The sequence below is a fragment of the Helianthus annuus genome, chromosome 9 (assembly GCF_002127325.2).
Source record: "Helianthus annuus cultivar XRQ/B chromosome 9, HanXRQr2.0-SUNRISE, whole genome shotgun sequence".
In the NCBI taxonomy this organism is placed as follows: Eukaryota; Viridiplantae; Streptophyta; class Magnoliopsida; order Asterales; family Asteraceae; genus Helianthus; species Helianthus annuus.
In genome coordinates, this window is record NC_035441.2 from 29,535,457 (window position 1) to 29,679,635 (window position 144,179).

Here is a 144,179-nt window from a genome sequence, read left to right on the forward strand (position 1 = left end):
GAAGTACCAGCGGCGTATCCACCATGCTTGTATCATATTACACACGCCTCATTACCTAATCACTTCCCTAACCCAACGGCTCAAATAATTACAAGTGGTTCATGGAATCAACAGATACAAACGGTTCACACGGTTCAACAGATACATAGTGTTCACATAACTTCAGTGGTTACAAACGGTTCACAGAATCAAACGGTTACAAACGATTCACATAGTCAAACGGTTACAATGGTTCAAAATTTAAAACAATGTGTCCATATGCTGGATGAGCATGTGCGACAAAATATAATGTAAAACAATGTACTAAGTATGCACACAATGGACATACGTAGCATAAAACATAATGAAATCATGTACTAATAGTGTACTAATGAAAACAGCGAGTATATGTTATAAAACATGGAAAGCACGAAAGTAACAAGTAGGCACATGTGTTTCACCCCAAAATGTTTGGAAAACAGTAAAAGAGGGGACTATGTACTCACTTGAGGGTGCTTAGAAGTCTTGACTAACAACCAAGCAAAGCTAGAGGGATCACAGAAATCAAACGGCACCTAATATAGGTAACTACATTAATAACCGGACCTAAATCGGGGGATCGGATAGTATGAGGTTTCGTAAACCAAATGAGTATTGGAACTCATATGATATGGTTTAACAAAGCCTATATACTAAAACGAAACTTAACCTAAGTGCTTAGGACCCATTACGACCCGTTTAGGTAGCTTACGCTACTTTAACGCGTCGTTTGCGTAAAACGCGTTCGGAATGCCTAACTAGTCCTATGACAAGTAATATATGCCTTAACATGTCTAATATTATTGTCTAATCAGTTTAGATGTCAAAATTTAGGTTACATATGCTTAAAATGAATTTATGCGTAAAAAGGGCATTTTGGTAATTTTCCTAAGGCATAAGAATTACTTATCATACAACTACTTAAACGACGTGACCATAAGGTATAACCTCGGAAGGTTATTCACTATACAACTATGGTCACCTAAAGTGTTCGTTCGGATCCTAATGATCGACCAAATGGGTCGGGTTCGAAAGTATAAGCGATTGATTAGATCGCTTACCTTTAAGACCCTAAACAAGCACAATTCTAAAAGCGACGAGCTAAACATGCTAGAACATGTTTAGTAAGGTTAGAAAACAGGTTTGGTATCAAAACAAACGGTTTTGATACCCTAGAGTAGTTTGGTTACAAAATACGCGAGGAAACGCATTTTGGCCGAAACTACGCGTCACTGAGCCTAGATAACGTGGTAATCAGTGGGTATAGTCACTAGGGACTATAACCATCGTGATTACGCTCACGTTATGAAGTTCAAACGAACTTCGCATTGACCATAAACTGGTCAATGCAGAAAGTCAAACGCAGTTTAACTTTAACGATAAAAACGAATGAAAAACGCGAAAGAATACTTACAGAAGGTCCCCGCAAGATTTGAACCCGATTCTCTCTCTCAGGTAGGAAGCATATACTTCCACTTAGAGAGCTTGAATCAGATTCAAATGTGAGGAATGAATGAAAACATGGTGGGTATTTATAGGAAATCTAGAACCGTTAGGATCGTTCATCGTAAAACGAGCTTCGATCTCATCCGTACACATGTGCCCATGGTTTTGTGAAACCATGGGAGCCCATAGTTTCATTAAAACTATGTGCAAATGAGGGGAACAGCTGGAAAAAGCTGGAATTTAGATTTTTCATTTTGGTCCCTTCCTAAGATAACTATGGCAGAATGTCAATTTTGGTCCCTGAACTTCAGAAACATGCGTTTCGGCTCATTTTTGACACGTTTAAGCCCCGTTAACCTCATTTCAAGGCTCTAAAATGAAGTTAAAGTATAGGGAACTCAAAAAATGTTCAAAAATATGTCGGATGTCGGTTCATTTGGTCGTACGGTTGCGTTGTTCGGTTAATTACGATGGAAGTCGTAACGAATGCCACAACGATCCAAATCAAGCGACGAATGGAATTTTCTTATGCCAAACACTAAAATAAAATATTTTAATGCTTACATAAATTTTTGGAAGTCCGGAAGTATTCAGAACGTAAAATATGCGCGAAAATGCAAACTTATGCATTTTTTGACGCTTTTAGTCCCTGAATGAGCATAAAGTTTATTTTTGCGCACCAAACACCTCAAAGCCTATTTCTAAGCTATGTAAAGGATATTTAGGGCATGTTTAACTTATGATCATGTTCCAGAAGGTTTGTTACAGTTCAAATTGGCATACTTTCGCAGTTTGTCGAATTTAGTCCCTGTAAGTGAATAAACTTGATTTCGGCATACCATAACCTTCCAAAACTTATTTCTAAGTTATGTAAAGGTTATTTAAGGTATGTTAAGCCTATTTCACTATTCCGGAGTGTTTGTTGCATTAAACTGGTTATATTTACGCATTAGGTCGTGTATAACCTTCTAGAAAGCGATTTAAGGCCCGAAATCGAACAAGAATCAATATGTGCAAACGATACACATATTTATACAAATCCCAAGTATGAAATACAATATTTCATTGGTTTGGTATTTGTTTGATGGTTGAAGTGACACAGGTGTCACATCGTACAACAGTAGTAGCGGGTATTCATCATTTCCAAGTGTGAATCCGAAGGAGACTAAAACAAGTTTTCAGTCCTACGGAACAAAGACGAGAAATGGATACGTGATTCAATGCAACTTAGCTCTCAACCTTCCAGAAGGTCAAAGTTTCTCTGAAGACATTGCTAAAGACCACATGGCACTTCTGGGTTCTGTTATGTTATCCTTTGCAGGTCTGGTTGCTGGTCGGATTGGAAATCCTATGCTCACCAAAGAGGATTATGATCAAATAGACGCCGAAGAAATGGAACTCATGGATATCAAATGGTGTCTTGCAAGTGTTCTTCAACGTGCTGAGAAGTTCAAAACCATTACCGGGAGAAATGACTTTCTAGATGCACATGTTTTCGATGCAGGGAGAAAGGCCATTTCAAGCGGGAATGCAAGAATAGAGAAGCTAGTGGAGCACAGAATCCATTCGGGAAAGATGATTACTACCGTAAAGTTATCTATCAACAAGTTGGTCAATCTCAAGAACCCTAGACGGCTCATGGGAGGAAGATTGAAGATTCCAAAAGAGCATGTTTGGTAGATTTCAGCTGGAGTGATTACATATCATCTGAAGGCAAAGCAGCACGCATAATCGATCAAGATGATAAGAAACTACCAGAAGGTTTTAGTTGGGATATGTTTGTGGATGAAAAAGGAGAGTTTTAAGCTTTTATTGCAAAGATTGTCCGAGAGCCAGATTTGTTTACTACATGGATTAAATCAATAGGAGTGAATGTGTCTAGTGAAGACGGAAAGTCTGTGTCATCTGATGAAAGTTCAGATAGTACTAATGAATTTTCAGACAGATCTGGAGAAATTTCAGAAGGATCAGATGAAAGTGTTCAGAGTTCAGATGAAAGTGTACAGAATGAAAATGTTCAAGAAAAAGATGTTGTTTTTGATGAAACACCGTCTGATTCTGCTGTATCTGATGCCGATAGTGAAAAATCTGTAAAATTTGATCAATCACCTGATCATAGTAGCAGTGATGATGAGGAAGAGAAACAAATTAATGTTGCTAAAACTCATCTTTCTCCTGAAAGTTTTCATTTCTATTTTGCAAATCGGATAGAGAAACTAAAGGAGAAAAGAGCTGCTAAAGAACAACAAAAGAAATCTGATGGTGATGTTCAAAATGTTGAAAGTGTTGTTGAGAAGATTACTGAGGTTGAAAAGGAAGAAGAAAAAGTGATTGAAGTTGTGAAAACAATCGAGGTTGAGAAGATTGTTGAAGTCGTCAAGCCTTGCGAGAAATGTTTAGGAGCTTGCAAGAAATGTGCTGAAAAAGACAACATTATAGTTGAGTATGAGAAGAAGAAGGAGCAGTTATTGTTCAATCTCAACTATGTGAAAGAATCATATGATGTCTTAAACAAAACAGTAACTAGTCTTCAAAAGACGAAGTCAGAACGAGAACAAGAACTGACGATGATGAATGCAGTCATGATGACAAAACAAAAGGCGATAAATTTTTACATCGAAGAGAGTGCAAAATGGAAGCAAGAGTTGGAGACAGAAAAGATTGAGAATGAGAGAATTAGACGTTTACTGCAAAGTTACTCTAGTTCTGATTATCTCATTGATAATATTTATCCAACTGTTGCAGGTATGGAAGCTTTTCAGGATGAGAAGTCTAAAGAAAAGAAAAATTGTGGTAAGAAACCGACTGTTAGCTATAACAAGTGTCCACCTCCAATTTGGGATGGGTTGTAATGCACATAAATTTAAAATCATTATTCTAGAAATAAAAAGAATAATAGTAATTTATAAATTAACCACTAGAAAACCCTAATTAAGACACCCAAGCATGTCAATCAAGCAAGTAGGTAGGCATGTCAAGCAGGTAGGTAGGCATGTCAATCAAGCAGGTAGGTAGGCATGTCAATGAAGTAGGTAGGTAGGCATGTCAATCAAGCAGGTAGGTAGGCATGTCAAGCAGGTAGGTAGGCATGTCAATCAATCAGGTAGGTAGGCATGTCAATCAAGCAGGTAGGTAGGCATGTCAATCAAGCAGGTAGGTAGGCATGTCAAGCAGGTAGGTAGGCATGTCAATCAAGCAGGTAGGTAGGCATGTCAAGCAGGTAGGTAGGCATGTCAAGCAGGCAGGTAAGCATGTCCCAAAAATTAGTATAAATAGAGGACATTAGGGACTTGATCTGGGAAGTTGAAACGACGCTCACAAGTTCTGTGTACGTCGAGTTATAGTTAAATCAGTCCACAACACACACTAATTCACGAAGTGCTGCCACAATCAGGATAATAACTCGATCACTATTACGATTCATCTTCCGAGATCAATATATCCAAAGAATGTTTAAGTGCCGCCCACATTGGGTTATGCTTTGTCGTGTGTCGATAATTCGATAAATGAGTTGAAGCATTATACTTTGTCGTTTGTCGTTAATTCGATAAATGAGTTGAAGTATTATACTTTGTCGTTTGTCGTTAATTCGATAAATGAGTTGAAGTATTGCACTTTGTCATTCATTGTGAGAATTTGATCTCGTGAATTGACGTAAATGCTGTATTAAGTTACTAACCTAGTTTGTGTGCATGATATTAGGTGAAAAGATTAATCAGTAGTCGAAACTCTGCTCATATAAATCTAAAATATTAGCATAAGGTAGCTCACTTTGAAGTTATTAAGGTACGGATCCTTACCGTACTCTTTATTGCTTCATATTCAAATTGTTATAAAACCACTAAATTACTATATCTATTAAAAACTCCTCACGTCTTTGATTATCGATTCATTTGACAGTCCGTTCGATTCCTATCCTAATCATTTGATTTAGCTTTCATGTAATGCGATAGTATTATGTTATACTCATTATCGCATGTTCCAAGATATGTTCCGTTTTGTTATGAAAATAAGTTTTATAAGTTATGTGAATAAGATCATTTGTACGCTGATACCCTGAGTATCGCTTCTCGTGGAGTGTCCCACGAGCATGTTGTTGTGGCATCAACATCATGTGCTCCATCCGTGACGGAGAGATCAGTTCACGGCGTCTCTTAAGTACAAGTGTGGTACATAAGGCTATTAGGAGGCGTATGGATCGATCCTAGGATTTAAGTATAAGGAGGTGGATAACGGGTATGCCAATTCGCCATCTCATGTGATAACTATGCAGGAGTAGCTACCTGTGTATTGTCACGTTTTAAATTTGCTCATGGGTACATCCGTAAGATATGATTATGAAATTTTGTTCTTGCATCGTATCATTTTTGCCTAAAGTTCTATCCGGATAAGATTTCATATGAAGCATTATTTGTTATTTGAGCCTAAAATTCCGTACTGAGCATTCGGCTCATTCCGTAAACTTTTTGTATATACAGGTCCACAGGTTACTTTGGGAGGGGAAAAGAGAGAAGAATAAAGCTTAGGAATAAATCTGAAGATGTTAGTTAATTAAGATAAATGTCTCCGCTTGTATATTAATCTTAATAGTCGTGTGGTTGTGTCCTTATCAAATAAATAAATGGAATTATGACTTTTGTTTATGTTACCGTTATTGTGACACGTCAGCCCTTCCGGGTTGGGGTGTTACAGCTATGGTATCAGAGCAAAGGCTCTTTCCTGTAGAAAACTTGAAGATAGTAATTAAGACCTGTGAGGAATGGGTAGATATCTATGATAGGATTCAACTTGATCTCTTATTTGGTTTAACTCGTATGTCTATTCTTATAGGGCACATATATAAGGTAATTGACAAGTATAGTCATGACCTTAGTTATGAATTTCAGATACACATGTGTGGTTAGGAGATTCTGGTTATATAAGTTAGTAACTCTGCTATAAAAGTTTCGTTTCTGTTACTTATGCAATAGGTTATAGTCTTATTTGAAAAAAAAATTTCGAGGACGAAAATTCTTTTAAGGGGGTAATAGTTGTAATGCCCATAAATTTAAAATCATTATTCTAGAAATAAAAAAAATAATAGTAATTTATAAATTAACCACTAGAAAACCCTAATTAAGACACCCAAGCATGTCAATCAAGCAGGTAGGTAGGCATGTCAAGCAGGTAGGTAGGCATGTCAATCAAGCAGGTAGGTAGGCATGTCAATCAAGCAGGTAGGTAGGCATGTCAAGCAGGTAGGTAGGCATGTCAATCAAGCAGGTAGGTAGGCATGTCAATCATGCAGGTAGGTAGGCATGTCAAGCAGGTAGGTAGGCATGTCAATCAAGAAGGTAGGTAGGCATGTCAAGCAGGTAGGTAGGCATGTCAAGCAGGTAGGTAGGCATGTCAAGCAGGCAGGTAAGCATGTCCCAAAAATTAGTATAAATAGAGGATATTAGGGACTTGATCTGGGAAGTTGAAACGACGCTCATAAGTTCTGTGTACGTCGAGTTATAGTTAAATCAGTCCACAACACACACTAATTCACGAAGTGCTGCCACAATCAGGATAATAACTCGATCGCTATTACGATTCATCTTCCGAGATCAATATATCCAAAGAATGTTTAAGTGCCGCCCACATTGGGTTATGCTTTGTCGTTTGTCGATAATTCGATAAATGAGTTGAAGCATTATACTTTGTCGTTTGTCGTTAATTCGATAAATGAGTTGAAGTATTATACTTTGTCGTTTGTCGTTAATTCGATAAATGAGTTGAAGTATTGCACTTTGTCATTCATTGTGAGAATTTGATCTCGTGAATTGACGTAAATGCTGTATTAAGTTACTAACCTAGTTTGTGTGCATGATATTAGGTGAAAAGATTAATCAGTAGTCGAAACTCTGCTCATATAAATCTAAAATATTAGCATAAGGTAGCTCACTTTGAAGTTATTAAGGTACGGATCCTTACCCCACTCTTTATTGCTTCATATTCAAATTGTTATAAAACCACTAAATTACTATATCTATTAAAAACTCCTCACGTCTTTGATTATCGATTCATTTGACAGTCCGTTCGATTCCTATCCTAATCATTTGATTTAGCTTTCATGTCATGCGATAGTATTATGTTATACTCATTATCGCATGTTCCAAGATATGTTCCGTTTTGTTATAAAAATAAGTTTTATAAGTTATGTGAATAAGATCATTTGTACTCTGATACCCTGAGTATCGCTTCTCGTGGAGTGTCCCACGAGCATGTTGTTGTGGCATCAACATCATGTGCTCCATCCGTGACGGAGAGATCAGTTCACGGCGTCTCTTAAGTACAAGTGTGGTACATAAGGCTATTAGGAGGCGTATGGATCGATCCTAGGATTTAAGTATACGGAGGTGGATAACGGGTATGCCAATTCGCCATCTCATGTGATAACTATGCAGGAGTAGCTACCTGTGTATTGTCACGTTTTAAGTTTGCTCATGGGTACATCCGTAAGATATGATTATGAAATTTTTTTCTTGCATCATATCATTTTCGCCTAAAGTTCTATCCGGATAAGATTTCATATGAAGCATTATTTGTTATTTGAGCCTAAAATTCCGTACTGAGCATTCGGCTCATTCCGTAAACTTTTTGTATATACAGGTCCACAGGTTACTTTGGGAGGGGAAAAGAGAGAAGAATAAAGCCTAGGAATAAATCTGAAGATGTTAGTTAATTAAGATAAATGTCTCCGCTTGTATATTAATCTTAATAGTCGTGTGGATGTGTCTTTATCAAATAAATAAATGGAATTATGACTTTTGTTTATGTTACCGTTATTGTGACACGTCAGCCCTTCCGGGTTGGGGTGTTACATGGGTATTCTCCTAGGAAACCAAATGAGGAACAACTTGCAAAAGCAGACAATATAAAGCTTAAAACCGACTCAAGTGACGTCTTACCAGAAAACATTGATGTGACGTTTACCTCGTCCGATATTGATCATGAGTCTGAATTAATCAAAAAGGTGGTCGATCAGGTGTTGGATACTGATGAGGAATCAGAGTCGAAGTCTGAGTTTGGAGGGTCAAAGTCGTCAGTCAACAGTCAAAATTCGTCGGTTAAACGATCTTATAGTAAAGAATTTTTGTTATCAAAGGCAGATTTGAATGATGAAACATTCGAAGTTGTTTATACTTTGAATGGTTCTGACAAATTATATTACAACAAAGAGTTTCCGATAATGAGCATTAAAACGGAATTAATTAACAAAACTTTCAAACTAGTAGAGGTTAATATTCCTGAATTAAATGTTTTGAAAAATTTTGAGAAACCTAAAAAATATACTTCTAGAGTTCAACAACGTCTAAACAAGAAAAAAGGTTACATTTCTGGCCCTGGTTTTCCAAAGAAACCCAACCAAAATCGTAGCTACAAAAAGAAAGGTTTAGGTTTTGTTCCACCAGAAAATCACAAAAATGAGAAAAATTCTAAAACAAAAACTGAATTTGTATCAGGTGGAAGCTCGGAAGATGAACAGCAGAAACCATTCTGGAAACAATCAAATCAAGAGTTTCTTGCTGAGAGGAGAAGGAATGGAACTGGAGTATTTCATCCGAGAGATACTCGAACCTGTTTCAAATGCAATGAAGCTAGTCACATTGCATGGAATTGCCCAGAAAATGCCAAAACAAAACAGGGAGTTTCTCAGAAGTTGAAAGAAAAAGTTGTTGATGTTGAACCACCAACTGAAAAACTTGAAATTTTTGAAAATTCGAAATATGAGGTTGGAGAATGTTCGAAGAAAAAATTTTATAAAAAGAAAGGAAAAGACAACCAAGTGTGGGTTGCAAAGCAGGTAGAAGTGAATGTCGGCGATGAATCTGGTTCCACAAAGCCAGAAGAGCCACAAGTTGAAAAGAAGATTTCAGTGAATGATGAAGAGTTTCCATCACTGAAGTTTGAAGAAGTTAAAAAGAAAGTTGGAAAAATTGAAATTTCAAATCAATTTTACAATGAAGAAAAAGAATTTGATGTTGAGAAAACATTCAACGGGAATGTTAAAAAGATTTTTTGGAAAATGTTGAGTGGGAGAGCTAAGGGTGTAAAAGATTTTTACGCAACTAAAAAGGCTACATACAACCCTACGGCTCAAGAACTAAAAGCCATCTAAATCAGGGACATTAAGTTGTACTTGATTTACTATTCATATGAGTTTGATAAACAAGATGATGAACCATATTCCCATGTTTTATAAGTGGTAAACTTAAAAATGGTAAACACAAACTCATTTTCTGGAAAAATCATTTTGATTAAAACAAACTTAAGTGTTTTGAGATCTAAATGAGAAAATGGTTTGTGATAGGGGGAGTTCTGATTGTTTATGCCGAGAGAATTGAGATTTGATGTGATTTGATATCAGTTGTCAAGTTTCTGTACAGTTTATATTGTTTTCTATGTTTACAATTGGTATTAAAAGTTTAGAAATTTTCAAATTTTCTTTAAAATGTCTTTGCATTATAGGGGGAGTAGGGAAAATTCAGAAAATCCAAAAACATTTGAAAATTTTGAAAAAGACAAAAATATGATAAATTTCAAAAATGAGTTTCGTTGTGAAAAGAGGAAATGATAGTACATCAGTGGACTGTCACAACATGCTAAAGATTTGAAACGTTAAAATGTGATAAACAATTTTATTTTAGACGTGTCTGTAAATTTTTCACAAAATTGTTACACATTTAGTAAGTTGTGACGAGATATAAACCTAAATTTCAACTAGCTTATTCTGTGGGTTAACACAGACTTGGATATATAGGTAACCCCTGAAATCTCGTTTGAAAGTTTCAGTTTTCTGATATACTAGGTCTTTATACTCTATGATATCTGGGGTATTATCCCAGGACTTCTGCTGAATGGAAGTTCTGACCTAGTCCTCGGATAATACTTGCTGCATTTGCTTGAAACATAGCAAAAAGCCCTCAGCTGATTAGACAATAAAATTGATAATCTACTGTTGAATGCTAAAAAGATCCTCTAAAGGGGACACACCGAAAAGTCGAAGCTGATATCTCTCTGCGCATACGGAAGTATCGACCTGAGATTCCTCGGCCCTCGCATACCCCTTAAATTATATACAGATATCATTTGTAGTATATTCACCTGTAAGACTGAATATTAGGATCTGGATACGGGAGTATATTCAAGTAGTGAGACACACGAATAAGTCAGTATCTAAGACATTAATATCGTATCTCGAATCAATTGAACTTTGTGTGAAAATTTCTGTGGACTAATATACTGATAATCTAGGTAAATTGTTTAGAACTGAAAATGGAATCAAGCTTAACGGTGTCGGTGACATGTCTCATAAACTGATATGATCCTCTTACACGAACTCACAAAAATATGTTTGTAAATATTTCATTATCTGCATTTCATTTCTTTTCTTTGAAAAATCCAAAAAGATTTTATGTGTGTTTTAGCATAAATTTTGAAAAATTCAAAAAGATTTTCGACAAACTGATGTTGGAAAACTGATTTTCAAAATTCCGAGTGCTAAACATGATGATATTGTTGTGAGGGGGAGTGTGTTTTAATTGTCAATATAGGTTTTTAAATCGTCAAATGGTTCATCATTTTGTGAATGATGTGAGAGAGAGTCTGAGTTGATGAAGGAGTATATGTTTGAAATATGTATGTGAAAGAAATTTATTTTGAGGTAGAGTGATTGCAGGAGTGCCAGGTTATTCGATTCTGATCATGTGAAGACCAGATAACGATCCTGAAGATGTGCTGAAAACAAAGGAATACCAGCAAATCGAGAGGGGGAGTCTGCAGATAGAGTCAAAGAGAGAAGCTCAGAAGACTCATAAAGACTGAAGTTTGTGAAGACTCGACCTTTAAGACTCGTCAACATCTGAGGGGGAGTCTGTTGGTGCAGTCATCTGTCGTCTTCGTCTTATGTCGAGTCATGGGTTCCAAGCAGATCAAATTAAGCAAGAAATCAAGAAATGAAAGCTGGCCGTTTGAAACAGAAGCTGAACGTTTGAAGGATGTAATCCGTTTGAATGTATATGCTTCGTTTGAAGGCTGGCCGTTTGAAGCATGTTTCAAACAGCCAGGCAACTCTATATATAGTTTCCAAACGGTCATCATTTGAAAGGATTCGGATTTGTGATACCGAGGTGCTGCCGGTATTCATTTGTGCTGTAAACATTGTTAATTCAATAGAAAAGAGATTAAAGTGTATTCAAACTGTTTTTCACATTCGTTTCAATGAATTCCGCCTCTGAAACGAATTAGAGCTCTTCCATTCGACTCATTCAGGTCGTCGCACGATCCTACAGTTCTTCCGCGGGCTGCTTGTGGTTGTTGTTGCTACTGTGGCTCTTGTTTCACAACACGATGAGGGCAGACATTTGCAAAGTGGTTTGGATCACCATAAGTGTAGCAAACTCGTGCATTAGCAACTTGCGCTGGAAGAGCCTGGTTGACTTGAGGAGCAGTCTGGAGTGGAGCGAGCGGTACTGTAAGAACTTGAGGAGCTTGCTGGCGAGGGGCTGAGCGGTAGTGTGTAGTGTACTGCCCATAAAGATTGTTGTTGACATAGAAATGACAGGTCACCCTTGTTGGATGATGGTAGGTGCAAGTTGGGCACAAAGGGTGATTTCAAGTGTACGCACGCTTAGCAGGCGTTGCGTTGGGAGTAGCAACTTGACGATTCCGGGTGTTGGGCGGTGTTACGACAGTGTGGTGGTAGTCGCATAGTATTTGTTGTTCCTTCGCTTGCGATTCTAACTTGTTTGAGACTCTTAGTCGAGGTTTTGAAACACCAGCTAAGCTTCGCTTGTCGTTGATCTCAGTTGCGAGTTCGTAGGTTTCGTCGATAGTAGTTGGTTTCGCTGCCTGAACAAAATCAGTGACACAATCGGGGAGAGCACAGATGTACTTCTTGATAGCATTATTAGGAGTGTCCACATGACTTGGACAGACGATGCTCAACTACTTTAATCGGGGTGGTGAGACCAGAGTTATCACCTCCATCTTGCTTGATGTTCCAGAATTCATTCTCCAACTTCTGTACTTTGTGGGGAGGGCAGAATTCCTTCATCGTGAGTTCTTTCAGCTCCTCCCATGTGGGACCATAAGCTGCATCATTACCGCGTCTGTTATGCTCGGCGGTCCACCAATCAAGTGCCCTTGACTGGAAGATTCCAGTGGCATTCACAGTGCGGAGATTCTTAGGACATCCGCCTTGACGAAAGGTAACTTCGATCGCATTGAACCATTGAAACATTGCACAGGGTCCATCTTCACCAGTAAAGTTTGCAGGACCACATGCTTTGAACTGCTTAAAGCTGAATGGAGTTTTCAGTGCCTCATTCTTGGAGTCAACAGAAGAAGTACTACTGGCAACATTGATTTCACTTACGATTTGAGGTATCACTGATGTGCTAAAAGTGGTCTAATTAAATTAACTAAACTAATCCCTAAACTAGACTCTCTAAGTTTTAAATTTATAACTAAGACTTTCTAAACCTAGACCACACAACCGGCAAGTGTACCGGTCAGTGCAGTATAGCCTAAGTAAGTCCGAGTATCGAACCCACGAGACTCTCTAATTAGGTTGACTAGACTCGACTAACTTAACTGACCTAACTGAATTACTTGTTTTTATTGTTCTGGGGTTTTTCTAACAATCCTAAAATTGCAATTAAATTTAAACTAGTTAACAAAACTAACTGGACGCGACTTTGGACGAAGATTGAGACCAGAGATGACGAATAACTACGTAGGTTAGAATCCTATTTAACTAGGAATATATTTCTATTCGAAATTAAAGTGGTATGGAACCGGGATCTTCGCGTGCTAACCCTAAGAAATCCCTACTAAGACCTCCCGACCCTTCTCAGGAAGAAACCTGTGAGACTCTACAGGGCTGTTATGACTACCGGTTGGTTAGACTTCCTCTCAGTCCTTTAACTTCTTTAAAAGTGCCTTAATCCCACAATCTACCTCTCAGCGCGGAAGTCTAAGGCAACTATGGATTTTAATTTAGTTTAATAGACACGAATAAGATTAGGGAACTAAGACGGATTTCTCTCAAAACCTAATCCCAGCTATATATCAAATCGAGAACTATAAATAACCTCAAGCCTCTCAGCGACAAGATTAGCAGAATATCAAGTTCTAAATATATTTTATTTACCGTTTCTAAGGTTATTTGCCAATTCACCCAAAGACTACCCGAACCCGCAAACACTCGAACAATCAACACAAACCTATCCTACAAAAGACATTCACCAAGGTTCATGTGAAACGAATAAACAATCAATAATCAAAACAAGATACGCATATGCACTAAGTTAAAGATTCCAAAGTTCTTTACTTTTTAAGAAAAACCTATACACACGATAATAAACCAAAAGAAATCCAAACTTTATTAAATATGCATCTTAACCCAGGTAGTTTAGAAAATTAGCCAAGTAACATAGTCTTAAAAACAAATAAACAAATTCATTGACATAGAAAACAAAGAAAATTAGAAATTAAAGAAATCGGTAAGATAGAACCCGTAACCCGACTCTAATAATTCCACACTTTAATTCTTTTTTTCCTTGGCCTCCTGTGATGTAAACTGATAATTCGTTTCCCCGATCCGTGCGTCTGACTTCGTTAACTCAACCCCCCAATGTGCCTTCTGTTCGATCTCAATTAAATACACCTCCACTGCCTTAAAAATTGCGTCCAAATATATATGAATTAGGGTTTCTTAACAACTCATAAATACATTTAAAAAGAAAGGCCCACAACCATCATAAAATTCACGTAAGAGTTGGGCTAATTGTTTTGGCGGACTCTTTTTTCTTCACATTTTGCTTTTAATTCATCTTGTTTAGATTCCCTTTTGCCTTATTTACCTTCTTATCTAGTAGAATAGCAAACAAGTTAAACAAATATATTAATTACTCATCTATCTATACTATATAATAAAAGAAAACTGTTTTGTGACACTTGTCATTCTCTCATTTAATTGATTAAAATTATTAATTGTCACGCCCCGACCACGTAAAACAACAAATCGTGGCGGAAACGTCGGGGAGTGTTGTAACAGAATCATTGTTCCACAACCATGGATCAATTAGTTTAGTTTTATTGAATTATTGAACTCAATGTTTTGATACAATTTAGATAAATACAATTAATTGTTTCTCAGCTTTAAAGTCGCTAAGGCACAAGTCCATCCTAGATGTACCGTGCATCATCAATCATCACATAGCATTACCTGAAACATATATGAAAAATAGGTACGTCAGCATAAAAATGCCTGTGAGTACCATAGGGTTTTGTGTATTAGATTCATGGCTTTGGATAATACGAGAAAAGGTTTTTATATTTTTAAAATAGCCATGAATCTAATGTAAAAGTTTTCTTTCCGAAAACGTGTCGTTTTAGGAAAAGGGTTTATAGTATAGACAAAAATAAACTTTGGTTTTGAAAAGTATGTATAAATAGTATAAGAAAGTATACTTTAGTTTTAAATAGTTAAATGGATAGTATATCAAAATATACTTTAGTAATTAAAATAATAAATTTGATAGTATATCTCAAGTATACTTTGGTTTAAGGATAAAAGTATCGGTAGTATATCAAATTACACTTTGGTTTGAAAATAGCATATCAACTATGCTTTGGTTTTAAAATATAGCATATCAACTATGATTTGGTAGTATATCAAATTATACTTTTGATTATGAAATAACAATGTTGGTAGTATATCAAACTATACTTTGGTAAACAGTAGCATATCAAACTATGCTTTGGTTTAAAAATAGCATATCGACTATGCTTTGGTAAATAACAAAGTAGTATTTTAAAACATATGTTGGATTTTGTACATAGTATATCAAAATATACTTTGGTAGATCACATTTGAGAGCACATCAAACTGTACTTTTGTAGTATATCAACATATACAAAGAAAGTGTGATTTGGTATTCAATCAAGCCTTAGTGTATCAAACTACACTTTGGAGACTATAGAAATACCACGAATGCAATTTCTATTTGGTTAAAATTTGGTTTCTGACATTCCATACAACAGGAATGGGGTGTCTAGTCCTATGGCGCTATATCATACTACCAATCGGCTGGATGAATGTATAAAAATAGGTACAATCCAACAATTTGTTTTATAAGTTTTGGAAAATCAGTGTTTAAACCATAGGTAATTGTGTAATTTGTCAAAAGAATGTGTACTAAACATGTGTAATCATATAGTCTAAAATAAGGAAAATAACAGATAGGCATATATGTTTCACCCTAAAACATTTGAAAACAGTAAAAGACGGGACTATGTACTCACTTGAGATTGCGAGTATCCTTGATTAAGTGTCCTAACAAAGCTTGGGAAACAAGGAATCAAGTGGTACCTAGTATGGAATCGCTATGTTAAACAATCGGATCCTAAGTCCGGAGATAAGATAGAGTGAAGTTCTATAAATCAAATGAGTATTGGAACTCATATGGATGATTTAATAGACCTAACATTCTGATTTGGAAGTCTACCTAAGTGCTTTTGACCCGTTTCGACCCATTATGGTAGTATAAGCCACTATAATGGTTTGCGTACTATGTTCGGATGGTTAACTATGTGCTATGTCAAGTCTTACATGCCCAATTATCCCTAAACATGTTACTAATTCAGATTATATGTCAAAAATATGTTGACATAGTCAAAATACGAATTTTAGCTTCAAAAGGGCATTTTGGTCATTTCCTATGGGCATACAAGCTAACTAGCATACGACTAACCAATCCTATGTGATCATAAGGTATAACCTCAGTGGTTATTCCCTATGCAACTATGATCACTAACTAAGCTTGGTCGGATCTTAAAGATCGACCAAACGGGTCGGGTTCGGAAGTTTAAGCGGTTGTTTAGACCGCTTACCTTACGACCCTAAACAAGCACTAAACTAATAGTGACAAGTTAAACATGTCAAAACATGTTTAACCTACTGATTTGGTATCAAAACAAAGTGTTTTGATACCTAAAACTAGTTCCGTTGCACAATGCGTGCTAAAACGCATTTTTGACCGAAACTTTGACTCGTCACTACACCTAGTTAACGTGGTAATCAGCGGGTATAATCATTAAGGATTATAACCAACGTGATTACAATCACGTTGCAAAGTTCAACCAAAATTTGCGTTGACTATTGAAAGAATGAAAGAATGCTCACTAAGGGTCCTTGCTATCTTTTCTACAAAGAAGACAAAGTCCCAAATGCTTGAGAGAGCTCCCAAGTCAGATATGAGAGGAGAAGAATGATGGATGAGCAAAGAACAATGAGAAATGGATGGGTATTTATAGTTGTTGGTGATCAACAAGATCATTCCATGTGTTTGTTTGGCCACCAAGCATGAAATCTCATCCATACAAGTGTTAGGAGCAGATGCAAAGCCTTGGAGAGGTGGTAACTTGGTTACCACACAAAGAATTTGCATAAACAGCCCCTGAATTAGCAACAGATTGCTAAAAACAACTTTCTGGACGCTGGCATCTGAGGCGGACCGCGTAAGAAATGGGGAGGGGCTTACGCGCCCTGCCTGAGCTCCCCAGATCAGCAAACTTTCAATTTTGGCAAATTTAGTCCCTGCATGCATTCGAGTCCATTTCAGGCCTTTTTGACCCTCGTTAAGCCATTTTCAAAGCTCTACAAGGTCAATAAAGTTTAGAGGACTCAAAATATGCTTGGAACACTCTCGGATGTCGGCTCGTTTGGTCGTACGGTCGCATTATTCGTTAAATTACGACGAAACTTAAACGGACATGAAAACGAACCAAATTGAGCGACGAATAGAATTTTTGCATGCCAATCACTAAAATAAAAATATTTTAGTGTGTAAGAAAATTTTGGATGTCCAGATGTGTCCAGAACGTAAGATATGCGCGAAAATGCAAACTTGCGCCGTTTTTGACACTTTTAGTCCTTGTAAGATCAAATAAGCATATTTTCGCACACTGAACCACCCAAAGCTGATTTCTAAGCTATGTTTAGGTTATTTATGGTATACTTAGCATATGATCAAGTTCCGGACTATTCGTCAACTTACGAATCGGTATAGTTTCGCAGTTTGACGCAAATAGTCCCTGCGATCGAATAAACTTGTTTTTGCTATACCAAACCTTCCAAAAATTATTTCTAAGTTATGTAAAGGTCATTTAAGGTATGTTAAGCCTATTTCACTATTCCAGAGTGTTTGTCGCGTTAAACTGATTACGTTTACGCATCAGTGCACGTATAACTTTCCAGAAAGCGATTTAAAGCTCGGAATTGAACAAGAATTGATATGTGCAAAGGATACACATATTTATACAAATACCAAGTATGAAACACAATGTTTCATAGGTTTGGCATTTGTTTGGTGTTCGTGGTGGCACAGGTGTCACAGTCTCCCCTACTTTAGGAAATTTCGTCCCGAAATTTAATTCTAGAGGAAACTTGTGAAGACAACTGTGATTGTTTCGCTTTCGAATGAATCCTCCGTTTCCCAAAGTAAAGCTTTAGGTCACATTTAGATTCTTAGTGAATCTGATAATTGTCCAAATGTTGTCATTGAAATAATGAAAACATGAGGTTTCGAACAATAGATAGGAGGATGTTTCCTATGAAGACTATTATAGGAGACTTGTGTGTGCTCGAAATCAGGGTCGAAGATTGCAAAATAGAATGACATTGGTCAAGGTCCATGAATTCTAGTAATTCAAATAACGTTACTTTCGCAATGTAATAAGGAACACTTATATATAGGAAGTACCAGCGGCGTATCCACCATGCCCTTTTTACATTGTTCCCGTCTCGTTATTCTCATCACTATAGGTCTTAACACATGACAAAACTTGCTGTGGTTTCTGTGCACTGAATTCCATAATTACGTATGCATCCATAATTACGTAATTCCTTGCACAGTCCGCACAGTTCATTTCATAATGTGTGGGGTAAAATCAATCGAACAAATGACTTGACTAGATCGCCAAAGATCTTTTTAATTAAATCAACGAACGATCTTTTTAACTAGATCAACACATGATCTCCTTATCTAGATCGTCGTATGATCTTTTTAAATAGACCATTAAGGGATCTTTTTGATTTGGAACCAAATAATCATTTGATACAGCACTTTGGAATCCAAGGTTCTTACTATTTGCATAGAAGCCCCTTAAGGATTTAAGAAGGTGCTTTAAGTATCCTTCTGAGAATCTAACATATAAAAATACTAAAGATTCTACCAGGACTCGGATAACGAGCTTTGGAGTAACACATAAACACAAAATCACCAAATTGTGTATTTGTTAATTTAGTTATTAGCTCGTTTGTGAATTAATGTATTTTGAAGTACACTAGAAATCCAATCGCGGACTTCAATTAGTACTTAAAACATCCTCAAGAATATAACTATGAAGATAGGAAGATCTTAATAGGATTTGGAATTTGTTTATGTCGTGTTATAACGTTCGTATTAAGATACATAAAGAATCCAATTAAGGACTTACGATAGTACCTTTATCAAATCAAAGATTTGAAATGGTACTTTAAGTATCTGATTAGGAATTTGAAATTTGTATCTGTACTTTGTTTCTTAAAAGAAACTAGTACTTAGGATTTTTGGTGAGATCACAAATGATCACAAAATGAAAGAACCACATGAGAAGTTTGTTTTGAAAAGAACATGGTTCTTTGGTGTCGGTATTGTAGGGGTACGCCAACACACAATCGGATCAATTTTGGAAATAAAATTGGCACAACCATTTTATTTATAACAACTGAATTGTTTCGATGTCAAAAGATAACGAACAAGGAAAATACAAAAGTCTAATTGTTCACTGCTGCATTGTCATTTGCATTTGCCTTGTTTATGTTAAATGCTCGTCCGCGTGCTGGATTTGCATTAACAAGTCTCGGGCAATTGTTCCGGTAGTGAATAAGATCACCACAGTTATAGCACGATCCAGGTGGAAACCGTGCTTGAACAACAGCAGGATTTGTAGCATTCTGGTTTTGGATAACATGGCGACATGTATTGACCAAGTGTCCCAAACGCCCACAGTGGGTACACTTTTGACACGGTGTCTGATTCACATGATGACGGTTGCATTTGTTGCACAAGGGTTCAGTACCAATATAGTTCTTCCTAGCACGAGGCTGTGCTGGTTGATTTGGTGCAACCTGATCATTCTGAGCGACTACTGCGAAGTTTTGTGAAGCCTTACGCTTCTTCGACTTCTTAGAGCACTCGGTCCGTTTATCCTTTGGGTTTTCTTGTGCAGACTCGTCAGATGGTTTCAGGTCGCCTTTTCGAAAAATCTTACCCTACCTGATTTGGGATTCATTCAGGGTAGCAGATAGTTCGATGGCTTGTCTGGCAGTAGTGGGGTTACTACCAGTAACAATGTCCTGAACTAGGTCAGGAAGACCATCAATGTACTTTTCAACCGCTTTCTCCAAAGGCGTAAGCATGGTAGGACATAACCAACTCAATTCCTCGTAACGATCAGTGTAGGCTCGATGTTCACCGTTGTCTTGTTTGAGATTGCCAAATTCCCGTTTAAAGCCCTGAGCTCATGACGAGGACAAGATTCCTTCATCATTAGAGCCCGAAACTCTTCCCAGGTTTATGCCATTGCCATATCGGCAAACACAATGAGTGCGATCATTTGCTCATTAACTCGAACAAACAAACGACACGCGGTGACTAATCAAAGTAAATGGGTCAATATAATGTATCACCGAAGACATGCTCGCCTATAAGTGAACACTCACCCCAAGAGTTCCCAGGTAAGAGTAACTGGCCGATACTGCGGATTTGTACGAACACTCTAGCCTTAGACAGAAAACTCAAGGTACAGGCATTCACTCTTCGAGTTTGCACGTGTTCACATTATTTAGACCCAAACTTTGACGATATTTTGAAAACACCAAAAATTTACGTTCTGAATACATCCGGACATCCAAAAATTTATGTAAGCATCATAATATTATGCCTTAGTGTTTGGCATAAGAAAAATCCATTCGTCGCGCAATTTGGATCGTTTTTCGCGCTTATGCGCATTCCGTCGTAATTAACCGAACATCGCGATCGTACGGCCAAACGAACCAACATCCGACATATTTTTGAGCATGTTTCATGTCCTCAATGTGTAGGCATCATTTTAGGGCCTTAAAGATGGCTTAACGGGCCTTGAACGTGTCGGAAATGGCCTTAAACCATAACAGGGATCTAAACTGTCATTATTGAAACTTGGCTTCTGATCAGAACCTCCAGGCGACCCGCGTAAGCCTAGGGGCAACCTTTACGCGGGCCGCGTCAGCCCTGCAGATGCAGAAACTCGTTTTTCTTGCTGAAAATGACCTTTCAAGCATCCAAGGGGCAATGCCTTTTCACAATCTCTGGGGTTGGGGTCACATTTTGATACCACAACATTTTGACAAGTGTACGAATGAGATCAAGGCACGATATTCAAGAAACGATCCTAACGGTCTTGAATATCCTATAAATACCCCCCCCCATTCTTGTTTAAACCCACTAATCTGATCAAAGAGCTCTAAGTTGATGCCATTCCTTCATACCTGAGCTCGTGGATCAAGATTAGCTTTCGGGGACCCTTCGTAAGTGTTCTTTCGTTCTTTTATTCGCTTTTCGAGTCCGAAAGTCAAGCTTTGTTTGACTTTCTACGTTGACCACTTTATGGTCAACACGAAGTTCGTTTGACGAGATTTTGAAAACACCAAAGGCTTAAAAGCCTAAAAACAAATCATCTAAGGATAGATGACATCTTTTAATTGTTTCTCAGTTAATTGTTTTGATACAATTTAGATAAATACAATTAATTGTTTCTCAGTTTTAAAGTCGCTAAGGCACAAGTCCATCCTATATGTAGCGTACATCATCAATCATCACATAGCATTACCTGAAACATATATGAAAAATAGGTACGTCAGCATAAAAATGCCTGTGAGTAACATAGGATTTTGTGTATTAGATTCATGGCTTTGGATAATACGAGAAAAGGTTTTTATATTTTTAAAATAGCCATGAATCTAATGTAAAAGTTTTGTTTCTGAAAACGTGTCGTTTTAGGAAAAGGGTTTATACTATAGACAAAAATAAACTTTTGTTTTGAAAAGTATGTATAAATAGTATAACAAAGTATACTTTAGTTTTAAATAGTTAAATGGATAGTATATCAAAATATACTTTAGTAATAAAAATAATAAATCTGATAGTATATCTCATACAATAGGAATGGGGTGTCTAGTCCTATAGCGCTATATCATACTACCAATCGGCTGGGTGAATGTAAAAAAATAGGTAAAATCCAACAATTTGTTTTATAAGTTTTGGAAAATCAGTGTTTAAACCATAGGTAATGGTGTAATTTGTCAAAAGAATGTGTACTAAACATGTGTAATCATATAGTTTAAAATCAGGAAAATAACAGATAGGCATATATGTTTCACCCCCAAAACATTTGAAAACAGTAAAAGAGGGGACTATGTACTCACTTGAGATTGCGAGTATCCTTGATTAAGTGTCCTAACAAAGCTTGGGAAATCAAGGAATCAAGTGGTACCTAGTATGGAATCTTTAAACAACCGGATCCTAAGTCGGGAGATAGGATAGAATGAAGTTCTATAAATCAAATGAGTATTGGAACTCATATGGCATGATTTAATAGACCTAACATTCTGATTTGGAAGTCTACCTAAGTGCTTTTGACCCGTTTCGACCCATTATGGTAGTATAAGCCACTATAATGCGTCGTTTGCGTAAAACTATGTTCGGATGGTTAACTATGTGCTATGTCAAGTGTTACATGCCCAATTATCCCTAAACATGTTACTAATTCAGATTATATGTCAAAAATATGTTCACATAGTCAAAATACGAATTTTAGCTTCAAAAGGGCATTTTGGTCATTTCCTATGGGCATACAAGCTAACTAGCATACGACTAACCAATCCTATGTGATCATAAGGTATAACCTCAGTGGTTATTCACTATGCAACTATGATCACTAACTAAGCTTGTTCGGATCTTAAAGATCGACCAAACGGGTCGGGTTCGGAAGTTTAAGCGGTTGTTTAGACGGCTCACCTTACGACCCTAAACAAGCACTAAACTAATAGTGACGAGTTAAACATGTCAAAACATGTTTAACCTACTGATTTGGTATCAAAACAAAGTGTTTTGATACCTAAAACTGGGTTCTGTTGCAAAATGCGTGCTAAAACGCATTTTGACCGAAACTTTGACTCGTCACTACACCTAGTTAACGTGGTAATCAGTGGGTATAATCACTAAGAATTATAACCAACGTGATTACAATCACGTTGCAAAGTTCAACCGAACTTTGCGTTGACCATTGTCTTGGTCAAACTGAAAGTCAAACACTGTTTGACTTTTTAAACTTGTAAGCAATAAAAGAATGAAAGAATGCTCACTAAGGGTCCTTGCTATCTTTTCTACAAAGAAGACAAAGTCCCAAATGCTTGAGAGAGCTCCCAAGTCAGATATTAGAGGAGAAGAATGAGGGAAGAACAAAGAACAATGAGAATTGGATGGGTATATATAGTTGTTGGTGATCAACAAGATCATTCCACGTGTTTGTTTGGCCACCAAGCATGAAATCTCATCCATACAAGTGTTAGGAGCAGGTGCAAAGCCTTGGAGAGGTGGTAACTTGGTTACCACACAAAAAAAGTTTGCATAAACAGCCCCAGAATTAGCAACAGATTGCTAAAAACAACTTTCTGGTCGCTGGGCATCTGAGGTGGCACGCGTAAGAAATGGGGAGGGGCTTACGCGCCCCGCCTGAGCTCCCCAGATCAGCAAACTTTCAATTTTGGCAGCTTTAGTCCCTGCATGCATTCGAGTCCATTTCAGGCCTTTTTGACCCCCGTTAAGCCACTGTGACACCTGGGTCACTGCGACCTTCAAAAGAATACCAAACCCATGAAATATTGTATTTCATACTTGGGATCTGTACAAATATGCGTATCATTTTCACATATCAATTCTTGTTTGATTTTTGGCTCTACGTCGCTTTCTGGAGAATTATACGCAAAGTGGTGCGTAAACGTACTCAGTTTAATGCGAAAAATACTCTGGAACATCAACATATACTTAACATACCTTAAATAAGCTTTACATAACTTAGAAATTAGTTTTGAAGGCTTTGGTATGGCAAAAACAAGTTAATTCGCCTACAGGGACTAAGTTTGATACGCGCCTGGTTTCTTAATCCCAGGCGGCCCGCGTAAAAGAAGCATGGAATGTCCATGCGGGCCGCGTGAGACGCCCAGATGCAGGAAGTTGATGCTTTCTTGACTTTTGGAGCCTTGAACGATCAACAAACAATAAATGGGGCATGGGCACCCTATGCTCGACCCATAACACCTATGGGACACCTACCCATCATCCCTGGACTGTTGTAAGTGCTTGTAATGATCATAGTTGCTTGGCATTGGCTATAAATAGCCACCTTAAGCTCATAACAATTCACACAACTCAAACACACATATCTGATCATTCTAAGTGCTCCCAAGCATCCATCTCTGCTCCCTAAGCAAGATACCACTTCTGTAAGTCGTTCACATTCAATATGGTCTTACATTTCCATAGTTATAGCTCATAAACGCAACCGTCGTAACTAACGGTTGCCATAGCGATAAATCACAAATGGTCCAGTACATTGCCAGATCAAAAGTAGTTTTGAGTTGGTATTTATGTGGGTAATAAACCTCTAAAAGGGTTCCCCCTGATCACAACTCTAACTATGTCAAATACCGAGTCAAACGCGCACTTAAAAAGTCAACAGAAAGCTATTTTAGCGATTTATGCATAATCTGTAATGTATATGTTATGGAACCTGTTTTGACAATCATAAAACCTGATAATAAGTATATAAACTTATTTGCGCTTGTTTGAATCGACCATTTACTATATTGAACCGGTTCGGAGCCGAATGTCGCAAAAGTTTGACTTTTGCTTTGACTTCAGTTCTGATCCGTTTTAGTGAGGTATAGATATGCCTTAGGACACTCTTAGGACCAGGTCACATATTGGTATAAACCTCTGTGATCGGTTCATGAGTTATCCGAGTCTTTTGCGCATTTCCGTCATTCGCCTAAAAGTCGACCGTAACGGCCTTTTAAAAATAAAACGAGTATATCGGACACGTGAACGGACCAGAACCTTGCTTATTAAAATATAAGCATGTCCATAAAGTTTCACGTCAATCTGAGGTCTAGAATGAGAGTTATGCTAATTAGCGCATTTAAAAGAAACTTTTGTAATAAACGGCGCAATTAGCATAACGCCTATCTAAACCAAGATTTCGTCACCAAATCTTTTACCCACTGTTATAAATTAATATTTTGGGAATTTTAAAGATTTTTAATAATTTTTACCTCGCTCATAACCTGCGGTTATGGCTACGGTTCGGTAAATACCGAATACGCCCTTTTTGGCCAAAACATGAGTTCTACAAGGTCTATTGACCCGATTCCAGTTGCTACTGGTTTTAAATAATAAATAAAGTATTTTAAGCTTTATAAACTGTTCGGGAAACTCAGATTTCCGGTAGAACTCGAAAAGCCCTTTAAAAGTCTTTAAAATGACCGATAAACCCCTACGGGGCGATATTTTAACTTAAACTCGTTACGGGCATCACGGGAGGTATCCTACTGATACCACAACCTATTTAAGGTGTATTGACTTAGAAAATAAGCGTAGGACTCTCATGGTTAACCGTTTCGCCTATTGCGCGCACGGTTCGGCTTATGAAACTAGTTTTCATAAATTAGCCGATACGGGTCAAATAATATTATTTGAACCCCAAAATCCAGAGTGTGAACCATAAACCCATATAAAACAAGTCTCTGAACTTGTTGGGTCCGAATCACACTCCATTCTCGGTTTTCGCCTTTTCGCGCGATTAAACCATATCCATATATCGGAACCAACCGGTCTAGGCTACGGCCACTATAAAGACCCGTTGGGATTCTAAGAGGTTAATTAAAAACCTTCGTTCCAGATTAGGAGCCCCGGTAAAAGCTATCAACGATTTAATCGAATTAAGGATATATACTTGCAAAGGTAAATACTTTTGACTTATTTCCCCTATATGGGCTTGGGTTACGGTATATTAATACCGCTTGATTGAGCATTATATAATTCCATCGCTTAGGTGGTTAATTGATAAATATGATCGGCTCATTTAAACAGTTTTGTTTCTTAAAAGCCTTTGGGGGGTTATTGACCGTTGTCCCGGATATCCATGGCATCATTTTACGAAATGGCCACGACCATCGACATCCCGGTGTAGGCGTACACCCGGTATATATTGTCGACATATAAATTTAAAAGACGTAGCCGTTGGTTTTATACTACGGTTTTACGCAATGTGGTGTGTCAATTAATCTTTAACCCGGCACGACCCGGGCTACTGAACGCATAAAAGAACATGTAAAACGTTCACAAGATTATTATAATTTTCCCAAGTTATAAAAGACTTTGTGCCTTGTGCATTCAAATCAATTTTAATAAACATTTTCAAATGTGTCAGTTGAACGTATTTACCAGTGTAAACTGACGTATTTTCCCCAAAAAGATTAAATGCAGGTACTGTACGAAATGGGCCGGTATTAGCTTCCTAAGCATCATAAATAGTCTCGCGAACTCGATGCTAAATCTGAATGGACAATATTTTGTTATTTGATCCGTTGTGGATATTCAACTTCTGTAAAACATTGATATTGCAACCAGAGGTTGAAATATATATTTATCTTTAAAGCTTCCGCTGTGCATTATATAATTGTGTGGTTTGACTATAATGTTGCCAACATCGTCACGGTAATCCCCCACCGGGCCCACCGGTGAGACACGTGGAAATCGGGGTGTGACAGATTGGTATCAGAGCCAACACTGAGTGAATTAAACACTAGCCTTTTGTGTTTAATCTCAGCTACACAATTGCACATACTTGAGTCTAGACAATAACTTAAGACAAATTCGGATTAATACCCCTTTTGTCTTTTTCTTTCTTTTATATGATTTTTAATAAGTTTTGAAGCAGGAAAATGCCACGTGTTATATTTCGCGGACGAGGAAGGGGAAGACGAGGCCGAGGAGAGATCGTTACCCGTAACGATCACGAAGCAGGACCGTCAGGTACAAGACCTCCTTCTATGACAAGGAGCGAAGAACCCCAGAGACGAAGAGACCTGTACGAGCCGGCAAGGCACTCAACCTCGCACAGTTCAACACCATCCTACCGACACTCGTTCGGACCTGACTCAGAGAATGACCCGAACAACCCCCAGCCATCATATATACCGCTACAGCGCTCGGTGTCTACCCGTGCATTCGGGGATCCTACCCCGTACTTCATAGGTCAGTTCAATCCGGCTGACTATATACAGGAACCTTCTGGATTCGTTCCGCTTGGTCCACAGGACCACTTTTCTGAAGATCCCATGGAAGAGGACGAGGACCCTACTGAACCAGCGCGTGGTACGCCCACGCATCCGATTGAAATCTCCGATGGATCTTCCTACCATGGTCCACAATACCAAGGCCCTGACAGCTTTATGGCCTTGTTCGATCAGCATGAGTGGTATTACACACCATCTCAGCATGAGTCGTCGCAGCAGCAGCAACATCCGCAAGATCCTTCTGAGGATCCGCACTTCGAGGCAGTGACGCCACCGCCTCCCCCAGCTACTCAGCCAATAATGCCCGATCCGCCAAGGCGAAGAAGATCAGGTGCGAGAAGGTCTACCCGTGAAAGGGATTTCCACTTTAGCACCCCTCGACATTCAAGTGGTAGCCATTATCCATCCTTACCGGAGGAAGGGCCTTCAAGCCCAGCTCACGAGGCGAACTCAGCACCGGTTGCACGAAATTCGCCGCCATTTGGGGACGACCGCCCGTTACCTCCATACGCAACAAACTATAATCCGTATGAGCCATCAACACAAGCGCACTACAACTACAACTACGAGCGCGACCCCTATGTGGTAGCGGCCAGGTATGACGCCCGCTATCCAGACAGAGCTCACGGACCTCCAAGAGCGCCAGATTACTCAGCTCATGGGTATCCAGCGCCACCAAGACCTCCAGTTCCTCAACCACAACCACGATTCTCTCCTCCTGAGCAGGAGGAGATACTCCAGCGATTAGATCACGTGGAGAGAGAGTTTGAGGAGGAAAAGAAGAGCCACCGAGGCTTTCTAAAAGGCTTGGCGAGCCTATTGAAGGGCAAGAAGAAGAAGCGTGACCACTAGCACTTAAATGGTTGTACTAGTGTAATTTCTCTTTATAAATAAGTCCCTGCTTGGACACATTATAGTATTTCAGTCCCTACATGGACTTATCGTATTTTAATCCTACAAGGACATAAGTCATGAACTAGTCCCTGTATGGACCTATCTGTTATTTAACCTTATTAAAGGCATGTATTGTTTAAAAGACCCGTTTAGGGCAACGTGTTATAATAGTTGAAATCTATGGAATGTACTTTATAAGTTTGTTTTCATATGTATGAAATAAATCAAAACCATTCCTTTTACATTGATCTGCCTAAATAAAGAATCTTAAAAGGTGAAACCTAGCCTGGTGTCTTTTAAAGATCCGGTCAAGATGGTAAGACCTAATTAAAAGATTCAAGATTCAGTGTAGACCTCTGCAAGCATGTTAACTCTCATGGCAGATGTGATTCGTTAAAGTCACACACGTCATTCCTTCACAATAATCCTTTCAAGGATTTCAAGACCCAACTAAATGATCTCTGTAAATCATGGGCTAAAACACCAATGAAGGTGATTGAAATATTATTAAAACGTTCATTGGTAACGCAGTGCCTACGGGCCACCCTTATTAAAACATCCATTAGTGATGTAGTGCCTACGGGCCAATCTTATTAAAACATCCATTAGTGATGTATTGCCTAAGGGCCATAATAATAGTCTTATAAAGACAAAGGACAGTGGTGGTCTATGACTCCCTGCCAGAAAAAGGAGGTAACAGAAATACGGTTCGAACCTCTATGCCGTTGATTTTGTAATCTTGGCTGCTATTATAAAACATCCTCATAATTAGGCTTTATGCCACCAATATTATTGTATAGCTACAGTAGGATGTACTCAAATCCTAATATTAAAGGTGTGATAAGTTAACCAGATATGGTCTCTGTTACCATGGTTAACGAATTGTCATAAAAGACAATTCCATAATAAAGTTCTAAATAAAATTCTTGTTGTCTTCTGTGACAGATTTCAATCACAATGGCGGATCCTGACGGAACGAACAGCCACACAAGTGAAGACAATTACGATGATGCACAAGTGCACCTAACCGGCGCACAATTAAAAGCTCTAATTGACGAAGCTGTGCAGGCAGCTCTGAATCGTCAAAATACTGAGACCTACAGCAGGTCAGTGACAAAACCACTCTCCAAACCCAAGTCACAGCCCAAACCACCTTCTCAACCCAAGAAAGATGACGACAGACACTCGTCAGCTGAAGACAGTGTTCATCGCGATCGCGAGTACACTGATGCATCTGGTGCAAAGGGTTGCACCTACAAATACTTTGTATCATGCAAACCCCGTGAGTTTACAGGGGAGAAAGGTGCGGTTTACTGTATCACCTGGCTGGACGAGATGGACACGATTGTGGACATCAGCGGGTGCGCTGAGAGGGACGTAGTAAAGTTTGTGTCCCAGTCATTCAAGGGCGAGGCCCTGGCATGGTGGAGAGCTCTGGTGCAGGCTTCAGGCAAGTCTGCTTTGTACAAAATGTCATGGGGGGAGTTTATTGCCCTCATAAAAGAAAACTACTGCCCTCAACATGGGGTTGAGAAGATAGAGGCGGATTTTGTCTCACTAGTGATGACAAACCTGGATTGCCAGTCATATCTGACAAGCTTCAACACCATGTCACGCCTGGTGCCATATCTTGTGACACCAGAACCTCGAAGGATTGCCCGTTTCATTGGGGGCTTAGAGCCGGTGATCAAGGCCAGTGTGAAGGCCTCTAGGCCAACGACCTTCAGGTCAGTTACTGAACTCTCCTTGTCCCTTACACTAGATGCTGTCCGTCTGAGGGCACAAAGGAGCAAGGAGGCCGAGAAGCGGAAACGTGAGGATGATACCTCACGAAAGTCTGGGAAAAAGCACCGTGGAAACGGTGAAGGCAAGAGAGGGTCGGAGGCAAAGAAGGAGGGGCAATCTGATGGAAGACCTCACTGCAAGGTCTGCAAGAAACCTCACTCCGGGAAGTGTAGGTTTGCGTCTGGTTCACAGTCGCAACAAAAGACTCCATCCTGTGGGCTATGCAAGTCCAAGGATCATAAGACCGTGGAGTGCAAAAAGATAAAGGATGCAACCTGCTATGGTTGTAACGAAAAGGGGCACATAAAGAGTAATTGCCCTAAGTATGCCAAGAAGGCGGAGGAGACTAAGAAGTCTAATGCGAGAGTTTTTCGCATGGATGCAAAGGAAGCGGTCCAGAACGACAACATGCTTACAGGTACTTTTCTCGTAAATAATATATTTGCAAGAGTACTATTCGATTCTGGAGCCGATAAATCTTTTGTAGACCAGAAATTTTGCCAACTATTAAATATGCCGATCAAAACCTTAAATATAAAATACGAAGTAGAACTGGCGGATGGCACCATGGAAACCGTCTCCACTGTCTTAGAGGGATGCGAGATATCCATTAGGAACCACTCTTTTCCTCTATCTCTACTTCCCTTCAAATTAGCAGGTTTTGACATTGTGCTAGGCATGGACTGGTTATCCCATAACCAGGCCCAAATCATATGCGGCAAGAGGCAGATAGTTCTAAAGACTCCGAGTGGTGAATAGCTTACCATTCGAGGAGATACGCAGTACGGGTTGCCCAAAGACGTATCTATGCTTAAAGCTTCAAGGTGTTTGAACAGAGGCTGTGTAATTTACATGGCTCAGGTTTTAATTGAAGAACCTAAACCGAGGATCGAGGATCTTCCAGTCATTTCTGAATATCCCGAAGTTTTTCCCGAAGAACTACCTGGTTTGCCACCAGATAGACAAGTGGAGTTCAGAATAGACATTATTCCAGGAGCAGCTCCAATAGCAAGAGCACCTTACAGACTAGCTCCAACGGAAATGAAAGAACTAAGGACCCAGTTAGACGAACTGCTGGCGAAAGGTTTTATCAGACCTAGTTCATCCCCCTTGGGAGCACCGGTTCTTTTTGTTAAGAAGAAGGACGGGTCGATGCGTTTGTGTATCGACTATCGAGAACTAAACAAAGTTACTATAAAGAATAGGTATCCTTTACCAAGGATAGATGATCTATTCGACCAGCTGCAAGGAGCGAGCTATTTCTCGAAAATCGACTTGAGGTCGGGCTATCATAAGCTAAGGGTCAGAGATGAAGATGTACACAAGACTGCATTTAGGACTCGCTATGGTCATTACGAGTTCCTAGTGATGCCTTTTGGGCTCACAAATGCACCGGCTGCGTTCATGGATCTCATGAATCGCGTTTGCAAGCCGTACTTGGACAAATTTGTCATCGTCTTCATCGACGATATCCTGATATATTCTAAAAGTCAAGCTGACCACGAGAAGCATCTTCGTTGCATTCTCGAATTATTACAACGTGAGAAACTCTACGCCAAGTTCTCGAAGTGTGAGTTTTGGCTACGAGAGGTTCAGTTTTTGGGTCACGTTGTGAGTGAGCGTGGTATCCAGGTGGATCCCGCTAAGGTAGAGGCGGTCATGAACTGGCAGGAGCCGAAGACGCCTACCGAGATCCGTAGTTTCCTAGGATTGGCAGGATACTACAGGAGGTTTATAGAGAATTTTTCGAGGATTGTTGCGCCCTTGACTTCCTTGACCAAGAAGAAAGAAAAGTTTATTTGGGGCCCAAAGTAGCAAGAATCCTTCGAAGTCCTGAAGTAGAAGCTAAGCAACGCTCCTGTGTTAACATTACCAGAGGGTACTGATGAGTTCGTAGTTTACTGCGACGCATCACACACAGGCATGGGGTGTGTGCTTATGCAGAAAGGCAAGGTGATTGCCTATGCTTCAAGACAACTCAAGGTGCACGAAAAGAATTACACCACCCATGATTTGGAGTTGGGTGCCGTTGTATTTGCACTAAAGTTATGGAGGCATTACCTTTATGGTATAAAATTTGTGATTTACTCAGATCACAAAAGCCTTCAGCACTTGTTCAACCAGAAAGAGTTGAACATGAGGCAACGCCGTTGGATGGAAACCCTGAATGATTATGACTGCGAAATCAGGTACCATCCCGGCAAGGCGAATGTAGTCGCCGATGCCTTGAGCAGAAAAGAAAGGGTAAAACCCATTCGAATCAATGCCAAGAGCATTGAGGTCAAGAATAATTTGATAGAAAGGATATTAGCTGCACAGCGAGAGGCTGTGTTGGAAGCTAATTATCCTAATGAAAAGCTAGGAGTGACTGAGGAGCAGTTGACTCTTAGCAAGGATGGAATCTTGAGGCTGAATGGACGTATATGGGTTCCGATTTATGGAGGACTACGTGATGTTGTTCTCCAGGAAGCCCATAGTTCCAAATACTCGGTCCATCCTGGTGCTGATAAAATGTATCAAGATTTAAAGGCAAATTATTGGTGGATAGGCATGAAAAAGTCTGTAGCCGCCCACGTAGCAAAGTGCTTGACTTGTGCTCAAGTCAAAGCCGAGCACCAAAAGCCATCTGGCTTGCTACAACAGCCTGAACTTCCCGAGTGGAAGTGGGAATGTGTAACTATGGATTTTATAACCAAGTTACCAAAAACCAGGAAAGGGAATGATACGATATGGGTCATAGTTGATAGGCTGACCAAATCAGCACATTTCTTACCCATCAAGGAGACCTATAGCTCCGACATGCTAGCCCAACTTTATGTTGACAAGATTGTAGCCTTACACGACATACCTGTGACTATTATCTCCGACCGAGATACCAGGTACACATCTCATTTCTGGAAAAGTTTCCAGCAATCTTTGGGCACGCGCTTAAATTTCAGTACGGCTTACCATCCACAGACGGACGGTCAAAGTGAGCGTACTATCCAAACATTAGAAGACATGCTTCGTGCATGTGCAATCGATTTAGGTGGTAACTGGGATAAAAATCTACCCCTAATCGAATTCTCCTACAATAATAGCTACCACACCAGCATAAAGGCTGCGCCTTTCGAGGCATTATATGGTAGGAAATGTAGATCGCCTGTATGTTGGGCGGAGGTGGGAGAGGTCCAATTATCGGGACCAGAGATAATGTTCCAAACAACGGACAAGATTGTCCAAATTAGGGAACGTCTCAAGGCTGCCCGCGATAGGCAGAAAAGCTACGCCGATCCAAAACGCAAGGATCTTCACTTCAAGGTAGGTGAAAAGGTGTTGCTTAAGGTATCACCCTGGAAGGGGGTGATGCATTTCGGCAAGAAAGGTAAACTGAGTCCGAGGTACATAGGACCTTTTGAGGTCATTGAACGAGTCGGATCAGTTGCCTATAAACTAGACTTGCCTGAAGAGCTCAATGGAATTCATAACGTATTCCACATCTGCAATCTCAAAAAGTGCTTCGCCGATGAATCATTGGTGATTCCACACACAGATGTGCATATAGATGAGAGCCTAAAGTTTATAGAAAAACCTTTGTCGATCGAAGATCGACAGGTAAAGAAGCTTCGCAGAAAACACGTACCGATCGTAAAAGTCAAATGGGATGCTCGTAGAGGTCCTGAATATACGTGGGAAGTCGAAGCTACAATGAAAGAAAAGTACCCCTATTTATTTGAGTAAATCTCGGGTCGAGATTTATTTTAAGGGGGTGAGGATGTAACACCTCGAATTTTTGTCCAATGATGTGTTAACACGTGTCATTAGATTACACGTGGCATCCATAATAAATAAAGGACTAATTTTGACAAACCCTGAAAGTATATAAATTCGAGGGTTATTGTTGGTGCACTTTGTGTCTGTACTTTGTCTATGTTTTGTAATGTATAAAACGATGTCTTTTGTCGGTTGTGTTTATGTCTTTTGTATGTTGTTTATGTGTTGTAATATGTGTTTGACCAAGTCAACCATCCTCCTGGTTTGACTTGGCCAAACATCAACACTTAGTGTTCTAAGTTCAACACTTAGTGTTTGAAAGATGTCATGCTTCGAAGGATGTCATCGAAGGTTGAATAGTATCCTTCGATGACCTAGATGTCCTCGAAAGATTATGGTTCGATGGATATTGATGGACCTCGAAGGATATACTATCCTTCGAGGTATGTTGAGATCCTTCGAAGTCTTTCGAAGATACTTCTGGTCGATAGATGATCCTTCGACCAGAACATTTATTCTTCGTGCATGTCAGTCTAGTATGGGTATATATATACCCATGAGGGTTTCACTTTACAAGAAGTTCTACAAGTTCTGTGTAAGGTTGTTCAAGGTGTAGAGAGCTTTTGTGTGTGAAACCCAGGTCTGTAATAGAGAGCATTTCAGTTTGGTCAAGGTCTGTAACCGTGTCCACTGAAATACAAGAGAAAACTTTGATATCTTTCGTGTCTATCTTTCTCTTTGTAATCTTTGCTTTCATCTAAACTCCGGTTGCACTCTAGCTTGGATTCCGCACTTGCTAGAGTGTTGAACATAACAAGGAATAGGTTAAACCTCAACCTCCGAGGGACCTACAAGTGGTATCAGAGCCGTGGCTCTTTTCCTTGTTAAACCGGGTTTGTGCAAGACCTTGGTTTGTGTTTGGACAAAAGTTTTCTTGGTTTAGCTCCCGTTTTTAGTGTGTTTCTGGACTTTCTAGCCTTAAAAACGTGTTTTAAACTAACCGGGTGTTGTGTGGGAAGGATTGGGTAACTTAAAATTTTGTCTTGAAAGGTTTGCTATTTTCCGGCAAATATTCCGGTCATATTCCGGTTGCTAGGTGTGGATAAGAAGCTTCCCTTTTTGGCAAAATTTTCAAAGTTGGTGAAAGTTGGTGAAAAGTTTGTGCAGAACATCCTTTCTGCCGAAAGGTGGTTCACCAACCACATCAACCTGTCACTTTTCGGTCAACCTTGTGTCAGTGTGTCAGAGTGTGTTCGAAAGATATCTTTCGAGCTCGACAGATCATCTTTCGATTCAGGAGATTCGAAAGATAACTATCCTTCGAACAATCATTCGAAGTCAGTGTGCCATCTTTCGAGTCAAGGAATCTTCTCGAAAGATCTATCATTCGAGTTACTGTTTGTCTTCGAAAGATAAGGATCCTTCGAGTAGGGGAATCTTTCGAAGTTTTTGTTCGAAAACTCAACAGTAGTCTTTCGAATACTGTTGATCTTTCGAACAGTGTTATCTTTCGGGCCATCTTTCAAGTCTTATCTGTTTGAATTTAACAGTTTGTGATTTCAGGTCTTTCGATCCTTATCCTTCGGCTGTTGTCATTTTTCAAGTTTTAATATAGTTTGTGAAAATCAATTTTCTAAATTTATTTACACCTAATATATTAATTATAAAATGGGAACAAATGGTCAATGGGATCCTTCTGCGTGGACTACGACAACTTTGACTCCACAGTCATCATCTACGCAATCATCAACCACGCAATCTGCGCCAGAGTTCAACAAAACTGCATGGATGCAGGCTATTGCCCCAACTCAAGCTGCAATGATAACGGCAAATCAATGGGCATTGGTCACTAATCAAAGCAACAGCATTCAAGCAATGATGCAGAACGATAGTGAAACTGGTACAAGCACGAAACCGCCAAAGCTTAATCACATCAATGATTGGGGATGGTGGAAAGAAAGGTTGAGAACTTATGTTCAGGGGCAAGGTCAAGACTTATGGATGTGTTTCTTCACTTCGTTTGAAAATGAGTTGGAAGTTGCAGGATCAAATCCAGAAACTTACAGCACACTGTCTGATGAAGATAAGAAGAAGTTTGAATTGGAAAAGAAAGCATTTATGATTCTCACGCAGGCTCTTCACAGAGATATATACCACCAATTCGTCTACTGTACGACTACCAAAAGTTTGTGGGATATGCTCACGTTAAGGTGTGAAGGAAATGCTCAATCAAGAAAGATCAAGCAGGAGTTGCTAAAGAAAGAGTTTGAAGGTTTTACCTGCATGGAGAATGAAGGTCTATCAGAATTGTCTACAAGATATCACCATCTGTTGAGTGAAATGTTTGCTTTCAAAGTCTCTGCCACTCCACAAGATATGGTGAGAAGATTTGCTGATGCCTTACCAGCAAAGTGGAGCAGTTATCTTGAGATACTCAAGGAAAACGTTGTTCTGGATACAATTACCATTTATGAGCTAATACAGAAATTGGAAAACAAAGATGTTGAAGAAAAGCTCAAGGCGAAAAGAACAACCACTCCTCAGAATCCAGAGATGTATTTTGGGATTGCAGGTGGTATTACTGGAGAAAAGCCAGCTTCTCAGCATGCTAAGCTTCAAACAGCGTTCATCTCCAACACCGGACCTCCAACAGCAAATCAATTTGATCCTTCAGCATACACAATGATGTATTCAAGACCAGATTCTTCATCTCAACAACAACAACAGCAGACAGCTCAACAATTCACTCCACCGCCTTTCCTGGATCCTAACAGAGCTCAACAGCAACAACCACAACAGCAGGGATTTTATGGAAGTTCTTCAAGCTTTCAAGCTACTTCCAATCCGAACACTGTCAGATTGGATACTTCCAATTTTTCAAAAGTCAGTGTTGAGATAGCCAAGGAACATATGGAGATGTTGAACACTTTGGTTAGCGCCTACTGTGGGTTGGTTGCGGGTCAGATTGGAAATATCAACCTAACCAACGAAGATTATCAGCAGGTTGATAAAGAAGAGTTTGAGATGATGGATATAAAGTGGGCTCTTGCTAGTGCTATCCGTAGAGCTAAAGAGTTTATGGAAAGAACGGGGAGAACCAGCTTGGAAAGCAATAACAACACCAAGTATGGTTTTGATAAAAATGCTGTCACCTGCTTCAACTGTGGTGAAAAGGGTCATTTCAAACGGGAATGTCAGAAGCCACCCAAGCAAGGCAATCAGAATCCTTTCAGGAATCAAAGACAGCCTCAGCAACAACAGAACAATTCTGACAGACAATTAGTTCCCGTGGGAGGAAATACTTCTGGATCCTCAAACTCTAATCCCCACAGAGGATTAGTTGTTCAAGCTGATGAGATTTGTAACTGGAGTGTTCAGCTTGGAGAAGGAGGTAATGGAGGTAATGGTGGCACAGCTTGTTATGCCAAGGTAGTTGAAAAGGTTGAAGAACCCGTGTCTGCTGGTGAATCTTCAGAAGATGAAGATAGCTCGGGTTACAGTGGAAGTGTTGATGGTGAATCACTTGATACTGGTGATATATCAAGTGAAGCTTTAGATCTGGAGGTTGATGAATTATTGGCTGATGCTGAAGCATTATGCAAGAGAAAGTCTATTCTTTGCCAGAAAGCTGCTGGAACTTCTGAGAAGCTTTCTCAATTTTTCTCTGAAGACGGATCTTTCTCTTTTCTTACAGCCTTCATGGCTCATGTTGAAGGACAAACCTCACAGGTATGTGATTCTAAACCTGACTCTGTTTCTGCTGTTGTTGAATGTGCTAAATGTCTAGAATATGCAGAAAAGGAAAGTCTGTTTGAAATCACACAAAAACACAATCAAGAACTGATTGTTGATCTTGCCAAAGCATCTGAAGCTAACTTCTTTTTAACCAAAAATGAAAAAGAATTTAAAGAAACAATTAAGTCATTAAAACATGATGTTTCTGAATTACAAAAGGCTGTTTTGAGAAAACAACATGCTAATAATAACTTAATTGACACAATTGAGAAACAAATGGTGGAGTTAGCTACAGCTCGATGCGAGTGTGATGCAATCAAGCAGAAATTGGACAGTTATTCCAATTCCCGCTTTGTTTTGGATCACATCATCAGTGTTCAAAAGGAAAAGGGGGATAAAAAATGTATTGGATACAAAAAATGTCCTCCCCCAATGAGCCACAATTATTCAAAACAGCCTGATGACGAGGATATGCCCCGTTTTGAACCTACTGTGCCACTTGCGCGAGATGACTTTGCTGCAGGCCTCGGGTTCAAAACTGGTACATCTTCCTCGGAACAATCAGCTTCTGAGAATGTGGAAAATTCATCGTGTGAAAAGGAACAGAGTCCTCCCATCATTGAGGATGCTGACTCTTCAGACGATGAATCTGAAGAAATTGTGAAGCCACAGTCTAACTCGGTTACACCAGACATTCCAATTGAGAATCACATCTTGTGTGATCCACCAGTGAAACCGAGTAAGGCTGAAACACCAAAGGCAGTGAAGCCCAGTGTACCTAACAGTGAAAAGAATAACTTGTTGTATACGCTCAAGGGAGACAACAAAATCTATTCTGACAAAGATTTTCCAATCAAAAATGTAAATCAAGATTTAATTGAGAAAATTTTTGAAGGACGGACTGATAAGTTTTTGGGAAACAAAGGTAACAAAGTGACGGTCACTCAATGTGAACCAATTCCATGTGAGCAAATAAGAAAACAATATGGAAACCAAAAACTGCCAGTTGAGCGAAAACAACAGGTGAATTCTGGAAAGGGTAAGGGGCAGGTACAAGAAAAGAGGGCTCAGAACAAGAATGTTCAAGCACCAAAAGCTCAGTCGCCTAAGATTGAACAACCAAGGGTTCAACAACCTAAAGTTGAACAGTCTAAGGCTCCACAACCTAAGGTTGCACAACCTAAAGCTCCACAATCTAAGGTTGAACAATCTAAGGTTCAAAAGGTGCAAAACAGGAAAACCCCTGTTAAGAAACAAAAACCGATAGTGAAGTTTGTTGAATCAAAGGGTACGGACAAACTTGAAACATTTCAAAACAAATCTAACAACGAATTTGTAAAACAAGTTAGAATTTTGAAACGAAATGAGCAAAACAATTATACCCAACACACAAACGGATGTGATTTAGGTCCAAGCACATCCAGATCACAAACTTCAGTGTCTGGTTCTTCGTCGGGTAATCAACACGTTTCTCCGAGGTTCGTAGAGCGGAGAATGTGTTTTGAATGTGGAACAATTGGGCACATCGTAAGATACTGCCCATACTTGAAAAAGTTGAAAGGACAAACAAGTGTTCCCCAAGAAACCAGTTACCAAAAACAATCGGTTTCCCCGAAACAAGACCCACGTGTCTTGAAAGAAAGGGAAAAGAAAGAAAAACAAAAGAACAAAAAGGTAATTGAGAAGGCCTTAAAGTCGGAGGTCAAGAATGAGAAACCTGTTCAAGCTAAACCTACAAATGCAAAACCAGTAAATACAAAATCAATTAATTCAAATACTGGTAAACAAAAACAAGCTTGGAAACAAAAACAGGTAATTAAGTCAGGGGGAGCACCAGAAGCTTTATTTCCTAATCATCAAGTGATTGAGATTACTTTCCTTGATGATCAAGGACGACCCAAGTCAACAAAGGCTTGGGTCCCCCTCTCAAACTGATGTGTTAATTGCATGTGCAGGCGGCTCCAGGAGGAACTATTAATAGTCATTGGATTGTTGATAGTGGGGCTTCCAGGCACATGACTGGCGACTATCGTCTTCTTTTCGATGTGCGAAGTATAAGAGGAGGATATGTTGCGTTTGCGGGAGATAAGGGAGGTTATATCACCGGCGAGGGAATGATCTCTAATGGGATTGTGAGTTTCGACAAGATCAATTATGTGAAGCAATTGGATCACAATCTCTTGAGTGTTTCTCAAATCTGCGACAAGAAGTTCACCGTGCATTTTGATGATGCCGGTTGTTATGTGCTGAAGCCAGGTTTCAAGATCCCCCCAGAATGGATTCTCTTATCAGCTCCAAGGGTGAATGATTTGTATGTCCTTGATATGAGCCAAGCAGTAACGAATTCCAAACAAGTTACTTGCTTTGTCTCAAAGGCCACTGAAAAGGAGACAATCTCTTGGCACAGACGAATGGGTCATATTCACCTCAGAAAAATGAATCACCTTGTCAAAAACAACTTGGTGAGAGGTGTCAATGTGAAACACTTTCAACTTCAAGATGTCTGTGTGCCGTGTCAAAAGGGAAAGCAGACCAAGAAATCTCATCCATTGAAGAAGGTTAACACTGTCAACATGCCACTCGAGCGTTTGCATATGGATCTTTTCGGCCCTGTCAAACACAAGAGTGTGCACGGAGAAGTTTTCTGCTTGGTAGTTACTGATGACTACTCAAGATTTTCATGGGTTGACTTCATGGTCCACAAGAGCGAGACTCCAGAAATTCTGAAGAATTTGATCACCCTGTTGGAAAATCTGTATATTCTAAAGGTGAGGCGAATTCGAAGCGACAACGGTACCGAGTTCAAAAACAGGGTTATGGATGAGTTTTGCACTGCAAAAGGAATCCTTCATGAATACAGCTCTCGGTACACGCCACAACAAAATGGAGTCGCTGAAAGAAAGAACAGAACCTTAATAGAGACTGCAAGAACCATGTTGGTTGAGTCTCAGCTTCCAGTTCGATTCTGGACTGAAGCTATTGCCTCGGCTTGCTACACGTTAAACAGGGTTCTCACAGTGAAAGGACATGGAAAAACGTGCTTCGAACTCCTACACAAGAAGACTCCTGACTTGGAATATCTAGAACCTTTTGGTGCACCATGTACCATGATTGAGCCTGACGGGAAGTTTGGTGCCAAAGCTATCGAAGGTTATTTCCTTGGGTATGCTACTCCTAATCTGCGAGTATGGAACCTGACTACCAAAAGGATTGAAGAATGGGGTGAAGTAAGAGTCCAAAGATATTCTAATCCTCCGAAGCCTTCTGGTGAACCATGGATGTTCGATTATGATGGTCTTTTCGACTCATTCAATCTGCCTACATTTGATGATGATAATGCAATTGCTCAAATGTTGTCTGAAAGCGAGAATGCGACTGGCTCTCAGTTAGCTCGTCCAATCATTGTTGACTCACAAGCGTCTTCTTCTGTCAACAATCTCGTTTCAAATGAGGTGTTTAATGATGCTGTCGATTACAATTTGTCATCGGAAGATGAGGAGTATGTTGATGCAAATGATGGTGAAGCACTGCGTCCGGTTCAAGGTACTTCAGAAGCAACGGATCTAGTGTCTGCGCCAATTATCCAAGAAGAAAATGCATCATCTTCTACAACTCACCAGCTTCAGAATGATATCGGGAATTTAATATCACTAACTTGAGGTCAAATGTTGAAGTTCCTCAAGTTACTGAAACCCGAATTCATAACATTCATCCTCAGCAGAATATAATAGGTGATGTTCTCAGTGGTGTAAGGACAAGAAATCAAATCAGAAACAACGAAAATGCTGGCTTGTATGCTGAGATACGAGAATCGGGACAACAGAATCAATGGTCCTTTGCCTGCTACGTTAGCCAAGAAGAACCTAAATCTTGGAAAGAGGCATTGAAGGATGATTCCTGGGTGGAAGCAATGCAAGAAGAACTTCGGCAGTTTGAGAAATTGGGCGTATGGAAATTGGTTGATAGGCCCGATAACTACAAAAAGATCGGAACTCGCTGGGTGTTCAAGTGCAAAAAGGACGACCGTGGGATTGTTGTCCGAAACAAAGCAAGGTTGGTTGTCCAAGGCTTTAGTCAGATTGAAGGCATTGACTACAATGAAGTGTATGCTCCTGTTGCTCGTCTGGAGGCTATTAGAATCTTTCTAGCCTATGCATCTTTCAAGAAATTTAAGGTGTACCAGATGGATGTCAAAAGTGCTTTTCTACACGGAGTAGTCGAGGAGGAAGTATATGTCGAGCAACCACCGGGGTTTGAAGATCCATTACATCCTGACAGGGTTTTACTTCTAAACAAGGCGTTATATGGTCTTCATCAAGCACCTCGGGCTTGGTATGAAACGTTGTCTACCTATCTGCTCAGCAATGGTTTTAGACGGGGTTTGATCGACTGTACCCTCTTCATCAAAGAGAATGGTGAAGATCTTCTGTTGGTACAAGTGTATGTCGACGACATTATCTTTGGTTCTACCGATGATAAGTTGTGTAAAGAATTTGAAAAGGTGATGCAAGATCGATTCGAGATGAGTGCGATGGGTGAAATGACGTTTTTCTTGGGTTTGCAAGTAAATCAATCCGAATCTGGAATTTTTATTCATCAAACCAAGTACGTCGGGGACATCTTGAGCCGGTTCCAGATGTCCGATTCGAAGCCAATTTCTACTCCTCTTCCTCAGAATCATGGAATTACTCCGGATGACGAAGGAGATGCTGTGGATTCTTCGCTCTATCGTGCTATGATTGGATCTTTAATGTATCTCACCGCATCAAGACCCGACATTATGTATCCAACTTGTCTTCTCGCTAGGTATCAAGCAAATCCGAAGGTCTCTCACTATGCTGCTGTCAAAAGGATCTTTCGTTATCTGAAGACTTACCCTGACACCGGGTTATGGTATCCTAAGGATGATAACTTCGATCTTAAAGCTTTCAGTGATTCTGATTTCGGCGGCTGCAAGAAAGATGGAAAATCAACTACAGCAGGATGTCAGTTCTTAGGCAATCGCCTAGTCACTTGGCAATGCAAGAAGCAGACATGTGTGGCTACGTCTACATGTGAAGCAGAATACATTGCTGCGTCTAGTTGCTGCTCCCAGGTTCTATGGATCCAACAACAGATGCGGGACTACGGTTTTGAATTCCTAACTACTCCTATTTATGTTGATAATGAGGCTGCCTTACAGATCACTAGAAATCCTGTACAGCACTCGAAAACGAAGCACATCGATATTAAATATCACTTCATACGTGATTGCTTTGAAAAGAGACTTATCGATGTGGTTCATATTCATACCGACCACCAACGTGCCGACCTTTTTACCAAAGCATTTGATAAATCAAGATTTGATTATTTACTTTTGGTAAACGGCATTAAGGTGAAGCAAGAGTAACCGACATCAGGAAATCGTTTTTGTAAATATTTTTCTAAAAACCAAAAATCCAAAAATATTTTTCATTTTCTTTATTTTTGAATTTTAGGGGGAGAAAGTTTCAAGAAAAATACAAAAACATTGAAAAACCACAAAAATACAAAAATATGTCTTTAATTTATTTACTTTCTACATTTAAGGGGGAGAAAATTCAGAAAAACACAAAAACAATAGAAAAACAAAAATGAGTTTCTTGGCAATATAAGAGAAAGTGATATTACATCAGAGGTCGGTTGAAACATGTTTCCAGAAATCAAAAGAAAAAGAAAATGATAAGTAGCTCTACTAATGATGTACCGGTAGACTCACGATCATTTTAAAGTATGCAGGAGATATAAACATAACAGACTGAAAACCGTGTGGGAACCGTTCATTGGCATATGGTCTTGGTACCGAAATTTCGTTTGATAGATTGCCGAGGTTCTGAGATATTCGGGGTTTATGCTGTTTATCATCTGGGTATCATGGTTGTTTCTATAAAAGACAAAGTCTAAGTTCTTCCATGATACCATACATACGTGTACATATCTCATACTGCATTCGACCTCAATAAGTGATCAACAATCACATGTCCAAATCAAATAAGTGATAAATTATCACATTTATCCGGGAGTCAAGTTCGTCTCTCTGCTGTACGGAAGTACTGACCTGTTCACGGACTTGCTCCTGTGCCCTCATGCATCGAAAATCAAGTTCCTCTTCAATAAGTGATTCTATCACATAGGGCTTGTTTTCAAACTCAAATAAGTGACTTGTTCACATTGTATATATATACGTCAAAAACGGATGATAAACGGTATACTCCCCAGTATGATGAATTCTCGTGCATACCTTGATACGGGAATGTGTCGTGAGTGGATGAACACCGGTCGGTAAGTATAAATCATACCTTAAACGTATCTCATTGTATTATGATTACACCTGATCGTTGAGTTTAAGTGGACAACAATATCGGTAATTGTGGTAGAATACTTATCCGCTTCTGTAAAAGAATTTTAAAAGGAAGTGTGTTTTGACAAAAGACCGCAAGCTGATTTGATTCTCTTCGCCAGAAACTCGCAAAAATATTCTTGTGTTTGTATATATTTATTTACTGCTTTATTTTAAACAGTTTTTGTCGTTTGGTGCATATCAGCACGACATTAGCGGTAATGTCGTTTGATAACATTCAAAGGAATTTAAAATTGTTACCTTTTATTTTATCAAACCACAAAATCCAAAAAGATTTTCAATTTAACATTATTTTTGATTAACTGATGTTGGTGCTCGAACCGATACCTGACAAGCCGAGATACTTCATAAAATTAACCTTGCTGAACTTCATAATGGACAACTTTTCAAAATGGTCTTTCATGAAAAACCTCAAAATTTGAAGGGTTAAATTGGAAATTCCCCAAAAATCCAAGTGTTGGTGGAAATCTGATCCTTCGAGGAAGCAATGGCCCTCGAAAGATCAGATGGTCAAAGAAAGTCTTTGAAAGTCAACAGTCTCCATCGAAAGATGCTTGGTCAACGAAAGATTTGACCAAGTGATCCTTCGAGTTGACCAAACTTTTTGAAAGATGGCTTTATATCGAAGGATATCTTTCGAAGAATTCATAAATATCTGGGATCCTTCGATCCAGATCCTTCAAATATCTGGATCTTTCGAACCATATATGGATCCTTCGAACAAATCAGTTATCCTTCGTGACAACTGTTCATCTTTCGAGTAGGTTCGAGTCTTTCGAGACGGTTCGACTTTCAAGGTGGTATATAAAAAGGTGTCTTCTTCATCATTCATCCTTAACAGTTTCAAAATTCTCTCAAAACCCTCTCGAACCTCTGCCCAAAATTTTCAAAATCACTTGTTTGTTCATCAGTATTCTCATAACACGCTTGGTAGGATGATTGTTTTAATCCGTTAACAAACATCAAAACTAAATCATCATAAGCATGTCATTGATCATTCTCATTATATAATGATGTTCTTCCTTTAATCTGAATGTTATGTTCTTGTTTTTGATTTAGTGATAATGTTTATAACCATCTGATTATCTTGTATCGGATTGTGCTTGTTATGTTTGTTTAGACTGAACTTTGTTGACTGAATGTTTTGGTGGGTTAAAACAGGGGAGGTTAGGGTTTGGGTAAAGTTGAAGTGCTTGGTTTGTGATCAGGATCTGGTTTGGTTTAAAATGGTTGATGTTTTGAAATGGTGATGATGTTAGTCTTGTTTGACATAAAACTCACTTGAATAAAGTGTGTAACAAATCGCCGGAAAAACAATTAAAATCACCGGAAAACCCACTGGAAATTTCAACCGATGAACAGTCACCGGATCAGATCGAAGGAAGATGATGAGTCATCACCTCGAGAGATGTGCTAAACAGCATCCTTCGAGGTGAATCTCGAAAGATGGTAAATATCTTGAAAGATCATCCTTCGATTGATTACCCTTCGAAAGATCAAGACATCTTTCAAAATTTCTTGTTCATTCGAAAGATGATCCTTCGAGAAGGTGAACATCTTTCAAGATAAACAGCATCTTTCGAGCTGGATCAACATCTTTCGAATGTGATCATCATCCTTCGAACTGATCATCATCCTTCAAACCATTTGTCATCCTTCGAACTGATTTTCATCTTTCGGGATAGCATTTCATCCTTCGATGGATATAGTGTATCCTTCGATAGTTTCAACACTTAGGAAATTTTCAAGAAATTGAAAATTTTTCTAAGTATGAAACTCAATGCTGACTGTTTGACCGGTTCTTATTACGTGTCGTTTTGATGCACAGAGATGGCACCAAAGGTTAAAAAGGAGCGGGCAAAGCCAACAAAGAAGGTGAAATCAGAGCTGGAAGCTATGTCTGAGCCTAGACATAACATGGTGGCGTATTTACAACCTGAAGGAAGTGTCAGTGCAGAGTTTGATGGAATCATGGAGTATCTACATCGGTCGCGAATCAACTACGCTATCACAACTCAGCATGTCGCCTATCAGTCATACATCAAGGCATTCTGGAATACAGCTGTAGTTGAAACGGTGGATAATCAGGAAATAATCAGGGCAGTAGTCGCTGAAAAGCCCGTGGTCATTACTGAAAACTCTATCAGACAACGTTTGCAGCTTGGTGATAAATCTGAAGACCCAACGTCTATAGAGCTACAGTGTCAGCGTGGGTTATTGTTAAGGATTAAGTACAGCGAGAACGTTCTTACCAATCAAATCAACAAGAAGTTTCTGCCTCTTCGATATAAGTTCCTTCTGCACATTCTCATTCATTGCCTAAGCAACAAGCGCTCTGGGTATGATTTGTCTCCTATTGATTTGACAGGATTGTTTACGGCGCTGATTCTGAACAAGTCGTTCAACATTTCTCGGTATATCTTCAATAATCTGAAGGAGAACACTCGGAGGCCACTTCCGTCTGATACACAGCGAACTAACACCAAGTTTTGGCTATATCCTCGGTTTCTGCAAATGATGATAGATGATCAGGTTCCTGATCTTGCTAAAGCTACGGCAGATGTGTTTCCTGTGAATCCGATGAACGAACGCACACTGCTAATCGTCAAGTCTATGGGGGTTTACAAGGGATCGGATCCGGATAGGAAACTGATCGGTCATCTTAATGCTCCGGATTATGAGGCTCCGCAGAATCACAGATGGCGTCGTGAAGGTAGTGTTTCTGATAATGAAGAACCAGCTTTAATTGCTATGGCTGATGAACAACTCACAGCTAAACATGGAATCAAGGCAACTAGAAGGTCTGCTGGTAGTTCTGCTGCTGCAGCAAGTGCTGAAGTTGATATAAACGTTGCTGCTGAAGAGATTCAGGATGTGTCTATAGATCCTGGTGTTGGTGCTGGTGGTACTGGTGATGTAGCTGGTCAGTCTGCTTCTGTGGCGACTGACAAGGGTAAAGGCAAGATCGATGAGGCGAGGAACTTAATAGATGAAAGCAGTTCATCTTCTGAAGAGGAAGGAGGTCCTGATGGTGATGGTTCATCCTCTGATGATGATAATCCTCCTCCTCCAGGGTTGAAGAAAGTCCTTGACAAACGCGGGAATCCCCGGTTTGTAAAGATAAAGAAGACAGGTGATGATGAAGAATCTGATAAGGATGAAGACTATACGCTTACTTCTCCGGGCTTTATTAAGAAGAGGAAGGCACAGAAACAGGGTGCACGTGCATTGAAAAAGGCTGCTGATGTGTCTTCTATTCCTGTGTCAGTACAACCTTCTTCTGAGCCAGAGCAACAGTTTCCTCCGATTGGCGATCAGCTGACTGTTTCTGAGACGCTGGAGCTCATGTCTTCTCCACCAAAGTCTTCTGGGACACGCACGGTGTCTGTTGATCTGGGTCATCAGGACCTACAGGAGCTACTGGTCAATCTGGGTCATCAGGACCAGAACCATCTCTACCGACATTGGCAGAGACTCTGTCAGGATTATCTGATGCTGAAAAGATTCAATTCCTGATTGGACAAATCAGTGAATTAGGTTCTATTGTCAGTCGACATACACGAACAATTGAAGAACATCGTGTACAACGAGTGAAGGATGCAGAGGCTCACAATCAGCTGTGTTCTATTGTAAATGCTCAAAGTATGAAGATCAAAGAACAAGCTGAAGAAATTGATAGATTAAAGAAGGCTAACTTGGCAAGGGATAAAGAGGTGGAGATCATGAAAAGACACAGCACTAATTTGGAAAATTCAGCAAAAGCGTTGAGGGAGATGGTAAGTAATCGTGATGATAGACTGATGAAAGCTTTCAAGCCCATGCACAGCAATTTTGGTAGGGTGTATCAACAGGTTGGTACATTGTGGAACGAAAGGTGTAAAACCTTAGGAATAGTTCCCGAAAGGCGTGAGGATGATCAGGATGATGATGCTGCTAATCCAGATCAAACAACAGCCTCAGGCTCCGGTGCAACTGCATCCGGTGCTGCAGGCGGATCTGGTACTCCTCAAGATACTCAGTCTGCTCCTCCTACAGCTACTACCGGCCCAACTGAACAGACTGAAACACTGGAAATGTCTGTAGATCCTGCACAGATCAGCCTGGAACCGGAAACATTTACAACAGATCCTCCTGAATCTTCAAGTGCTCAAAAGTTTCATCCTATCACGGGTGAACTACTGGAAGAGGGAGAGTTTGTATCTGAGATGACAGATGAACAGTTATCAAGGTTGTTTGAGTTGGATGACGTTGCTGAATGTTTGATTGATGCTACTCCACTGGTACAGGATCAGACTGATTTCTCCTCAATTGATGAAATCTTCATCAGTTCTGATCCTGAACGTCCTGTCTATGTTCGAGAGGACGATGCTGAAATGAATACTCTGGATGATAACTTTGTTGCCGAGAAGACAGCAGAGTTTGAAAATCTGTCTTCTGATTCGCCAACTGCTCAAGAAAGCCGTGAGAGAACTATTAATGAATGGCGAGCGGATTTCCTGGCTAGGAATCCTCCTCCGCTTGCCCCATTGGAACAGGCTAACTACATGTTGTTGGAGAAAAATCAGGCAAGGGGTCGCATCATCAGCTGGATGTTTGTGAAAGACTTACACTGCATGGTTGTGAAGAGAGAATCTGGTCTTCAATACTTCAGAACTCTCCTTAGTATTCTCACACTTCCATATTATGATGTGGCAGTGTTGGCGCAGCTTGATGTAATCAATCGAGCTAAAGAATCGATGGTAGATCTCTTTGCGAAGAAAATCAGGCTAGAAAGGTGTTTGGGTTGGAAGGATCCTCTATACAAACCTCAATTTCCAAGATACGAGCAGATCAAGTTCACTCTTGATCCAGAGACTAACACCGCTCGTTATCGTCTGGTATATGATCCTCCTAGGGTGATGAAGAAGATTCCGTTACTGAAAATGAAGACCGACTTTCTTGAAAATTTCCGCTGCTGGGTTTATGATGCGGATACCGGTGAAGCTGTGATCTTGTTCAGAGACAATTCGGAGAACTTCAGGATAATCGATCCGATGTGGATTACAAATATGTCCAGATCGGATATCATTGTTTTGAAGGATCATGAAATCAATTACTTAGTTCAAGATCGAGATCAAGCCATGAAGTTTCAAAGGATGGCCCGATACTGCTTCAACTTGTTAATCAACGCAGGAAGTGCATGGTCGTCGCATCATTTAGCCGTGGAAAGGGCGTTAGAGACTTAAGACATGAAGACCAAGACAAAGCTACAGCCAAGGGGGAGTTTGTTGGTGCACTTTGTGTCTGTACTTTGTCTATGTTTTGTAATGTATAAAACGATGTCTTTTGTCGGTTGTGTTTATGTCTTTTGTATGTTGTTTATGTGTTGTAATATGTGTTTGACCAAGTCAACCATCCTCCTGGTTTGACTTGGCCAAACATCAACACTTAGTGTTCTAAGTTCAACACTTAGTGTTTGAAAGATGTCATGCTTCGAAGGATGTCATCGAAGGTTGAATAGTATCCTTCGATGACCTAGATGTCCTCGAAAGATTATGGTTCGATGGATATTGATGGACCTCGAAGGATATACTATCCTTCGAGGTATGTTGAGATCCTTCGAAGTCTTTCGAAGATACTTCTGGTCGATAGATGATCCTTCGACCAGAACATTTATTCTTCGTGCATGTCAGTCTAGTATGGGTATATATATACCCATGAGGGTTTCACTTTACAAGAAGTTCTACAAGTTCTGTGTAAGGTTGTTCAAGGTGTAGAGAGCTTTTGTGTGTGAAACCCAGGTCTGTAATAGAGAGCATTTCAGTTTGGTCAAGGTCTGTAACCGTGTACTGAAATACAAGAGAAAACTTTGATATCTTGCGTGTCTATCTTTCTCTTTGTAATCTTTGCTTTCATCTAAACTCCGGTTGCACTCTAGCTTGGATTCCGCACTTGCTAGAGTGTTGAACATAACAAGGAATAGGTTAAACCTCAACCTCCGAGGGACCTACAGTTATAAATGTCAACAAGGGTAAATATACTGTATAGTAACCCTAAATAAATGCTTGAGCCTTCAAACGAATAAATCATAAATCATACGGAAGCGAAACGTGGAAGAAAGTGAGAGATTACGAACTACAGGGGTTAACTGTGTCAACATGTTTAATTATACCTCTGAGTGACCCTTTAACGTTCCCGAGGCTTCGTAACAGTATTATACGCTCACTAGAATATAATGTGTACATTCCGCGAAATTCCGTTTTAAAACGAAAGAGTTATACTCGAATTCGTATGAGAAGGATTAAAAGCGTCAATAATGAAAGTTAAGGCTTTCTGAATAATTAATAAACTAAACGGGGACTTAATAACGCGGGTAAATAACACGAGGTCCTTAGTTGTAATTAACCGAGGGCCAAACCGCAAAGTTACCCCTTCAAACACGAAAGGTCAGGTAAATCATTACGAAAGATTTCGTTATTAATGGCCAGATTCTGTCATCATTACAAAAGGATTTGTGAATCCTGAAATTTTAACCTCTCGCGGCCCGCGAGAAGGTTAAGGTTAAGTTGAGGCGGGCCGTGAGCCACCTCAAATACGCGCCTGGTTTCTTAATCCCAGGCGGCCCGCGTAAAAGAAGCATGGAATGTCCATGCGGGCCGCGTGAGACGCCCAGATGCAGGAAGTTGATGCTTTCTTGACTTTTGGAGCCTTGAACGATCAACAAACAATAAATGGGGCATGGGCACCCTATGCTCGACCCATAACACCTATGGGACACCTACCCATCATCCCTGGACTGTTGTAAGTGCTTGTAATGATCATAGTTGCTTGGCATTGGCTATAAATAGCCACCTTAAGCTCATAACAATTCACACAACTCAAACACACATATCTGATCATTCTAAGTGCTCCCAAGCATCCATCTCTGCTCCCTAAGCAAGATACCACTTCTGTAAGTCGTTCACATTCAATATGGTCTTACATTTCCATAGTTATAGCTCATAAACCAAACCGTCGTAACTAACGGTTGCCATAGCGATAAATCACAAATGGTCCAGTACATTGCCAGATCAAAAGTAGTTTTGAGTTGGTATTTATGCGGGTAATAAACCTCTAAAAGGGTTCCCCCTGATCACCACTCTAACTATGTCAAATACCGAGTCAAACGCGCACTTAAAAAGTCAACAGAAAGCTATTTTAGCGATTTATGCATAATCTGTAATGTATATGTTATGGAACCTGTTTTGACAATCATAAAACCTGATAATAAGTATATAAACTTATTTGCGCTTGTTTGAATCGACCATTTACTATATTGAACCGGTTCGGAGCCGAATGTCGCAAAAGTTTGACTTTTGCTTTGACTTCAGTTCTGATCCGTTTTAGTGAGGTATAGATATGCATTAGGACACTCTTAGGACCAGGTCACATATTGGTATAAACCTCTGTGATCGGTTCATGAGTTATCCGAGTCTTTTGCGCATTTCCGTCATTCGCCTAAAAGTCGACCGTAACGGCCTTTTAAAAATAAAACGAGTATATCGGACACGTGAACGGACCAGAACCTTGCTTATTAAATTATAAGCATGTCCGTAAATTTCACGTCAATCCGAGGTCTAGAATGAGAGTTATGCTAATTAGCGCATTTAAAAGAAACTTTTGTAATAAACGGCGCAATTAGCATAACGCCTATCTAAACCAAGATTTCGTCACCAAATCTTTTACCCACTGTTATAAATTAATATTTTGGGAATTTTAAAGATTTTTAATAATTTTTACTTCGCTCATAACCTGCGGTTATGGCTACGGTTCGGTAAATACCGAATACGCCCTTTTTGGCCAAAACATGAGTTCTACAAGGTCTTTTGACCCGATTCCAGTTGCTACTGGTTTTAAATAATAAATAAAGTATTTTAAGCTTTATAAACTGTTCGGGAAACTCAGATTTCCTGTAGAACTCGAAAAGCCCTTTAAAAGTCTTTAAAATGACCGATAAACCCCTACGGGGCGATATTTTAACTTAAACTCGTTACGGGCATCACGGGAGGTATCCTACTGATACCACAACCTATTTAAGGCGTATTGACTTAGAAAATAAGCGTAGGACTCTCATGGTTAACCGTTTCGCCTATTGCGCGCACGGTTCGGCTTATGAAACTAGTTTTCATAAATTAGCCGATACGGGTCAAATAATATTATTTGAACCCCAAAATCCAGAGTGTGAACCATAAACCCATATAAAACAAGTCTCTGAACTTGTTGGGTCCGAATCACACTCCATTCTCGGTTTTCGCCTTTTCGCGCGATTAAACCATATCCATATATCGGAACCAACCGGTCTAGGCTACGGCCACTATAAAGACCCGTTGGGATTCTAAGAGGTTAATTAAAAACCTTCGTTCCAGATTAGGAGCCCCGGTAAAAGCTATCGGCGATTTAATCGAATTAAGGATATATACTTGCAAAGGTAAATACTTTTGACTTATTTCCCCTATATGGGCTTGGGTTACGGTATATTAATACCGCTTGATTGAGCATTATATAATTCCATCGCTTAGGTGGTTAATTGATAAATATGATCGGCTCATTTAAACAGTTTTGTTTCTTAAAAGCCTTTGGGGGGTTATTGAACGTTGTCCCGGATATCCATGGCATCATTTTACGAAATGGCCACGACCATCGACATCCCGGTGTAGGCGTACACCCGGTATATATTGTCGACATATAAATTTAAAAGACGTAGCCATTGGTTTTATACTACGGTTTTACGCAATGTGGTGTGTCAATTAATCTTTAACCCGGCATGACCTTGGTTTTATACTACAGTTGAACGTATTTACCAGTGTAAACTGACGTATTTTCCCCAAAAAGATTAAATGCAGGTACTGTACGAAATGGGCCGGTATTAGCTTCCTAAGCATCATAAATAGTCTCGCGAACTCGATGCTAAATCTGAATGGACAATATTTTATTATTTGATCCGCTGTGGATATTCAACTTCTGTAAAACATTGATATTGCAACCAGAGGTTGAAATATATATTTATCTTTAAAGCTTCCGCTGTGCATTATATAATTGTGTGGTTTGACTATAATGTTGCCAACATCGTCACGGTAATCCCCCACCGGGCCCACCGGTGAGACACGTGGAAATCGGGGTGTGACAATGTTAAAAACTCTTCCGCGTGCTTGGCTTAATTCTGGGCAATTCCTCTTGTAATGCCCAACATCACCGCAGTTAAAACATCCGGGCCTCTGCCCGTTTCCACCATTGTTTCCCGCTTGATTGTTTCTCTGATCACGATTCATGGTGCCCGCTTGGTTAGCATGATTAGCACGGTTTCCATCACCTCCGTGGTTTCCTTGTGGGCGGTTCCCAGAACCACCACGGTTGTTCCTATTCCCATATCCTCCTTGGCCTCCCCGGCCAGCATTAGCCCAACAAGAATCCTTTGAATGACTGGTCTTCCCACATGATTCACAAACTTTTGGCCCGCATCGGCCAGAGTGATGGCGTTGGCATGAGTTACACTTGGGTTGTGCACCCATATATCCTTTGCCTTTCTTCCTACCACCAGCTGAATCCTGAGCTGGCGCGTTCGATTCCCCTTTCTTAACCACCATCCCGGTGCCCTGCTTGAAATTCGAAAATTTTCGCTTGTTGCTACCAGATGACTCCACATGAGTCTCTTTCTTCTTGGGCTCCATCTTGACGGGTGGTCCGTAGGACAACCCTTAAAAGGCTTAACATAACGCACATTCTACATGTTATCCGGTTATTTGCTTGAATTAGGTAATCACAAGTTGATGATGATGCAGGTGTTAAAGTGTGCAAAATGCGGGTTTTAGGAAGCTTGAATGGATGCTAGAAGCTGGCTTGATCAAGATGTGTGGGAACCAAGGGGAATGAAGAAAATGAGAGCAAAAGATCACTCAGAGCCGTAAGCTACGCCACCAGGCCGTAGCTTACGGCACCTATAACATGTCAAAAAGTCCTACCGTAGGACAGGAAGCTGATGGCGTAAATCTTGTTGATCGCCGTAAGCTACGGCGATGAGCCGTAGCGTACGGCACTATGCTGAGTCCCGGGATGATATTGACCGCCGTAAGCTACGGCACCTGGCATAGCTTACGGCGCCGACTGATCCAAACTCGTAACTCCTGCATTGATTGGCCATTTTATGGACATTTTATGGTTACTCATCATGGGTTTCGGTTACAAGCTGGTAGGGGACGAATTTGGGCATAAATTGGAGACTTGGAAGCTAGAGAGAATATCTTGGAACGAACTTTCACTAAATCTTGGATCACCTATCAAACAATCTTTAGCTTTTCATTTAGTTTTTGTTGGTGAAACGTGTGAAGACTATTTCCTTTTCAATTGCTTGCATTATGTGTGTTAAAGCCATGAGTGGCTAGATACTTGAATGGTTATCTTATGTTGAAGGTTTGTGGTAAACTTTTGTGTTTTTATCTATATTTCTAGAAGAGCAATTCCTCTTCGTTTGAATTGATTGTTATGTTGTATAATTGCTTGTTAGTAACGTGTTGATTCTTATGTTGAACTAATTAGAAACCATACGTTCTTGGTGCCGTTGGCAATCGAGATATCATGGGTATAGTTAGGTTTGGGTAAGGGTTGATTGATCATCGGGTGATAACCTCACGTTCTCGGAATCTGAGTACTTCGTCCCCCTTCATCACTGCAATTGGTTATACATGAACTATGTCTATGTAGTTCTTTCTAGTGAATGTTAACACAAAAGTTGAAGCAAACCGGATACTAAAGATAGCCGTTTATTTCCAAATTGTTTACAACCTCAAATCTTCATTTTGCAAATTAGTTAATTAATCTTAGTTTTTAAAACCAAACAAATCAAAACAACTCGTGAATTTTATTTTTCGTGCAATTTGTTTAATTTAGTTAACTTAGAGAAGCATCGCAAATAGCACATTTTCCACAAACTCCCTGTGTTCGATACCCACTTGCCAATATTTACATAGTTGTTATTGGGATTAAATTTGCGTGACCACGACATCACGTCAAATTTTGGCGCCGTTGCCGGGGAGTAGTGCGCAACGTGTGTTATTTTGTTTTTGCTTTGAGTTTGTTATTTTTCGGGTTTACGCGAGGTGTGTTTAGTGTGCAGGTATTTACAGGTGCATGCGTACTAGAAGCTCTCACAAGCTTTCACCACTAGTGTTTGATCCAGAAATTGAGCGAACTTTGCGAGCAAACAGAATTTTGTTACGAGAAAATACAATCAGTAGTTCACCAACAACACCAATTACACCACTTCGATACATGGAGAGAGATCCACCACCACCCACTACGGGTGAACTTTTTCCACCCTTTACACCATCATCCACTCAACCTTCACCAAATACTACCATTCCACAAAATACTACCGACACCACCATAATCCAAAATGTTACATCAACCAACACCACACAACCCATTACTACCCAAGAAGAACCGACTGTTACCTTTAATCCTTCTACCACTATACCACCATTATCCCATTTCTTTCCAGGTGCGGGTCCATCATATGCAAGCCATACCATAGCACCAAGCTCAACCATTGTCCATGCTACATCATTTAGACCATCGACCCAGTCGGGTTTCCAATACTCGACTCTTCCAATTGGGCAATCATCGGGAATTCAAGGAGATGGGTATGATGAAGGTTATGAGGAATTTGAAGGTTATGATGAAGATGGGTACGGTTATGGGGGTGATGGAGATCAAGGGGAATACGGTTATATGCAAGGCCAAACGCAAGTGATTCCAAATGTTGGTGGGGTGCAACAACAACAACTCATTCCTCAACATATTCGGCCAAGGCCACAAGGGCCGCAATTGCAACGTCCGGTTCCTTTACAACAAGTTCGACCACAACATGTGCAACCGCAATTCCCAAGACCAATTCAACAACAATTTCAACAACCAATTGCACCACAAGGGCCTATGCAAAGACCAATGGGTCAAGTTCGTCCAAGGGGTCGATTTGGTGTGCCAAGGAGGCATCTTAGGGAAAATGCAAGGGGAATTGAAGCACATTTTAGACCGGTGATTACTCACAATCCTTCACCGGTGGTTATTCCTCATAACAACCAAGGGAGAACTTTTGAAGTAAGAACCAATTCTTTACAAAGTTTGCCGAAATACAAGGGTCAAGCAACGGAAGAGCCTTACTTTCATTTAGAGGCTTATGACTCAATTTGCAACACTCTTGGGAGTCAAGGATTTTCGGCCGATGATGTGAAGTTGGTCTTATTTCAATTTTCCTTGGAAGATAAGGCAAAGAAGTGGTTTTATACTTTGCCTTCGGCATCTATTTACACTTGGGCGGAAATGCAACAAACATTTTTAGATGAATTCTATACCGCCCAAAAGACCAATGATGCAAGAAAAGGGTTGAGAAGCTTTCAACAACAACAAGGAGAGATGTTTCATGAAGTGTTCGACCGGTTGAACATGATGATAAAAAATTGTCCACATCATGGAATTGAGCTTTGGGAATTGATGAATGCTTTCCATGAAGGTTTGTGTGCCGAAGATGCACGAGATTTGATGTCCATCACAAATGGAACTTTTGGCACAAATTATGAGCACGAGGATTGGGAATTTTTGGAGCAAATGGCAATCACCTCGAAAAGGAAGGCTCAAGCGTCAAGGAGAGCACGACCGGCCGTTACTCGAACACAAGTGCATGCGGTTGATGACGGTAATATACAAACTTCTAATCAAATTTATGATGTTTGTGCATTGTGTAATGAAATAGGTCATGCGGCGGAAAATTGCCAAGGAATGGTGGAAGGGCAATTTGAAGAAGTTCATGCCGTTCAAGGTCAAGGAGGGGGTGGTAGAAACTTTAATATGAACTCTAACACTTATCACCCCGGGTTAAGAAATCACCCGAATTTTCGTTATGGGAACCCTTCGAATCAATCAAACCCGAACTTTCAAGGTAGCCAAGGGAACTATGGTTCGCGCCAACCTTATAATAATCAAAGTGGATATCAAGGTGGACAACCAAGGATACCAAAGGCAATATCGAACGGGTCAAGAACAAGGGGGGTCTTCGGGTGGTAACGAAATGATGGAAATGTTGAAGAGTATGCAAGCGGAGATGCAAAAGAGGAACCAAATGGATGATGCTCGTATACAAAAGGATGAGGCGCGAGACAAAGCAATCCAAACTTTGACCACTCAAATGGGTCAACTTGCAACCGAAGTGTCCGAATTGAAGAAGAGTAAAGGTCAATTACCAAGCGACACTAAGGTAAATCCATCCCATGGTACGTCAAGAGGTAACAATGTTAATATTCATCATGTAAGTGTTTTGAGAAGTGGGAAAGAGTATAAAACCAATCCTTCACCGGATTTGGTTGATGGGGTGGTTGAGGATATAACGGGTCAAGAAAGTGAGGAAGAAAATGAACCACCCATTGTTTCTTCTAAAAAACCCAATGTTGAAAAACCCGAAATTATTAAAGGAAAAGAAAAAGTAAATGAGGGTGAGGGGTCTAGTGAAGTACCGTTTCCTTCGGCTTTATTAGATCCGGGTAGAAAAAAATTTATTTCAAAACGGGGTCCTCAAAAAGAGGAAATGTGGGAGGTTTTCAAACAAGTTAAAATTAATCTTCCTCTACTTGAAGCTATTAAACAGGTACCCGCTTACGCCAAATTTCTAAAGGAATTGTGTACTCAAAAGAGGCAACAAAAAGTGCCTAAATTGGTAGATTTGACGGAACGGGTAAGTGCGGTATTGAAAGGAGACCTTCCTCCTAAGTTACAAGATCCGGGAACGCCCTTAATAAATATTCAAGTTGGAAATTTTCAAACCACAAGGGAATTATTTGATCTTGGAGCCGGAGTAAGTATCCTACCGGGGGGTTATATGACCAATACGATTTTGGTCCATTGAAGCGGGTCGAAACAACGGTTGTATTAGCCGACTTGTCCCATAAGCTCCCCCGGGGTATCGTACGGGATGTTATAGTTAAAGTTGATGAATTTTATTATCCCGTTGATTTTCTTGTGCTAGATTACTCATCCGCGGACCCAATTCAACAACAAAATGTTATTTTGGGTCGGCCATTTTTTAACACTGCACATGCTATTATTGATTGTCGTTATGGCACAGTTGACATGACATTCGGTAATAGAAAAATGAGGTTAAATGTTTTTACTAATGGTACTAATGTGTATGGTGATGAGTGTTTCTTAGCAGATTTCATAGATGGATATGACCCGAAGGAGTTCGAAGAGGAAATTTTGGGTTCTTGTGTGTGTGATATGTCTTTGCAGGTTCACACATGTGAGTTAGAGGTAGAAGAGAAAGAGCAAGAAGTTCTTGCGGTGAAGGAAGGAAGTCCACCATGGACTTACCAAACGGATTCATTACCGGTGGAAATCGATTCGGGCACCAAGCCTTCTTTGGAAAGTCCACCAAGTGTGGAGTTGAAGGAGCTACCCAAGCACTTAAAATATGCATTTTTGGGGGAGAATGATACCTTACCGGTAATCATTGCTTCCAACTTGGAGGTAGCTCAAGAGGAAGAATTGATGCGGGTGTTGAAGGCTCATAAGGCGGCGATTGGGTGGACGATAGCCGATCTAAAAGGCATTAGTCCATCCATTGTGATGCACAAGATTATTACAAGTGAGGACGCAAAGCCGACCCGTGAAACACAAAGAAGATTAAATCCGAATCTGAGAGAGGTGGTGAAGAAAGAAGTTATCAAGTGGTTGGATGCGGGGATCATTTATCCCATTTCGGATAGTGCATGGGTAAGTCCAACTCAGGTAGTGCCAAAAAAATCCGGCATCCAAGTAGTCAAAGATGAACAAGGTGAGCAAATCGCCACCCGCCCGGTAACCGGGTGGCGAGTGTGTATTGATTATAGAAAATTAAACGCGGCTACCTCAAAAGACCATTTCCCGTTACCCTTCATTGACCAAATAATTGAGAAACTTTCCGGTCAAAAATATTATTGCTTTTTGGATGGGTATTCAGGATATAACCAAATTGCTATTCACCCGGACGACCAACACAAAACCACGTTTACATGTCCATATGGTACATTTGCTTTTCGGCGAATGCCATTTGGACTATGTAACGCCCCCGCCACGTTCCAAAGATGTATGATGAGTATATTTTCGGACATGGTTGGGGAGTCTCTTGAAGTGTTTATGGACGATTTTTCCATTTTTGGTCCAAGTTTTGACTCTTGTCTTAATGAATTAGAAAAAGTTTTAAAAAGGTGTGTTGAGATAAACTTGGTACTAAGTTGGGAAAAGAGCCATTTTATGGTTCAAGAGGGTATTGTTTTGGGGCATGTCATTTCGGACCGGGGGATGGAGGTAGACAAAGCAAAGATTCGGGTAATTTCGTCTCTACCCCTACCAAAGAATGTAAAAGGGGTGAGATCTTTCTTGGGACATGCGGGGTTTTATCGAAGGTTTATTAAAGGCTTTAGTGTAATCACAAAACCTTTATGTAACTTATTATTAAAAGATGTTCCCTTTGATTTTACTGATGAATGTTTGCAAGCGTTTCATGTGTTGAAGGAACAGTTGGTGAAGGCTCCCATCTTGCAACCACCGGATTGGTCAAAGCCGTTCGAGATTATGTGTGATACTAGTGACACGACTATTGGAGCGGTTTTGGGGCAAAGGGTCGATAAGAAGCCGGTGGTGATATACTATGCAAGCAAAACGTTGTCCGAGGCGCAACTCAACTACACCACAACCACGAAAGAATTATTAGCGGTGGTGTATGCCTTGGACAAGTTTCGATCTTATATTTGGGGGAGCAAGGTGATAGTATATTCGGATCATAGTGCGGTCCGATATTTGATGGAGAAAAAAGATGCAAAGCCCCGATTGATTCATTGGGTGCTTTTACTACAAGAATTCGATCTTGAGATTCGGGACAAAAAAGGGTGTGAAAATGTTGTTGCGGATCATTTGTCCCGAATCCCGTTAGAAGGTGTCGATGACCCAAGTGAAATCAATGAACGGTTCCCCGATGAAGACTTGTTGGCCGTCTCCACTTACGTTGCACCTTGGTATGCCCATTACGTTAATTATTTGGCTAAGGGTGCAATTCCAAGTCATTGGACTAGGAAAAGACGACAACCATTTCTTAGTCAAGTGAAGCAATACATATGGGATGAACCCGACTTGTTTAAAATCGGGGCCGATCAAGTGATACGAAGATGTGTTCCCGAAACGGAAGTTCTAGAGATTTTGATTCATGCTCATTCATCGGCGTGTGGTGGGCATTTTAGTGGGAACAAGACGGGGTATCGGGTGTTATCTAGTGGGTTTTATTGGCCTACGATTTTCAAGGATTCTTGTGAATATGCCCGGAATTGCATCAATTGTCAAAGAATGGGAAGTATTTCGAAACGTGATGAAATGCCGTTACACCCGATTTTGGTAGTAGAAGTATTTGATGTTTGGGGAATTGACTTCATGGGTCCTTTCCCAAACTCAAATGGGTTTTTATACATTTTGGTGGCGGTCGATTACGTGTCGAAATGGATTGAAGCTATTGCCACGAGGACCAATGATCACTCCGTTGTATGTAAGTTTGTGCAATCTAATATTTTTGCTCGTTTTGGTGTGCCTAGGGTGATAATAAGTGATGGCGGGTCGCATTTCAAGAATTTCAATTTTGGGAAGTTGCTAAAGAGATACAATGTGAACCACCGCATTGCCACACCCTACCACCCGCAAACGAGTGGTCAAGTGGAAGTATCTAACCGGCAAATTAAAGAAATTTTAATGAAGACGGTGAGAACGGATCGGAAGGATTGGTCAAGCAAGCTTGATGATGCGTTGTGGGCCTACCGAACGACTTACAAAACTCCACTTGATACCACTCCTTATCGGATGGTTTATGGGAAAGGATGTCATTTGCCTATGGAGTTGGCACACCGGGCGTATTGGGCAATTAAAACGGTAAATGCAAACTACGATGAAGCGGGTCGGGCGAGAAAGCTTCAATTGAATGAAATAGAGGAAATAAGGGATCAAGCCTATGAGTGTGCATCCGCGTACAAAGACAAACTTAAAAAAGTTCATGATGCGAAGATAAAGAAAAAGAACTTTGAAGTGGGTCAGAAGGTGTGGCTGTATAATTCAAGGTTGAAATTGTTTGCGGGGAAACTAAAAAGCAAGTGGATGGGTCCTTACGTTGTCCGAAGAGTGGGAAGGTTCGGTGATGTTGATATTCAAGACGAACGAACAAACAAGCAACAAACGGTGAACGGGCATCGGCTCAAACCGTACTTGGAAGGGAATGATATCAACAATCTCGAACTAGATAATGTGGGCTACATTTTACGCCCAGTGGATGATGAGGAAACGTGAAAGAGGCCCAGGTTTGGTATTTGTAAATACTTAGTGTAGTTTATTGCAATTCGAATAAGTCTCGTTTAAACCGGTGTTCGAAACAAGTGTGGGGAAATTTTTACTAATTTCCCGAACATAGTGTTGAGGACAACACGGGTTTTTAACGGGGGGTAGGGTAAGTTTTTCTTAAAATTATAAAAAAAACACAAAAACATAAAAAGTAGAAATTAAAAAAAAATAAATAAAAAAAATCATAAAAATAAAAAAATAAAAAAATCGACCCCCCCTAAGCCCAGTTATCACCGTAAGCTACGGTGGGGGGCCGTAGCTTACGGTGACCATCCATCAAATAAGACCTTACGGCCCCGAGCCCCTGTCTTACGGCACAACATTTTTGCCCAGTATCAGTCGTATGCTACGGCAGGGTGTCGTAGCTTACGGCACCAAGTGAATCTTGGTTCCCTTCTTGTCGCCATTCAACACTAAAAAAAAATAATAATAATAATAAAATCCGAAATTTAATAATAATAACAATAAAACAATTTCCCCATTAACCCCAACCACACATCTTCACATCCATCCCCAACCACATTTCCTTCTTCTTCTACTTCTCTATCAAGAACCCTAAAACTCCATTAATCCCCAATCTTCACTTCTTCATATCTTGCTCAAATCTAGACCGATTTTAGTGATTTTTGAGTCCATTTTGGGTGAAATTTCACAAGGAATCCAGATATGTACTTGTATCTTGAAGATTTCTTTGATTTTGGGACGGATTTGAGCATAGGGGTGCCGAAATTTTGGGTCTTTTTGTGGGTTTTTGTGTGAACTTCAAGCTTTAGTGATTCTCATCTTCTACAACACCAAGGTATGCATGTTCTTTTCATTTTTTTTAAGTACATTAAGGTTTGTAAGTTTTCATTATGTTTTTGCTTACACACTTGCTTGTATAAGATAGATGATAGAACTTTGTGAACCATTGAGTGTTATAGGTATAAATGTGTTGATGTTTTATGAAAAGTTTTTGGAAAATTTCTGATTTTAGGGAACATCATGCCAAAATTTTGTTTGAAAGAGTAAAATTTTGGGTTTTTGCACATTTATACCCATAACATGAAGCAAGTGTGGGGAAGATGGGATAAAAATAACTAACTTGAATTGTTTGCTTGGGTTTGAATGTGTGTAGGTATGGCGTCTAGGAAAGGATAGGGAATTGCAAGTTCTTCCCAAGAGGATGCGGCACAACAAAAAAGGAGGAGATTGGCTCGGGTTGGTGACCCGGATTCGGAGGAGGATGCACCGCCAAGGGGGCCAAAGCCGGATTGGACATCCGGTTCATTGTTAGACCAACCCGCGGAATGGAGAGAGGATCTTTTTCACGAACAAATGAACAAGTTAAAACAAAGGGGAGAAGCATTTATTTGTGAAAAAGAAATCCGGGAGGCTGATTTTGCCCCATTCGGGATCATAGCCAAGTTTAATGCGTTGGGTTGGGGAGCGGCCACAAAATGTTATGATGGTGAGAAGAAGAAAATGTATGACGCACAGATTCAAGAGTGGGTGGCATCACTTGAATGTCCCCCATTCAAGGCTCCGAACAAGATGCGATTAGTTGGGAAGTGTAATGGTGTGAAGGTAGAGATGTCGTATGATTCTTTGCGCCGGGTAGCAAAGTTTGATGATGGGCCGGCCAATGAGTATATCTACCCGAGTCTTAAGGATCTTTATCATGAGCCCGCTAAACATCCACAATGGCAAACTATGCTTCACTACCTCTTCCTTCCGGGCACAACACATGGGAAGTTATATAGAAGAAATTTAAGAATGGAAGCGAAGTTGTTATTGACGTTGTGCATGTACAATGTCATGCCAAGGCGGGGTGACAAGATGGAGGTGCGGTTTCAAGAAGTGCCAATCTTGTATATGATGATGAATGGGTCACCCAAGGTTCCTTTCTGATTTTTGGTACTAAACAACATTTGGTTGAGCAAGAATAGTGGGGAAAGGAAGATTATACCCCATTGCCGGTTGATTACGGCATTACTCAAGAAGTACGGGGCAATCAAAGGAGATGAAAGAGGTTCGTACAAGAGGTTTAGACCATTCGACCTTAAGAATCTTGGGTCGGATTGGACATACACCGAATCGGATAGATTTCATAAGTTGAAAACGGATGGTAGAAGGTGGAGAGCTTTAAAAGTGGATGCGAGACCGTTACGACCGGGGGAGGAAGAGGAACCTGAATCAACGGATGATGAAGTAAGTGGGGATGATGATTACCGCGAAGATACATTCACGGTAGATGCTCAAGTAGGAGGTGTCGGTCAAGCGGGGGTTCAAGGAGCCGGCGTACAATCTGGTTATGTGGGGAGTGCATTTGACTATGCACAACAAGCTTATAACCCGTATTGGGCCCACTCGGGGGATATGGGTCAAATCATTCAACAAAGGCGGCCACCCACATTCGGTGATTGGAGTGAACCAAACCAAGTGTTATTTGATCAACAAACTTTTTTGGGTGCTAGTGCGGAAAGGGCTATCAAAAGAAGCTATGATAGGAATGAGCAATGGAACCGTGCTCATAGATATGCCCATGAAGAAGAAGTAAATAACCGTTACTTGGATGATCGACAAAGGCGCATGCATGATCAATGGCATGCGGGGCAACCAGTTGTGGGAGATCCACCCGTTGTGGACTACACCACACTTCCACCATATGATGGTAGTGTGTCATACCCCACCCCACCATTGCACCATTCTCAATGGGTGGACCCGCATGCTATGAGTTATCAACAAGCAAATACAAGCAGTGATCAAGGAAGCAGTAGTAGCGGTGGAGCATTTGGTTTTGGTGAATGGACGGATGTGATGACATCCATCTTTGGGCCCCCACAGCCGAAGTATTACTAGCCAGGTCGTATTTCGCTCCTTTGTACATTTTTGTATATATGTCTATGTGTTTATGTTTATGTTGCGGTTGGGAGGTTGGGTGGTGTTTGTGTTAATATGTTGTTGGGTTGTGAGCGTTGGTGGTGTCTTTAAAAAAAAAAAATTGGGGTTTGAGAATATAAGCGATTGGGGATGTTTTTGGTTAAAGCGATCTTTCCCTCAAAACCATACATTGGGACAATGTATCCCAAGTGTGGGGATGGGGGAAATTTTTGAGATTTTGAAGTCTTTGCAAATCCAAGTAAAAGTGCCCAAATTTGAAAATTTGATATTGTTCCATTTGACACACCAACACCCATTCCTAATCCTTTCTTGGTGAGAATTGAGCCACGCATGATTGTTATTGAAATTTCATTGTTTGAGTGGCGGTGTGTGTTGTGTGTTAATAGAACTTGTGTGTAAATACTTGTTAAATCTTAGAGTCAACATGCTTTTGAAGATGATAGGGGACTTCTAGGATGCCTCGTCTAGGTGAGTGCGAGTGTGGGATTTGGGGGGTTGGACCTCATTAATTATATATATGAGCATGGTTGCGAGAGGGGCGGGGGTTTGGACATTTAGTTGCCCAATTTTGTGCCTAAAGCCTATCATTTGTTACCCCTTAGCTAGTTTCCTAAAAATTTACCCGACTTGACCCGGTCTTATAGTGTTAGTAGTTATTTTAGTAGTGTGTAGATACGTTCAATGTTATGTTGATTGTTAAAAAAAAATGAAAAAAAAGGTAATGTTGAGTTGTCTTGTATATAGAAGTTATGTCATGTTTTTTGTTGTTTGTTTCATTGTGTAATAAAAGACCGGGTTTAAGTCTTTCGCTACTACATATATATTCCTTTTTCTACCCTTACACCTAGCCCCATTATAACCCGCAAGTTTCTTTGATTCAAAAGCATGTTAGATATCGGTTAGGAGGCAACTTGATTTTCATACAAGCTTATTGTCGCACACACGCACATATACGCATTGAGTGGTTTAGCATAACTTGCTAATTTTTCTTGTCACCGAGAGTTTTTGTGAGGGGTGTGTTTTGTGGTATGATAAAAAGCTAGTAAGAGGACGGCACTTTGGTTTGGTTTGCACGATTGGTCGCTTATGGTTAAAAATAGTTTTTGAAGTGGTTGCTTGGGACAAGCAACGGGTAAGTGTGGCAATGTGACGGGTGGTCCGTAGGACAACCCTAAAAAGGCTTAACATAACGCACATTCTACATGTTATCCGGTTATTTGCTTGAATTAGGTAATCACAAGTTGATGATGATGCAGGTGTTAAAGTGTGCAAAATGCGGGTTTTAGGAAGCTTGAATGGATGCTAGAAGCCGGCTTGATCAAGATGTGTGGGAACCAAGGGGAATGAAGAAAATGAGAGCAAAAGATCACTCAGAGCCGTAAGCTACGCCACCAGGCCGTAGCTTACGGCACCTATAACATGTCAAAAAGTCCTACCGTAGGACAGGAAGCTGATGGCGTAAATCTTGTTGATCGCCGTAAGCTACGGCGATGAGCCGTAGCGTACGGCACTATGCTGAGTCCCGGGATGATATTGACCGCCGTAATCTACGGCACCTGGCGTAGCTTACGGCGCCGACTGATCCAAACTCGTAACTCCTGCATTGATTGGCCATTTTATGGACATTTTATGGTTACTCATCATGGGTTTCGGTTACAAGCTGGTAGGGGACGAATTTGGGCATAAAATGGAGACTTGGAAGCTAGAGAGAATATCTTGGAACGAACTTTCACTAAATCTTGGATCACCTATCAAACAATCTTTAGCTTTTCATTTAGTTTTTGTTGGTGAAACTTGTGAAGACTATTTCCTTTTCAATTGCTTGCATTATGTGTGTTAAAGCCATGAGTGGCTAGATACTTGAATGGTTATCTTATGTTGAAGGTTTGTGGTAAACTTTTGTGTTTTTATCTATATTTCTAGAATAACAATTCCTCTTCGTTTGAATTGATTGTTATGGTGTATAATTGCTTGTTAGTAACGTGTTGATTCTTATGTTGAACTAATTAGAAACCATACGTTCTTGGTGCCGTTGGCAATCGAGATATCATGGGTATAGTTAGGTTTGGGTAAGGGTTGATTGATCATCGGGTGATAACCTCACGTTCTCGGAATCTGAGTACTTCGTCCCCCTTCATCACTGCAATTGGTTATACATGAACTATGTCTATGTAGTTCTTTCTAGTGAATGTTAACACAAAAGTTGAAGCAAACCGGATACTAAAGATAGTCGTTTATTTCGAAATTGTTTACAACCTCAAATCTTCATTTTGCAAATTAGTTAATTAATCTTAGTTTTTAAAACCAAACAAATCAAAACAACTCGTGAATTTTATTTTTCGTGCAATTTGTTTAATTTAGTTAACTTAGATAAGCATCGCAAATAGCACATTTTCCACAAACTCCCTGTGTTCGATACCCACTTGCCACTATTTACATAGTTGTTATTGGGATTAAATTTGCGTGACCACGACATCACGTCACATCTCATCAAACTTATTAAACCGAATTGCCTCTTCGGTGAGAGCCACACTCAAATCAATGGCTTCCGTGATAGTTGCAGGTTTGGAGGAGGTCACCATGCTGATGATCTGAGGAGCTAATCCCCAAATGAGGCGTTCAATTCTCTTGAACTCAGGCGTGACCATGTAGGGTACCACATGTGACAAGTCGTGGAACCTCTGAACATATTCAGCTATCTTCGAACCCTCCATTTTTAGATGCCAGAACTCGGTCTCCAACCTCTGGATTTCTGCGCGAGAACAGTACTTTTTGCGCATGAGTTCTTTCAACTCAGCCCAGGTCAGCGCGTAAGCAGCGGCTTCGCCAAGGGTCTGGACCTGTAGATTCCACCAGGATAGGGCTCTATCCACAAATAGCCCTGAGATGTAAGTGACTTGCGATCTAGCGCGCATTTACTCATGCGAAGTACGGACTCGGTTTTCTCTGCCCAGTGAACGAAGGAGACAGCACCTCCTGTGCCATCGAAGTTGGTGGGCTTACAGTCCAAGAACTGTTTGTAAGTGCACCCATGCGGTGGGTTGTTGTTATTGCCAGTGTTGTTCGAGTTGCTCCCACTCATCCCTCCTTGTGAGGCAGCATACTAAGCAATAGCAGCAGCAATGACTTGCTGGAGTTCGTCTTGAGTCGTAGGCATTGGCTGAGGTTGACGTCTTGGCGCCATCTTCTAAAGATGTATACGTCGATCAGGCCATAATAAGCATATGCACATAGTAATAGTAATAGTAACAGCACATAACATCTCATGTTACCAATTTATCACACACAACATCCCATGTCCCAACATCCCATGTCACAAATATCATACATACAACATCCCATGTCCCAACATCCCATGTTGCAAATATCATACATACAACATCCCATGTCCCAACATCCCATGTTGCAAATATCATACATACAACATCCCATGTCCCAACATCCCATGTCACAAAACATAAATAAGCCATCATGTGAATCAGATATGGTGAGAATACTGCGATTGTTATATATATATATATCGAGACCATAATGTAGTAAGTGTATCAGTGCGTCACTGTATCATACAATCACCAATCAAATAGGGGCTACATCACCCCTGTCAAAAATAATATCGCGTCAGTGTCACATACATCAAGTACATCAAACAAGTATCAACAAAAGTCAGTATCGTCGGATGGTCTCCAAAAGGCTGTGCAGTCACAATCGCTGTCGTCTCACCAACGTCTACCTCTACAGTCGCTGATGAGCTCTAAGCGGATGGCGGTGGAGGAGGGGGAAAATGAGTGTAAAGCAAGCGGCGTAGATGAAGCCAATCCTCCTCCATAGCTTGCTGAGTGCGAATAACAGATGCACTCTGCTGCTCCAAGGTCAAAAGTCGGGCAGCATAGTCAGGAGGTAATGATCGATACGGCTGAAAAGGTGAGGAAGTCTGACCATGGCATGGACATGGCGGAAGCTGAGCTCTCTCGAGCTCCTGGAGTCGCTGCGTATGGGACTCATGCTGGTGAACAAAAGACATTAGAAGATCCTCCATAGTATGTCCCACAGGAAAAGGATGATATGGATCAGTAGGTGGCATGACCGGTGGGGTCGACCAGAGCAATGGCTCGCTAGCAAGGTCAAATGGTGCAACAGGAAATGGTGATACAGATGGTGGAACAGATGGCATTTGAGGCATGAAAGGCATAGGTATCGGTACGTGACCAAAAGGGTGGGCTGAAGAGCCCTCTCCAGGCCCCGCTGGAGGTACAAACTGTGGGATCTGAAATGAAAAATCAGCATGTCGCGAAACAGGAATCTGAGGGGGTAACGGTGGAACATCCTCGTCAGCAGGTATCCATCCGTGCTGAGCCTCCTCATCGGGTGGATCCATATGGTCAGCAAATAGAGCGTGCTCAGGCTCGAGGTGTACAGGATCAAACGGAGCAATAACAGGATCAACGGGTGCAACGTGATCAACGGGGATATCAGCAGCCAAAAGTGGATCAACAAAAGGATCAATAGCATGATCACCAACTAACAAAGGGACATCATGAACAGGAAGATCGCCAGCAGGCGGGTCAGCCAAAATGGGCTCAACAGGAATGTCAGCATGTACCAAGTCATGCTCATGCATAGGATCGAGAGCAGCTGCCTGCTCTAGGGCCAAGGCAGGCTCTGGGTCATCAAAAGCCATGTCAAAATCGAACTCTGGATCAATAGGGTCAATAGGATCAGCAGGATCCTCCATATGCTGGTCCATCGGAATGTACTCAATGTCATGGTCGGGGTCAAATCCCGAAGGAAAGACGGGATCAGAATCCTCAATATCGTCGTGCTCAAATGCATAGCTCGGAATCGGTGCGGCTGATGAGGCCTGGTCGGGGTCCGAGTCGTGTACAAAATGTGGTGTGCTCACCTCGTGAGACGGTGCAGATGCCACAGACTCAAAGGAGTCTGGGACCGGTGAGTGGACGGGCGAGTCCCCAGTTGGAGCACCAGCGATCATCAAGAGACCGCCAGCGGGTAAAGGGGCTGCATCAGGAACCTCGTCCTCAAAAGGCTCGTCCTCGTAGAGATCGACATCGCCGTCAGCCTCGGCGTCGGGTAGCAAGTCGTATGCTGGATACGAAGCAAGAGGAATAGGAGCTGGAATCAGAACCAGGGGAAGATACTCAGCAGGATCGCCATCGATAGGCTCATAAGCGAAAGGTATGGGTGCCGGAATCTCTGCCAGAGGGCGCTGAAAGTCATCGTCGTCCGTGCTCGTGTAGTCTGAGGTATGCACCTCGTGCTCTCAAGAGATAATGTCATCCGACACTACGGGTAAAGGTCCGGTGGTATCTGAGTCTCCGGTGCCTTATGTATCCATGTGTCTGTAACACAATCACAAGTATGCACAAATAATCAGTAAATCAGGTAATCACATAAGTTACCAAAAAATAATCACATAACCCACCTAGTCCCACTAGCCTCCCAGCCTCCCAGACTGTCCTTCCTAGTCCCACCAGCTAACTTTCCCAGCCTCCCAGACTGACTCCCTAGTCCCACTAGCTAACTTTCCCAGCCTCCCAGACTGATTCCCTAGTCCCACTAGTCAATTCTCCCAGCCTCCCAGACTGACTCCCTAGTCCCACTAGACAACTACCTCGATCCATTAGATCGAGCCTCGGCCTCCCAGACCTTGCCTCAGTCTCTCAGACCGAGCCTCAGCCTCCCAGACTGAGCCTAAATAATAAATAAAATATGCTCAACATTTGTTTATAAAAACGTTTTGGATCTGGACTTAAGTGGTATGCAGAAAAATGTTTTCGTGAGAGCCCTAGTGATCATAGTCTAGACTCAAGAGAGAATCCTAGTTCGCTATGATCAGGGCTCTGATACCAAGCTGTCACACCCTGGCTTTGCGGAAGCGTGGTTAATTTGGTGTGACTTCTTAATACCATAGCTTAATCATAACAAGCTATATGAATTAAAATATGCAAGATCATCCATTGAAATAAAAATATTAAAACATTGTCTTAACGGGTTAACACCCAACAACCATAAACTTGTCTAAACATTACAAACCCAAAAATAACATAAACATGATTCAAGGACTGTGACTTGTCCAGGAAAGAGTCACATTCCTCAAACCCTGGATGACCCTGGTGACTAATGCAGCGGAAAACATGCCATATCGTGCCAGATCTTTAATTCCCTGAAATACATGTAAGTTGAAAAATCAACAATAATGTTGAGCGAGTTCATGCGAAAGTGAGTAAATAAACCTTTATCTTTATCAAAACCCTGGTATGTAACAAATAAGGAAAAAGAGATCACCAATGGTTTGCAAGTCCATTGATATGTGTGAAGTGCAAGTAGGAAGACTCAAACCTAGCGGATTTTGCGTCGGGCACAAAGTCACCCCAAGGTCCGTTATGCTGGACCTGGAGTTGGGCTCGCTACACCCAGATAGATCTACCGCTTACGTCCCTCGGTCCTACAATGAGGATTAATGGCCTCCAGTTTCCGCCTACCCACTCACATGATCTAAGTAATAACCCTCCTTACGCTAACCATACCATGTATCAAGTATTCATAATTGTAGTAACATGTATTTCACCCCCGCAGTTTATAAAACTGAAAAGAGTTAAGAGAAAAGGGGGACATGAACTCACAGTGAGTGCGTCACAATACCAAGTAATCCAAATGTCCAACTGCTGTGCAACGACCTACATGTGCTAATTCTATTAGACGGATGGCCGTGCCTTAGCTTTATAGTTTACATTTTCGGGAAACAGTTAGACAACCGTTCCGTGTATATACTTGGTAATTTAATTTCCTTCCCAAGGATGGGGGATTTTAATACATGTGCGTTCTATTTATAATATTAAGTCTCACTTAATATATTTTTACTTCTCATTCCAAAATATAAATATTTTTCTCAAAAATATTATATTTTCTCTTCACATAATACGTTCCAAAATAATACGTTGGCAAGGTACGCGTTTATGAATATTTCTGTATAAAGCGTAAGTTACGCTTTAACGATTAAGTGGTAATAGTAATTACCATTGTAACTTATATGTTTGTCGTGTAAGCGTTTGTATTATTTTGGGTTCGTCAACGTTGGTAAATATTATTTTTACTCTAAAAATAATATTTATATATTTTCACAAAATAATCATAAACAGTGTTGTGAAAAATATATTTACCGAATAAATATTTATCACGTTTAGTTTTGTGAAAATCCCACCTCCAAATATTTAGTACATAAAGTCATGGCGAAATATATTTTGAAAACATTTCAAAAATAACTTTAACACTTGTAAATAATTCAAAGTGTTAGATTTTAGAATATTTCGCCAGAGTTTCCCCTGTAACTGGAGGTGGCCACGCTTTCGAGCGTATCATTTTCTTTTACAAAATCACTTCAACAATTCTTTTAAATCAACCAATCAATTTCCAACACTTCAAACAAGTTGACAAGTATGTAAAATCGCATTATTTCATGAACTTGTAGTTTTTCCGAAAACTATTGTGTAGATCTCGTTATTTTTAATGGATCTATGTATATAATAGTTTAGTCTTGTAAAAACCCCGTTTTTAGAACAAATCACTCTTTTACAACTTCCCGACAACTTTTATAAAAATTGTCACTTTGTCGGATCTTTCGTTTCACAAGTGTTTATACACTTGTAGTTTGTAAAAATCATCTTTGTTAGTATGTTATCCAACTTATATAAAACATGATTTTCTCGACACTTGGTTCTACGAATATACCACTTGTACATACGTAGATCGGCTCGTTTTAAATACTATTTTACATGTCAAAACACTTTTACACAAGTTCATGTTTCCCCGTATGGTGGAGTTTCACCTTTTAACCCTCGTACCAATAGAAACAAGCTTATGTCAAGATTTATGATCTTAACAAAGTCGGGTTAAACCATGATAAGAGCCACCACATCGTAGATCGGGCCTCAATAATCAACATATTCAATTACTACAACTTTTACACAAGACATGACTCTTTATCCAACAAAATTCATGTTTTAGAAGACTTTAGAGATTCAAAACGCATGATTCCGACTTTTAATCATTATAACTCATATTAACCACTTTAGATATGTTCGAGAGTGAGTTTTAAACATTATACCTCTAGCTCGGGGCTAGGGAAGAATCTAGTCGAAAATGGCGTGGATAAAAGCAAAGAAACGAGGTCCTTCAACTTCCGCTTGCTTCAAGCTTCCTTATACGTGATCCTCGACACTTGTATATACTTGAAATGTATTGATCAAAGCTCGAAAGTATGATGGGTGGGAGTGGGGAGTTCGGCCGAGAGGTAGGAGAGCAAGAGAGAGTGTGGGTGTTGGTGAAATGTGAGGTGTATTATCTTGTGTAAGAAGTGGAGGTATTTATAGACAATTCTAGTGCCATCGTCCAACGGTTTTCATGTTCTCTAGATATCCAACATAAACAATTTAAAAATCAAAAAGTGTACTCTCTTGTCCCCTTGGTTTGGCCGATCTCTTTAGGGGGGGGGGGGTATCCGGTTGGATTTCAATTGTTCAGTTAGAGTTTAGTTATGTTAATAGGTTCACTTTAGAGATTAACCCCGTTAGTTGTATGATGCGTTATATTGCGAGTGTTAGGGTAATCAGGGACCCTAACTGGCTCAAAAAAATACTAACAATATTTCTGGCAATATTTTTATGTTCCGGGTATAGTCCGGTTGTTCGGTTGGATAGTAATCCGTTAAAGCGCTTAAGTAATCTTTTAGGCGTCGTAAATAATATTTTTAGCGACACAATTTATTCTGCAAAGTGTCCGGAATATTTCCTCATGTTTTGGCACTTTATTGGTTAGCTAGAAGCTAGTATGTTAATAAAAGTGTTGTGTTTTGTGCTTAGTGTACGTTTTAGGCACATCCAATCTCTGTATCTTATTCCTAGAGACGTAGTTTAACAACCCTTGTATCCCTACACACACTATGGGTGTAGTAAAATATTTCTGGCTCATTCAGGCCTTTAGAGGCAGTGTTTGCCTGGTGCTGGCTATATTAGCATGTTCAATAGGTTATCCGTTCAAATGCTACTTTGCTTTTGTGCATCATGTTTGTCACTAAAGTTCAGTAAGTAAATAATGTAGTGACGGAAATCAAAGTATGATGCAGATATGTACAAGTATCAACAGTCAAGTAGCAGTTTGTCAGTAATCTCAGTCAAGCACAGTAATTAAGTAACAATTTATAGTTAATTAAGTCGTACGGATACCTGGTTTAGTGAGGGTTGTCACATTCTCCCCCCGTTAGAAAAATTTCGTCCCGAAATTTTAAACTCTGCTTGTAGAAGCAGGGTTCTTAGGAAATAAGTGGGGGAATTTCTATTTCATTCGGTCTTCACGCTCCCAGGTGAATTCAGGACCATGTCTAGCATTCCAGCGAACTTTGACGAGCTTGACACTGCTCCGGTGGGTCTTGTTCACTTTCCAATCCGTGACCTCAACAGGTTCTTCAACGAAGTGGAGCGTGTCATCAATATGAATTTCGTCGGTAGGAATGGCAACGTTATCTTGAGTTGGACTTCTCTTCAGATTGGATACATGAAATGTATCGTGAACATTATTCAGTTCGGCAGGTAGGTCCAACTTGTATGCTACGGTCCCAATTCTTTCCAAAATTCTGAAAGGACCAATGTAGCGCGGATTCAACTTCCCACGCTTCCCAAAGCGTGCCACCCCCTTCCAGGGTGCTACCTTCAACAAAACCATATCTCCAACCTCGAACTCTTGAGGTTTCCTGCTTCGATCTGCGTAGGCTTTCTGCCTGTCACGAGCCGCGCTGATACGGTCTCGGATCCGTGCGATCTTGTCGGTGGGACCGTGAACAAAGGCCCCTAAACTTTGTAGCATCACATCATATTCTAACATCTCCGAATTCTATCTCGACTCGAATCAATACCCAATCAACATGAAATATCTAGTTCAACATCCTCAAACACTCCGCATCATCTTTAATCACCTTGGCATCATCGAATTATGCGTTTTACCTGCAATAACACAAACTCTTGCAGTTATTGTATTCAACGTACATAATTGCTTAAAACACAATAACACGCGTAATATAAGCACTTTAACGCTTGTGTTTTGCACTCTCCATCACATCCCCACACTTATCATTGATTGTCCTCAAGCAACCATTATAGACAATACTCACCTTATTAACAATCACCACTAAATCCCTTACTGAATTAACAATTTAGGGTCCCAAGTCATACCCATCCCATAGACTGACACAATCGAGGTTGACAACCTGACAGTTAGATAATCTATCTTTGAAACACTTTAAGACTTGCCTAACTAAAACTAACATGCTTATGATACTACACACATGCCACACGCCCCTCACAATGATCACTCCTCTCGGTTTAATCAAGACTAGCGTGTAATGTGCTAGTATGCATTTAACTCAAAACCAAATATGCTACCTTGCAATCATAAGCTTGTATAGCAATCACACCTCCACTGTATCAAATAACGTAACACACATCAAAAGGACTTTTGGGTTTGGGTTAAGGGTAAAGGTGAGGAAGTATTTTTGGCTTTTTATATTTATATGGCGAACACAAAAGAACATACCAAACCATGACAACTTTATTCACAATAACTACTAATACTTTGGGTATTTTCGACCCATTTATTCAACACGAACATAAAATGATTTTTGCTTTTGTTTTTCTTTCTTTTTTTTCTTTACAATTTTTTTCTTTTTTTTTCAACAAATATCTAACACACAATTGTCATTCATGGTTGGTAATCAAACGAGACAAACAAGGTGTAACAAACGAAAGGTTAAAGGCTCAACATGGTTAACTAAGGTGGGTGGATAAACAATCAACAAATAACACAATGGAAGAGATCCTAGTGCCTTTATCATTTATATGCATACGCTAAACCACAGTCTTGGCACGTATCAAACCATACAAGTTCTAACACAAAGCAACATATGGCCTACTCTCAGCAAATGAACATTTATAGCAATTTAAACTAACAATCTAGTAGTCTCAAATATCTCACCGAATAGAAGGAATATGGGTTGCCGACACGTAGCATGTGTAATTCCTAAAGCATGTTACCCCTAGTTAGGCATCTCTTCTCAACTACTCTAAACTTTTCAGAAATACTCTCATGAAACTTAAAGGGACAACCATGACTAGGGATCTAAGTTAGTTTAATATCAGCAAGGAACCCATTAGCAATTGAAAATGTTGGTTTTCATGTAGTTCAAGCATACTTGAGACATAAAAATTTTAAAATTTTTCATTTTTTAACAATTTAAACCCTTTCAAGCATTTAGCATCAACAATTTCACCAACCCTCTCTCGAGTTACCACATCCCCACACTTGGGATACATTGTCCCCAATGTATGGTGCAATTTATAATATAAAGTCGAGAGATACCACCCACAAACCATGAACGGCTAACACCTAGATGACTCGACACATAAAACCATTCCAAACACAAAAAATTCACACCACCAAGTACACAAAAACAAATAAAACACAGGATAGATAAACACATGCACCTGATTAGAAAAAAAGTGAGTGTATGTAGTGGTGTAGCTGTTGCGATCTAACCGGAATATACGCCCCTCATAGATTCTTTGAGATCTCACTGGGGATGTTGCCAAACATCCCCACACTTGATTCATTGCATCCGTGAAGATGGAACGTAGAAACCTGTCAAAACACAACACACCAAACGAAACGAAACGAAACCAAAACAACGTACAAAATCTACATCCTCGGGCTGCCTCCCGAGAGCGCTAAGTTCAAAGGTCTTCAGCCAGACCGTACCTGATATGCGCTATGGTGGTCTCAATGCACACTTACCCAAAACATTTCCAACGAATGCCCGGAAATTTACATGCCATCTCCATAAGCTTGTCAGTATAATTGGCATGTTCAGACTAAACCTGCGGGTTTCGCTAATCCACTTCACGAGATATACCTTGATATCTTGCTGTTTCACCCTTCTCATCTTCTTCCTCGAACCCTCTTCCCCACACTTATTAATTTGAATGATTGATATGGGGAGAGGTTCGGTACACACATTCATTTCATCAGATTGCTCTGCCTCCTCATCCTCACACACCATCTGATCCACTAGTGACTCTTCATCAGATAAAGGATTCATTGGCGTGGTATTATCCTCCACAACCTCATCCTCCATGTGAGAATAATCTCTAATATCAGCAGGTAATGGTGAGAGACGTTCTTCTATTTCTATTTTCATTTTTAACTTCTCACTCTTGGAAACTAGGCAGCTGATTCGATCTTCATCGGAAAGGTTGGGTTCTAATAAATACTGTTCGAGTTTGGACAAACTCGCTTCCAATGTAGCAAGCTTTTTCTCCTCCTCGGTCTGATAAACATACACACCCTCGGGCTCAGGATATTCCTCGGGATGATACTGTCGGTATTCCTGATACGGTTTTGAGATGTACGCATCCATCATTTTTTTATTCCAATACTCTGGATTTTCCAAATACACCGCGCGCACATCCTCATCATAAGAAGTATGATAACGACCGCAACAGAAACATCGTCCATCCGTCCTTGGCTCATAATAAGTATCTTCGTCCCGATCATATCCATCCGAGTAATAATCATCCTCCACCGTTGTATCAGAGTCATAGAAATATGGTGGAGGGGAAAGATTATCATAGCAAGGCATCGGTGGTTCTGCCAATTTCGCTCTTTCCCGTCTAAATCGGGCCTCGTGGCAACCGATACACGGGTGAAGTGGTTCCCTACACAAAATGCATCTAGAAGAGCCGCATAATATTGTAAGATCTTTTATCCTGCACAAACACAAAGACAAAAACACAAGCACCACGCATAAATCTGAACAAAACAAAACAAAACAAAACAAAACTAAACTGACACTAATTTTTGATTTTGATTTTTTGATTTTTAAATTTTTTATTTTTTTATTTTTTAAACTAAAACTTAACACTAAACACTTTGCGCACGCCTCCCCGGCAACGGCGCCATTTTAATGTCTGTCGTTAGTGACATGCAAAAACCTATTTAAACTAATAGTATATAATAAGCAGGGTATCGAACCAAGGGAGGACTGTGGAAAGCGTTTTTATGCTAAGTATTGATTAACTGTTACTGAATTGAGAAATCGGCTTCTTTGATTATATGAAAGAAATAAATTAACGAGTAAAAATTTGTGTTTTAATTCAATGGGATAAAAGATGGTTCCTCCAGATTTCAGGTTTTGCAATTAGCTTCAATTATGTGTTTAATCAAAACATCCACATAGACATAAATGTTTAACCTAATTAACCAATTGTGATAACCAACGACTAAGTACTCCGGTCAATACATAACGGGAGGTTATCAAGTGATTATCAATTACAATTACAATCCCTAATCCCATGTCAAATATATCCCGATTACTAGAACTCTTGGGAACTGAATGCTTAGAAATCAAGGTTTAAATAAATGCAACTAGTTACAATCAGTCAATTAAATCCATGGTGAAAAGCATCGGATGCTTAGATCACCAAGTTACAATGATTAAGAACACATAAAAGTACCTAATTACACAAACCCTCCATCCGGAGGAAACCACAAAAAGACTAGCCGCTCATGTGGATTGGTTGATCTTCACCGGCTTCGGTTGTCATCCCGAACTGATTGCCGTCTACTGTATGCCGACGAGATGATTATTAATTGATGTCGCTATCCAAAATAATAATACCCTCAAAAGTCCAACTAAGCCGCCAATGCCTTAGAGTTAGGCCCAATCAAAATAATCCACAAGTCTCATTATGAATATAGCGGCCCAATCCCCTTTTGCGATGAGGTGATGTTGTTTACGTTGATATTATAAGAAAATAATAATCTCATCACCATTCTGCCCTCAAAGGTATATGTGCATATGTAGGCCCAAGTGTTTGATATTGTTCACTTTCTCTTTGCATGACCGTCCACAAGAAATCCAATATGTGCGGCCCAGTGTTGTGTTGATGATTCCTTCCTTGCATGTGTCGCCCAATCAGGCCAACCGCCCAATTAATGATGATGTTAATTGTGATGCTCTTTGTATAACCATGTGCGGCCCACTATTCATGTTCTCACCGGCCCACTATCTAGAATCCACGTGATGTATGATAGTGCTCCTAGATGTGCTGCCAAAATAGTCCAATCCATATCATCTAAATGGTGTTCCTCATTTAGTCAATTGATGGTGGGCCCCCAAAGCATCGTATGTCCTCCCACTTTTTAATATCTTCTGCATGTAATGATGGCCTCCAATAATAATGAAGTTGAAAAGTCCAATTCTCAAAACCCAGATGTAGCCGTCAAAAGTCATATGTATATATGATGTTGGAGTGTGATGATATTAAAAATTGATGATGTAGACTCCTTCAATCACGTAATGTATGGCCCACTAACCAACGTAGCTTACGCATGACAACCGTAGCCTACAGTTTGGATCTTCTGTTCACTTTTTGATTCAGCACATGTAAACCGTAAATTACGGTTCTTGAACCGTAAGTGGGACCGTGAACAAAGGCCCCTAAACTTTGTAGCATCACATCGTATTCTAACATCTCCGAATTCTATCTCGACTCGAATCAATACCCAATCAACATGAAATATCTAGTTCAACATCCTCAAACACTCCGCATCATCTTTAATCACCTTAGCATCATCGAATTATGCGTTTTACCTGCAATAACACAAACTCTTGCAGTTACTGTATTCAACGTACATAATTGCTTAAAACACAATAACACGCGTAATATAAGCACTTTAACGCTTGTGTTTTGCACTCTCCATCAAAGGGGTTAAATCATATCCTTGGTGTGAGGTGGAGTGAAAGAGGGTAAAGTGGGTGATGCGACGTCTATGTGTAGTTAAGGGGCATGAGAGTAGATCATATATGTCTTATTCGGCCTTACTGGATCACAACGGATAATAGTAAATTCTACATGCCTTAATGGGCCATTTTGGTTCCTAATGGTTCACAACGGGCAGTAATAGATCAGATATGTCTTATTAGGACATATTGGGCATTAATATATTACAACAGATAATAATAGAATCTACATGTCTTAATGGGCCATTTTGGGCCTTAATGGATCACAACGGGCAATACTAGCTCATATATGTCTTATTAGGACATATTGGGCCTTAATGGATCACATGAGACAATAGTAGATCATATATGTGTTAATGGACTATATTGGGCCTTAATAGATCACAATTGATAATAGTACATCATATATGTCTAAATCGACCGTATTGGGCCTTAATGGATTACAATGAACATATTGGGCCTTAATGGATCACAACAGACAATAAAAGATCATATATGTCTTATTACTTATTAGGCCATATCGAGCCTTAATGGACCACCACGTACAATAGTATATCATATATGTGTTAATGAGCCATATTGGGCCTTAATGGATCTCAACTGACAATAATAGATCATATATATGTTAGTTGGTCATATTGGGTATTAATAGAGAACAACAAGCAATAGTAGATCATATATATCTTATTAAGCCATATTGGGCCTTAATGGATCTCAACAGGCAATAATAGATCGAATATGTGTTAATGGACCATATTGGCTATAATGGATCACAAATGATTACAGTAGATGATATATGTGTTATTAGGTCAAATTGGGCCTTCATGGATCATAACGGATATAATATATCATAAATGTGTTAATGTTCCAGATTAGGCTTTAATGGATCACAACGGATAATATATAACAGAACATACATGTATTATTTTTATGTATGTGTCGATATGAATTAGAGTTGATCTACATTTAGACAAAAAAACTTTTTTTGAAAAACGAGTCAGTGCAAGTATAATATGTTTTCTTTATATACCAAACCGAGCGTTGTTAAATATTATACATTTTTATTCAACTGTATAAATTTGAGTTACTCTGCGTTTCGTGCGCCTTCTATTTTTTAAAGCTATAATAAGTCCTTTTTGATTGTTGTGCACCAGTCACGAGTCACATAACACCTGGACTAATTTGTTTGTTGTTTACAATGTACCCGCGCCGCAACATGCAGGGGTCTATTTATTAGTTAAGTCTTACATGGGTAGATGATTATGTGTTAGAACATGATATTCAATAACAAGTATCCGTAATTTTTTTATATTTGAAACATATAAATAAAATTTATTGAAACAACTAAAGTAAAATATAATGTATATAATATTGTAGTTCATAAGCCCAAACCGAGAAATTATTCAAAATAAACGAGTAATTATGGCTGTGATTTAAAAGTTATAATATTTAAAGTTAATAACAACTTAAATCTATAAATAAAAATTTTATTTTTTTGTTATGTTAATCATATTTATCTTTAAGAGATGTTTTGGAGGGAAAATAAAGAAAATAGAATGGTCTTGAATGAATTTTTAGAGGGAAATTAAAAATTAAAAATAAACTAAACCGAATAATCGATTATTTTTTAGGGAAACTAGAAGGCATATTAAAATTATAACAGATAAAACATCCATTTATTTTTCAATTTAAGGTATTCATGCTTTAATCCTAACATTTATTTTCTTAAAAAAATTTTAACATCAATGATAACCAAAACAATAGTGGAAGTTTTCTGTTTACTATTTACAAATCAAAACCATCAATATCTTTTTGCCGTTTTTATTAAATAACACAATCTTTTAAAATAAGAGATGCATTTAAGTTTTAGTAATGTAATTTTTTAAGAAAAAGGTTATACATTTTAGTTAAAATTCGTAACTTTTAATTAAAGTTGCATTAGATCTTTTAATACTACCTTTATTTTTAACGAATTTGAATTAGAGTCAAATAGAACACATTTAAAAAAGTTCACATATAAAAAGTTGGGTTAGCCATATTTTTAGTAGTGGAATACCGATGACCGCCATAAGGCGCTAGAAATTTCATTAGTACATTTAATTAATTTAGAAAATATAATATTTTTTATAACGCTAAAAAGATGACACACAAAAAAGAGTGTCATAAATTTGTTGAATTTTGTAAACAATGACATTTTTTTCTTGACACACGCTTTGAATTGTCATAAAATAGTCTAGTTTCTTTTTCATGACGCTAAAAAGATGACACACAGAAAAAAAAAAGTCATAAATTTGTTAAATTTTGTAAACCATGACATTTTTTCTTGAGACACGCTTTGGAATGTCATAATTATATGATGCTAAAAAGGTGACTGATGTGCACAAAATGCAACATATAAATTACATCAATTGTGGTATAAAACTAACCATTTTTTAGTACTAATACTGGAAAAAGTGTGTTTTTGTCTTCCTTTTGTATTTTCAGGATTAAATGAGCTCAAATGAACAAAAGAAACAAAAAGGCAGCTAAATCTAACATAAATACAAGAAAAAGGAACAAACGTGGCATGCCCAAACTCCCGACAGGATCTTCCCAAGCAAAACAAGAGAACAGAAGGTTGAACACGCCCCGTGCTCAGTGAGCACGGGGGCGTGCCCATGTGTTAGCAGAAAAGACAAAGCTGTAGAAGCTTCTATTACCCACCACGGGGGCGTGCCCACTGGACATGTGGTCGTGGTCAACTCTAAAATTTGCAGAATCTGAGTAAATATTGATAGTACAGATACGCTTCTGCACACGGGGTCGTGCCCAGCGGACATGGGGGCGTGGTCAACTAATGCAGACAAACTTCAATTAATGAAGAAAGAAAAGGAGGATGGACACAGGGCCATGCCCAAGCTACTGTTCAAGCTATAAATAGGGGTGCTTAGCTCATTTGCAAACCATTCCTTAGCACACCACCTCTCCCACACTTCACCCACCACCCACCACCATCACAACACCATCATCCATTGTCCATCATAGAGTGTGTGAGTAGTCTCGGGATCCAAGATTGATCGTAAGAGTTCTTGACAATCAAAGACCATGTTTGCCTAAGTCTCTTACATCACTTGGTGAAGACAAGTGTTTAGTGTAATACTTTTTCTTTTTAATCTTTTCACACTTTTTACTTGGTTATGTATTAATGACTTTAATAACTAGTTTCTTATGTTGAAAGTGATTTTTCCTTATCGTTTGTCCGTGGTGTCTTGGCATTATTTTACTGTCTATATAAAATAAAAGATTTTCACTATTCATATCTCCACAGTCTATATGGAGATATGTTGGCTACCTGGTCAGGGGTTAAGGGAACGGTTTGGTAAGAGTCTTGTTATTGTTCAGTGTATAGATCCTGCAAAGGACCTGGGTCAAATTTAGTAGGACCTTCTTCAATACCCATCGGTATTGGATGGCGGGGTCCAAACTCTTTGATCCCCTCATAAGTAAGCTACTATTAAAACTTTAACCCGACTCAACACGCCCCGTGCCCAAGATTCAGTTACTGAAAACAGAACCGTAAGATCCCGACGGTTGGTAATTTCTGACACAAACATGAGTGATACTGATAATTTTTACTTTCGGCACTCTTATGGTACGTGGTGTCAATTATGTGGTGACTCCCATAAATAATTAGAATGTTATTTTCTAAATTATAAGCCCCATTATATAGACCCATCTTTTTCCTGTAGCCTTAAGAGGGGCGAAAGTAAAAATAATCCCTCTCTCCCTCGAATAAGCTCAGCCGGACCTTCTATGAGAAATGCTTCTTGATGAACTATTTCAATTAGAAGATCTACGTCTTAATTGGTTAAAAGAACTTAGGATGGATTTCAATAATTTATCTCAAGGCGATAACCAAGAAGAATTGTTGGGATCGCATTCAATTAAAAACAACTTCGTTGTTCCCGCCATTACCTCTAACTCTAGCGAGGACTTGAGCGATAGTCGTCCCTGCGCCGATTGTGCCGTGAATGACTATCCATCGACTTCGTTCGATGCATACATAGACCTGAGCGATTCGGCATACACCTTCTTTAACGAGAGCTCGGGAAAGGGTTGGACTTGTCCACCTACATTTAGCATAGGAATCACCCTCACCGATAACCTCTTGCGTTCTCGTCTTAATCTAGAGTAACTAAGGTATCTTAGGCACTTTGGGGTTGTTCCATCCAGTAAGGAACCGCCCGATTCGTATAAGTTCCTTAGAAATAGACAAACTTCATAAAACAGCCTCTCGACACGGGGCCGTGTCCAGGTCAGCGCACCCCTGTGTCCACCAAAAGATTCCCTTCTGACTCTTTGTCAGAATACAGACAAAATGTGTCAGGATCTTTCCTGGACACGGGGCCATGTCCAGCATGCGGTCGTTTTCTATAAATGCAGCCAAGAATCCTACACATTTGGACCATCTATGGACAGAGATTTGAAAGGATCTTCTCACATACTATCCTAGGTATTTTCTAAAATTAGGTTCTAACAACTATCTTATCCTTTCCTCATCTATTCATTACCTTTTTCTTCATCTTTCTTGCTTCAACACCTCCATTGAAGCTTGAGATCACCAAGATTCCAAGCTTTAGTGTGATGTTTGTGGGTTTTTGTTCAATGAATCTTGGTAAAAATAAGTTGTATAACATTGTTTTAAGTTATTTTTGCTCAAAAATGCTTCATAAGTGGAAAAAGTAATTTAAAACTCCAAGATTCCTTCCTCCAAAAATCTGCAGAACGGTGAACATGGGGCCGTGCTCATTGAGCACGGAGCCGTGTCTAATGTACTATTTCATCAAAATGAACTATTTCTTTGGTTTGTTTTCATAGAATGTCAAGTCAAAACAGTGGAACTTCTTCTGCACATTCCCGAAACAGTCGAAGGGAAAAAAGGTCTTCAATTGAAGCAACTCTCGTACGCTACGTAATGGCATTACGTGAAGCTCTTGATGAGATGACTTCGGTGGAGGAGGTCCTTATAGACCGTATAAACTATCTTACGGTGGGGCTGGAAAACAGTTTTCAAGAGATTAACCTCTTGCACCAGAGGTTAAACATCCTTGTAACACCTCCTATGAAACCAATTATTCCCTCAAAAGAATTGGAACCTAGCATTAGGAGTCAACAACCCCACCGGATGGGATGACATCCCGCGGAACCTTCTTTTGAAAACTTGCAAGAAGTCCCGGTGGAAGTTACACCCCCTCAAACCGATGCCCACGAGCCCTCCTTCCTTCTCCCAAGGGAGATGGAAGAATGGCTCGCTGACGTTTGAGGAACCCATAATCCGGAGGAGGAAGTTCTGTTAGTCCCGTGAAACGGATCTTTCAATGATATCAAACAACCAATTGAGTGTGCGGAATCCAATCAATTGGTGATTCAAGAAAAACACGGAAATATGAAGAACAAACCGAATACGAAAAACACACCGAATCACTTTCAACACTTGCACACGATTCTATTACTATCAAGCAAAATCGTCTAGTACAAGTGTTCTTCACAACCAAATCGCCTCCCACTCTATGACTCTAGAATTTCTGTAACATGGAGGTTCAAACCCTAAAACAAGTAGACAACTTGTTTATATACCTAGGCAAGCCCACTTCCCACATGGGCTCCCCTTGGGCCTGCTTGGCCCACATGGCCTAAAGCTTAGCCCAAGTGACCTGTAAAGGTCCAAAACCTAATATAAACTAACCCAGTAAAGCCCAGTTCGTAACCATAGCCCGTTGTGTTAATTTGATGCGTCAGTCTCACACTTTAGGGCCTAACAATCTCCCCCTAGACTGATGCCATCAAAGTGTCTTCATAACTTGAATTCAGCAACGTCTTCAACGAAATCTATGGTTGTCTCTAAGCTGCAGATGTTGTGGAAGTTCTTGACTTCAACACTGGGTCTCTTTCTTCAGATTCTGTGGTTAGCTTCATATCAGGATCTCGATCAGCATTTGCTTGAAAATCTTGTCAAAAGAATGTGAGAGGAGGATTCTCAACAGCTCTTTTCTTCTTCAGTCTTTGTCTTTCAAGCAGGTTCACCCGGTACTTCTTCAAATGCACTTTCATTGTCAGACGACGTCTCGTATCCGGTTCTTCTGACTCAGGTACATCTTATTGTTGTGATGCTTTGGACTTCTTCAGCAACTAACAGCATCTCAGTCTTCATCAACCCCTGTTCTTGATTGAAATCAAGTTCTGCACATGCTCACAAACTCATAAGCAAACATTTCTTATGCAATAGGGAGAGTACCACATGAACACTAGGTACATCAAATTTCACAATTTAAATTCTCTTAACTTTTGATGATCAGTCAAATCTTCAAGAACGGTTAATTTTTTTTTTTAATTTTTAAGAGAAACAAATAAACACACTATTTTTGGATTTTTGAATTTTTTTTTTAATTTTTAATTTTTAAAAACTAAAACAAATAAAAACTCAAAATATAAACAACTACCATAATATACAATTACAATTGCAAATGGGATCAAAATTCGTTCTCAGGCAGACTAAGGAACACTTAAACTTTAACGCTCAACTTTCAATTTTTCAACTTCGTGATATGCTTAAGGTGATATTATACTATTATACCCGTATGTCCCATTCCAAGGCATACCCCCGCGATCAAGGTAAGCACAACGATTCATCGTAACAGGTGAGTATACTGATGTCATCCTTTAAGATATCCTGATTGTGTCTAGGTCTGCATATAATCTGTTTTATCATGTTTTGATTTCTTAACAATGAACACCCAAATAAATACTAATCAAATCCCGGAAATGTAAACAACACACTCTATCATGCAAGTATCTTCCCTACCACATATTTCACAAGTCCAATCCAGATTTCTGAAATCTTAACTGGGAATAGGTTGAGAAGAGAACAGAATAGATCTTTTGTAGAGATGGTATAATATACAGATCAAATGAGTTTTTCTCAAATTGATATAGGTTTCTTGGGTTTCTTTTGGGCACTAGAGGGCCTCTTTCGGGTGTATTAGATCTATAGCGCGACAACGTACAGCTAGGTCAGCATGTATCCGGATGCAGCAGAAGCTGTCGTTGCCTAGCAGCTCCAGGTCAGCATGTATCTGGATGCAGCAGAGGAGGTACACGACTTTTTCAGAGAAGATTTCAGAATCAGATCAAAGTTGTGTGTATCGGGACAACATACAGACATTCGAATAGAAATGAGCTAATTCCAAGTGACTTTCTTTCCTGGGGTCATGTACAATTTTAGTTCTAAGCATAAGGACAACCAAGATATCCCCGGATGATTAAACAATATAAAGACCCGAAACCTCAGATGTTGGCTATCTATCAACGCAAGATTTAAGACCATAAAATCATACGCCGTTGGTATGTTACCCACATGGTACATAGTTCATTATGTTTATATCACTTAGTATCTTTTATCATGTTGAGCGTCAAGCCTATCGACATATCGCAGTAGATCCTAGTCTTTTCAGCTATGGCACCTTACATGTTTTAGTCAAACCCTTTAACACGAACATTTATTTCACTTCCCATATCATGCAATCTTTCTTTTTGGCTTTTTCATTTTTCTAATGTTTTTGTATTTTTCTCATTTTCTCCCCCTAAACACTATATATGTCTCTCTCTCCCCCTAAATTTGTGCATAAATCTTGGATTTTTGCGCAAATTTACCATTTACAAGAGAAAGGACACTTCATATACAAGGACAAATAAAAACTAAGAAAGAGAAAAAATATTTTTTGTTTAACCGTTCTATCATCAGATTGAAGACTAATCAAATTCACATCAAAGTACTGAATTTAAACGGTACCTTTTGCTGATCATTTCTTACTTCTTTTATCTCCTCCAAAGGAAACATATCATCTGTAAAAAAAATTTGAACTTTTTGCAACAGTGAAATGTTACCCGTTTTTATCTCTAGAACAACCGCTATCAACATTCCAGAGATTGTCAACAGCTCCTCCTTGGTTGTTCCTGAAAAGTAAGGAGATTAGTAAGACATGGGTACCCAGGCCATCGTGGTCCTGGGATTTCCTGAAGCATCAAAGTAAGACACTTCTTTCAAACACAAGTCCCCTTTTGTCTCAAGGATTGGAGACGTTGCTGCTTTAGATTTAGGTTTCCAAATCTGTTTCGGTTTAACAAACGTGTTTGTTGCCCTTGGTTGAGCAACTTTGGCTGTTTCAGATTTGTTAGTTTTAGAAAAACATTTTTGTTCTTGAGAAGCTTTGCGTTTGTTTTTGGCAGCGTTCCAATCCCCATTAGAAGGTTTAACCTTGGGATTCACATTCTTCATTGCGTTAGGTGATGATACCTTCATCAGCTTGGAATGGTAGTTACCCTTTGGTGTAACCCTCTGATTTTGCATAGAATAGGGTACGTAGGGACGATTTGTGCAGTTCCGAGCAATGTGACCAGCAATGCCGCAATTGAAGCATGTTTGTCTCTTCACGTAGAAGGCATTCTGATCAGCTTGTGTGGCTCTTGCAGGCCCTGAAGGATGAACCGGTCCTTTCTGTGCTTGTTTTTGTTGCACATTTCCAGCAGACGAAGATGAATTTGGATGCCTATACTTGTCGTTTGTCGGGGCCTTCTGTGGTGGAGATTTCTTTTGATTCTTCTTGTTTTGATGAGACTGCAAGTCTTGTTCAGAAATCTCACTAGTCTTTCCAAAAGCTTTGTTAGCACAGTCAAATGCATATTTTTCACATTTGCCATTACTGACTGGCTTAACAAAAGTATTTTTCACAACACGGGCCTTTTGAGGACTATTGCTGCCCGTTGAGGACTGTGGAGAGCCTGCTTGTCTTTGATGCTTAGGCTTCTTCTTTCCGCGTCCTTTACCTGCTCGTTTCGGCTCTTGTTGCTTGATCTGAACCTTTTCATCACGAACAGAAGGTTCAGACTGTTTAGCTTGCGCATTTGGAGCCTTTTTCACGTCTGTCTTCTCTTCATCCTTCATGTCATCAGCTTTGACAGAATCGGATAATTCTGGTTTGTCGGAAGAAATACCAGAAACTTTAGTAGAGACTTCAGCTGAATCATTAGACGAATTATCAGCACAAGACGGTTCTGCACATGACACCCTTGAGCTGAATTCACTAGAATCAACTGATTCCAATTTCTCAGAAATAGCTGCTTCAGGTGATTCGCATTTGGAATCAGATGGTTCAGCTGGCTCATTCGCTCTATTTGCCGATTCATTTTTCGTTACACAAGCATCAACATTTTCGCCCAAACCATTAGGTCTAAAAATAAACACAGAGCTAAAAACCGAGTTAAAAATACTACACGCCAAAATAGCGTCTGGATTAGGTTCATTTATTGAATTTTCAAATGAATCAGACTTCTGATGCTTGTTCATCCCCAAGACTATCTTCACACTTTGAGTCTTCTATTTCATCTGCACATGCAACCGAACTGTTAGGATCAACGGTGCCTTTTGAGACAAAATTCATTGAAGGAGCTGGTCGTTTATTATCAACAAATTTGCTGTTGATTGATGACTTATCGGTTTTTGGACCGTAAGTCATCTTGCCCTCATTAATTAACTCCTCTTCCGTGAAAGGCATATAAGTATAATTATGATTGTATGGAGGAGGAGTTTTTGTGTATCCCAAACCAGCCCCTTTCTTTTCTTTGTACTCTAGTTGTATATCACAAATGTTCTTGACCAAATTGCTAGAAGTGTCAAATTTTTTAATATTGATTTCATTTACCTGATATTTGACTTTTAAATCTTCTAGTTCTTTGGTCAAGTCACTAATTGTTGCTAGAGCATCTAAAAAATTACAATTCTTGGCGCTGAGATCTTCTTTTAACTGAACGATATCTTTTCTTTGGGCCTCAATTTTTTCTTTGTAAAGTTTTTCATTTTTGGCCAAAGTAAAGTTTTTATTTTTAATATCTTTGTAATCTTGAATCAACTCAGCGTTGTGTAACCGATATGCCTCAACTCTTTCTCTACACTCAGGAGTGCAAAAGACTACACTCAGGAGTGCAAAAGACTGAAAGCATCTCTTCACGTAATGTCATAATTTCAATGGGTGGTTGATACAAAACACAAACCAAACGAACACCCGTGTACTCGCTAACTCAAACTCTTCCAATCGAATGATCCTGCTTTCTGAACCGCACCTCAAAACCTGTCAAAAACCGAATTCACCACGAAACAAACACCCTTTTTTTTAAATTAATTAATTAATAATAAATAAAACTATTATTATTATTATTATTATTATTATTATTATTATTATTAATTAATTAATTAACTAATGATTATCTAATGATGAGACAATGATTGATTAATGATTATTATTATTATGATGAAAACCTAAAAGACATATATGCCCTTGTATAATCAGTACATCTTCTTCGATCACAACCAAACCGAAACCCTAATTTCAACTGTCGAGAAAAATCACCAAAATTCTGTCGCTAATTGTATATGCTTCTTTCTGTAAAAATAACGACAACAGGCAACAACGACAGTTTTTAATTGTTATAGTCTCTCGATGCACACAGATGGAATAATAGATGAGAGTGATAAATGATGACTGATGAACGTTGGAGGTGGAGATGATGGACGAAGATGACTGATGATGATGGTGACTCGGAACCGAAGGTTGTTTACGTGCGGATTCGGAGTCGGTACGGCGGAGATATTCCGGTGCTGACTCGAGACCGATGAAGAAGGTTGATGAGAATTGTCGAGACCGATGAAGAAGGTTGACTGATGATGATGGCAGTTGCGAAGGTTGAAACGTTGATGATGAAGATCGTCGGAGATTTGATGGCGTATGAAGATGAATGATGATGAGGTATCGCCGGAGATGTTGCAGGTTGTGATTAGGAGGTCCGATGAAGATGGAGACAGTCAGTAGTCGGAGATGATTGATGGTGATGATCAATGACGGTGACGGTGCGGTTGAAGAAGAACGGAGGTGGTGAATGATGATAGTTAATTAACAGAGGTGTGGAGGAGACCGAAGACTGATGTCAAGGTTGTCGGAGAGGATGGCCGGTGGAGATAATGCACGGTGCCGGTGATGCGGAACAACGTTTTAATGATGAATGGATGAGGATGGTGTTTCGAATTTGTTTCGGAAGGTGATAATAATGAACCGGAAGATGATGGACTGTGATGTGGAACCGTGATGGATGGTGGATGATGGACGGAGTTGCTGTCGAGAACTTCGGACTCGGAACCGTGACTCGAGATCAGTGATGATAAAGATGAGTCGAGACCAACAATATAAGCAGAACTGATGAGTCGAGACCAACAATATAAGCAGAACTTCGGACTCGGAATCTCAAGAAACAATACTCGAAACCTTGGTTGCGACTCAGAAGGTTTCGACTCGTCAACTCGGAATCTCGAAATCGATTGACTCGAGATGGAGATTGCGACTGAAATGTTGTTGACGAAGGTGAGCGGTTGCGACTCTTAACTCGAAATCAAAAATTCTCACTCGAGACCTGATAATTGTGAAACTCGAAACCGTGAGCTCGAAACAATGGTTGCGGCTCAGAAGATGTAGAACTCGAGACCTTGAGATCAGAATGTTGTGAAGATTGGAATGAGATGGACTCGAGACCGATTGGAATGAGATCTGTTGCGACTCAGAAGATGTATCACTATTTCCTTAAAAATTGGAGTCGAGACCTTGGAACAAGATTGCAAGCTGAATGACACAAAAGTTGTTAAGTTGTTGTATTTTATAAAAATATGGAAATTTTCAATCAAATTAACAACTTTCCCTCGATACTTTGGGAATTTTAAAAAACAGGATATTGCTAAAAGTTTTGAAAATTATGTTTAATTATCAACAATAATTTCGAAATTTCAGAAAGCAAATCCTTTTGAAATTTGATCAATATTTTTTTTTTAAAAACCTTTAACACATTTCCAAACAGATCGCAAAGCAAAATATATAATTTTTAATAGAAACTGAAGAACACTTCAAAGAACACGAAGAACGCGATGAACACCAACCCCAAAAATAACGAAAAACTTGAATCTTTGATATCAAACCGAGCCTAGAAATAGGTTCTTTGGCTCTGATACCACTTGTTAGTCCCGTGAAACGGATCTTTCAATGATATCAAACAACCAATTGAGTGTGCGGAATCCAATCAATTGGTGATTCAAGAAAAACACGGAAATATGAAGAACAAACCGAATACGAAAAACACACCGAATCACTTTCAACACTTGCACACGATTCTATTACTATCAAGCAAAATCGTCTAGTACAAGTGTTCTTCACAACCAAATCGCCTCCCACTCTATGACTCTAGAATTTCTGTAACATGGAGGTTCAAACCCTAAAACAAGTAGAAAACTTGTTTATATACCTAGGCAAGCCCACTTCCCACATGGGCTCCCCTTGGGCCTGCTTGGCCCACATGGCCTAAAGCTTAGCCCAAGTGACCTGTAAAGGTCCAAAACCTAATATAAACTAACCCAGTAAAGCCCAGTTCGTAACCATAGCCCGTTGTGTTAATTTGATGCGTCAGTCTCACACTTTAGGGCCTAACAAGTTCTTCAAGCCGCTTTCAACCGAGAGAATTATCTTTTCGGAAATTTTGCTACTAGAATAAATTGTAGGCTAGAACTTCTTGGTTTAGACTTCTTATGTTTTCATTGACCTATTTATCTAGAATTTTAACGTATTTAGGAATATTATGTAATTCTCTCTATGGTTTAATGAATGATAGTTTTTAGTTAATTTGGTGTTTGGATGATATTGTAATAGATAAAACACACTCGGGATGGTGAAGGACAACAAGGGAAACATGAACCAGCACCCCATGCACGAAAACAAAGCCATCCGACAAAATTTTCTTCATTACAGCAAGTTCGGCACGGGCCGTGCCCGCCCAACACGACCCCGTGCTGCACAATCTACAGAAAATGCCCAGTTCAGGTCACTGGACATGGGGCGTGCTCACTGAACACGCCCCCGTGTCCAGGCTTCTGTTTCTTTTTACAAACTTTTGTTACTGGCGATCTGAACACGGGTCCGTGCCCGGACACCACGGGGCCGTGTCCAGACGCCCAGTAACGTGAAATTTGCTTTTTCACACCTTTGTTCAACCTAAAAACTTATTTTTGGGACACATTGAGAACAATGTGTAATTTAAGTGTGGCGGGGATGCTAAAACCTTGAATCGTGCAAGTCCTAATTAACAAGCCTTACACAAAACTCTATTGGAACCGCTAATCACCCCAATTTTTTTCAAAAATTTTCATTTTTTTTCTTACTTGTCTAGGTTAAATTTGGGAATTTCAAATTCTGAAAAGGTTTTATTTTTACAAATTTACGACCGATAGCGTCGTGATAAAAAGAACCGACATAAGAAAATTATGAAACGACATGACAAGTTTAGTTAAAATTTGATTATATATACTTGATCACATAAAAACTCATTCGCACAAAAAGTGAGTTTTGAGCTTTTATTGAGCATACAAATACATATTTTTAAACTAAATGCTCATTTTTCGTTTCTTGGGTGAATAGCCGCTTGGTTCTTACAACTCTAGAACTTGTCATGACGATAAAGTAAGTAAATGATGGAGGCATTAGCCGTAACCCTTTTTATTTTTACATCATTATTTTTCTTTTCTTTTTACCACCTACCCAAAATCCCCTTAGTTAACCCCTTTGAGCCTAAACCTTTTCATTTCTTAACCCAAACCAAACACTCTTTTTAACCACCTGAACCCTTTTTCATTTTAAACCCCTTATTTTAGTAACAAAGCTCGGTTTTTCTTATGACTTATGTTATGAAAAAAAATGATGATGATGATGATGATGAAGCCTAAAGAAATATACAAACAAGTTTATCAAAAATAACTTTGTTTGAAACAAATGCTTCATCAAAATAGAAAGCCTTGAAAAATAAATAGTCTTCCAAAAACCGATGCTTTTTACGCCTTTCGCCATTTTACTAACCACTAACCCAACCACCCACCTTTAGCCCAAGCCTAACCCTTCACCAAAAAGTCCTCTTGATATTTAAAAAGGTTTATAGTTAAAAAGGAGGAGGTTTGATTGCTTGGCAAGCATATGGTAGGAGTAAGTTCCATGCCGCTCTCGAGTGATTCACTAGAAATACATCTTCGGCCGAGTGTTGAGTGATCCCCCGTGAGGTATGTGAAGTTGTATATAAATGGAATTTTAAAAAGGCATGTTATGCCCTAATAAGTAATTTATCTTATGCAATGTTTTTAATAAATCATGATGAATAGGATTGTAAATAAATAAAAATAAAACTTAATGAAGAATCTTGGAAATCCCGACACTCTATGACAAGCCCAAAAACCTTCTTTTCTACCCATTCCATTTTGGAGTGAAAAAGCCACATTATAAAGAGTTTTGCTTGAGGACAAACAAAGATTCAAGTGTAGGGGTATTTGATGTGCACAAAAATGCAACATATAAATTACATCAATTGTGGCATAAAACTAACCCTTTTTTAGTACTAATGCTGGAAAAAGTGTGTTTTTTTTCTTCCTTTTGTATTTTCAGGATTAAATGAGCTCAAATGAACAACAGAAGCAAAAAGGCAGCTAAATCTAACATAAATACAAGAAAAGAAACAAACGTGGCATGTCTGACCTCCCGATAGCATCTTCCCAAGCAAACCAAGATAACAGAAGGCTGAACACGCCCCGTGCTCAGTGAGCACGTGGGCGTGCCCAAGTGTCAGCATAAAAGACAAAGCTCTAGAAGCTTCTATCACCCACCACAGGGGCGTGCCCACTGGACACGGGCCGTGGTCAACTCTAAGATTCGTAGAATCTGAGGAAAATCTTGATAGTACAGATATCCTTCTGCACACGGGGTCGTACCCAGGGGACACGGGGGCGTGGTCAACTAATGCAGACAAACTGCAATTAATGAAGAAAGAGAAGGAGGATGGACACGGGGCCGTGCCCGAGCTACTGTTCAGGCTATAAATAGGGGTGTTTGGCTCATTTGCAAACCATCCCTTGGCACACCACCTCTCTCACACTTCACACTTCACCCACCACCCACCACCATCACAACACCTTTATCCATTGTCTATCATAGAGTGTGCGAGTCGTTTCGTGATCCAAGATTGATCATAAGAGTTCTTGACAATCAAAGGCCATGTTTGCTTAAGTCTCTTACACCACTTGGTGAAGAAAAGTGTTTAGTGTAATACTTTTTATTTTTAATCTTTTCGCACTTTTTATTTGGTTATGTATTAATGACTTTAATAACTAGTTTCTTATGTTGAAGGTGATTCTTCCTTATCGTTTGTCCGTGGTGTCTTGGCATTATTTTACTGTCTATATAAAATAAAAGATTTTCACCATTCATATCTCCACGGTCTATATGGAGATATGTTGGCTACCTGGTCAGGGGTTAAGGGAACGGTTTGGTAAGAGTCTTTCCATTGTTTAGTGTAAGATCCTGCAAAGGAACTGGGTCAAATTTAGTAGGACCTCCTTCAATACCCATCGGTATTGGATGGCGGGGGTCCAAACTCTTTGATCCCCTCATAAGTAGGCTACTATTAAAACTTTAACCGGTTATTTAGGACTTTATCCCTGCTGACTCAGACTACTTAGCTGAGGGTAACGTCACCTTCAAAAGAGGGGCCTACCACATTATGCATTAATAACTTAATTAATTATCTTTCAATAATCCGACCCTTTAGGATTGTATCCTTGCTGACTCAAACTACTGGGTTGAGGGTAACGTCACCTTCAAAAGAGGGGCCTACTACAATAACTAAGATAATCTCTTAAAAAGTGCAAAAGTGCTGAAATAATCAAAGGTTACACTACACACGAGTCGGATCAAAGTGATTAATCTTGTCTATCTGTTTTTACTTTTATTTTTATTTTTAGCATTTTAGGTAGTTTTACTTTTCTAGTTTAAAACCGTTTTTTCTAACTTTTGATTTGATTAGACGTTGAGGATAAACCGGTACTAAAAGCTCTTGTGTCCTTGGACGACCTCGGTATCTTACCAACACTATACTATGCTCACGATGGGTGCACTTGCCCATATGTGTGTTTAGTGTTAGTAAATATCGTGTTTGATAAATTTAAAACTTGGCTAAAAAGTGTAAAAGGGCTTAAAATATACACCTAAAATGTATTACACCTAACGCACATCCGTGACACACACAAAAGTGTGTCATGGATTTATTAAATTTTGTAAAACATGACCCTTTTTTGACACATGCTTCTGAATGTCATAAAATGAGCGTGTGTCATTGTTCGTGTGTCAAGATATGCATATTTTCTAGTAGTGGGAGTACATTGTAACTGGGTCTTGGATTAAATTTGGGGCGAGGATGAGAACAACATCGCTTTTGGTGATGCCAGTTGGGTGTTGAAGACGTGTGAGAGTTTAGCGACGGTGGTTTTGAATTGGGAAAAGGTGGTCTTGCGACCTGGATATGGTTGTTGCTTTATTGAAGAAGATGAAGATATATGGATGCAATTTATTTATTTATTTATTGAAGGATTTATAAGTAGGTTGGTGAAATTGACACAAATGCCCCTCATGTGAGAGGCATGACTAGTTTTAACCAAGTAAATGAATGAGGTTAGTGATAGGGGCCAAAAGGGTTAGAAAAAAGACATTGGAGGCTCAGATGTTAAAAGATTTCTTTTTAGCCTAAAAGGGTAAAAGTGATATGACCACAGAGTCCAAAATCGTAATTTAGTCTAATATAAACTTTTTCTTACTTTAAAGGAGTAAATTGCTAAAATTGTCCTTGACGTTTGCTCACATTTGCTAGATCCATCCAAAAAAAGGTTTTTTTTTCTCATAGGAATATCATTGAGGTTTCAAAAAATATTCTAAATCCATCCAAAATTTCTAACATTCTAACAAAACTAACTTGATAGAGGGGTAATTTAGTCATTCTTTTAATTTATTTAATTTACCTTTTTTAACAGGTTATTACATGCCCCACCCTTTTATAAACAAAACCCCCAAACCTAATTGTTGAATTCGATTAGGAATTTAGTAGTTTGACAAAAGGTCAACTGGCGTCATCGATACATTCGGGTATCATCTGAATCAATAACTACATCAATTCACACAAGTTACACAACTTAGCGTTCAAATAACATCTAACCGAAACAATTCGAAACGAACATCCGAACAATATCAAATCTTTTTTTAATTGTCATCTAGTGTTAATTGGATCATTATGGTCTAGTAATGATCATTTAACACCCTTTAAACACTTAAACACTTACACAAAGAAGTTTCCTAACATTAAATCTAAGAATCCTAACACTTTTAACAAGGAAATCAAGAAGCAAAAACAAGGGAACACCCCCCCCCCCATTCACGGTTACAACACCCCCTTGTGGGACCCTCTTATTCAACTAGTTACCATAAATATCCTAAGTTTGCAAGTGGTAAATGTTGCTGAAAGATTGATAACCCTTTTGTTGCTTAGTTTACTAGCACAGTACACACACTTTACACTATAACTTTCACACACAAACTCTCTCATCTTCACCCCCCATTTTCGGCCCATATACACCATCACCACATCTTCATTTTCAAGCTATTTCAAGATGATCGAGAAGCATTTTTATGGAACTTAGGAGGATCTAAGACAACCACAAGTTGGAGCAAGCATTTCCATCCATCTAAGAGCTTTCAACCATCAAATCTTCATCTTCTTTGCTTTTCATTTTCACCTAGATCATCCCTAGCCAAGAGCTAGAAGTGACCCTTCTAAATCTTTTATTTTCATACTTGTTTATGTATTTATTGTTTAAAGAACAACTTATAACTAAAACAACAATACAAAATAAGATGAAAATACAAAGAAACATAATAAAAATCATGATATATAAGATTGTTTATGTTGTGATTTAAAGCTTATTTCTTGCATATTTGATCTAGTATTGATGAATATCCTACAAATAACTTGTTAGATGATGTTTAAAAACATGATCTAACAAGTGTACGTGAAAGGGTTAAAAGGGTTTTTGTTAAACATAAGGTTTAGTGGATGATCATGATATTTGGTATTGTTAAAGTATATAAAGTTTTAACTAAAAATAATGCTTTTACAATATTTTGTACAAATAAGCATACAAGATGGTTTTGTATAAAAGTTTGATAAAATTAGAAGTAAGGTATGATTTTTGAACTAGTAAACATATGTAAAAATCATACCAAAACCCTACATGATTAAGAGTTCATCTTGTTAAGTTTATGTTATGAATCTCATATGTTTTGTTAAAAATATTATGACAAATTTGTTGGTGATTTTGAAAAGAAAAAGATATGTTTTATTAAACATGGCAAAGTCCATATTTCTAATGAAATATGGCCAATTTTTCTTAAAAATCATAAGTTATAAAAACTTTTATTTTCGACAAAATATTTATTAGATTAAAAAGATTTTAAAGAATAGTTTCTATAAAAGCAAACTTTGGAATAAATATATATTTTTAAGAAAATATATATTTAGTTAACTTAACAACTTAAGTGCTATGTGTTATTTGTTTGTATTAGTTATATGTATTATAACTTGGAACTTGAATACAATGGTACAAATAAACACAATGTACATTTCGACTAAAGTCTTACAAGACTACATGTAAACACACCTTAAAACACACTCGCGGACATTCCGAGCATTCGGACACAACTTATGGTCAAAATGAACGACGGGCGAATCTATAAACATATCGCCATTCCGTGGAGTTACTACGATGTTTAGGCGATCTTTCGACGCAAATACATATAAATCACCCACAACAATATCCAGATGTATGTTTTGAAACTTATAAAAACTATTATGTATTCTTTTAATTAAAAAGCCTATATTTAGTACCTTTTATAAAAGTAAAAAAATATATCTTTAACACATGTGCTTATTTTACATATGGGCCTATTTTATATAAATGGACTTATTTTTTATACAAATGGGCTTATCATCCTAAATTGGGGTTTATCCAACCTAGTTCTTCGCCATGGGGGGCACCCATCTTGTTTGTCAAGAAGAAAGATGGCACGATGCGCATGTGCATCGATTATAGAGCTTGAATAAAGCCACTATAAAGAATAAATACCCTTTACCCAGGATCGACGACTTGTTTGATCAATTACAAGGGGCAACCTATTTCTCTAAAATAGACTTGAGGTCTGGATACCACCAAGTGAAAGTTGCACCAGAAGACATACCTAAGACTGCCTTCAGGACTAGGTATGGTCATTATGAATTTTTGGTAATGCCATTTGGATTAACCAACGCACCTGCAATGTTCATGGACCTTATGAACAGGGTTTGTACACCTTACCCCGATAAGTTTGTGATCGTTTTTATTGACGATGTCCTTATCTACTCTAAGAACGAGGTAGAACATGAACAACACCTAAGAGCAGTCCTTGAATTGCTCAAGAAAGAAAAACTCTATGCAAAGTTCTCTAAGTGTGAATTTTGGATACGTGAGGTGCAATTCCTAGGCCACGTGATAAATGAATGTGAAATACAAGTTGACCCTGCAAAGATCGAGGCCATTAAGAAATGGGAAGTACCGAAGAATCCCACTCAAACAGAAGATTTCTGGGGTTAGCAGGATACCATAGAAGGTTTATTCAAGACTTCTCAAAGATTGCAACCACACTAACCCATAAATCCTCTAAGTTTAATTGGGGACCTAAACAAGAAAAAGCCTTCAACACGTGAAAGCATAAGTTATGTATTGCCCCAATACTGTCACTTCATGAGGGAATAAAAGATTTTGCCGTCTACTGTGATGCATCTCACTATGGTATGGGATGTGTACTCATGAAAGAGGCAAAGTGATTGCCTACGCCTCTAGACAGTTGAAGATTCATGAACGGAACTACACAACCCATGATTTGGAACTTGGTGCCATAGTGTTCGCATTGAAAATTTGGAGGCACTATCTTTACGGTACAAAGTGCACTATCTATAGTGACCATAAAAGTTTAAAACACATATTTGAGCAGAAGGAGCTCAATATGCGTCAGAACGATGGATGGAGTTATTAAGTGATTACGACTGTGAGATCCAATACCATCCAGGTAAGGCAAACATAGTAGCAGATGCTCTAAGTAGAAAAGAGAAACCTCAACCAATAAGAATTCGTGCAACCAGAATAGAGGTTAAAACTAGTCTCTATCAAGTTAAGAATATACAACAAAAAGCCTTAAAAGAGAATCATATTGTAAAAGAAAGAATGATTGGGAGACTGAAGCTACTGACAATGGGAAATGATAATATCCTTAGGTTCAACAATAGGATATGGGTTCCTAATTTTGGAGGACTACAGGATATAATCTTAGAGGAAGCTCATAAGTCTAAGTATTCCATTCACCCTGGCAGTGACAAGATGTATAAGGATTTAAGGAGAGATTATTGGTGGCCAGGAATGAAGCGATCTATTGCCCATTATGTGGAAAAGTGCCTTACATGCCTTAAGGTGAAGGCATAACATCAAAAACCCTCTGGATACTTGCAACAACCAGAGATTCCAGAATGGAAATGGGAGAAAATCACCATGGATTTTATCACGAAGCTCCCACGGTCAAGTCACGGCTATGACACTATTTGGGTAATAGTGGACAGACTGATCAAGTCTACACACTTCGTGCCAATTCGTGAGGACTATAAGATGAACAAGCTAGCTCAAAGTTACATCAAAGAAATAGTCTCACAACATGGGGTGCCTGTATCCATCATATCAGACAGAGATAGTCGTTTCACATCTAAATTCTGACAAAGTTTCCAACAAGAGTTGGGAACCAAGCTTAATCTAAGCACTGCGTATCATCCTCAAACGGATGGGTAGAGTGAACGGACTATTTAGACATTAGAAGATATGCTTCGGGCTTGTGTAATTGATTTTAGTGGAAGTTGGGATACTCATCTACCACTCATCGAATTCGCCTACAATAATAGCTATAACGCCAGCATCAAAGCTGCACCTTATGAAGCTTTATACTGAAGAAGGTGCCGCACTCCTATCTGTTGGACGGAAGTAGGGGAAAGTCAACTATCAGGACCAGAAATCATTGTGGAGACCACAGAAAAGATCCAACAAATAAAAGAAAGGTTGAAAAGTGCTCAAGATCGACAAAAGAGTTATGCAGATCAGAGGCGTAAACCCCTAGAGTTCCAACTAGGGGATAAAGTAATGCTTAAGGTATCACCTCTGAAAGGAGTGATTCGGTTTGGAAAGAAGGGAAAGTTGAAACCCCGATACATTGGGCCGTTTGAAGTAACAAGCAAAGTAGGACCAGTGGCTTATCGGCTAAAACTTCCTGAACAACTGGCAGGAATACATAATACTTTTCATGTATCAAATTTAAGGAAGTGCCTAGTGGACGAAGCCCAACAAATACCCCTGGAAGACGTACAGGTTGACGAAAAACTCAACTTCATTGAAGAGCCACTACAAATCGAAGATAGGAAGGTTAAAAAGTTACGCAAGAAGGAAATCCCGTTAGTCAAAGTCAAGTGGAACGCACGTCATGGACCCAACTGTACATGGGAATTAGAAAACATAATGAAAGATAGGTACCCTCATCTTTTTAAGTAATGACAAATTTCGAGGACAAAATTTTTGTAAGGAGGGAAGGATGTAATACCCCGAACCTTAATGTGCTGGTTATAAACGTGTGAAATATGTAATTTATATTTCATATATTGTTAAACGAGTAAGATAATTGTGTGAAAGGTGAACTATCTTGACAAACCTTGGCTAATATAGGAGACCGTTAATATTAATAATTAAATAAATTATTTTATTTACCTTACTCCGTTTTTAATGAAACTTAGGTTAAAACGTAGATAAAAATATGCTCGTTCTAATGACATATTCGTCGTTTTATAGAACGTCATATTTTAAAAGTTATACAAGAAAAACGAGTTAAGCAACTGAATTAATATATATAAGCAAGCAAATTAGCAGGTCAAGCAGGTAGGTAGGCACGTCAATTGAATCCCACATCGACCATAAAGGGATTTGAGGTGCCTGCTTGCTTCCTTTAAATAAGAGTCTCAGTAGTTTGTTTAGGTACCAGTTTCTTTAACAGGAATGCTCTAGTATAGAGAATTCTGAGTATACGATACCCCGTTGAGTGTTGTTAGTAGTCATTTTTGGAGCACGAGTAGGAGCAGGAGTAGGGAAACTCTACATCAACGTATCGTAGATAGTTTTGAGGTATACTCTCGTATAAGTTTATGTTTAGTTATTTATTATTTATTTTTAGTAGTTAATATTAGTTTTATTATTAGTAATAATATATTAGTAGTAGTGTTAGTATTATTTTTAGGTACTAGGGTTATTGTTAGGGGCGGGTATTGGGTAGCCTAGCCTTAGTTAGGCATGGACTGATCACCCATGCTTAAATAAGGTAGGCTTAACCAATATCCAACCATGATAATGACTAGTTAGGTGTACCATTACCTAACCTAGGATTATGTAATTGTGTCAGGACCTTGAGACATAACCCAGTATTACTAGCGGTTGTTAAGCAACTGCTAATCAGGTGAGTCATCATACTTGTCTTTTAAACTGTGATAGTATACTCGTCCATAACTGGTGATAATGAGAATGCTGCAGTATGCATGTGTCAGTAGGGGTATATGGGATCCCATTATGCTTAATGAGGTGTGTCACTCAAGGAAGGGTAATAAGGTGTTGTACCCACAGGCAGTTCGTGCTTATAAGGTCCAGCGACACACACTTATACCTATGTGACGGTCGTAGGGGGACACAGCTAGAGGACCAGTATGTCTCTTGTACGGTGGTTTGTGACAAGTCAAATGTGACCTATAAGGTTCAATGAGGCCCAACCTGACTATAATGTGGTCACATGCCCATATTATGTATGCATATAATGTAAACTGTGGTCTGTCTTTATAAAAATTGTATAGTATGAGCTCACCAGTATATATCTGACGTCGTTTTGAGTATACTTATCTCAGATGAGTCATGAGGAAAGCTATAGGAACTATTTGACAGTTGTGGAGTTTTAAAAGATCACGGAGTTCTTAGTTGCCAAAAGTTTGTAAATAAATAAAGTGTTGTACTCAGACTATTATAAGTTTTAATGAAAGTTTAGTTTGTTTCCGCTGTAAGTGTATCAATTGTGCACAATCACCCGGGTTACGGGGTGGGTGTTACACCCAATTAGATGAATACATCGGCTAAGCCCAATGTCAAAACATATGGGCTAAGGCACAATAACATTAAGACATGGGCCCAACCCAATGACATATAATTGAAGAAAATACAATTTATACAGACAAGATCCAATGATACAACTCACAAGATACAAGATTACATATATATAAATACATATATACATATATATATATATATATAACAGTTTAACAATTCATACATCTAATACACAGTTCAACGAACAACAAAGACATACAAGTCTTAAACATCTTTAAGACACAAGACTTGTACTCAAGTCATTTACAAAGACCGAAGTGTCTATCAAATGTAAGAACATTTGTAGGTCGCAACATTGTTCAAGACGACCACGCGTAAGATCACGAACACGTATCATTCACGGACGCAATACTGTGAGTTCACGTCCCCTATTCATTTAAATGTTTTACAACTTTACAACTGTCGGGGAAGATACATGTTCAACGTTTGTTAAAGTTAGGGAATGAAACACCTTAGATCATGTGCGAATTAGGGTTATACATCTAAGCACCATTAATCCAGTTGGGACCTAGGTACAAGTGGTTAGATCTAATGGGTTTTGGCGAGCCACACTCTTGGTTGTGGACCCATACAGAAGAGTGCTTTTGTGTCTCAGTCAATAGGAGTCGACATAAAATCGTCTAGGGTTGGATTGCTTCCTTTTTCGTCACACATATTAATGTCCTTGCAAAACATTAATGATCAACGATTTCCTTGACGCTTTACATACTACAACTTCCATTTTAAATACATCTTTTACAACTAAACTGCATGAACTCGCCAACTTTTGTTGATGTTTTCCAAACTTAACATGTATTTCAGGGAATTAATGGACCATGTTGGGATTCTCAGTCAAGATAACAAGTACCAGAAATCCATGCCATCTTTTGGAAGGTTTAACTATTATATTCCGCCTCTTTGCAGCAATATTATGGTTTAAAAGAAATCGAAGAATTTCTTGGGAATCCTACAAGATCCGTTCGTTCTTTTTTCTCTGACAGATGGTTTAGTAGTTTATTTTGATTTTGATGTATGAACTTTCACTTTACTTTTATGTTAATGGTTTGTAACCGTAACACTAAACTTATGTTGTAATGTTTTGAAACACTTATGTAATGGCAATGGAGTACGTTTTATTCATATAGTTTGTTCATGTACATCGATATTTATGCAATGAAAACCATACAGATCACACCTCGCGCTTTTGCTATGAGCGGGTGTGACAGGTTGGTATCAGAGCATCGATTGTAGTGAACCAGGATTCTTTCTCGAGTCTAAGTCTACAATCACCAGGGATCTCTCACGAAAACCATTTAAACACAAACAAATGTTTTCATTTGCATAAACATTTTTCATGTCCATTTTCAACAAGAATTCATCTCATACAAATTAGGCAAGGACATTAGTGTCTTAGTCAGCTAAATGGTAGACATGCAACTTTAAGATAATCCACACAACACAATTAGGATAACTTAAAATGAACATTATGTGAAAAATATATTTCGTGTATATATGTAAAGTAACAAATAATCATACGTGTTAAACAACTTATTTCTCAGGTCACCATGTCTTCATCTGAAGGCAGACGACATAAACCCCAAGGAGATTGTATCTGACGATGATTACGTATCGGAGGTTCAGGTCATCTCACCTGATGGCGACTCTACATCTGACAACGACATGGACGACTTCCATCCATTCGCACTTCTAAGTGACATCATCGATGATGATGTGTTAGCTATTCCCCTTCTACTCAATGACATAGTTATTTTGGGTCACCCAGAGGATGAACATGTAGTCGAGGTTATACCCTTAGACGTCGCTCCTCTTGATGTTATGCCTTTTATCGTCGACCTCGACGATGATGACGACGTTGTTCCGGTGATTCCAGTGGATCACATGGATGCTGATTTGGGAGATGGAGAAGTTTACGATGTGGTTATTTTAAACATTGCATCACCAGTGGTCTCGGTGATTAATACTTCTTCTGATGCAGATACTGACTCTGATGCTCATACTGGAGCATCTGTTACCTCGTCTGCACTACAGGCAGCTGGTCTACAACGATACCCAGACTTTGAGGACGACGTCATGCCAGCAGAACCAGTCATCCCTGCACCTATTCAGGTCCCTGCACCAGATGCATCTCCTGAGCACATTCGCCTCATGCGCTTCGCACCTACCATACCACCTACTGATCACACCGATGAGGCCGGACCATTTGGACATGCCCACATACCACCCAGTGATACGGACCCATACTATCAGCAGTTTCGCTCAGTCCCTCAGGTCCCTGGCAAGCCTCTTATTACACCACACTCTCCACCTCATGTTATGCCCACGTCAGATCCATACCATCCATCGCATTTCCCAGATGTTACTACCGACGACCTTTTACTATCTCTACAACTTCAGGTGGACATACTTTTTCGCAGAGTCCATGAGCTTCAGCAGCGTGATGACGCTAGACCCCCACCACCACCAGTTTATCCACCACCACCACCACCTGCTTTTCCACCTTACCAACGTGCTCGTGTGCTGTCGAGCAGCACAAAAAACTTTCTTATCCATCGAGTTCATGAACTCGAGGAGGAGCTTACTCACCTTCATGGTTTGGTACTTCTGACTCCCCTACCAATTCCCCCTCCACCATAGATGTTCACTTGCAGGTTACCTTTTGTAACGGGATGTAGTTACCCGTTTTTGTGTACATAGTGACGCTCCACCAAGTTTTGAAGGAAACCGACAGACAACAGATCTCACAGTTTGAAGGAATATTTTGTTATCTCTTTTATTTGTACTAGACTAGTAAGACCGGTTTATGTAGCCCGAGTCCATTTTGTTTCCTTCAAACGATTATGTAACCGGTTGAATGATATATATGAAAAACTTGGTGTTATCTTTTATATGCATCTGAATGGTCTGGTTAGACATATCTTATTGCTTATGTTAACTTACTTACTCGCATTATATGTTTCTTGGTGATATTGCTATTAATGTTAAGAATAAATTTTTCCCTCGTTACTTAGTAAAAATATTTAACAAACCAAATCAACGTCTAAATCTTTATCCTATTTCTCCTTTGGAAGAATTATGCCACCAAGGAGAGCCTTACATTCTGGGACAGTTAATCCACCCCCACCAATGCCTATGACTGAGGCATAACTGAATGCACTAATTGAAGAAAGGATAACACAAGCCATAGCACTGTACGAAGCATCGCGCGTCGAAACCAGTGACGGCACTGGCAAAACAGGTGGTCCTTCAAACAGAAACAATGCTAATGATAATGTTTAGTCATTTTTTTGTGACAACTCATTCAATTCCTTTTGTGATCTATTCGTGCGATTCAGTGTTTGTCATTCATAATCCGTTTGTCCAATTTCAGGGTGCACATTCAAGCAGTTTCTAGACTACAAGCCACTTAACTACGATGGCACAGGCGGTGCTATGGCTTTCGTGCGATGGACTGAGAAAACGGATTCCACTATCAGAATGAGCAGATGTTCCGCTAATCAGCAAGTCACTTTCGTTACTGGCCTGTTTATTAACGAGGCCCTTACATGGTGGAACTTACAAGTGCAAACTTTGGGTGATAACGCTGCATATGCGTTGACATGGGAGGAACTGAAGGAACGTATGAGGGATAAGTACTATTCTCGTGCTGAACTCTAGAAGTTGGAGAACGAGTTTTGGCACCTTACCATGATCGGAACTGATATCACTGGATATACGCAAAGGTTTCACGATCTATCCCGCGTGATTCCTTATCTTGTATCACCTGAATACAAGCGTATCGAACGCTACATATGGGGACTTTCTCCCAAGATTCGGAGTCTGGTTACTGCAGCTAAGCCCATGACTATTACTCAGGTTGTGACTGTAGCCGTGAGCCTCACTGAAGACGGGGTCAGGATGAATATATTCTCAGAGAAAGGTGATGAGAAGAAGGAAAAACATGTCGAGTCTTCCAACAGTGGGAAGAGGAAGTACTCGAATTTCAAGAAGGGAACCTGTGGTAATAACAACAATAGTAACAACAACCACAACAACAATAACCCCAATAACAACAACAACATGCGACAGAATAACTCGCAAAAGGATGCAAGGGTGTTTGTAGCCACAAATGACACTGGTCCTAAGAAGTACGCTGGTACATTACCGAAGTGTGAGCGATGCAAATATCATCACTTAGGCAATTGTCGGGTTGTCAAGTGTGACAAGTGTGGCAAGAATGGCCACCTTGCTGAATCATGTTGGGGAACGGGAAATAATAGTGGGTCGGGAAGTGGAAAAGGTAACAAGAATGGGAACGAAAATAGGCGTGGTCAAGGATGCTTTGGATGCAGAAGCAAAGAGCACTACAAGAAAGACTGTCCTAAAGAAAACCCAGCTCAGGGTAGGGCATTTGTGATCGAGCAAAGGATGCGCGCCAAGACCCTAATGTGGTCACTGGTACGTTCCTCATCAACAATCATTTCGCATCCATATTATTTGATACCGGTGCCGATTTTATTTTTATTTCTATGGACTTTAAAAATATCCTGGGCATAGAAACAAGAAATTTAGATGTGCCTTACTCAGTAGAATTCGCAAACGGTAAACTAGTCGAGTCCGGGGAAGTTGCTAAGGGATGTTCCTTAGAACTTGGCGAACGAACATTCAATATCGATCTCTTACCCGTGGAGTTGGGTAGTTTTGACATAGTGGTTAGCATGGATTGGCTATCCGATAACCGAGCCGAAGTCGTGCGCCATGAGAAGATCATACGCCTACCACTACCGCACGAAGAGACACTTGTTATACATGGAGAGAAGCGCAACACACCGATGCGCATTATCAATTGTATGAAGGCACAGAAGTGCTTACGGAAGGGTGGCATTGCATTCCTTGCGCATGTTTTCGATAAGAAGGCCGAGGGGCCACAGTTAAAAGACATTCCCGTGATAAGAGACTTTCCTGAAGTCTTTCCTGACGGCTTGTCGGGACTACCACCAATTCGACAAGTCGAGTTTCACATCGATTTAGTACCAGGAGCAGCACCTGTAGCCAGATCTCCATATCGATTAGCACCTTCTGAGATGCAGGAATTGTCCACACATCTTCAAGAGTTGTTGGATAAGGGATTTATTAGACAAATCTTCTCGCCTTGGGGAGCTCCAGTTCTTTTTGTGAAGAAGGACGGGACATTCAGAATGTGTATCGACTACAGGGAGTTGAATAAACTCACCATCAAGAATCGGTATCCACTACCGAGGATTGATGACTTATTCGACCAACTGCAAGGTTCGAGCTTCGACTCCAAGATAGAGTTACGATCGGGGTATCACCAGTTATGGATACAAGAAGAAAGCATACCAAAGACGGCCTTTCGAACTCGTTATGGTCATTACGAGTTTCTCGTTATGCCTTTTGGTTTAACGAACGCACCGGCGGTCTTCATGGACTTAATGAACCGCGTGTGCAAGCCGTATCTTGACAAATTCGTCATAGTCTTCATTGACGACATCTTGATATACTCACGATCGGCAGATGAGCATGAACAACATTTGAGAACCATCTTAGAACTACTCAAGAAGGAGAAACTATACGCGAAGTTTTCCAAATGTGAGTTTTGGATTCGTGAATTGCAATTTCTCGGGCATATAGTGAACGGGAAAGGCATTCAAGTAGACCCCTCAAAAATCGAAGCGATTAAGAACTGGGAAGCACCCAAGACTCCAAATGAAGTCCGACAGTTCCTGGGATTAGCGGGGTATTATCGGAGGTTTATAGAGAATTTTTCAAAAATTGCTCAACCACTAACCTCCCTTACCCAAAAAGACAAGAAGTTCAATTGGGGTGAGAAACAAGAAGAGTCGTTTCAACTACTCAAGGAACTACTCAAGGATAAGTTGTGCGAGGCACCAATCTTATCACTACCCGAGGGTAACGATGACTTTGTTGTATACTGTGATGCATCGCATCAAGGTTTGGGATGTGTACTTATGCAACGGAATAAAGTTATCGCGTACGCATCACGACAGCTAAAAGTTCATGAGAAAAAACTATACCACTCACGACCTCAAGTTAGGTGCAGTGGTATTCGTTTTGAAGATATGGCGGCACTAGCTATATGGTACTCAGTGTATAATTTTCACGGATCATAAGAGTCTTCAGCACATATTTAATCAAAAGGAACTTAATATGCATCAGCAACGCTGGCTTGAATTGCTGAACGACTATGATTATGAAATTAAGTACCATCCGGGCAAGGCGAACGTTGTAGCAGACGCCTTGAGCCGCAAGGAACGGGTTAGAACTCTGAGAGTTCGAGCCTTAGAGATGACAATTCACACGGATCTTACCACACGAATCTGTGATGCACAACAAGAGGCACTTAAGGAAGAGCATCTTAAAGCAGAGTCACTTCGAGGCATGGAAAAACAGTTAGTGCCAAAAGAGGATGGAACTTTATACGTTACAGGTAGAATTTGGGTTCCACTCTTTGGAGGCCTTCGAGATCTTATTTTTGAGGAAGCAAATAGGTCAAAGTACTCGATCCATCCTGGATCAGATAAGATGTACCAAGACTTAAAGGAGTACTATTGGTGGCCTAACCTCAAAAAGGATATTGCTATCTATGTCGGAAAATGCTTGACCTGCGCGAAGGTCAAGGTATAGTATCAGAAACCGTCAGGTTTACTACAACAAACCAAGATTCCCCTTTGGAAATAGGAACAAATATCGATGGACTTCATTATGAAGTTACCCAGGACCTCAAGAGGCCACGACATGATATGGGTAGTCGTCGATAGGTTGACGAAGTCCGCACACTTCTTGCCGATTCGATAGAAGGATAGTACAGAGAAACTGGCAGAACTCTATCTCAAGGAAATAGTGGCTCGTCATGGAGTGCCTATTTCAATCATTTCAGACCGAGATGGTCGATTCATTTCAAGAATTTGAAAATCGTTTCAAGAGGCCTTTGGATCTCATTTAAATCTGAGTACGACCTTTCATCCACAAACTGAAGGCCAGAGTGAACGGACAATCCAAACACTTGAAGATATGCTTCGTGCGTGTGTTATGGATTTGGGCGGCATCTGGGATACTCATCTACCATTGGTTGAGTTTTCATACAACAGCTACCATACAAGCATACAAGCTGCACCGTTCGAAGCTCTCTATGGTCGAAAGTGTCGCTCTCCACTATGTTGGGCAGAAGCAGGCGATAAACAACTAATCGGACCGGAGTTAGTCCAAGAGACTACAGATAAAATATTTCAGATCAGAGACCGTATCAAGGCGGCTCGCGATCGATAAAAGAGCTACGCAGACAAGATACGGAAGCCGTTATCTTTCGAGATCGGAGACAAGGTCTTATTGAAAGTCTCGCCTTGGAAGGGCGTAACAAGATTCGGTAAGCATGGAAAGCTTAACCCCCGATATGTAGGACCATTTGAAATCTTGGAAAAGATTGGCACCATTGCCTACAAGCTGAAGTTACCAAAAGAACTAAGTAGTGTACACGACACGTCTCATGTGTCGAACCTTAAAAAGAGTCCAACGCAAGAAACAGTTATCATCCTGGCGGATGAAGTTCACATAGACGACAAACTCCAATACACTGAAGAACCTGTTGAGGTCATGGATTGGAAGATCTAGAAAACACGAAGAAGTCATATCAAATTGGTAAAAGTTCGTTGGAACTCTTGACACGGACCCGAGTATACCTGGGAACGTAAAGATCAAATAAAGGCAAAATATCCTCACCTGTTCGCGAAGACTCCTTCAAAGGATGACTCAACTAGAATTTCGAGAACAAAATTCTTAATAACAGGGGGAGAATGTGACAACTGCCACTTTACGGTAACTTTCTTACACTTAAATACTCATTTTTAGCTTCATTGTTTATGCATTTTGAACACCTGAACTGCGTATTTTATGGCATACACTTAGAATACTCATGGAATACTTACTTAGGATGCATATGATTCATTTTTATTAAGTACATTTGAAACAGTTTACACAATGCATCGAAACTACTAGAAAAACATCTACTAAACTAGTTTTCTGACGAAAACTCAGGATCCGCAGAAATCATCTAAACGACATCTTTAGGACTCAGACGGAAGTCCAACATCTGATATATGTTAAAACCCAACTAGGAATGCAAGGGTTTGATTAAAACCTTTCCGAAGTCCGATAACACTAAAAATTGCCCGAAAGCACTAAAAGCGACGATTTCAACACTTTTCCGCAGAAATTCTGCAGAAATCAGCTTTCTAACAATTTTACGACATGAAAAATTGCTATTTAACATCGAATTCATGTGAGGATACATTCGGGTATCATCCGAATCAACAACTACATCAATTCACACAAGTTACAGAACTTAGCGTTCAAATAACATCTAACCGAAATCAAGAAGCAAAAAACAAGGGAACCCCACCCCCCCCCCCCCGCCCCATTCACGGTTACAACACCCCCTTGTGGGACCCACTTTTTCAACTAGTTACCATAAATATCCTAAGTTTGCAAGTGGATTAACCAAGTGGGCAAGTGGTAAATGTTGGTGAAATATTGATAACCCTTTTTGAAGCTTAGTTTACTAGCACATCACACACACTTTACACTATAACTTTCACACACAAACTCTCGCATCTTCACCCCCCATTTTCGGCCCATATACACCATCGCCACATCTTCATTTTCAAGCTATTTCAAGATGATCAAGAAGCATTTTTATGGAACTTAGGAGGATCTAAGGCAACCACAAGTTGAAGCAAGCATTTCCATCCATCTAAGAGCTTTCAATCATCAAATCTTCATCTTCTTTGCTTTTCATTTTCACCTAGATCATCCCTAGCCAAGAGCTAGAAGTGAGCCTTCTAAATCTTTTATTTTGATACATGTTTATGTATTTATTGTTTAAAGAACAACTTATAACTAAAACAACAATACAAAATAAGATGAGAATACAAAGAAACATTATGAAAATCATGATATATAAGATTGTTTATGTTGTGATTTAAAGCTTATTTCTTGCATATTTGATCTAGTATTGATGAATATCCTACAAATAACTTGTTAGATTATGTTTAAAAACATGATCTAACAAGTGTACATTAAAGGGTTAAAAGGGTTTTTGTTAAACATAAGGTTTAATGGATGATCATGATATTCGGTATTGATAAAGTATATAAAGTTTTAACTAAAAGTAATGCTTTTACAATATTTTGTACAAAGAAGCATACAAGATGGTTTTGTATAAAAGTTTGATAAAACTAGAAGTAAGGTATGATTTTTGAACTAGTAAACATATGTAAAAATCATACCAAAACCCTACATGATTAAGAGTTAATCTTGTTAAGTTTATGTTATAAATCTCATATGTTTTGTTATGAATATTATGAGAAATTTGTTGGTGATTTTGAAAAGAAAAAGATATGTTTTATTAAACATGGCAAAGTCCATATTTCTAATGAAATATGACCAATTTTTCTTAAAAATCATAAGTTATAAAAACTATTATTTTTGACAAAATCTCTATTAGATTAAAAAAGATTTTAAAGACTAGTTTTTATAAAAGCAAAGTTTGGTCTAAATATATATTTTTAAGAAAATATATATTTAGTTAACTTAACAACTTAAGTGCTATGTGTTATTTGTTTGTATTAGTTATATGTATTATAACTAGGAACTTGAATACAATGGTACAAATAAACACAATGTACATTTCTGTCACACCCCCAAAATCCACCTGCGGAGTACCACCGCTTGGGAGCGTGACATAACCAGGATCAAGCCACCAATCATATTGAACATGTAAATAGATAGTAATAATTATCAATCAATACGAAAGGTGTTTATCAAAACCAATGTAAGTAAGTGTAGCGGAAGCAATAATGTAAAACCCAACATAAGTATTAATGTTTGAAACGTCATAAGTGTTTAGTAAGTAATCACGATCCACTTGCCCACAACGACCTGCTCCTCCTTGTGCAAGCTCCATAAGTACCTAAGGTCCTGCAAGGCATGCAACAAACAATCAACAACTAGTTGAGCGAGTTCACATAAAGTAAGTTCGTATTAATAATGCGTATGTTCATCTAGTGGGGGCTTCCCATACAAGTATATACTTTTGGTGAGGGATTCTCACATTTATCCTTAATAATGGGGGCTTCCCACTATGGTACTTACTAGACTATTTGCAACCATGTGTTCTTCTTAAACCGAGAACAGGAATACGTACTAGGTCACGTAGGATTTACGTGAGTGCCCTTCCCCGAGGACAGTGGTACGCGTGGGGTTTACGTAGGATTTACGTAAGTGTCATTCCGACCCGGAAGACAGTAGTGGGTATTAGGTTACGTAGGATTTACGTAAGTGTCCTCCCGACCCGGGAGACAATGGTAGATACTAGTCTACGTAGGTTTTACGTAAGTGTCCTGACTATCCTGAGGACGATGGTCTATAGTCTAGTGATTGCGTAAGTACAAGTAATCATTCCATATCAAACATTCCAACCCAATTCCCAACCCGGGAATCCCATGCCTTGGCTGTGTGAACTCACCTTGGGTTGCTCGGCAAATACACAAAAGGAGAGGGTTCTTGAACTAACAGTGGTCAACCACGTCCTAACAGGGTTACCACACAAGTCAGGTTTTGACTTCAAGTAATGCACGTATGTATCATATAAGTTAACACGTTACAGCATGTATAACTCATGGCAACACTTATTGCACGATAACACTCAATAGTATAATGAAATCATACATTGTGCGATTTAACGATTGGCCCAATAACATAAATAAATCCAATAACATTTCCCCGGCCCAAATCAGATAGCACACAAGAGCCTTGTGCGATCCGGCTGGGCTTGTACTCTCCAGTTGCCTTGTGCGATCCGTACCAGCCCAGTCCAATAGGTATGCCCGGCCCAATAGGTTAAGTAATTAATCCAACATATACGGCCCAAGCAACAAGTCAACAAATATCTTGTGCAACCCGACTAACCTTGTGCGACCCGAACGGTTGTGTGCTCCAAATAAGTTGTGCGATTGATAGTTTGGGCCATTCGGCCCAACAGTGTATCAACACTTAATGAGAGTGTGTGGCCCAACCCCTTGTGCGATCGACACTTACTTGTGCGATCCACAGGGTGTTGTGCGATCATGCATAACTAAGCTGTACCATGTGTTTAAAAACCGGTGCCCAAAATGTGCGATTTAGCTCTTGTGCGTTCGGATCAGATTTGTATAGTCTGATCTTGTACGGTTGGAGCTTGTGCGGTTGTTTAAATCTTCTGAATATCATGCAATCGCTTACAAATACATCTTGTCAATCAATTACAATGTTTCCGTACTTGCACACAATCAATTAACAAATAATAGTTTGCATATTATCGATCAAACAAGGGTTTTACAACCAATTACATAACCCTAATCCAAGCATGAACACTAATCTATCAATGAACATGTGGCCGATAACATCAACAAGCTAACAATCCCATCTAACGTATGAACCCCAAAGCCGATCCATTCTAACACCCGAAACAATGACATATCATCCGATTAACATAAGCATATAGCCGATTTAACAAACATTCGGCTTACAACAAATCTTGGTAGAAATCCAAACAACATATTGCAAAACATCCGATTAATCATGCAAACCACCCTACCCATGAAATCGAACACATACTCACATACAATCAAAGCATCAAACACTAACCGGTTACGAGTAGGAAAGGATGATCCGAGTACAATAGTCTTCGGTGGTCGTCGGTTTGAGAAGAGAGAAAAGAGAGCTAGGGTTTATAGTGTGTTATGATTTTGATCAAAGTGATGGATGGTTACTACCTCTAAGTATTGTGTGAACAACAAGAGTGGGCCGGCCCATCATGGCTGCCCCCCCCCTTGGTCCGAATACAATGAACACGGCCTTTAGTGGGCTTGTGTGATCGGGTCGTTCATATATATATATACATATATTTACACAAAGTACGTATCAAATATATCATTCATTAATTCAATCATAAAGATTCACATAAACGCGTAATGTTACAAGGTAAGTCTAAAGTACGAGTTGTCACATTATCCCCAACTAAAAAGAAATTTCGTCCCGAAATTTGGTACGCACTCACTGAGGAAGCTAGGTAAGTTATATCATTCACTGGTTTTCCTGGGGTGTCACATCCTCCCCCCATTGATCTGGAATTTCGTCCCGAAATTCCGCAGTAGTAACTTCAGCCTCAGTAGTGGTTGCATTGGTTCCGAATAACTGGGGGTACTTTTCTGTCATCTGGTCTTCGCGTTCCCAGGTGTACTCTGGGCCACGTCGGGAGTTCCAACGAACTCGAACAAGAAGGATTCTCTTGTGTTTGAGGACCTTCACATCCCGGTCCGTGATTCCTACTGGCTCCTCGACGAACTGCAACCGCTCGTCAATAGTGAGTTCCTTAAAAGGAATGATGAGGGTCTCATCTGACAGGCACTTCTTCAGATTCGACACGTGGAAGACATTGTGAACTGCACCGAGTTCAGCTGGTAGGTTCAATCTGTAGGCTACTGGGCCTATTCTTTCTATAATCTCGAATGGTCCGACATACCGCGGATTAAGTTTGCCTCGTTTGCCAAAACAAACCACACCCTTCCAGGGTGAGACTTTAAGTAAAACCCGGTCCCCGACCTGAAATTCCAATGGCTTTCTACGCTTATCCGCGTAGGCTTTCTGACGGTCGCGTGCTGCCGCCATGCGTTGTCGTATCTGTGCAATCTTTTCTGTGGCGTCCACTACAATCTCTAGACCCGTGATCTGACTATCTCCCACCTCTGCCCAACAGAGAGGTGACCGGCATTTACGCCCGTACAATGCCTCGAATGGAGCGGCTTGTATGCTGGTGTGATAACTGTTATTGTAAGAAAACTCCACCAAAGGGAGGTGCTTTTCCCAACCATTGCCGAAGTCGATAACACATGCCCGAAGCATGTCTTCAAGAGTCTGGATCGTTCGCTCAGACTGCCCATCCGTCTGAGGATGATACGCTGTGCTCATGTCTAACCTTGAGCCGAAAGATTTGTGCATCGCTTGCCACAGTTCTGATGTGAATCGTGCATCCCGATCCGAGATGATAGAGGTGGGCACCCCGTGCCTCGAAACAACTTCTTTGAGGTAGATGTCTGCGAGAGTGGAGAACTTATCCGTTTCCTTTATAGCCAGGAAGTATGCAGACTTGGTGAGTCGATCCACGATCACCCATAAGGTATCATTTCCCCGCTGGGATCTAGGTAGGCCTGTAACGAAATCCATGGAAATTTCTTCCCATTTGCATTGAGGTATCTTAGGCTGCTGAAGTAGGCCCGCTGGTTTCCGATATTCAACCTTGACCCTCGCACAGGTCAAGCACCTGCCGACATAAGTCGCGATGAGAGCTTTCATACTTGGCCACCAGTATGTCGTTTTGATATCGTGGTACATTTTATCCGACCCTGGATGTACCGAATAGCGAGACTTGTGTGCTTCGTCCATCACAAGCTCTCGTAGACCGCCATAAAGTGGGACCCAAATACGCCCCGTTACATAGTAGGCGCCGTCTTCCTTCTGTTCCATTCGTTGCCTTGAGCCGCGTAAGGCTTCAGCCTTGACATTTTCGGGCTTCAGTGCTTCTATCTGAGCCGCTCGAATCTGTGCAGGAAGACTAGACTGAATGGTAAGCTGTAGCGCTCGCACGCGCTTAGGTAAGGTGTCCTTTCGACTAAGGGCGTCAGCCACAACATTGGCTTTGCCTGGATGGTACTTGATAGCGCATTCGTAATCGTTAAGCAGGTCAACCCATCGTCGTTGACGCATATTCAATTCCTTCTGCTTGAAGATATGCTCGAGACTCCTGTGATCGGTGTAAATCGTGCACTTGGTACCGTACAGGTAGTGTCGCCATATCTTAAGCGTGAAAACAACAGCTCCCAGCTCTAAATCGTGCGTCGTGTAGTTCCGTTCATGAACCTTTAGTTGACGAGAAGCATAGGCAATAACTTTATCCCGCTGCATCAATACGCAACCCAGACCCTGTATTGATGCGTCACAATATACCACAAAGTCATCCGTGCCCTCTGGCAATGAGAGAATAGGTGCGCTGCAAAGCCTATCCTTTAGGTACTGAAAAGCAGTCTACTGCGTATTACCCCATCTGTAAACGATACCTTTCTGTGTCAGTAACGTGAGCGGTTGAGCGATCTTTGAAAAGTCTTTGATGAACCGCCGATAATAACCCGCCAAACCTAAGAATTGGCGTATTTCTGTCGGTGTACGCGGTGCTGGCCAATTCCTTATCGAATCTACCTTGGATGATCGACATGGATCCCATCCCTGTTCCCCACATGGCCTAAGAAGTGGACTTCACGAAGCCAGAAGTCACATTTAGAAAACTTGGCGTACAGCTGTTCCTTTCGAAGGAGATCCAATATCAGACGTAGGTGCTGCTCGTGCTCCTCCTGACTCTTGGAGTAAATCAGGATGTCGTCGATAAATACTATGACGAACTTGTCTAGGTAGGGTTTACACACCCTGTTCATAAGGTCCATAAATACAGCAGGCGCGTTCGTTAATCCAAATGGCATGACGAGAAACTCGTAGTGACCGTAACGAGTTCTGAAGGCTGTCTTGGAGACGTCCTCATCCCGGACTCTCAGCTGATGGTATCCTGACCTCAAATCTATCTTAGAGTAGTAACTCGACCCTTGCAACTGGTCGAATAAGTCGTCGATGCCCGAAAGAGGATAACGGTTCTTCACCTTCACCTTGTTGAGTTCACGGTAGTCGATGCACATTCTGAACGTACCATCTTTCTTTCTCACGAAAAGTACTGGAGCTCCCCAAGGCGAAGAGCTTGGACGTATAAAGCCCTTTTCCTTGCAGCTGCTTTGACAGCTCTTCCAATTCCGATGGAGCTAAACGATATGGTGCGCGAGCTATGGGTGCTGCTCCTGGAGCGAGCTCGATCTGAAATTCGACCTGACGATGAGGCGGTAATCCAGGTAAGTCTTCAGGAAATACCTGAGGAAAGTCACGTACAACCGGTATATCCTCCAGTCTCTTTTCTTTCGTCGATGCATCCGAAACAAGAGCCAAAATGGCGGTGTGACCCTTTCGTAAGCATTTCTGAGCCTTCAAGAAGGAGATGATGCCAACCACTGCACCACTCTTGTCGCCTTGTACTTCGAGAGGTTCTTGACCAGAACGAGGAATGCGAATCTTCTTCTCGCTGCATAAGATTTCTGCCTGGTGTTGGGATAACTAATCCATCCCAATCACAACGTCGAAACTACCCAAAACTATGGGGATGAGATCGATAGAGAAAGCTTGACCAGCTAGGATGAGATTACAACCATGAACTACGTGCGTGGCTTCTAGACTTTTACCGTTAGCTAACTCTACTACATGTTTGGTGGGTAAAAGTGTTGGTGCACGTTTTAACAGTTGACTCATTTTCACAGACATATAGCTTGTATCCGCACCCGAATCAAACAAAACAGTAACATAAATATTGTCGAGGAGAAACTTACCCATAACGACGTTGGGATCGTTCCTTGCGTCGCACTGACCCAGCACGAACATACGACCAGGAGCTTCGTTGCCATTGTTGTTGTTTCCCCCGTTGTTGTTATTCCTGTTGCCCTGATTGTTGTTGCGGTTCTGATTCTGGTTCAATTGAGGGCAATCACGCTTCAAGTGACCTTCAGCCCCACGCTGAAAACATCCCCGGTTTCCACGTTGTGGCTGCTGTTGCTGGTTCTGGTTCTGCGGAGCTGGTAGTTGAGGTTGCTGGTTTTGATTTGCAGGCCGTGGGCTCCTACAGTCTTTGGCCTCGTGCCCCATCTTGAGACACCTTTGGCAACGACCCTTGTTGCACTGGCCGCTATGGTGCCTGTTGCAGTTGTGACACTTGGGGTGAAATCCCTGATATTTTCTCTGTCGATGACCACCAGAGGATTGCTGACTAGGACTCTGGTAGTGGTCAGTCTTCTGTTGCTGAGCTTGAGACTGAACGGATGCTGAACCTTTACTAGAATCTCCTTCCCACTTTCTTTTACTGTCACTAGGAGTAGCAGGAGTAGCTGAAGTAGTGACGGTAGCAGTAGCGCTGACACGTTTAGGCAGCCTGTTCTGATCCACTGCCTGGTCAGTGATGCGATGAGCGAGGCGTTGAATAGCCTGGATGTTGTCAAGATTAGCCGATGTCACATGGCTCTGGATTTCTGGTGCCAACCCCTTGAGATACATCTCAATGCGCTTCACTGGGGGGTCCACCATAGTTGGGCACAGCACGGCCAGCTCATTCGATCGTTTAGTATACGCTTCAATCTCTGACCCAACCATTTTCAAATGATACAGCTCGTCTTCCAACTTATGAATGTCTTCGCGCGTGCAATATTCCCTTTTGATAAGTTCCTTAAAATCGTTCCAGGGTGTGGCGTTAGCAGCTGCCAACCCAAGAATCTGTACCTGCGCGTTCCACCAGGTTAGCGCGATTCCTTCCAAGGTGCCAGTGGCATACTTGACCCTGCGAGCCTCAGGGCATTCACACATCTCGAACACAGACTCAAGCTTTTCGAACCAGTGGAGGAGTCCAACCGCTCCCTCCGTGCCACTGAAGGTAATTGGACGACAGTCCATGAAGTTCTTGAATGTGCAGAAAGGCTGCTGCGCGTGTTGACCTATTGTGTACGTATAGGACAAAGTTAAATACAAGAGCTAATGGGGGATCTAGGGATCCTAAGATGAGTTATGACTGCAGGGTATACCTCATGCGTTTGCAGCTGCAATTGCCGCAGCAACTTGAGCTTGAACGAGAGCCTCTAACTGGGCTTGTGTCATGTTAATTCGTCCAGACATGATCTTCATTGCAAAAGGTAGCGTAAGTAAGAATGGTTCGTGAGTAGAGCGATGACAGAAAAGAGTAAGCACGTAGGGATTCTCATGCTATAGTGTCATGTGTATCTAAGCGTAACACGAGCAAAGTTCTATATAGTTCTAACATACAGGCAATAAACATAAACCTTATTACCTAGGATGTTGAGTCTTGCACGTGGAGCGAAGCGTCGTTGGGGATCGTTGAGAGCACTGTTCTGGTTATAGTCTAGTTTTAATAAAAACGTTTTCCCATATTAAAACCAAGTTCTCTATAACCAATGGCTCTGATACCAATCTGTCACACCCCCAAAATCCACCTGCGGAGTACCACCGCTTGGGAGCGTGACATGACCAGGATCAAGCCACCAATCATATTGAACATGTAAATAGATAGTAATAATTATCAATCAATACGAAAGGTGTTTATCAAAACCAATGTAAGTAAGTGTAGCGGAAGCAATAATGTAAAACCCAACATAAGTATTAATGTTTGAAACGTCATAAGTGTTTAATAAGTAATCACGATCCACTTGCCCACAACGACCTGCTCCTCCTTGTGCAAGCTCCATAAGTACCTAAGGTCCTGCAAGGCATGCAGTAAACAATCAACAACTAGTTGAACGAGTTCACATAAAGTAAGTTCGTATTAATAATGCGTATGTTCATCTAGTGGGGGCTTCCCATACAAGTATATACTATTGGTGAGGGATTCTCACATTTATCCTTAATAATGGGGTTTCCCACTATGGTACTTACTAGACTAATTGCAACCATTTGTTCTTCTTAAACCGAGAACAGGAATACGTACTAGGTCACGTAGGATTTACGTGAGTGCCCTTCCCCGAGGACAGTGGTACGCGTGGGGTTTACGTAGGATTTACGTAAGTGTCCTTCCGACCCGGAAGACAGTAGTGGGTATTAGGTTACGTAGGATTTACGTAGGTGTCCTCCCGACCCGGGAGACAATGGTAGATACTAGTCTACGTAGGTTTTACGTAAGTGTCCTGACTATCCTGAGGACGATGGTCTATAGTCTAGTGATTGCGTAAGTACGAGTAATCATTCCATATCAAACATTCCAACCCAACCCTTGAATCCCATGCCTTGGCTGTGTGAACTCACTTTGGGTTGCTCGGCAGATACACAAAAGGAGAGGGTTCTTGAACTAACAGTGGTCAACCACGTTCTAACAGGGTTACCACACAAGTCAGGTTTTGACTTCAAGTAATGCACGTATGTATCATATAAGTTAACACGTTACAGCATGTATAACTCATGGCAACACTTATTGCACGATAGCAGTCAATAGTATAATGAAATCATACATTGTGCGATTTAACGATTGGCCCAATAACATAAATAAATCCAATAACATTTCCCCGGCCCAAATCAGATAGCACACAAGAGCCTTGTGCGATCCGGCTGGGCTTGTACTATCCAGTTGCCTTGTGCGATCCGTACCAGCCCAGTCCAATAGGTATGCCCGGCCCAACAGGTTAAGTAATTAATCCAACATATACGACCCAAGCAACAAGTCAACAAATATCTTGTGCAACCCGACTAACCTTGTGCGACCTGAACGGTTGTGTGCTCCAAATAAGTTGTGCGATTGATAGTTTGGGCCATTCGGCCCAACCGTGTATCAACACTTAATGAGAGTGTGTGGCCCAACCCCTTGTGCGATCGACACTTACTTGTGCGATCCACAGGGTGTTGTGCGATCATGCATAACTAAGCTGTACCATGTGTTTAAAAACCGGTGCCCAAAATGTGCGATTTAGCTCTTGTGCGTTCGGATCAGATTTGTATAGTCTGATCTTGTACGGTTGGAGCTTGTGCGGTTGTTTAAATCTTCCGAATATCATGCAATCGGTTACAACCATACATCTTGTCAATCAATTACAATGTTTCCATACTTGCACACAATCAATTAACAACTAATAGTTTGCATATTATCGATCACACAAGGGTTTTACAACCAATTACATAACCTAATCCAAGCATGAACACTAATCTATCAATGAACATGTGCCGATAACATCAACAAGCTAACAATCCCATCTAACGTATGAACCCCAAAGCCGATCCATTCTAACACCCGAAACAATGACATATCATCCGATTAACATAAGCATATAGCCGATTTAACAAACATTCGGCTTACAACAAATCTTGGCAGAAATCCAAACAACATATTGCAAAACATCCGATTAATCATTCAAACCACCCTACCCATGAAATCGAACACATACTCACATACAATCAAAGCATCAAACACTAACCGGTTATGAGTAGGAAAGGATGATCCGAGTACAATAGTCTTCGGTGGCCGTCGGTTTGAGAAGAGAGAAGAGAGAGCTAGGGTTTCTAGTGTGTTATGATTTTGATCAAAGTGAGGGATGGTTACTACCCCTAAGTATTGTGTGAACAACAAGAGTGGGCCGGCCCATCATGGTTGCCCCCCCCCCTTGGTCCGAATACAATGAACACGGCCTTTAGTGGGCTTGTGTGATCGGGTCGTTCATATATATATATACATATATTTACACAATGTACGTATCAAATATATCATTCATTAATTCAATCATAAAGCTTCACATAAACGCGTAATGTTACAAGGTAAGTCTAAAGTACGAGTTGTCACAATTTCGACTAAAGTCTTACAAGACTACATGTAAACACGCCTTAAAACACACTCGCAGACAATCCGAGCTTTCGGACACAACTTATGGTTAAAACGGACGACGGACGAATCTATAAACGTATCGCCATTCCGTGGAGTTACTACGACGTTTAGGCGATCTTTCATCGCAAATACATATAAATCACCGACAACAATATCCGGATGTTTTGAAACTTATAAAAACTATTATGTATTCTTTTAATTAAAAAGCCTATATTTAGTAACTTTTATAAAAGTAAAAGAATATATTTTTAACACACGGGCTTATTTTTAATACAAATGGGATTATCATCCTAAATGGGCTTAACATAAATACATGGGCTAACCCCAATACCAAAACTTATGGGCTAAGCCCAATACCAAACATATAAGCCCAATACTATTTAGGCCCAATAACATTTGGGCCCAATAACATAAATTCTTGGGCGAAGCCCAATAATATTAAGCCCAATAACATGAATACGTGGGCTAAGCCCAATGTCAAAACATATAGGCTAAGGCCGAATAACATTAAGACATGGCCCGGCCCAATGACATATAATTGAAGAAAATACAATTTATACAGACAAGATCCAATGATACAACTCACAAGATACAAGATTACATATATATATATATATATATATATATATATATATATATATATAGGATAAGGATCATGTGAGAAGTGATAGGCTAGTTGAGAAACTTGAGAAGCATTCTGGACCACACATTTTTCTAAGCCTTTCGTAATATACACATATGTATAGTTTAAAATTGACTATATACATATGTGTATAACTCAATATACATATATGTATATAGTGAATTTTAAACTATACATATGTGTATATTACGAAAGGCTTAGAAAAATGTGTGGTCTAGAATGCTTCTCAAGTTTCTCATATAGGGTGGACTTCTCTTAGGATCCCTACCCTATATATATATATATATATATATATATATATATATATATATATATATATATATATATATATATATATATATATATATCACAGTTTAACAATTCATGCATCTAATACACAATTCAACGAACAACAAAGACATACAAGTCTTACACATATTTAAGACACAAGACTTGTACTCAAGTCATTTACAAAGGCCGAAGTGTCTAACAAATGTAAGAACATTTGTAGGTCGCAACATTATTCAAGACGACCACGCGTAAGACCACGAACACGTACCATTCACGGACGCAAGACTGTCAGTTCATGTCCCCTATTCATTTAAATGTCTTACAACTTTATAACTATCAGGGAAGATACATGTTCAACGTATGTTAAAGTTAGGGAATGAAACACCTTAGATCATGTGTGAATTAGGGTTATACATCTAAGCACCATTAATCAAGTTTGGACCTAGGTACAAGTGGTTAGATCTAATGGGTTTTGGCGAGCCCCACTCTTGGTCGTGGACCCATACAGAAGAGTGCTTTTGTGTCCCAGTCAATAGGAGTTGACATAAAATCCTCTATGGTTGGATTGCTTCCTCTTTCGTCACACATATTAATGTCCTTGCAAAACATTAATGATCAACGATTTCATTGACGCTTTACATATTACAACTTCCATTTTAAATACATCTTTTACAACTAAACTGCATGAACTCGCCAATCGCAAACTTTTGTTAATGTTTTCCAAACTTAACATGTATTTCAGGGAATTAATGGACCATGTCGGGATTCTCAGTCAAGATAACAAGTACCAGAACTCCATGCCATCTTTTGGAGGGTTTAACTATTATATTCAGCAGGATATTTCAGCAGGATTGGATAAGCAAAAAGAAGATATAGAGATATGTGAGTTAAGAAAATCGGTATCTACAGTCCCTACGGTTTCTACTTGTAGTGTTTCATCGGAGAAAATAGTGAATTTAGAACATGGTTCATCGGAAAAAATGGTGAACTCAGGTTTTGAGTCATCTGGATCTTCGTATACAGTGGCCGGAGATGAGTCTGTGAACTCATCACCTTCTGTTATGAAGCATTCTGATGAGAGTGTTATTAAAATTCCTAAGGTTGCATCAGTATATGAGGTTCTGGGTTATGTAACCGGAATATCCCGATTCCGGCTAAGTCAGGAAGTTCGGCTGATAATTCTCCGCTAATGGTTGAGTTATCGGAAGATGTTTTAAATTCTGGAAAAGTGATTTTGAGATTTGGATGTTACGTAGTGAACGTTCCCGGGGAGCCGTGATGTCGGAACCGGTGGAATTATCGGGGTCAGAATTGCAGGGGAATGTTGGAGGTGACGTCATGACAGGGCAGTAGGAATATTCCATTGCGGCTGCAAATGATGTCAAATCAACAATGATTAAAAACCCTAGTAATTATGAACCGTTGGATGATGGGATTGATCAACGATTGCAGATGAAGGGAAATAATGTGGTGGGACCGGATGTGGAGCCAATTACTTCTGCTGATGGACCGAATATTATTAGCCAAACTGACTTGTGTCCAGGTTTGTGTAAAAAAGACCCTATTAATGCAAGCCCAATTGGTAGTGGGAGCCCAAGTCAGAATGAGATGGGACCCAAGCAAGAGACAATTTCTAAAGTTGCAAATGATGTTAAAGTGAGGCCTGCTGTGGATTATTCTGCTACTGGACAAAGTGGTATAAGCCCAAAAGAAGTTAACCCAGGTATGTATAATGTTAGTTGTATTAATGCTAGCCCAATCGGTCAAAGTCAGATAGCAGATGTGCCTTTGGCAGCTGCAATTGGACCTGAAAAAGATGGGCTGCAGAAGGATAACTTGCCTGATGGAAATACTATTGGGCCAGCTGTTCAAGCTAGGGCCCAAAAAAGGTAACTTTTGCGGACATTGTGCAAGGGTCGGCCCAAAAGATTTCTTCTCATGTGGTAAAATTTGGACTATTTGATTCGGTCTTACAATTAAATGATGACGTTCCGGAAGTTGATCCTCTTCGGGGTACAAAATATTGGAACCAAGAATTATTTCAGAAATTGCTTAGAGGCGATGATGTTATTGATGGGGAAACGCGTTTGGCGTATGTTGGTCCTAGTCGGAATACTGAAGGAGTCTTTGAAGTAAACATTGAGGGCCACTTTATGAAGAAGTCATTTGCGTCAAATGTGTTTCAACTTTATGGGAATTTATTGGGCCGTTATGCCTTTTCAAATTGTGAAAGAAAATTTGATAAAAATGTGGCATAAGTATGGGTTAAAATCAATTAATATGAATAGAAATGGGTATTTTTCCTTCAAGTTTGATAACGAAGAGGGTATGTCTCAAGTGCTAGAAAGAAGCCCGTGGTTGGTGGATAATGTCCCTCTTGTTGTACAATTATGGGATCCTAGTGTTGTTTTATGCAAACCGAATCCAAAAACGGTTCCTATTTGGGTGACCATAAAAGATTTGCCTCTTAGCTTGTGGAATGGGGGTAATATAGGACAAGTGGTTAGTTGTGTCGGGAAACCATTGATGCTTGATCAAGCTACATTTAAAAGATGTGAGACGAAAGAAGGGCCGTTAAACTTTGCCCGGGTATTGGTGGATGCAAATGCAAGGAATGGGCTCCCGGATAAAGTCAAGATAAATCTTCCTACATGTGAAGGAATACCGGGTAAGTCCTATTTTTTAGATTTGTCGTATAAATGGAAGCCACCTTGTTGTTGTGTGTGTGAAACATTTGGACATACGGTGCAAAAAAGTGGTGTTAAAAAGGTTAATGATCCAAAACAAAATCTGAAATCCAAAGTTGATTTGGGTTCTAAGTTGGGTAAGGCCCAAGATGATGAGTTTGTGGAGGTTGTTAAAAAACAGAAAGCCCAAAACAAAGTATTGAACAAGGGAAGCCCAGCGAAAAGATGGTATTGAACAAGGGAAGCCCAGCGAAAGATGGTATTGAACAAGTGAAGCCCAGCGAAAAGGCTGCTGGGCTTCTTAACAATGCTAAATCTGGTCCATAAGTTGTTGGCTTGCTGATTTTCCACCTCTAACTACTACTGGGCCTCAAAGTATGGTTGCATTGGGCTCAGCTAGACATAATGATCACTTGAAGGGAGGTAAAAATTCAGCAATGGATCATGTGCAATATGCTAATGTTGGGCCGGTGTTAAAAGCTGTCATGGACCCAAGCTTGAAGCCTAAAGGTAGAGAGTATTTTGATGTATCAAAACGAGATTTTGGGCATGGGCCAAGCTCAAATGTTAGTACAAAAAAGCAGTTTTGGAACGTTATGTGATGAAGAGGAATGCTTTTATACGGATCTTGGGTTATGGGAACATGAGATCGAGATGGTTAAAAAATTTGTGGAATCTAACACCCGCCCAAAGATTGAAGAATATAGTGCATGGTCCGAAAATTTGAGAAAATATTATGATAGTTTGACAAAAGTGGATGGAGATGAAGCTGAGCTGGAGTCGGATCCGGTGAAACAGCGCAATTTATGAAGATAGGCTCCAAATTTTAATTTTTTTACGGTTGTTTTTAAATGTATGTTCTTTTTTTGTGGTTTGTTGCTTTGGCGAGTCGCCTTTGCTTAACAAATGCACTTAGTTTGTAATCCTTTTTTTTCAAAAATTAATAAATGTTTACCCGGGGGAGTCCCAGTTTCCCAAAAAAAAAACTATTATATTCCGCCTCTTTGCGGCAATATTATGGTTTAAACCTTAGTAGTTTATTTTCATTTTGATGTATGAACTATAACACTTTACTTTTATGTTAATGGTTTGTAACTGAAACACTAAACTTATGTTGTAATGTTTTGAAACACTTATGTAATGGCAATGGAGTACATTTTATTCATATAGTTTGTTCATGTACATTGATATTTATGCAATGAAAACCATACAGATCACACCTCGCGCTTCCGCTATGAGCGGGTGTGACATCCGCCCTCCCCACTGTAACCGCCACCACCACATCTCACCGAGTCGCCGTCACCTCTCCTCCACCTTATTGATCTAATCGACATATTACACACTGTGTAGAGGTTTTGGAGCTTATATTTTCGGTCAGTATTGGTTCCAAACCGATGAATATGGTGATTGCTTTTCTAATCGATCGTTCATCCCAACATAAATTCAAAAACGGTGCGATTAATATGACGTAGGCTATAGATATTTTATGGATCTCTTTGTTGATCTCTTCTGATTCATCTTCTTCTAGGTGTGAGTATGTTTTTCATTGAACAATTTAGGGTTTCTTTGAATTCTGATTGTATTATGTAGTCTGATTTTGAAATTACGAGTCTTTTTTGCATAAATGTGGTTGTTTTGCTATAAATTTGGGTTTCTGGTTATAAAACATTATGTTTAACATGTAAAGCAATTTAGTACATCCAATTAGTATTTAACATGTAAAACAAATTTGACTTAAAATCACATAGAACGTTTGTAACACCTCGAAAAATTCCGTCCAATAATGTCTTGACACGTGCCATAAGGTTCCGGTATGCGAAGACATACTTTAGAGGGACTAAAAGTGACAAACGGTGAAAACTATGGAACGTAAGGGTCCAAAGTGTCAACAATGGATAAATAGACTCTATGATAACCCTACATAATGTCTATAACCTTAAACGGATGGTTCATGGATCATACGACGCGGAAATTACACAAAAGTGAGGTATTGCAAACTATAGGGGCCAAAAGTGTCAACATGTTTAATTTATACCTCTGAGTGAACTTTTGGCAGACCCGAAGCTTTATAATGCTAAAATATACTCACTAGAATATGTGGTTAAAATTTCATGAAGTTTCGTCAACGTATGAGAAAGTTATGGCCAAAACCGTACTTGAGGGGTTAAAAGCGTCAACGTCGAATTTCATGACTTTTCGGTTGAGCGCAAAGTTATCCGAGGACATTACCATGTTGGTAAATGTCCTAAGGTTCTTAGAAACCAAGTTTGGGGGTTTACGAGTCAAAATAAGTAGCCGAAACATCGCGTGCAAGGACAGGGACCAAAGCTACCAAGTTGGAAAGTTGTTTGGCTGATCAGCAGGTCAGGCGACCCGCCTGGACAGACCCAAGCGGGTTGCGTGGGACTACCAGCATCAGAATTTCGCGAATTTTGCATTTTTGGTCCGAATTTGAAGTGTATAACAACTCATTCCACCTCCACAAGCTCCAATTAAATCCCATGCATGCCTATGGTAACAGTGGCCTCTCTATAACCTCTGAATCCATCTTTAAATCAGATCAAAACACATTTTCTTGACATTTGCATTTGTGATCAAGAAGCTCTCAACTCTCAAGAACTCTCTCAAGACTTTCTGGAGCATTTCTGGACATCAAGGCCGACTCCAAGTACTTGCTAGGCTTCATTAGGACCTTGGTAATCTTTTATATCATCCTATAATTCGTTCTAGCATAGATTAATTGCTAAAAGTCAAACTGTTGTTCTTATACTTTGACTTTCTGATTAAACGAGTTTTACTCAGTCATTTCTCAAATTGAAACCACAAATATGTCGGTATTTATGTGGGAAACAAACCCTCAAAAGGGCATTCTCTGATTCCCACTTTATGCATGCTAATTGTCGAGTCAAACTTGTTTCTAAAAAGTCAACAGAAGTTGTTTTTGCAAAAATAAGCTTAAATGATAATGTAAAGGACATGCAATCTGTTTGATCATCATAAACAACTTATAATACATGTAAGAATATGTTTTATCATAATAAACTCGGCAATCTTTAGTATAAATACGAATCGGAACCGAAAGTCTTGTAAAACGACTATTTCGTAGACTATCGATTCGGATTCGTACATGCATGTTTGAGATCTGTATTAGAGAGTATGTTTGACCACTTTTATTTTGGTTAAACTCTCTGGAATTTTTGTTGATTGAGTCTATACTTAGCCGATTCATATGCATGTTTCCGAGTTATGCTTAAAGTTGACTATTTTGCCCTTTTTGATATAAAACATGATTTTTGGAAAAGTGAAAGAGTAGAAATCTTTATTACTAATATATAAACTTGCACCGAAAATTTCGGATCAGTTGGTGGTCCAGATTTTGACTTATGGCCAATAGCGTAAAAATAAAGCTTTATATTTAATAAACGGCGTATTTCGCATATAACCCATTTCAGGCCACGTTTTGATACAAAACTTTTTACCCACTGATGTTATATAATATTTTGGGATTTTTGATGATTTTTATTTAATTTTTGGCTGATCGTATCTTAGATCGCTTAGTCGGTTCGGTTTATGTCGGTTTTGACCGTTTAAGCCATAAAATGAGTTTTATACATTCTTTTGACCCGAAACCTTTTTCTACTGATTTTATATGTTAGATAAATTATTTTAAGTATTCGGGAAATATAAAAATCTCAGTTTTCTTTTGAAAACCCGGAAACGCCTTTAAATCGCATTTTTAGCGTTTTTAACGCATAGTAAGCGTTATACCTATTTTAAACATATAAGACTCATACCTACGGATGTATTTAGTATATTTTCATATAATAACAGTAAGTATAATTACTTGAACACAGATTTCCAGTTTTGGCATTTTTAGCCCTTGTGAATTTACTAAAATACCCCTACGGTGCATAGTTTGATTTTAAATGTTAAGTTTGGTATATGGGTCATACCCTACTGTTATAACATGTTAAATTAAGTATATTTTCTGTATAAACCAGACCCGAAACTCAGATTTCTAATTTGACTCTTTTATAATCTTTTAAATGACCAAAATGCCCTTCTAAGGCATAAATTGAGTTTTAAATTATTCCGGGCAATATAGAACATAACTTACTGATATTATATCATAATTAAAGCATATTATCTCAGGGAACTTGCATTTGACTCTTTTGGCTACCCGTAACGCCCTTTTAGCGTTCGGTTCGGTTTACGTAACTAGTTTGCGTAAATTGACCGAAACAGGTCAAACGTTATCATTTTTATCTCAAAATCCAGAATGTATTTTGTATACCCATATTATACAAGTATTCAAACTTGTCGGGTCTAAATCACATTCTATCCGGTCTTTCGCTTAATCGTGCGTAAACCGTATCATCCTTAAAAACTAACCGGTCAAAGCTTAGGCTTAAATAAAAGACCCGTTAGGAATCTAATAGGTTAATTATAAACCTTTGTTCCAGATTAGGAGGCCCAGTAAAAGCTACCACACTTACCGTTTGTGTTACATACTTGCTCAGGTAAATACATTTTGACTTATTTTCCCTATACGGGCTTGGGGTACGGTATTTAAAATACCGCTTGATCGGGCGCACAAGTCCTGCACCTTATGGGTGTACAGTCTTGAATAGCTTGTGTGACTCGTTTAAACAGTCTTGTCTTACTTTAGGCTTTGGGGGGTTATTGACCGTGTCCCGGATATCCTTGGCATTATCTTATGAGATGGCCACGACCAGAGCACGGGGTGTAGGCGTACACCCGGCCTGTATAACTCTTTAATGTGGTGTGTCATTTAATCTTTAGCCCGGACAGCAGATCCCGGGCCACCATAAGTACGGGTACATATAAATCGTTCACAAGTTACTATTGCATAATTATCCCAAGTTAATAAAAATATTTATGCCTTGTGCATTTAAATCAATTTTCAATCATTTTTAAAATGAGTCAGTCGATTTGTATTTACCAGTGTAAACTGACGTATTTTTCCCAAAAGGTTAAGTGCAGGTACTATACGAAATAGGCTGGCTGTTTCCTAAGAGCGTCCACTATAGTCTCGCAAGCTCGGACGACAAATAACTGTTGAACAATTTTTATCTTATTTAATTTGATCCGCCTGTGGATCCGTTTCAACTATCTATGATGTTATTATGTCATTTTTATTAAAGTTGAAATGTTTCTATTCTGCTTCCGCTGTGCATTATTATATTGTGTTGTTTGTCTATGACGATGCCAACTACGTCACTGTACCCCACACCGGGCCCACCGGTGACACGTGGAAATCGGGGTGTGACAGGTTGGTATCAGAGCCAACGCTGAGTGAATTAAACACTATCCTAATGTGTTTAATCTCAGTTACACGATTGCACATTCCTCGATTTTCGAGTCTAGACAAAGAACTTAGGAAATGTTCAACATTTCGTTTATTTTATTTTTATTTATTATTAGCTTTGTCTTATATATTTTGTTGTGCAACTTGTTTGATTTTTGACAGGATCATCATGCCGCCACGTATGCGAGGACGAGGAGGATTCGCCACATCACACGACCATGAGGCAGGACCCTCACACAGGCGAGCCCCATCAGCTTCGCACAACACCGCAGCCAATGATCTTTGGAGATCATTTGCCGAGCCAGCTAGGCACTCGGTATCTTTGAGCACTTCGCCATCACTACCCCAATCATTTGGGCCCCACTCTGAGAATCGGCCCCATGGTTCCCATGGATCTTTTATACCTCTTCATCAGTCGCCTCACCAATACCCAGCACCAGTTTACCAGGGTCTGTATAACCCTGATGCTTTATTAGATGAGCCGGTGGGTCATAACCCACTAGGACCGGAAGACCACTTCTCTGGTGGTCACGAGATGGAGGTTGACGAAGACACGGACCCTTCACTGCCACCGTCCGGCACGCCTAACCATCCCATCGAGATATCGGATGGGTCACCATTTAGGGGATCACCCTACAATGGTGTGCACAGCTATGAGGAGAGGTTCAGGCAGCACGATTGGTATTACACCCCCAGCCACCACAGCTCTCCGATGCACCAGTCTTACCATGGTTCACCAGTGCACTCGCAGCACCACTCTCAGCAGCAGCAGCTTCAGCAGCCGCCCCTGCAGCAGGACCTATCTGAGGCCCTCTGGCGTGACGTGGTCACTCCGTCACCACCGCCACCACCAGTTTTGCCTCCTCCGCCTCAGAGGCCAAAGAGGAACGCGCGTATGTCTACGCGTGGAGGGATTTGCATTGGCACCCCTCCGCACATTGGTAGCAGTCGCTACTCGCCTTTTCACGAGGAGTCCGAGATGGGAGAGTCTCCGCATCCCGTCTCCGAGGTCACTTCAGCACCGATACCTCCTCTGCCGCCGCAGAACTATGGAGAGCCGATTCCGGCTTACGCTAGCGCGACCCAGTTTAACCCGTTCGAGCAGGTTTTCCCTCAGGGTTATGATTACTCAGGAGACCCGTACTGGATGGCATCCAACTTCAGCACTCTTCCACCTGAAGGCCCATTTGGAGGCGCTTGGGCTACTAGGCAGTCTACGTTTGGATTCCCGCCTCAGGGATATCAGCAGCCGCAGCCTCCGCAGCCACAGCAGTATCAGCCACCGCCGCCGGCACCTATGATGTCGCCGCCGCAGGTCCAAGAGATCCTGCAAGGGATCAACAGCATGCGACGTGACTTGCAACATGAGATGCGAGCTGATCGCCGACACAACAGTGGCATGTTCAAGAAGGTGTTTGACTTGCTCAAGGGTAAGAGTAAGAAGGATCATTGAATCCTTCGATTGTTATCTCATTTACTCATGTCCCTGCGTGGACATTTATTCCTGTACTCTACCCCTGCGTGGGTATATTTCCCTTATTCTACCCCTGCGTGGGTATATTGTTTCTGTTAACCCCTGCGTGGGTTTGTTTTGTTTTAATTATTGTTGTTGTTATTGGTTTAGCCCCTGCGTGGGCATGTTATTCATGTTATTCGAATTAAAGTCCCGTTTAGGGCAAAAGATGTACTAGTTACTTTATTTAAAATTTGAAATGGTTAATTTGAATTTCTCATTTTATTTATGTGCATGAATATAATATTAAAATAAATGGAAAATATCAATTTTTATTTGATTTGCCATTTTGATAAGAATCTTAGTAAGGTAGAACCTAGCTTGAATGTCTTATTAACAGACCTGGCCAATATGGTAAAACCTGATTGAAAAGATTCAACTCTCTGTTAACATCTGAAAACATGTTAACATTCCTGGCCAAGCGTGATCTGTAAAGTCACACAAGCCACCCTTTTTAATAAATTATTTACAGATTATATCTGTAAACAAGTCTATTTATGACTTGATACCTACGGGTTATGACTATGTCATATAGTGGCAGTTGTGGTTTATGACTCTCTGCCTAGTAAAGGATTATTTGTTTAATTATACAATTTATAATCCTATAAAAATCTAAATTTATAATTTAGTAAGTTGTCCGAAGTGACTAGGCCTATTGTGCCAGTATATATATTTCATTCCATAATATAGTTGCTAATAAAAGCCTTGAATGAAATTAATTTAATTAACTATTATGGTTATTAATACCATGGTTAATAAATCGTCTAGAACGATAATACTGTTAGGTTTCTGAATAGACCTTGTCCTTTATTGTAGCTTAAAGCTACAATGGTCAAATCGGAGGAAACCAACAGTCATTCTGGGGAGCACCCAGATAATACCAGGATTCACGACACTGGTGAAGAATTGCAAGCACTAATAGATAATGCTGTTGCCAAAGCCATGGATAGGCAATTCAGGGAATCTAGTGAGACTCGGAGCAGAACCCGAACAGTATCGCACGTCAAGCCTAAGACTCATTCGGGGCTCATAGTAAGCCGCATTCTAAAAAGAGTGAGCCGAAAAAGGATGAGGAGGATGATCACTCCTCCAACCACAGCAGTATTCCTAAGCAAGAAGTCAAGCTGAAGTATGATACGTACAGCAAGTCCTGTACGTACAAATATTTCGTATCTTGCAAACCCAGAGATTTTACTGGGGAAAAAGGAGCAGTGGATTGCATGACATGGTTGGATGAGATGGATACTGTGGTTGATATCAGCGGGTGTGCTGATAGGGACGTCGTGAAGTACGTGTCTCAGTCGTTCAAGGGAGATGCGTTAGCATGGTGGAAGTCACTTCTACAAGCTGCCGGTAAGGCCGCTCTGTATAGCATGACCTGGGATCAGTTTGTAGCACTGATCAAGGAGAATTTTTGTCCACAGCATGAGGTCGAAAGAATTGAGTCGGATTTTGTATCCTTAGTGATGAAAAACCTCGATTGTCAGGCGTATCTTACTACGTTCAACACCTTGTCTCGATTAGTGCCTTATCTGGTGACCCCGGAGCCGCGTAGGATTGCTCGATTTATTGGGGGTCTGGCACCGGAGATAAAGGCAAGCGTCAAGGCTTCAAGGCCTACTACATTTAGATCCGTAGCTGATCTATCCCTCTCCCTCACTCAAGATGTGGTCAGACTAAGAGCTATGAAGAGCTCAGAGGAGAACAAAAGGAAACGTGAGGATGAAACCTCACGAAGATTTGAGAAACGACACAGAGGGAACAACGACCATAGGAAAGGGTCGGGATCTAAGAAAGGTGATCATCAATCGGGTGAGAAACCCAGATGTAAGATCTGCAAGAGGCACCACTTTGGGAGATGTCGTTTGGAGACGAAATCCCAGTCTCAAGAAAGGCGATGTGGAATCTGCAAGTCCACAGATCATAAAGCCTTAGATTGCAAGAAGATGAAGGACGCAACTTGTTTTGGTTGCAACGAGAAAGGGCATATCCGGCCAAATTGCCCGAAGTATGCAAAGAAAGCTGATGATGGGAAGAAGACTAATGCGAGAGTCTTCAGAATGGACGCCAAGGAGGCAGTTCTTGATGACAACGTCATTACAGGTACGTTTCTTGTAAATGATGTTTTTGCTAGAGTCTTGTTTGATTCAGGAGCTGATAAGTCGTTTGTAGACGATAAGTTTTGTAAATTGTTGAACCTCCCTGTTAAAACCTTAAGCGTGAAATATGAGGTGGAATTAGCCGATGGAACCATAGAAACCGCCTCGACTGTTCTAGATGGATGTGCTATATCCATTAGGAATCATTCCTTCCCGTTATCCTTGCTTCCCTTTAAGCTAGCTGGATTCGACATAGTGATAGGCATGGATTGGTTATCGCATAACCAGGCCCAGATTCTGTGCAATAGAAAGCAAGTGATTGTGAAGACTCCGTCTGGTGAGTCACTTACTATTCAAGGAGATACCCAACATGGATTGCCCGAGCAAGTGTCCATGCTCAAGGCATCCAGATGTATGCAGAAAGGATGTGTCATTTATATGGCACAAGTTACCATTGATGAGTCGAAGCCGAAGATTGAGGATATCCCTGTTATCTCAGAATATCCTCCTGAAGTATTCCCTGAAGAACTACCCGGTTTGCCACCGGATAGGCAAGTAGAGTTTCGGATAGATATCATTCCAGGTGCAGCACCTGTAGCAAGAGCACCATACAGATTGGCACCAACGGAGATGAAGGAGTTGAGGACGCAGTTGGATGATTTATTAGCTAAAGGTTTTAGTAGACCTAGCTCATCTCCTTGGGGAGCGCCAATCTTGTTCGTTAAAAAGAAGGATGGTTCGATGCGTCTGTGCATCGATTACCGTGAGCTTAATAAGGTCACTATCAAGAATAGGTATCCGTTACCCAGGATCGGCGATCTGTTCGATCAGTTGCAAGGAGCAAGCTATTTCTCAAAGATCAACCTGAGGTCAGGTTACCATCAGTTGAAAGTCAAGGAAGAAGATGTACATAAGACCGCGTTTCGGACTCGTTATGGTCATTACGAGTTCCTAGTGATGCCGTTTGGACTCACTAACGCACCAGCCGCATTCATGGATCTCATGAATCGTGTCTGCAAGCCTTATCTAGATAAATTCGTCATCGTCTTTATTGACGACATCCTTATCTACTGAAAGAGCCAAGCTGACCATGAGAAACACCTTCGTTATATTCTCAAACTTCTGCATCAAGAGAAGCTTTATGCCAAATTCTCGAAGTGTGAATTTTGGCTTCGAGAAGTCCAGTTCCTTGGACATGTAGTAAGCGAGCGTGGTATCCAAGTAGATCCCGCTAAAGTAGGAGCAGTCATGAATTGGCAGGAGCCGCTGAGATTCGCAGTTTCCTCGGATTGGCAGGATATTATAGGCGATTCATCGAGAATTTTTCAAGAATTGCTGCGCCCCTAACTTCGTTGACCCGTAAGAAGATTAAGTTTGATTGGGGCCCTAAGTAGCAGGAATCCTTCGATATTTTGAAGAAGAAGCTGAGCAATGCGCCAGTATTGACACTGCCCGATGGCATAAAAGAATTTGTGGTATATTGTGATGCATCACATACTGGCATGGGCTGTGTGCTCATGCAAAGAGGCAAAGTCATTGCCTACGCTTCTCGACAGCTCAAGGTGCATGAGAAGAACTACACCACCCACGATTTGGAATTGGGTGCGGTTGTATTTGCTTTGAAGCTATGGAGACATTACTTGTATGGAACCAAGTGTATAATTTATTCGGATCACAAGAGTCTTCAACACTTGTTCAATCAGAAGGAATTGAACATGCGTCAAAGGCGATGGATGGAAACTCTAAATGATTATGACTGTGAGATAAGATACCATCCAGGCAAGGCCAATGTAGTTGCCGCAGAAAGGAAAGGGTGAAACCGATCAGAATCAATGCCAAGCGCATTGAGATAAGAAATAATTTGAATGAAAGGGTGTTAGCTGCACAGAAGGAAGCTGTGTTGGAAGCTAACTATCCTGCAGAAAAGTTAGGAGTAACTGAGGAGCAGTTATCCTACGACAAAGATGGTATGCTACGACTAAACGGACGAATATGGGTTCCAGTTTATGGAGGACTTCGGGATGTTATCCTCCAGGAAGCCCACAGCTCTAAATATTCCGTTCACCCTGGAGCTGATAAGATGTACCAGGATCTGAAAACCAACTACTGGTGGATTGGTTTGAAAAAGTCAGTAGCTGAGCATGTAGCTTAATGTTTGACTTGTGCGCAAGTCAAGGCTGAGCATCAGAAGCCGTCAGGTTTGCTTCAGCAACCTGAGATTCCCAAGTGGAAATGGGAAATGGTGACAATGGATTTCATCACCAAGTTGCCGAAGACGAAAAAGGGAAATGATACCATATGGGTCATAGTAGATAGACTGACTAAGTCAGCTCATTTTCTACCCATTAAGGAGACGTATAGCTCAGATATGTTAGCTCAATTATACGTCGATAAGATTGTAGCGCTTCATGGTATACCTATATCTATTATCTCCGATAGAGATACGAGATATACGTCACATTTTTGGAAGAGTTTCCAACAATCGTTGGGCACTCGTTTGAATTTTAGTACGGCTTATCATCCTCAGACTGATGGTCAGAGTGAGCGTACCATTCAAACTTTGGAAGACATGCTTCGTGCATGTGCGATCGACTTAGGTGGTAGTTGGGATAAGAACCTACCACTAATTGAATTCTCCTACAACAATAGCTACCATTCCAACATAAAGGCTGCGCCTTTTGAGGCCTTATACGGTAGAAAGTGTAGATCGCCCATTTGTTGGGCAGAAGTTGGAGATGTCCAATTGTCAGGACCAGATATCGTTTTTGAAACGACGGACAAGATCGTGCAGATTCGCGATCGTTTGAAAGCTGCCAGGGATAGGCAGAAAAGTTATGCGGATCCTAAGCGCAAGGATTTTCACTTCGATGTAGGTGATAAGGTATTACTTAAAGTATCGCCTTGGAAAGGGGTGATGCGATTTGGTAAGAAAGGCAAGCTAAGCCCGAGGTATATAGGACCTTTCGAGATTATCGAACGTGTCGGGGCAGTTGCTTATAAGTTAAACTTGCCTGAAGAACTTAGCGCTATTCATAATGTGTTCCACATCTGTAATTTGAAGAAGTGTTTCACTGACGAATCACTGGTTATACCGCATACAGATATACACATAGACGAAAGTTTGAAGTTCGTAGAAAAACCTTTGTCGATTGAGGATCGACAGGTGAAGAAGCTTCGAAGGAAGCACGTGCCTATTGTTAAGGTCAAATGGGATGCCCGTAGAGGTCCCGAATACACGTGGGAAGTGGAATCCACGATGAAAGAGAAATATCCTCATTTGTTTCAGTAAATCTCGAGGTCGAAATTTCTTTTAAGGGGGTGAGGATGTAACACCTCGAAAAATTCCGTCCAATAATGTCTTGACACGTGTCATAAGGTTCCGGTATGCGAAGACATACTTTAGAGGGACTAAAAGTGAAAAACGGTGAAAACTATGGAACGTAAGGGTCCAAAGTGTCAACAATGGATAAATAGACTCTATGATAACCCTACATAATGTCTATATCCTTAAACGGATGGTTCATGGATCATACGACGCGGAAATTACACAAAAGTGAGGTATTGCAAACTATAGGGGCCAAAAGTGTCAACATGTTTAATTTATACCTCTGAGTGAACTTTTGGCAGACCCGAAGCTTTATAATGCTAAAATATACTCACTAGAATATGTGGTTAAAATTTCATGAAGTTTCGTCAACGTATGAGAAAGTGATGGCCAAAACCGTACTTGAGGGGTTAAAAGCGTCAACGTCGAATTTCATGACTTTTCGGTTGAGCGCAAAGTTATCCGAGGACATTACCATGTTGGTAAATGTCCTAAGGTTCTTAGAAACCAAGTTTGGGGGTTTACGAGTCAAAATAAGTAGCCGAAACATCGCATGCAAGGACAGGGACCAAAGCTGCCAAGTTGGAAGTTGTTTGGCTGATCAGCAGGTCAGGCGACCCGCCTGGACAGACCCAAGCGGGCCGCGTGGGACTACCAGTATCAGAATTTCGCGAATTTTGCATTTTTGGTCCAAATTTGAAGTGTATAACAGCTCATTCCACCTCCACAAGCTCCAATTAAATCCCATGCATGCCTATGGTAACAGTGGCCTCTCTATAACCTCTGAATCCATCTTTAAATCAGATCAAAACACATTTTCTTGACATTTGCATTTGTGATCAAGAAGCTCTCAACTCTCAAGAACTCTCTCAAGACTTTCTGGAGCATTTCTGGACATCAAGGCCGACTCCAAGTACTTGCTAGGCTTCATTAGGACCTTGGTAATCTTTTATATCATCCTATAATTCGTTCTAGCATAGATTAATTGCTAAAAGTCAAACTGTTGTTCTTATACTTTGACTTTCTGATTAAACGAGTTTTACTCAGTCATTTCTCAAATTGAAACCACAAATATGTCGGTATTTATGTGGGAAACAAACCCTCATAAGGGCATTCTCTGATTCCCACTTTATGCATGCTAATTGTCGAATCAAACTTGTTTTTAAAAAGTCAACAGAAGTTGTTTTTGCAAAAATAAGCTTAAATGATAATGTAAAGGACATGCAATCTGTTTGATCATCATAAACAACTTATAATACATGTAAGAATATGTTTTATCATAATAAACTCGACAATCTTTAGTATAAATACGAATCGGAACCGAAAGTCTTGTAAAACGACTATTTCGTAGACTATCGATTCGGATTCGTACATGCATGTTTGAGATCTGTATTAGAGAGTATTTTTGACCACTTTTATTTTGGTTAAACTCTCTGGAATTTTTGTTGATTGAGTCTATACTTAGCCGATTCATATGCATGTTTCCGAGTTATGCTTAAAGTTGACTATTTTGCCCTTTTTGATATAAAACGTGATTTTTGGAAAAGTGAAAGAGTAGAAATCTTTATTACTAATATATAAACTTGCACCGAAAATTTCGGATCAGTTGGTGGTCCAGATTTTGACTTATGGCCAATAGCGTAAAAATAAGGCTTTATGTTTAATAAACGGCGTATTTCGCATATAACCCATTTCAGGCCACGTTTTGATACAAAACTTTTTACCCACTGATGTTATATAATATTTTGGGATTTTTGATGATTTTTATTTAATTTTTGGCTGATCGTATCTTAGATCGCTTAGTCGGTTCGGTTTATGTCGGTTTTGACCGTTTAAGCCATAAAATGAGTTTTATACATTCTTTTGACCCGAAACCTTTTTCTACTGATTTTATATATTAGATAAATTATTTTAAGTATTCGGGAAATATAAAAATCTCAGTTTTCTTTTGAAAACCCGGAAACGCCTTTAAATCGCATTTTTAGCGTTTTTAACGCATAGTAAGCGTTATACCTATTTTAAACATATAAGACTCATACCTACGGATGTATTTAGTATATTTTCATATAATAACAGTAAGTATAATTACTTGAACACAGATTTCCAGTTTTGGCATTTTTAGCCCTTGTGAATTTACTAAAATACCCCTACGGTGCATAGTTTGATTTTAAATGTTAAGTTTGGTATATGGGTCATACCCTACTGTTATAACATGTTAAATTAAGTATATTTTCTTTATAAACCAGACCCGAAACTCAGATTTCTAATTTGACTCTTTTATAATCTTTTAAATGACCAAAATGCCCTTCTAAGGCATAAATTGAGTTTTAAATTATTCCGGGCAATATAGAACATAACTTACTGATATTATATCATAATTAAAGCATATTATCTCAGGGAACTTGCATTTGACTCCTTTGGCTACCCGTAACGCCCTTTTAGCGTTCGGTTCGGTTTACGTAACTAGTTTGCGTAAATTGACCGAAACGGGTCAAACGTTATCATTTTTATCTCAAAATCCAGAATGTATTTAGTATACCCATATTATACAAGTATTCAAACTTGTCGGGTCTAAATCACATTCTATCCGGTCTTTCGCTTAATCGTGCGTAAACCGTATCATCCTTAAAAACTAACCGGTCAAAGCTTAGGCTTAAATAAAAGACCCGTTAGGAATCTAATAGGTTAATTATAAACCTTTGTTCCAGATTAGGAGGCCCAGTAAAAGCTACCACACTTACCGTTTGTGTTACATACTTGCTCAGGTAAATACATTTTGAGTTATTTTCCCTATACGGGCTTGGGGTACGGTATTTAAAATACCGCTTGATCGGGCGCACAAGTCCTGCACCTTATGGGTGTAGAGTCTTGAATAGCTTGTGCGACTCGTTTAAACAGTCTTGTCTTACTTTAGGCTTTGGGGGGTTATTGACCGTGTCCCGGATATCCTTGGCATTATCTTACGAGATGGCCACGACCAGAGCACGGGGTGTAGGCGTACACCCGGCGTGTATAACTCTTTAATGTGGTGTGTCATTTAATCTTTAGCCCGGACAGCAGATCCCGGGCCACCATAAGTACGGGTACATGTAAATCGTTCACAAGTTTATATTGCATAATTATCCCAAGTTAATAAAAATATTTATGCCTTGTGCATTTAAATCAATTTTCAATCATTTTTAAAATGAGTCAGTCGATTTGTATTTACCAGTGTAAACTGACGTATTTTTCCCAAAAGGTTAAGTGCAGGTACTATACGAAATAGGCTGGCTGTTTCCTAAGAGCGTCCACTATAGTCTCGCAAGCTCGGACGACAAATAACTGTTGAACAATTTTTATCTTATTTAATTTGATCCGCCTGTGGATCCGTTTCAACTATCTATGATGTTATTATGTCATTTTTATTAAAGTTGAAATGTATCTATTCTGCTTCCGCTGTGCATTATTATATTGTGTTGTTTGTCTATGACGATGCCAACTACGTCACTGTACCCCACACCGGGCCCACCGGTGACACGTGGAAATCGGGGTGTGACAACGTTCTATGTGATTTTAAGTAACCTCATTTGTTTAACTAAACACTATTCTTAAATGTGTTTGGAGATAAATCTGTTTCCCAACCTTAAAAGTCAAATTTGACTTTAAAAATTGTGAAATAAACTGAAAAGTTCAAAGAAAAAGAAGTTGTTGTCTTTCATAAAGTAGAAAGTTTTACAAATGATTGTGTTGGTGGTATGTTGGAGCATTTTGGAAAAGCTAAAATGATCTAATTTTCTCGGGCAAAACAGTTGCGGTGGACGGGATCTTTGCAGTTGCATAAGCCATGGCGTTGATGTGGATCAAGAGCTGGGATAGGCGACAAGAATTAGGTTGGAAGGAGTAGCATAATTTTAATTTTTAAAATATGAAAGTGTAACTGTCTAGGTGAGGAGTGTTTTTGGATGTAAGGTAATCTGTCTTTCTAGCTGCTAGCTAGAAGAAGATATGTACATAATTTGGTGATTAATAAAAGTATCTTGCTTTGTTTATACATACTATCTTTGTTGTGTGTGCTTATGTTATGTTTGTACTTTGACACAAGGCTTACACATGGCTTTGACTTGTAATATCAGGATTGTTCTTTTAGCGGCGAAAGGTGGATGTTGTTAAAGCAAGAGAGAGAGAGAGAGAGAAGAGAGAAGTGACAGGGAAGAAAGAGGATCCGAGATGTTCCGTTCACTGGTCACGACGGAGCGGTGGTGGTTTGGGGTGGAGGTGGAGGGTTTTGTTGTTTATTCAAATCAACTCAAAAGATCAAGATCGTACACACAGTAACCGTTTTCATCCAGAGATATTGGGGAGCTAGGTTATGGTAGTTCAGGAAGATGTTAACAACCATGAACAAATCTGTGGAGATCACTAAAGGCATCCATGGCTTACAGTAAGTCATCCTACTTGAAATTCACGGCAGCAGTGTTGAGGTATGTTGACTGATTAATACTTTTTCTACTCTGCTTCGTTAGCCTGGAGTGATTTCCGTTTGCAATTGTGTGCTGCTGACTCGTGCATCTAATTTTGATTTCAAATTTGCAGTCAGATTACTTTCAAGCGGGAAAAGTGAAAACTCCAACGACTCTACAATCCCGAAAGGTAATTGTAAATTTACTAATGAATTGCTCTACAGTTTGAACATTTTTTTTTTCTGAATACATTTTGGTGGTAGTTAATTTTATTGCTAAAGAAAAGGTGTGTTGATTGTTTGTGTCTTGAGTTTGAAATCAACTGAGTGAATTCTAGTCATGTTTAGGCTTGTAATATTGACGGCTTGATGTACTTTAGTCTCGTAATGTTGATGGAAACTGTGCACCAGAAGTATTACTTTCTGTATTATTTGTTTTTTTTGCGACCGCTGCATCAAGACATTGTACTATGTGCTTTGATTTTTGTAACCTATAATGCATTATAAATCCATTAATTGCATCATATGTGGGTCAACTATATAATTAGCGAGTAGGCTTGCGTATATTGTTATAGTAGGCTAACAAGGTTACTTTCTCATCTCTGAGAGCGTTCAATGAGCTTGGGTTTAGTTTCACAAATGCGCTTTCATTTGAACATGCAGGCTCATTTACAGCTCGAGGGTATGCATCATTGGATTACAATTTAGTCAGTAGGCCCAAGCTAGAAATTGTTGATATGACTTCTTGTTACTGACATCCGACTTTGTATCCCACCCCATCGCGGCGGGATGTAAATCTAGTAACTAATAAAAACGAAGCCCCGCATAAATCTCGTCGCGGCTTCAATTTCTAAGATTATGAAAAGACTCGGTTTAATTTGAATGTTATTTTGATTAACCTCTACCACTTATATGGATTTATGTTATGAATTGAGTTCAATATGGAATACTTAGAAAATAGAGAACCGGGGAACCATAAATTTAACATGTTAAATATATCATTAATAAAATCTTAACATGTTAAAAAATCAAAATTTGTTTCATAATTTTTAAATATAAAAACATGTAGAAACTTCTTTAATTAAAAAATAAATAAATAAAAAAATGCTTTGAAAACATTTTAAAAATGCTTTTTTAAATGATTTTTTTATTAGAGTGATTCCTCGCATCTTTACATACAAAAGACCTTAAAAGTTTTTGAGAAAAAATAATTTTAACATGTTAAATTTATTTTTTATAATAATATATACATGCGAAATACATGGTTCCATGATTCACCATTCAATGTGGAACACTTAAAAAATAGAGAATTGGGTAACAATGCATTTAATATTTTAAATATATCATAGAAAATTAATTTAACATGTTCAATTTTTTTTCCAAAATTTCTTTTGATCCTTTTCAATATAAATACACATAGAAACTTTTTTAAATACAAAACATAAAAAATATCTCTGAAAACACTTAAAAATGTTTCTTTTTTTTCAAAAATAATTTTTTATTAGAGTGATTCCATGCATTTTTATATACAAATGACCTAAAATATATTTGAGAAAAAATAATTTTTGACATGTTAGGTTTATTTTTTTATAATATATTCAACATGTGAAAGACATGGTTCCCTGATTTATTATTCAATGTGGAACACTTAAAAAATAGAGAATTGTGTAGCAATGCATGTAACATCTTAAATATATCATAAAATTTAATTTAAAATCTTCAATTTTTTTTATCAAAATTTCTTTGATATCTTTTGCATATAAATACATATAGAAACTTTTATAATTAAAAAAACATTAAAAAAATATTTGAAAACACCTAAAATTGTTTTTGTTTTTTTCAAAAATGATTTTTTTATTAGAGTGATTCCACGTATCTTTATATACAAAACACCTTATAAATTTTTTAGAAATAATAATGTTTAAAATGTTAAGTTTATTTTTTTATAATATATTCAACTTGTGATAGACATGTTCCTTGATTTACCATTCAATGTGGAACACTTAAAAATAGAGAATTGGGTAACAATGCATATAACATTTTAAATATATTATAAAAAAATAATTTAACATGTTCAAAAATATTTTCAAAATTTCTTTGGTAGCTTTTGCATATAAATACATGTGGGAACTTTTTTAATTAAAAAACATAAAAAAAATCTTTGAAAACACCTTAATCATAAAAAAAATCTCTCAAAACACTTAAAAATGTTTCTTTTTTTTTAAAAAAAATAACTTATTTATTAAGGTGATTCCATGCATCTTTATATACAAAAGACCTTAAATATATTCGAGAAAAATAAATTATTAACATGTTAAGTTTATTTTTTATAATATATTCAACATGTGAAAGATATGGTTCCCTGATTCACCATTCAATGTGTAACACTTAAAAATAGAGCATTGTGTAACAATGCAT